At 38.9% G+C, this 144,179-nt stretch overlaps 1 protein-coding gene, 1 long non-coding RNA gene and 1 other non-coding gene across 5 annotated transcripts; 1 reads left to right on the top strand and 2 right to left on the bottom strand.

The window, feature by feature from the left end:
- Positions 1-5,572: 5,572 nt before the first annotated feature.
- pdia4 (protein disulfide isomerase family A member 4) lies at positions 5,573-30,411 on the top strand. Its single transcript, XM_002941378.5, has 10 exons — positions 5,573-5,986; positions 10,393-10,540; positions 12,494-12,699; positions 16,036-16,174; positions 19,125-19,330; positions 21,120-21,278; positions 22,536-22,687; positions 25,030-25,186; positions 27,049-27,282; positions 29,006-30,411. Exons 1-10 carry the CDS (start codon positions 5,902-5,904, stop codon positions 29,416-29,418), a joined length of 1,899 nt encoding a protein of 632 aa, XP_002941424.1. The 5' UTR covers positions 5,573-5,901; the 3' UTR covers positions 29,419-30,411.
- Positions 30,412-34,608: 4,197 nt separating this feature from the next.
- On the bottom strand, positions 34,609-34,688 carry mir128-2 (microRNA mir-128-2). Its single transcript, NR_049572.1, has one exon. It is a non-coding gene; the product is annotated as a microRNA mir-128-2 (primary transcript).
- A 16,294-nt stretch (positions 34,689-50,982) lies between these two features.
- Positions 50,983-126,815, bottom strand: LOC108647912. 3 transcript variants are annotated; one of them, XR_001924782.2, is made up of 9 exons: positions 126,561-126,815; positions 113,903-113,968; positions 78,822-78,976; positions 77,894-78,036; positions 77,501-77,542; positions 65,708-65,797; positions 62,145-62,218; positions 55,107-55,232; positions 50,983-51,160 (listed from the first exon to the last, which is right to left on the bottom strand). It is a non-coding gene; the product is annotated as an uncharacterized LOC108647912 (long non-coding RNA). The 3 variants fall into 3 exon arrangements; XR_004223297.1 differs by lacking the exon at positions 113,903-113,968 and having other exon boundaries at positions 126,561-126,814; XR_001924783.2 differs by lacking the exons at positions 113,903-113,968; positions 126,561-126,815 and adding an exon at positions 79,106-79,152.
- Positions 126,816-144,179: the final 17,364 nt, after the last annotated feature.

Genomic DNA, 144,179 nt, shown 5'->3' with positions numbered 1-144,179 from the left:
GTGTCCAGGCTGAGACATGTAACTGTCTCTAGGCTGCAATGGTATCTTCCAGCCTGTGTCCAGGCTGAGACATGTAACTGTCTCTAGGCTGCAATGGTATCTTCCAGCCTGTGTCCAGGCTGAGACATGTAACTGTCTCTAGGCTGCAATGGTATCTTCCAGCCTGTGTCCAGGCTGAGACATGTAACCGTCTCTAAGCTGCAATGGTATCTTCCAGCCTGTGTCTAGGCTGGGACATGTAACTGTCTCTAGGCTGCACTGGTATCTTCCAGCCTGTATCCAGGCTGAGACATGTAACCGTCTCTAGGCTGCAATGGTATCTTCCAGCCTTTGTCCAGGCTGAGACAAGTAACTGTCTCACGGCTGCAATGGTATCTTCCAGCCTTTGTCCAGGCTGAGACATGTAACCGTCTCTAGGCTGCAATGGTATCTTCCAGCCTGTGTCCAGGCTGAGACATGTAACTGAAATAGGCTGCAATGGTATCTTCCAGCCTCTGCCCAGGCTGAGAGATGTAACTGTCTCTAGGCTGCAATGGTATTTTCCAGCCTTTGTCCAGTCTGAGACATGTAACTGTCTCTAGGCTGCAATGGTATTTTCCAGCCTCTGCCCAGGCTGAGACATTTAACTGTCTCTAGGCTGCAATGGTATCTTCCAGCCTTTGCCCAGGCTGAAACATGTAACTGTCTCTAGGCTGCAATGGTATCTTCCAGCCTTTGCCCAGGCTGAGACATGTCACTGTCTCTAGGCTGCAATGGTATCTTCCAGCCTTTGCCCAGGCTGAGACATGTCACTGTCTCTAGGCTGCAATGGTATCTTCCAGCCTTTGTCCAGGCTGAGACATGTAACTATCTCTAGGCTGCAATGGTATCTTCCAGCCTTTGCCCAGGCTGAGACATGTTACTGTCTCAAGGCTGCAGTGGTATCTTCCAGCCTTTGTCCAGGCTGAGACATGTAACTGTCTCTAGGCTGCAATGGTATCTTCCAGCCTTTGTCCAGGCTGAGACATGTAATTGTCTCTAGGCTGCAATGGTATCTTCCAGCCTTTGTCCAGGCTGAGACATGTAACTGTCTCAAGGCTGCAGTGGTATCTTCCAGCCTGTGTCCAGGCTGAGACATGTAACTGTCTCTAGGCTGCAATGGTATCTTCCAGCCTTTGTCCAGGCTGAGACATGTAACTGTCTCTAGGCTGCAATGGTATCTTCCAGCCTCTGTCCAGGCTGAGACATGTAACTGTCTCTAGGCTGCAATGGTATCTTCCAGCCTCTGTCCAGGCTGAGACATATAATCGTCTCTAGGCTGCAATGGTATCTTCCAGCCTGTGTCCAGGCTGAGACATGTAACTGTCTCTAGGCTGCAATGGTATCTTCCAGCCTGTGTCCAGGCTGAGACATATAATCGTCTCTAGGCTGCAATGGTATCTTCCAGCCTGTGTCCAGGCTGAGACATATAATCGTCTCTAGGCTGCAATGGTATCTTCCAGCCTGTGTCCAGGCTGAGACATTTAACTGTCACTAGGCTGCAATGGTATCTTCCAGCCTGTGTCCAGGCTGAGACATATAATCGTCTCTAGGCTGCAATGGTATCTTCCAGCCTGTGTCCAGGCTGAGACATTTAACTGTCACTAGGCTGCAATGGTATCTTCCAGCCTGTGTCCAGGCTGAGACATGTAATCGTCTCTAGGCTGCAATGGTATTTTCCAGCCTTTGTCCAGTCTGGGACATGTAACTGTCTCTAGGCTGCAATAATGGTATCTTCCAGCCTTTGTTCAGGCTTAGAGATGTAACTGTCTCTAGGCTGCAATGGTATCTTCCAGCCTTTGTCCAGGCTGAGACATGTAACTGTCTCTGTGCTGCAATGGTATCTTCCAGCCTCTGCCCACGCTGAGATATATACCTAGCTCTGTGCTGCAATGGTATCTTGCAGCCTGTGCCCAGGCTGAGATATGTACCTGGCTCTAGGCTGCAATGGTATCTTCCAGTCTGTGACCAGGCTGAGATATGTAACTGTCTCTAGGCTGCAATGGTATCTTCCAGCCTTTGCCCAGGCTGAGATATGTATGTATGTATGTATGTATGTATAACTTTATTTATAAAGCGCCACAAGGGTATGCAGCGCTGTACAGTCTTACAGAATACAAAATTACACACAGGGAGGACAAGTGATATAATAAATAAATACAATAAATACATATATGTATACATATATATATATATATAAGTTCCATGTGGTATGAGACACAGTAGGAAGGAGGTCCCTGCCCCGTAGAGCTTACAATCTGAGCTTACAATGTAAATGTCTCTAGGCTGCAATGTTATCTTCCAGCCTTTGCCCAGCCTGAGATGTGTACCTGTCTCTGGGCTGCAATGGTATCTTCCAGACTGCACCCAGGTTGAGATATATACCTAGCTCTGTGCTGCAATGGTATCTTGCAGCCTGTGCTCAGGCTGAGATATGTCTTAGTGCAAAAGGAAGGTCACCGGGGGGGAAGCGCTTCGTTTGGCAGGTCGATTGCTCTGGGTGCGAAAAATTCTCCCCCGCCTGGGGGCATTGGATGAACGAGACTTGGTCTGGGGGAGGAAGGTGCTTTTTCCCCCGTTGCCTGGGAGATTATCTTCTCCACTTCCTCGCCGAAGAGGTGCGAGCCTTTGAATGGGAGTGATGTGAGAGATTTCTTGGAACTTAGGTCGGCGGACCAGTTCTTCAGCCATAAAGTCCTCCGAGCCGCCACAGCTAAGGCGGATGTTCTGGCCAGGAGTTGGGCTGTGTCGAGGATGGCTTCGCTAAGGTAGGCACTGGCTTTGGTTATCTGGCGAGAGGTCAGAATGAGATCAGATCTACTTGTGCCATCTTGTAGAGCCGTGAGTAATGAGTTGGACCACGTTTCTATTGCCCTGCTGACCCATGTAGCCGCGAATGCTGGTCTTAGTGCACATCCAGAAGAGGAGAAAATAGCTTTGATTCATCCTTCTAGACGTTTGTCTGTGGGGTCCTTGAAGGCTGCCGCGTCGGTGGCAGGAAGAGTGGTGGTCTTAGATAGTCTTGACACTGGTGGGTCTACAACTGGTGGTATGCTCCACTCGTCCGCTACTTCCTTAGGAAAGAGATAGGCCTTGGAAAACTTGCGATTCGGTTGGAACTTCTTTTCTGGGTGCTCCATTCGTCCTGGACCAGTGTCAACAGCTGCTCGTGGGCTGGAAAATTGGTGGTAGACTTACGCTGTTGTTTAAAGGGTCCCTTGGATTGAGGAGCTTGCTTGGCAGGGGAGTCAATGTTTAGGGTCTCAGTGACTGCCCGAACAATGCCTTCTCTGTCATGATGTAGGTCGCAATCCTTATCCTCGCTCTCGTCGTCATCAGATAGAGAGTCTGATGTGATGAGTTCCCCTTCCGATTCTGAGGGTTCTGACCTATCGGGTGATTGTCCGAGAGGGCGGCTGTTGTCCACCCTCTTGGGCGCAGTGCGTCTGTGCTTGCTCGTGGGAGGGTCTGTGAGTTTGGCGAGGGCTTTGCCCAAGGTATCAGCCAGAGAGGGGATGCCTTGCAGGGAGGCAAGGGAGTTGGAGAGTTGAACTGCCCATAGGGGAGCACTCTGATCCATGGAGGGGGTGGTAGAGGTGCTCTGAGATGATCTCTCATCTGGAGGGGCTGTCAGGGCCGTGATGGGGCAGGGGGATTGCTGAGCAGTGGTGCAGGCCCACCTTCCAGTGAGCAGGATCTGCATGTGGGGTCACTCTGCCCCGCTTGGAATTTAAGGTTGCATTTAGTGCAAGCAAGATGCTTGACTTGCGCAGATGCTGTGCTGGGGGCTCTGTTCCCCCCTCCCCTTGTAAAGGGTCCCCCTGTCCTACCTTCCGCCATGGTACCTGGGAGCACTCGGGTGCTGGTTAGCGGAGCGTGAGGGTGCTGCTGGCAGTGGGGGTGGCTGGACCCGTAGGGCTGCTTGCAGAGCACAACAGTAGGGGAGATAGCAGGATCTGCCACAGCGCTGAGGGCGCATCCGCCCAAGCGAGAAATGCGTGTTCCCCTATGCGCCCCCACCGATCTGGAGTGAGTAGGGGAGGGGACACAAGAGGACAGCGCCGGGTGGATGGTCTCAACCCCGCGCCCCCCGGCACAAACGGCAGCAAGACTGTCTTTCCCGGATGGGTGAGCGGAGCGCAGCGGAAGTGGGAGGGGGGACGGCAGAGAGGGAGAGGGAAGACAGCCCGCAGTCCCCTGAGAGCACTCACTGTGCTGATGGTATCCACACCGGCCAGAGCTTCTGGACTCCCATCTGGGAGCAGGCACCCTCTGGGTGGTTTTCAGCCCCAGCAGGGGCTCTATGTAACCCCGGTGGGTACTCCCGCGGAGGTGGTTAACTGAAAAGGGGTGCAGGGGAACCCTGTCCCAAGTCTCACCTCAGGTGTCTGCGCTAATCGCAGACCGAAGAAGTTCTTGAGATGGTTCTCACTAGAGACCACCGGATCCAACCTCCTGGGGCAGGACACTTGAAAAACTGAAGAGCAAAGGGCAGTGCTAGGGGATAAAGCACCACCAGTACTGGCACGCCCACTTCATTCTTTTTCCTAAGTGTCCTGCCTCCTGGAGGGTGGAGCTTTACCCCATCTGTCTCCTGTGACAGAGAAAGTCTTATTTATCCGTTTCAAATCATAGAATTTGAGTATTTCAAAAATACATTTTATTCACTTTTTATTTAGTCATATCATGTTAGAATCATATTTCAAAAACAATCAGGCAGATAGCAAATAGGTTGTCCTGGGAAAAAAAGTTTTCCTATGTAAACCAAATGAAGCTTAGGTGTAAAGGTGGCCATACACGCACCGATAATATCGTACGAAACCTCGTTTCGTATGATATCGGTGCGTTTATGGTATGTCGGCGAGTCGACCGATATCGCAGGAAGCTGCTGATATCGGCCGACTCGCCGATCGGACCAGTTTGAAAATTTTGATCGGGCGCCATAGAAGGAGCCTGACCAAAATCTCCCTTCAGCGCTGAATCGGCAGAAGGAGGTAGAAATCCTATTGTTTCTACCTCCTTACCTGCCGATTCAGCCCTGAATGGTGTGTATGGCCAGCTTAAGGGCACAGAACGTTGACGTAACTCGAATAAAATGTTACTAGTAGTGGGCAATACATTTACTACACGATGTAATTTCCTCATATATTTTGTTACATTTCGACGCAGACATGCCAGCTTTTATTTGTTTTGCGATTGAAGAAAGATTTTATTTTCTTGATTTCGCTAGGATGCTAAACACTTTCCGAAAGCCGTGCGTTCACCTTCACACGTCCGGCGTCACCGCTGTCGGCAGCGCGAACATATTTATATATTGAAATTCAGATAATCACAGCACCTTACTACACGTGGACGTATAGCACCCTCCAACCTTTAACTCTATAATTGCGTAACCACCAGTCCCTTCCCAAAAATTGGCCTAGCCCAATCAAACAGTGACGGGTCCAATGTCCGGGACCCGCCTTGGTAAAGTGGCAACGTGCGATTGGCGACTGAGGTAGACAGCCAATAGCAGCAAAGCAACTCAGAAGAAGCGGCGTAGCGTTTATACAGCGTATTCAAATAAAAAAACAAAGCTCGCAAAGACCGGATGTACGGAATGAAGCGTGGACGTCGCTCTTTCCACGAAAACTCAGCAAAATAACCGAATAGTTATAAACAATAATAAGCCTTACGATTGCAGCTAAGAGACAATTTGCTACTATGTGTCGGCAAATGAATTGTTAAACTCTTGAGGCGTGACAGAGAGGCGGAGGGAGAGTAGTTAGCCAATCACGTTCATATTGATTTCTTCGAGGGGCGTTTCTGTATATAGTTACGTTGCATATTAGCAGAGCTCTCTGTAAAGTGAATGGGTGATTCGAATGTGCTTCTGAGTGAGATATGGCAAAGAAGAATGGTTATCTTTTGTTGCTGCTTTTGGGGTTAGCGCATGTCGCTATCATTACCTGCAATCAAGAGGAGAAAGGTAAATTGAGGGCAGTGTTGAAACGGTATATCAGTGACAGGTAACACCTGTCTTAAGTTTTAGAAAAATCTGTAAAGTTTTCTAGTGGCAGTAAGAAAGAATTTAGCTTTCTTTGGGGACCCTAAAAAATGTGCTTTAATTCCTGTCCATGGTGGCTCTTGTGTTGTAATTCAGAGGATGCAGCCCTAGTTGCTGCCTGCTAACATTATTTTGCCCATTGACAAGCTTATAATTAGTTAACCTGGTTACATTTAATTACATGCTGATAATATATTTTGAGCAAATAATGGAATTTGAGATACATTTTAAAAGGGCAGTTCACCTTTAAATAAACCTATAGAATGCTACAGAAAGAGCAATTCTTAGTAACTTTTCAATTGGCCTTCATTTTTTCTTTTTTATAACTCACTCTTTTCAGCTTTTTAATGGATGTCATTGACCCCAGAAGCTGTGCTGCGTTACTGTGCGACATTACAATTTTATTGTTATATTTTATTACTTTTCTATTCAGACCTTTTCCATTCCTACTTCAGTCTCTCACGTATACCTTTGCTTAGTTGCTCTTGTAGTTTGGAGCTGCACCTGCAGTAATGCTGGATTTTGGGACAAAAACTGCATAGTGGGAAAAAGCATGGCAATTGCACTTGAAATTGCACTTTGCACACTATGCCAAAATAAGTGAATGCATCCTAATTGCTACTGTGGCCCAAGTTTTCAAACTTAAAGGAGAAGGAAAGGCAAAGTCACTTGGAGGTGCCAAAATGTTAGGCACCCCCAAGTGACTTAAATCGCTTACCTTCTACCCTGCGCTGGTGCCCCTGTAAGGAGAGAACAGCACCAGCCCGGGGTACCTGCAGTGCTTCCTCCTTCCGTCTTCGCTCGCGCGAACATAGAAGTCGGCTTCTCTACTGCGCATGCGCCTGTCGTTTAGTTGTTGCAAAACGAAGCATCTGGTGCTGTTTTCTCCTAACAGGTGCACCAGCCCGGGGTACATGGTAAGTGATTAAAGTCACTTGGGGGTGCCTAACATTTTGGCACCTTCAAGTGACTTAGCCTTTCCTTGTCCTTTAAAGGAACAGTAACACCAAAAAATGAAAGCGTATAAAAGTAACTAAAATATAATGTGCTGCTGCCCTGCACTGGTAAAAGTTGTGTGTTTACTTCAGAAAGTCTACTATAATTTATATAAATAAGCTGCTATGTAGCCATGGAGGCAGCCATTCAAAGGAGAAAAGGCACAGGCACATAGCAGATAACAGATAAAACACTATTGTATTCTACAGAACTTATCTGTTATCTGCTGTGTAACCTGTGCCTTTTCTCCTTTTTTCCAGCTTAAATGGCTGCCCCCATGGCTACACAGCAGCTTATTATATAAATTATAGTAGTGTTACTGTAGCAAACACACCAGTTTTACCAGTGCAGGGCAACAGTGCATTATATTTTTATTACTTTAAAGCTATTTCATTTTTTGGTGTTACTGTTCCTTTAAGAGTAGCAAGCTTTAGAGTACTAATAGAGTTTGATACCATGTTCTTTGTCCTATACATTAGTGTCTTTTAATTTAATGTTGAGCTAGCATGAAAGGGGGGGGGTTGCCAGGGTTACCAACTTCTAACTGATAAATTAGTTGGTATTTTTCTTAAATTTCTTCCTGAGCTTTTTTTCAAGTCAACTCTTACTTTTGATACTTTATTTGCTGAAATTCATCTGCTGAGAATGTCAGCAAATTTAGTTTCGATATTTGTATTTGGCCTACTGAGCTGCTAGGCTGAAGGTCCACAGATGAATATTTAAAATTTAAATATCTTAATATTAGAAAAAGTCAAAAACAAAAGGGATTGAAAAACAGAAAAAATCATTATCGATGGTGTACTTCCAAAACAATGTTACAGACATTAATTTTTATATTGTAAAATATAAAGAAAATGATAGAAACTTTTTGTGCCTGTGAACTAGATCTTTTGGAAAGGCTTAGTTGATACCAGCAGCATACTGTTCAGTTATGGTAATCCTGTCTATGGATAATCTTGAATTTTATTTGCAAACATAGGGGCGTGTTTACTAAGATTGGAGATAGATATCTCCGGTGGTGTTGCCCATAGCAACAAATAGCATAGAAATAAGATTTGGACAGTCACCTACAAGTTAGAAATCAAAGCAAAGATCTAATTGGTTGCTACAGGCAACATCACCGGTGATATTTATCTCATTCTTAGTAAACACACCCCATAGTGCTAAATAGCAATACAGTTGCCCATATCAACCAATCAGCAATTAGGTTTGATCAGTCTACTACCATTTAAAAAGTAAAAGCAGTAATCTGATTGCAGTAGGCACCTGTACTGGTGCAATTTAGCATCTATTTTAGTACTTATCTGCATAAAATATTAGTTCCCTAGAATTGAAACATGTCTCGTGTCACCTTGCTCCTGCCTCTGTATCCATTATTTGGAATGAATTTATGACTACTTGAAATATAGGCCTTCCTGCCATTTAGCTAAGCACTTGGCTGTATTGCTCTGTAGGTGAAAATAGAGTTCGTAAATATGCCCATAAAATGCAATACATGTGAAAAGAAGCTTTGGAGCTGCCCTTTGGCAAGCCTGTGGAAAACCTTTTCATCTATTGATTAATATGCTACTGGGTATGTGTAACGCTATGAGTTTATAATTTAAAGGGGTAATTTACCATAGGGAAAATGTTTGGCACAAGCCCTATTTATTAGATTCATGTTGAACAAGGGAGTATACAACCCACCGTCTTTAAACTCCCATATTCTCTTCAAGCTACCTAAATACCGAAAGTAAAAAAGGTCTCGGATTACTAGCAGGTCACTGTCACTAAGATCTGTTACTCCCTCAGAGACAAATACAGATGCTAGTTAGAGAAAATGTCATTTAGGTACTGCATCTACAATTATGTTTCTCAAGGGAATCTGCTGTGAGGTTTCTAATTGATATATAACATGTACTTCTTGTTTTGTCTGTTATGTGACAAATGTCTCAGTGGGAATATTTTCTAACAGTAAATATTTTGACATCAAAAGGCTGTTGGTTTCAATATCTTGTTTTAAAAATATGTTGAACACTAAGAGGGAATGAAACAGTATCCAAATAAATAGATATTCAGATAGAAGACCTTAAAATATCCTACTTTTAATATACCTGCTTTTTACCTATCAAAAAAAATTTGATTTGATAAATCTGGAAATCTTGGTCTGATTCTCTTGTAATGAAAGTGGTAGAACGTTGCTTTATCTACATTAAAAGAAAGCATGGCACAAAAGCTCTAGCTGGCATGTATACTCTTTTCTTATTGGCTCCCAATGCAAATAGAGCAACCTGCAAGTGCTATCAGAAGTATAGGAGCTGGGGTGACTAAAGCTACGGAACCGCTTATCCTTTGATAGGTTAAAAAAAAAAATTGTAATATAATGTGAAGTAAGTTATTTGGGTGATTTCTCTCAAAATTCATACACTTAAAGGAGAATGCAAGTTAAAATTTAAAAAGCATACTGCCCAATAGTCCTCCTATTGTTTAATAAAAACGCCACACTTTTGGCTCACCTAATCAAATATCTACTCAGTCACACTTACTTCACATTTTCTATCTTTTTTCTTGAACAGGCAGCCATCTTTAAAAAGGTATTCTCCCTTCCTTTCCCTCCTTGCTTCATACTGCACATGTTTCATTCCCTCCCCCCACCCCGGCAGATCCGCTTCTGATTGGCTGGTGGGCATGTGTAGCTCAGAACAGGAGACAGGATCAAGTTATGCACATGTGCATTGCTACTGAAGGCTGCTGCTGGAAGCCTACAGGAAAGGGAGGGGGATTTCAGTGATGTCACTGTAGTCTTCACACTGCTGTAGGCTGCCAGCACCATATCTCAGAGAAGCAAGCAGGGATCTGGGAATTTAGATATGCAGTAAGAATGCCTTTAGACTTACTTTTAATTTATATTAACCTTTCCTTGTCCTTTTAAAGTGGACATTCATGTTCCAGTTGTATTAAATAAAATGAGGTTGTTGTTGATACATGTATGTCGGCCCACTGATCCTGATAGATATTTATGTACTATGGATACTGGTGGATATGGGGATAAGGCAGGTTAGAAAATTTCACTTGCTTATCAGAACCACAGCCATGCAGTGTATGGCCACTCAAACTCTGTATATCCTTTTAGCTTGTTGGCCTGATAAATAAGACAGTGTACCTAGTTGGCCTGTGTATGTCTGTGTTTACTGTGATACCATTTAATACCCTTTAATATGTCATTAAGTATATCAAATATTTAAATCTATACTTTTAATATGTTTTCTTTAATTGCTTTTGATATAACTGCAAAAAGAAATCTGTTGAAATACACTGTTTTTTACACTTTTTTTTTTTTTTTGTCAAAACAGGCCCAGAAGAACACAGTGATGATGAGGATACCAGCGAGGATGAAACAGAAGTTAAAGATGAAAATGGCGTGTTGGTGCTGACTGATAAAAATTTCGACACCTTTATTACTGATAAAGACATAGTACTTCTAGAATTTTATGCACCCTGGTAAATTTTCTTTAACTTAACCAATAACATTTATATACATTGACAGCTAGAACAAAGAAGGTGATTTCACAAAAGTGTTAAAGTAGTCAAAAGTATATTAACTCTTTATAAGCAGAAATATATGTTGGGTCTTGCAATGTCTAAATCTGATGCTTGCATCATATAACTAAGTCACCCTTTTATTTGAACAATGTAGTGTATTCACATCAGCATCTGACCCTGCTACACATGACAGATTATGATGTTAGGGGCACCTTCCCAATACCATGCTTCCATTTTAACTGTTAGTGCACATTCCCTTTCATCTAATCACTCTGCAAAGGCAGAGACACAAATAATTGGAGATTAAAACTGTGCCTAAAAAATTTATTTGTTGGGTATATTTGACAGATGTGTATATCTTTCTGTACAAACTGTGAAGCATCTTTGGGATTGAATTCTATTCAATGTAATGTTAATTCTATTATGTAAGGTAACATATTACTGCAAATACAACATGAACTGCCATGAACTTAAACATCTAATATGCTACTGTACTTTTTAATACTTGCTAATTTATTGTTAAAAAACTGAATTCATTTAAAGGAATTCTGTCATTATTTTTATGGTATATTTTTTATTTCTAAATTACATAGCAAATAATTCACTCTCCCATATAAAATGTTATTCTTGAACCAACAAATGTATTTTTTAGTTGTAATATTGGTGTGTAGGCAGCATTGTGTCTGATTCTGAGCTTTCAGAAAGAGCCAGCGCTACACTGCTTTCAGGTAACCTATTGCGACTCCTCCAGTTACATGGAAGTAGGAGAAACAAGCCGGACTTGGATTTCTTACTATTGAGTGCTATTCTGATATCTTCTGGGAGCTGCTATCTTGTTACCTTCCCTCTGGGAAATGAAGAATATGGCTAGTCCCATGTGAAATTTCAAAATGAAATATAAAGGATTCTGCTAAAGAATCTCTATTAAATGATGCTTTTTTAAAAAAACAAAACAAAAAAAAACTGACCGTATTCCTTTAAAGTCAACAGTCCTCTGAGCACTTTCACAATTTATATGAATTTTCTTTTTTTACTGGTTTTATTACTTATTAAAAAATGTTGAATTATATTATATATATATGATTTTCTTTTTATCCATAATAATAAAACAATACAGGTATAGGACCCGTTATCCAGAATGCTCAGGACCAAGGGTATTCCAGATAAGGGGTCTTTCCGTAATTTGGATCTCCATTCTTTAAGTCTACTAAAAAATCAATAAACTATTAATTAAACCCAATATGATTGTCTTGCACCCAATAAGGATTATTTATATCTTAGTTGGGATCAATTACATGGTACTGTTTTATTACTACAGTGAAAAAGAAAATCAGTTTTAAAAATCTGAATTATTTGCTTATAATGGAGTCTATGGGAGACAGGCTTTCCGTAATTCGGAGCTTTCTGGATAATGGGTTTCCAGATAAGGGATCCCATACCTGTACATTGTTCTTGATGATAACTAAGATATCATTAATCCTGTCTGTTTTGTCCCCAGCACAGTTCCCATACCTTTACCTAATTACCTGGGGGAATAAGATTTTGTAAAGTTATGAATATTTTTCCTAATACATGTTGCAACTGTAAAACATGAAATGCTCATATCTCTTACCTCAGACTCCTATATGGTAGGCAATTAAAAAAATTTTTCTTCTTTCCATTGATCTTATGTAATCACTGATCCCATTTAGTCTGGAAAAGACAGTGTTAAGAAGTCCTAAAGAAAGTGTATGGTTTTTTTCTGGAGATGTTTCTGCTTCCTTTCCTCAAATGATTTTGGAAAAGAATACTATATGCAGATGTAAAAACAATACTACAATTTTAAGCTAAAATAAGTAAATATGATTTATATTCCCCCTTGTAGTTAATTTTTTTTTTAATGCAGACTTTTTTTTAAATTTTTTTAATTAGGTGTGGACACTGCAAGCAGTTTGTTCCTGAATATGAAAAAATTGCCAGTGCTCTCAACCAAAATGACCCTCCAATTCCAGTTGCAAAAATTGATGCCACAGAAGCGACGGATGTCGCTGGTAGATATGACATTAGTGGGTATCCTACGATCAAGATTCTAAAGAAAGGCCAACCCATTGATTATGATGGTGCAAGAACACAGGAAGGTAAAAAAAAATTCCTTCTCTACATTTAACAGTCATTCATCTGCATTCTCTGTTTTTCTCTCTCTCTCTCTCTCTCTCTCTCTGTCTCTGTCTCTGTCTCTGTCTCTGTCTCTGTCTCTCTGTCTCTGTCTCTCTGTCTCTCTGTCTCTGTCTCTCTGTCTCTGTCTCTCTCTCTCTGTCTCTCTGTCTCTGTCTCTCTCTCTCTGTCTCTCTCTCTCTGTCTCTCTGTCTCTCTCTCTCTGTCTCTGTCTCTCTCTCTCTGTCTCTCTCTTTAATGGCCTCTATGAATTGGGCTACAATGATGTGCCTTATGCTCTGGTCTGTGATACTGTCCTAGTTAAGTTAACTTCAACTAGCAACATAGAGGATGTTATTTAGCACTCTTCGATACCCATTTCAAAAATTTATACCAGCCTAGGGCAAGGTGAGTGTATGCCTGGCCAACAAGGAGAGCCTTATTGAGGTTACAAAGATATAATGCTATAGAGGACTGATACAGTAAACCCTGTGCTTATTATATATCTAGCCTAACCAGAAAAAATAGATTACATTGTGTTATTCACTATACTGGCATTATATATAGCTGCCTGCACAGAGCTCTTCTCACTGCTCAGTGTCTAGGCTGAAATGAGAGCTGGGTGTGTCTCTTTATTTACCAGAAGTGGTAATAACTGTGGGCTACAATCAGAACTCTGCAACTTTAAAGGTTTACTGTGTCCCAATTATCAACTATTAGATCTCTTCTTCAAAGCAGTCTTGGAAAAAAAAAAAAAGTTTTATGTGCTATGGTGTGACTTGCATGCTGCTAAAAACAACTCCCTTTAGGGCTCTGGCACACGAGGAGATTTGTCGCCTGCATTTTTTCCCCCCGGCGCTTTGGCAACAAGTCGCCACGACAATACACACAAAGAGATTTCATGCGAGTTGAGCTCCAGGCGATCTGCTACCCATGGTACCACTCAACAGTTACCCCTCCCACATGTTTACTCAAGTCGCTCAGAAAAGGGTCTGTGTGCGATTTGAAACAGCAGGCGACTTGAAGTAGCCTCATGTTTTGACGCTGGCGATTTCCATTGGTTTAGCATTGGCGTCTTGTCGTTAGTCTTGTCGCCAAATCGCTCTTTTAAAAATCGCCGGCGACAAATCTCCTCGTGTGCCAGAGCCCTTAACCTTAGATTGAGCAAATTGTTATTTAATCACCGCTGAAGAGCCACCTCTTGATGTACTGTAAACAACTACAATATTTATAGTCCTTAAGCTGTCATAAAACAACTGAGCATCTTTGAAAAGAATCACTTGTAACCTGTTTACATGGAGAAACATGTTTTCTTCATTATCCAATAACACATATCTCCCCCAGGCCTGCTCCCTTGCCAGGAGATTATTTAGAAATAACTGAAGGTCCACCTTCTGATACTATTGGATAATTTCATGTTCATCCATGTGAGCAGGTGGCCCTCAGCTTTTGTAAAACAGTAAATGGTAAAATCCTTGCCTAGAGGAAGTTCATCAGGAAATGTGCTATTGGATACTGATAAAAAAAATCCTGTCCCTTACTATTGCAATTGCTGATTGAACCTTCCCTTCGGCTTTTAACTTATGGACTTGCACTAAAGCAAGTCGGAGAAGGAAGCTGCAGAAGGAAGAGGGAGGTCAGTGATTTTAAAGACTGTCAAGGACAGAAACAGCCAGTGGGAATGATTGAGTTGGTCAGTGTGAAATTTGATTAACTGACATTAAGCTTACCAGATCCTCCCTAGTGTTCCCCTCTTTCAGCAGATTTTTAGGTTTATAGTTTTTATCCTGGTGCAGTTGCACAGGGGCTGGAGGGTGAGGTTTGAACTTCCCTTCAGCCTGTCCAATCCCTCTGTGGCTGACCAGGACTTATACTTTTAGCACAAAGCAGTATCTGCAGGCAGCAGGTTTAAAAAAGGTAACAGTGCTTCCTTCAGTTCATTGCAACGTTAGTGCTGAGAGCTGTGGAGGCAGGCAATAGAATGGCACATGTGTAGGAGAACAATAAAAAAAAAATGGGGGTGAAAAAAAAATGATGTCAGAAAGAGGGGAGAAAAAAGGAGAGAATGGAGATAGGTGAAAGGGTAAAGGAAAGTGGAGGACAAGAATGACAAAGAAATAAACAAAAAAGGAGAACAGAAAAATACAAGGGATGAAGGTTAAGATTGTTATGCTAAAAAAAAATGCTATATTTATATTTTTTTATTGTAGTGAGTATAATCGTGCAGGTAAAAACCATGCAGTTGCTTGATGGATGGGTGGAGTTTCTATGTATGCCTAGGGCAAGGGTCCCCAACCATTCTTACTCCTGAGCCACAGTCAAATGTAAAAAGACTTGCAGAGCACCACAAGCATCATAAAAGTTCATGGAGGTGCCAAATAAGGGCTACGGCTGGCTATTAGGTAGCCTCTATGCACACTATCAGCTTACAGGAGGCTTTATTTGGTAGTAAATCTTATTTTTATTCAAGCAAAACTTGCCACCAAGTCAGGAATTCAAAAATAATTACCTGGTTTGGAGGCACTGAGAGCAACATCCGAGGGGTTGGTGAGCAACATGTTCATGAGCCACTGGTTGGGGATCACTGGCCTAGGGGGTCAGAATACCTAATTGTGGCATGTTTAAAATAGTGTAGGGTATAAAAACAGTAGTTTGAAACAGGTAAAGGGACAAATAGGGGGGAAATAAAATATGAGATTGAAAGCTGAGAAGGAATGAAATAAAGATGAATATGCTCTTCAGTTGGGTGTAGGGGTATTCATGTATTAGTAGTAGCAACTACTAGCAAAACAAAGTGCAAATAAATAGTTTCATGCATCAACACCTCAGGCCCTGCTTTTGTTTAGGTCTGCTTTTAGGCCATCAGTTGAAATAGCTGAAATCTATTTCCCCAGTGATTATAATGGCTTACCTATAACCCCTGGTGGCTGGTACCACGCTGCAACCTTCTTCCAGGTTCCTCTGTATGGCCTGGTCCGGGTGTGCAAGAGCAGTAGAGTGAAAAGCTGGCATTTTACTTCTAAATTTGTCTTTTAATTCTCCTGCACCTCCAGACCTGGCTGTAGAAAGGATCCAGTAGTGAAGGTGGTCATGGAGGTGTGGCACTCCTACAGTAGTAGTCCAGGGCAGTTGTCAGCGAACTGGCACACCGTGTATTTGTGACAGCTGACTTGTGCATGCCTGCATGTATAGAGGCAAATTGCTGAGAAGGGGGTTAATGAAGCCTGTTATCTGAAATAAAGCTTATAATATTTTTTTTTGTCTTATTTATTTCCCTCCTTTGTGCTTTTAAATGACGCATGTAACCTTTTATTTTTCAGCAATTGTAACAAAAGTAAAAGAAATTGCCCAACCTGATTGGAAGCCACCTCCTGAGGCAACCATTGTACTGACCAAAGACAACTTTGATGAAGTAGTTAGCGATGCAGACATTATACTGGTGGAATTTTATGCACCTTGGTAAGTACTTTTTATGAGGTAATTTGTAGTTTTGGAATAAAGACTTTCAATAAATTTTTTTCTTTTTTGAAAGTTTATTTTTTTCATTTTACAAACAAACAATAACAACACACAAGAATTATTCAACACATTCCATGTGGTCTTAAAATACACTGTAGTGTATCATCCATTATAAAGTAAGTAAGCAAATAAAGAGAGACAATTGGGTAAATGTATCATGCATATAGTAACAGTTGCACCTATAACATCAAAGATCTTCTGGGTAAGTAAAGTGAGTATAGGTCGAGGGGTTCCCCCTGCAAGGCAATTCATCTGGTACGTCTAGTGTTGGATTGGAACCCAACTGGGGGTCCAAATAGATTAAAATTTTAGTGGCTTGATTCTGGCAAGGTGTGTCTGTTTTATTAATGGTACTGTTTTATTAATGTGAGCCACCCATTCAGACAACCAGAGGGGTTTGGGGCTCATCCATTTTATAATGATTATTTTTTTTGGAGTAAAACAAAGTTGTTCTCATCAGATTCTTAGCATGCTTCCAGGGGTCCAGCTCATCTACTATGCCCAAGAGGCACACCTCAGGGGATTTAACTTTAGGCAGTGCAAATTGTTCTGATAAATGTTGCTTGACTTCAGACCAGTATTTGTCAATATGAATACTATTCCAAACCATGTGTGTAAATCCTGAGTTTGTAGTGTGACATTTAGGACATTCAATATTATTCGACCTACCCATGCTTTTCAGTTTGAGAGGTGTAATATATACTTGATAAATAAACTTAAATTTAATAAACATATCCCTTGTGGCAATGAGGAAATCATATAGGTGATCCGTTGTTTCTTCCCATTTTTCCTCGTCTAGTTGTGGGAGTGCATTGTTCCATTTACTTTTTGCTTTGTCAAAGGGGGAGGGTGATACTGTTAACATTGTTTTATACAATTGTGAAAGTGGCTTTCTGGGGTTAAGGTCCCAAAGTCTTGCCTCCCAAGAATGCCTGTTTCTAGATTAAGAGATACAAACTGACACCTGAAGGTATGTCGTAACTGTATCTGTATAGCTGTAAATCTGGTTTCCCAAGCTGCTGTTTAAGTTTTTCAGATGGAATGAAGGTATTATCTTTTAACAGGTCAGATTCATTTCATTATTAATTGGCAAATAATGGAAGTCTACCAGTCTCCAGAAGTGCTGAGGTTCTGGTTCCTCCATAAGGGAACAAATGGGGAAGGTGTTGGATTGTGTCCCATTTTTTGTTTTGTCTTTCTGCCAAGTAATGCCTTGAGTGGGTTATCTGGATCACTTATGGATGTATGTTAAAGGACATGTCAACCCCAAAAATTATTTTTTGGCTAATAAAAGAAAATATAATTCTAAACAACTTTCCAATGTCAATTTATTAAAAATTATTAGTGCTTTAAAAGTTATTTTTAAATGTAATTGCTATTGAAAGCAGCATTTGCTGAACTCCTGCTTTTTATTTTTTAAACAATGTTGCTTGTTGGCTCCTCCAGCAAGGCAGGTCTGTAAAATATGCTGCCTTGTGTTACATTGTTTCATATGCAAGAGCCCCCAGGGAAAAGAATAGAAAGGACAGACAGACAGACACTGCTTTTAATAGCAGTTATACAGGTATGGGATCCCTTATCCGGAAACCTGTTATCCAGGAAGTTCTGAATTACGGAAAGACCATCTCCCATAGACTCCTTTATAAGCAAATAATTCTAATTAAAAATAATTTCCTTTTTTCCCTGTAATAATAAAACAGTACCTTGTACTTGATCCCAACTAAGATACAATTAATCCTTATTGAAGGCAAAACAAGCCTATATGGTTTATTCAATATTTAAATTATTTTTAGCAGACTTATGTTATGGAGATCCAAATAACGGAAAGATCTCTTATCTGGAAACCCCCAGGTCCCGAGCATTCCGGATAACAGGTCCCATACCTGTATATACAAATAAATACTGAATGTATATTGCAAAGTTGCTTAGAATTAAGTATTGTTTTATTAGGCAAAAAATTATTTTTGGGGTTGACATGTCCTTTAACTGACTAGCTATATAGTAATACTAATTGGGTGGACTAGCTATTACCAATGTTTATACATTGGTAATAGCTAGTCTACCCAATTAGTATAGGGCCGTCAGGGTGTGCCATCCCGTCCTGGAGAATTTCTTAGCCCATATGAAGGATCGAAGTTCACTATGTATTGGTTTAAAGAATTTTGTTTACAGTGTTCACATGGGAATTCAGCAACGGTTACAGAAATTTGGTGAGTCGGAACGTTTTAAAAAGATTTATTCTTCCCTGTGCTGTTAGGGGTAGATTGAACCAGTTGGCAGCGTCCCTTTTATATTTTATGAGGATGGGTCTAATTTGTTCCCACCCACCACTTTTGGAAACACTTTGGAACTCCTGTTCAGAATATGCATACATATGACAAACTGTGCACTTCAATAATGGTAGCACTCATAATCCCAGTTACAAACTCTGTTTTTAACTCCATTTAGGCAGCACCCATCCCATGGGTTGTAATGATACAGCCCATTCAGGAGCAACAAATCTTTGTTGTTTTGGTAATCTTTTTTTGTAAATAATGTACCCCCTTTTGTAAAATAAAATATAGAGATATTATAAATCACCTTGGAGTTCCATGACCCTATAATCATAGTACAGTATTTTACAAAAGGGGGTACATTATTATAATACACAAGTTTCAGAGTGTCATGTGACATAAAGGCCATCAGTTTTAGATAGAGAATAAATAATAGGATGTTGCTAGGGGAAGGGAGGGTTAATTGATACAGATGGATTGCTAATTTCTTTGTGCTAGTCTTTTCTCTGCTGATGTATTTTTTTTTTTTAAATTTAAATTAACTTGGGGGGTACCTAACATTGTTACTATTTGGGATGTAGACTTATTACCACCTTTCTCGCCTCTTTGTGCCTCAGGTGTGGACATTGCAAAAAGCTTGCTCCGGAGTACGAAAAGGCAGCACAAGAGCTAAGTAAGCGTTCCCCACCTATACCACTGGCAAAGGTCGATGCTACTGTTGAAAGTAGCTTGGGGAGTAAATATGGAGTCACTGGATTTCCCACACTAAAGATTTTCCGCAAAGGAAAGGTTTTTGATTACAATGGACCAAGAGAAAAATACGGTAATATTGCAATTTTTGTTTTATTTTTACCCTTTCACTGCCAGCCTATTTTCCATAAATGCATTTAATTGCCAAGCAATTTTTCAGCATTTTTTCTAATGCTGGTAACATTTTATTTTAACGTTTTAGTTTAACTAGGAAAACTATATATTGCATTTTCATGACAGTTTTGTGATATCCAAAAATACAGCCAAATACAAGCAAACCTATTAAAGTAGCACAATAATCTGAAATATGCCTTGGTGCAGTAAATGAAAATATTAGGGTTGCACTGAATCCAAGATTCGGTTTGGGATCCGGGCAAGATTCTGCTTTTTTTTTTTTTTTTTTTTTTTTTTTTTTCAGGATTTGAATCCAGCTGAATCTTATTGCCTAACAGAACCAAATCAGAATCCTTAATCACGTGATTTTTGGTCACATGAACATGGAATTAAAAAAATGTTTACGTGCACACTTCTATTTTAACCCTTCAGTAGCCTAATTTGCACGTGCAAATTAGGATTCTGATTCGGTTCAGTAGTCGGCTGAATCTTTGGCAAAGGATTCGGGGTTCGACCAAACCCAAAAATAGTGGATTTGATGCATCTCTAAAAATATACCAATAGCTCTTCCCCCAGTTTCAGGGGGCAACAATTGATTAAAGGGTTGGTTCATATTTAAGTTAACTTGAGCATGTTATACAATGCTAATTCTAAGCAACTTTTTTTTTTTTTTTTTTAAATAGTTTTTGAATTGTTTGCCTTTAACTTCAGACTTTTTTTTCAGCTTTCAAATGGGGATCACTGGCCCCTACATCTAAAAAATAAATGCTCTGTGAGGCTACAGTTTTGAGTTGTCTTAGAATATCACTCTACAGCATGCCATTCAACAATTGTCAAAGATCTGAGAGAAATTCTGAAACTGAAATATTTAGATTTTACAGAAGTTTAAGTAACAGCCATGACGGGTTATATATAGTTTCTAATAGTTATTATTATCAAATAATACAAAAAATTAAAGCCTTTACTACTGTCAAAGTATTTTTCATGCGTGATTTGGCTACCTTTTTCTTCCTGTTTTCAGGGGATAATTGCTTACATTGTGAGTGGTGTTTTTTTCTGCTTTTTTTTTGTTGCTTAATCTTCTGTTTTCTAACTGCCTGTTTTCATAGTCATTTTCCTGTTGCTATAATTTTAGCTTTGTTAGTCTGTTTTTCCTATTTTCATTTAACAATTAACAATTTCTTATTTAACAATTGTCTAGCAGGATGCTGTATTGGGAGCCTGCATCATTCCAATGCTTCTTCTCCACACTGTATTTTACATAAACAGTCATATAATAGATGAAAATATAAAAGAAGGGTAAAGGTCTATAAAAGGTCCATTTCCCTTATGATTGGTCAGTTAAGTGCAGTGTGCTTATCAGGCTACACCTTTTCTTTTATGTATGGGCAAAAGACATGGTACATAATCTGGAATATTTTACATAATGTTAATCCTATGCATAGATTTCTTAAATGTTTTAAAAGTTGGCCAGTTTAAGGACATGCGGTAGGCTTAATTGTATTCGGATAATTAAGTTAGCAATTTCATTGGCCAGTTCCAAGCAGGTTTTGACTGAACAGTCTGATTATTTTGAACTCAAGTAACCTCATGTCCTGCTGTTTTAGTTATAAGTGCATATACAGGCTGAAAATATCAGACTCTTTGTAGCCTGTTTGTATATATTCTCAAAGCACTTGCAAAATATCCAATATCTTTTTTTAGTTTTTGCATTATTGTATAATTAAATGTAATACATTATTTTGCAGGTATTGTTGACTATATGACTGAGCAGGCTGGTCCACCTTCGAAGCAGATCCAAGCTGTCAAGCAAGTGCATGAATTCTTTAGAGATGGAGATGATGTTGGTATTCTTGGTGTTTTTAGTGACGAGAAAGACCGGGCTTACCATCTTTACCAAGATGCAGGTATAGTCCTATTCAAGTGAAACTGTAGTGATCAAACCTAACATTTTGGCACCCCCAAGTGACTTAGCCTTTCCTTCTCCTTTAATCTATTATAATAACGTAATAATTTAAAAGTAGATTTTACTAATTTTAGGGGTTTATGTCAGTGATTTTGTGATTATTAGCATACAAAAGTTATCACTATAAAGCTAGTGATTTTTCATAATAAAAAAAAAAAAATCTGTCATTAATTACTAGGATGTAACATCCTAAATATGCCAGCAACTTTATGAACAGTTTGGTACATGCCAGTAAGGCATGTAGAGACCTCAAATTAAAATAGTGCATACATTTTTTTTATGTCTGACACTTTTACTGTTGCACAATAAACATACTGCATTTGTTATGTGTTTAAGCGTAAGCTGTCCCCATAAAACTATGTACATTACATTGTCACATAATTTTTGAAGAATGAAATAGAAGAAAGAAATCAGGGGAAGGATATTAAGGAGAATTGTAGAGTGCAAAAACAGCATTACAAGACTGTAGTTGCAGGCAAGTCAAGCGAGGGATACCATATCTTTTCAAACTTTTGTGGACAACCTCTGGCTAGGTAGATTAACTGGTAGCGTTTCCGCTGGGAGTCATTTGGTTTTATCCATTTAACAAATAAAGGAGAAGAGGGACCCATCCAGTATAGAGCTACCATTTTTATGGCATAAACTGAAGTGCTCAAATGAGTAGTATGGAGGCAGTTATGGGCACGAGTCTACGTGGCCCAGCAAACAGGTAGTTAGTAAGTTCAGCACTTGTGGCAGGGAGAGCTTGTCTGATACGAATTGCATAACCTTCCTCCAGAACATCTGAACGTCCAGGCAGTACCATATCATATCTATGAAGTCTGCATTAGGCAGATTGCAGCAAGGGCATCTGGAATGGTCTAGGCGACCCATGAGGTTCAGTTGCTTCAGTGTCAAGTAGGTTTGGTGTCTCTAGTATTTATCAGTGGTAGATAGAGGTTCTCTCCTACCTCCTCCCAATCATCAGGGTCTACGCAAATGCCACTTTCTTCCTATTTGAGTTTAACCCTGGGTTCCAAGAGGACAATTGGACCAATCCCTATATCAACTTTTTCTAAATGTTATTTTCTCTAACTCTGTATTTACACCCTTGCTCAAAAGGCATCTAATATCCACTTGATGCTATGAGAAGCATCAGAATGTCATGTCAAATGTATATCAATGTAAAGCTCTTTGGTTTTTTGTTTTTTTTTTACAGCAAACAATTTGAGAGAAGACTATAAGTTTTACCACACATTCAGCTCAGAAATTTTTAACTTTCTAAAAGTTTCACCTGGTCAGCTAGTAGTCATGCAGCCTGAAAAATTTCAATCAAAATATGAGGCAAAGAAGTACATTCTCAGTTTCAAAGTAAGTGGATCATTTTGTGCCTTGTTTTAAAGGTTCTAATTTGCAAGTCCTGTGTTTTAACTTTACTGATCTGTTGATGCTTTAGACCTTTAGCTGAATTTTTAAGAAGTTTTTATTATTAAACATATATTACTCCTGGAAACTACTGAGCCATGACCAGTGTCTGACTGGCCCACCAGGATACCAGGAAAACTCCCGGTGGGCCCAGGTGTCAGTGGGCCCTCCTGCTCACCCATTAATTTTCCTTGTATGCCTTTACCATGGTCATTCCTCATTTCTATATGAGAACATAGAACAAGAAAATAAATAGATGGAAGAATAAATAATAATAGGTATGGGGAAGTGTAGATATTAGAATTAGAGAGAGAATCTGTTTACAAGGTTATAGTCAAATAACAAGTTTAAAACTGGACACTGGTTTAGAATAGATGACAAAACAGCTCAGGGTTGAAAGTCAAGTTCTAGGCACTGAAAAATAAAATGCAGCTGTTTTCCTTAATGACATTCTTAGTGTTAAGATGTCACAAATAGCTCTAAAAACACCCACTGCACAGATACCATTCTGGACACTGTGCTGACATAACAGATATACCTTTTTTGGGCTATTGTGCTGAGCTTAGGAACAATTTTACTAAGGATGGACAGAGGGGGGATAGTTAGGCAAAACCAAGGATGATGATTGGATGCCACAGGATCTTACCCCATGGAAAAAGAAATGGTTAAATGGTTGTTAGATGTTCCCTCACGTCCTCACGAGCTTTCAGGACGTATGAGCAATTATTTAATACTCTGTATTGTAATACTCTGTGTTAATGTATACCTCTAATAAAGCTGTGTGGTTAATATCCTGAGTGAATCTGAATGGTTCTAGTCAGGCCCAGGTGGAACTTCGGGGCCAGGCTCGATTTGAGTAAGCATTTATTCAAGTCCAAGAGTAACTTACGCATTGTGGGTGAGAATCTTATATCCCTGGAGGATTATAGGAGTATAACTATGACAAAGTGATTAAGAGAATAAATAATGCGAGTAAAGAGAGAAGGAAAAATTGTTTGGAGACTGGGTACACAGTCTAAGGTTTTCTGGTGGGATTAGGTTGTATACAAACCTTGCAGTAAGGCATGACATGATCGTGGCCACTCGTTAGTTATGCAAAATCCATGCTTTCCTAAAGATTTGCTTCCACCGGGCCAGCCCCTAACAATACAATCGCTGAAGGTTGTACACTTCTTTAGAGTGTACGTAGGGAAGTTTACATTTTTCTTTTTTTTTTTTTGGTCAATATATACCTCGACAGTAAGCCAATTTCCATGTTGTTTTAAACAAACAAAATTAAATCAATTACAAATAAGACAATTGTAAAATAAAAAAAATGTCAATAACTCCTTTACATTTAAATGTAAATTGTGTTGCTGAACAATGTTTTTAATAGTATTGGCTGAATGACTTTTTTGGAACGTTAGAAGTCACTATTGTATAACCTATATAATGTTTAGCCACACCATGATGATTAGCCTATGATTAAGAGTGCATGGTTTTTGGCCCCCACTTAACTATTTCGCAAGAGACAGGTATATTTAAATCAAGTTTATTCACAGAGTTTATTTCACCCTACAAACACTGGCCAAAATCTACCAAGGGGTATCAGAATAGTGTCCCAAATGTTTGAATGATACAGGAACATTTTTTCATGTTTTCTTGGAATGCCCAGTTGTATGCGGGTTCTGGTGGGAAATCCTAGACTACATATAAAACACCCTAGTACTCTCCAACATTCTGTCCCCTAGTTTGTTTAGTGGGGATCTAAATATGAAACCCCCCCCCCCCACCGACTCCTTTTCCCTTTTTCTTTCCTCTCTACCACCTACTCCTGTTCTTCCTTATATTCTTATTTTATGTACAATGAACTTTAAATAAATACAAAACTTAAAAAAAAAAACATGTTTTCAAGTGACCACTTACACTAATGGACCATATGAAATATGCTCAGATAGGATATTACTACCAAAGTATGTTCAGAGAGAACAGCACCAGCCCGGGGGAGCTGCAGCGCTTCCTCCTTCCTGATTCACTCGCTGATTCACACACTAACATTTTGGCACCCCCAAGTGACTTTCGTTCTCCTTTAAGATGTCAGTTTACCCCTTTCAAGATTATGTGCAGGGCCCTATTACCTCCAAACACGCTATATCTAACATATATAAGTTTGTTCTCTTTCTCTACTTACAAGGTTACAAGTTTGTGGGCTATAACTTGATGCTGAAAAATATACTTCTTTGTTATAGATATATAAGCATGTAAGTGTTACATTGTAATAATTCAATTTCTAATAACATTTTTTTAAGGACTCTACCACTGCTGCTGATATTAAGCAACACATTAGCGAACATTCCTTACCTTTGGTTGGACATAGAAAGAACTCAAATGAAGCCAAAAGATATTCGAAGCGCCCCATTGTCGTTGTCTACTACAGTGTGGATTTCGGTTTTGATTATCGTACTGGTAGGTCTTGCATCAAGCCAGCCAATCAAGCAAATATAGTACGTATGCATGCCCATTTTGACATGCACCATGTCATGCACAGCCGTCTATTACTAGTCAGACAGTGTTAGTTTCAAATAGAAAATAGGTCACTGCAAACAGCAGTTTGCAAGTTATTAAAAGGGGCAGATTCTGAAAATGATTAACAATATACAATATTCATTTATATTTACAAATAAAAGAAGAACCTGATATTTGGTCAAGAGCATAAGACATGAGGCACTCTAGCAGTGTTAAACAACTAATGGCAGTCATTGCATAATTAGTCATCAGATATCCAAGTTCTTCGTGCAAAGGGTTATGTTTGGACCTGGGGTTTTTATAAATAAGGCACCTTTCCAGAAAATGGATCACCATACCTTAAGTGTGCTAAAAATATTTTAAACGCTAAATAAAACCAGTTGGATTAGTTCCCCACTAATATGAATTTATTCAACTTAGTTAGGGCCAGGTGCAAGGCAAAATTTTATTTTTATAGATCAAAATTAAATCATTTTTAAAAATATTTGCTTAAAACTGGCTGTGTGGGAGATGGCCTCGCAGGTATTCAGAGCTTTGTGAAAACTTGGTTTCCGGATTAGGGATCCTATTACTGTGATAGTTTAAATCATGCAGAGAATCTCATTCACTTTGCGGGTGCCTGTGTGTACCCAAGCTAACTTAAGTCTGTTAGGCTGTAGTTGTACCACTAGGGCAATGTCACACGTAGCACTTTATTGCTAATGGGAGATGTCCTCTCAACATCACATTTGACTGAAGCCTCAAACTATTTTTTTTTTATAACAGAGAAAAAGGGAATCATTTCAAAAATGTTTAATTATTTGATTAAAAAGCTATGGGAGATGGCCTAACCCTATAATTTGAAGCTTTCTGGATTTTTTTTTCAGAAAAACCGACTCTATACCTGTAGCTACATTTCAAATGAACTTCACCATCGCAATATAAATTTCAAAGTGTAATTCAAAGTAATTTTGTGTATTGCTTGTAACTACACTAATATGTATTGCCAAGTAACCTTGTCAAAATGCAGACTCAGGTACCCTTATATGATTTAGAGTAGTCTCCTGTATTATAGACAACTAAAACATGAGAGGGCATTCAGATAAGTTCACCAGGATTATTAAGTGGTAAATTCCCAATGAGTCTCGTGTACCAACTTCTTCAGAGGAAGCAGTCAATACAGAAAATATTTCACAAACTTCTCTACCACAGGCACACTAAGGGGAACATTTTTTGAGAAAAGTGGGAATTTGTTTTTTTAGATTTATATATAGCAATTTATAAACAAACATTTGATGTTTATAAAACTTTGTGACTTTTTTCGACTGACAAAAAATATGGCAGGTTTAAGCTTCTGAGAACCATAGAGTCCTATGGAGGCTTAGAATAGTAGAGGAATAGAATAGTCAGTGACCGCCTGTCCTTGACGCACTTTCAAGAGGAAGTAAATCCCGTAATTGTTTTCTATTTCACAAATTTTCAAGAGGAAGTTAAGCACATCATTGTTTTGTATTTTAGTTTTTCAGTTTCAAAGGAAGTTTATATGAGTTTCAAGGCCAGAAAAATTCTAGTTTTAGTAAATCTGCCCCTAAGACTAAGGTAAAGGGTAAGTTCACAGAAACTAACTTTCCAGAATTTGAAAAATTAAACAAAAAAAAGATGAAAATTGAAAGGTTGGAGGAAAATGGAACACACCCACTATAAGCACATAAAACCTATTTGGTTTTGTGTATGAGGATGTGCTATTAGAATGTATTTTGACAATAGTTTTTCAGAAACTGATGACTAAAACTATCTTTACACCACTATCCATCTATTTTCAGCTACCCAGTATTGGCGAAGTAAAATCTTGGAGGTGGCAAAAGATTTTTCTGAGTATACGTTTGCTATTGCCAATGAAGATGATTATGCGACTGAACTGAAAGATTTGGGTTTAAGTGACAGTGGAGAAGAAGTTAATGTTGCCATTTTTGATGCCAGTGGCAAGAAGTATGCCAAAGAACCTGAAGAATTCGATTCTGATGGACTTAGAGAATTTGTAATGGCATTTAAGAAAGGTGGGTATATTTTTAGTTGAAGTTTAATAAGCTGAAAACAGTGTGCAATTGGAATGTTGATTGAATGCGCATCTAGAGGTTTAAAAACAGTATTTTGCCATTTAGCCTTTAAATTACGGCCTCTCCCAATTTCTGTTACACCATTCTAACATGTAGTGCCCTGCTTGGGCACATAGTGCTGTACAGAAGGACAATACATTACTAGTACAATTGGGTCAGTACAACAGTGTCAACGCTAAGTCAGGTGTTATGGAAGTGCTATAAGAAACAAGAAAGAGCGGTATCAGATGTAAAATAGCAGTGAAAGTAGGTAAGTGTTACCAAGCAGTGGCTCTAAGAAGAAGGAAATTTGCCAGGAATGTTTGGAAACTCGGAAGAGATGTAGTGAGTTGCAGAGGAATGAAGGGCAATATGGCAGTGGATGGTGCTGCTGTTCTATGTGTGTTAATCATGGTTGCTTTGAAGGTGGATAATTGCTGCAGTGTAGAAGGGACCTCCGTTATTATGATTTCTTTGTTCTTAATGATAGTACTTAGCTTCTAATCTTAACAAACATGTGGGTTGGGACCTACTGGATCTGTTAAAATTCTCAAAGAAGTTTGGGGAACTTTTTAGCAGTTGTAGATTCAAGCTAACCATATATAGTTTTTGTATGGTGAATTGGCTAGAAAGAGTGAGGAGAGAGTCGTAAAGGAACAGTTCAGTGCAAAAATGAAAGTCTGTAAAATAGACTTCACAAAATAAAAAATATTTGCAATATAGTTAGTTAGGCAAATTGTAATCTATAAAGGCTGGAGTGAACGGATGTCTAACATAATATTCAGAACACTACTTTCTGCTTTCAGCTCTCTAACCTCTTAGTTAGTCATTGACTTTAAGGAGGGGCCACATGGGACATAACTGTTCAATTAGTTTGCTTTTGAATCTGACCTTTGTGCTCAACAAACCAATTGAACATGTCCCGTGTGGCCCCACTCCTGTTGGTGTTGTCAGAAACACAATTTAGCAACTTTTTGAAATAACGAATATCCAGTGAAAATAGAAACTATGTAAGAACAGATAGTGAACTGAGAAGGTTATTGGGCTAGGCCTCTTAATGTTTTAAGGCTGTGTATCGAGCAAGTCTTTGTGACTATACAGTGAAGCAAGCACAAGAAATACAAAAAGTAAGATACAAATGATCCTCCGTGCTTTATAGATGTCACCTAATGCCAGCTGTTGATTGTAGAACCCCTGGTTTGCATGGGATGCTAGCAGAGATCTGGAGTGAAAGTGGTCTTCTTCCATGAACAAATTGCCAAACGCTATTTAAGATTCCGACCAGGTCCCTAAAGACTCTGAAGCATGAATATTCTTTAACAGGAGAGGGTTGTTGCATGTTGGTGGCATGAAGTAATCTGATTTATAACTTCATGCTTTTAAGTCAGAAACCCTGCCATGTTTCAGTCTGTGTAGAGTCTTAACACATATAAGCTTTGATAGGACTATTTTGGTGTTTGAGGAATATTGTGCCATGTTAAGCAGGCTCAAAATTTGTAACATTATATATATTTAATTATTTTTTTCTCTGGCCCTGAACATCAATATACCAAAATAATAATAATCCTTGCATATGGGAATGAATTGCTTACCAATATGTTTTGATTCAAATGTTTTTTATTTAATATAATCGAAGAGTATTTTATTCATGTTCTCAAGCCTGCATTTTGATTTGTTTCTGCAGGAAAGTTGACACCTATAATAAAGTCACAACCTGTGCCAAAGAATAACAAGGGCCCTGTTAAAGTTGTAGTTGGGAAAACTTTTGACCAGATTGTAATGGATCCAAAGTCTGATGTTCTCATAGAGTTCTATGCTCCTTGGTGTGGACACTGTAAGTCATTGGAGCCTATTTACAATGACCTGGGTAAAAAATACAGATCAGCAGAAGGCCTTATTATTGCAAAAATGGATGCCACTGCCAATGACATTACCAGTGACAAGTACAAAGCAGAAGGATTCCCTACAATATATTTTGCACCGCGGAATAATAAACAAAACCCAATTAAATTTTCAGGAGGTAACAGAGATTTGGAAAGTTTAAGCAAGTTTATTGAAGAGCATTCAGTTAACCTAAAGAAAAAGGATGAACTTTGAGGATGATTGAAACGTCTGTTTTTTTTTTTTTTGTCCTTTTACAAGTTGAAGTGGAAGTTCTTCTTACCATTGGTAATCTGAGTCAGTCTGCAATTGCAATTCTTTTTGAAATATTCATGTTAAAAAAATATATGTATAGCCTTTCTAAAGGCTCCCTTCTTTTTCTTTGTTCCAACTGAATAGGTGCATTCATTTTACTTAAAGGGGTTGTTCACCTTTAAATTAACTTTTAGTATAATATAGAGAGTGCTTTTCTGTGACAACTTGCAATTGGTCTTCATTTTTTATTATTTGCAATATTTGAATTATTTAGCTTTTTGTTCAGTAGCTCTCCAGTTTGAAATTTCAGAAGCTATCCGGTTGCTAGGTTCAGTTTAACCTAGCAACCAGGCAGTGGTTTGAAAGGGAGACAGGACAATGAATAGAGGAGGGCCTACATAAAAAGACAAGAAATAAAGAGTAACAATAAAACTGTAACTTTATAGGGCAATAGTTGTTTTACTGCTGGGGTCAGTGACCCCTAATTGAAAGATGAAAAGAATCTGAAGAGAAAGTTAAATAATTCAAAAACTATAAAAAACAAAAATGAAGACAAATTAAAAAGGTGCCAAGACTATGTAATTCTGCAACATACCAAAAGTTAACCTGAAGGTGAACCACTTGTTTAACTTTAGAATAATAATAAAAAAGACTGAATGCAGAATCTTAGAATACCGTTATGCACTTCATACTTCAGTTACTGTCAAGGTAAACTTCACTTTAGAGATTATATTACTAGGTTCAACATTCTGACAATCTGTATACGTAAAAAAGCACTTTATAAGTGGGTGAGCCAACATTTTACACTGTTGAATTTTTCTGTAAAGTAACTGACTTGTTTCCTAAAAAATACATTTTTGTGAAATTGTGGACTTTATTTCTTTCAACTGGCCATACACTGTCAGTAGCAGAATATTTTGTTAAAATCAATAAAGGAAAAAAGTCTTACATATACCTATGTAAAATATATACATTTATTGTAATCAGCTGTAGATCATCTGTAGCTAGAGTACTATTGCATGGTGCTATATTTTGTGCATTCCAATTTTTTTTTTTTTTTTTTTTTGCCCCATAACCACCATCATCTGTCCATGCTTTAGGGATGCAAATTGGCCCCTTCATATAACAGGAATGTTTTTTTGGGGGTTTTTTTTTCGTATAGTCTTTTAAGGCCAAGACCGGCCCCATTTAATAAATATTAGGTTTTTTTTTGCTGGTTTACATAGGTCATACAACAGTAATTAAACCCGTATAGTTAAATATTTTAAGTTGGGTTGAAAAAAAGACCAAAGTCCATCAAATTCAATCCCCAGCGCATACACATACTGACCTATCTATACACACGCATACATAAACCATATATACCAACATCAATGCTAATTGTAGATTTTAGTAGATTTTTTTTGTAACTTTTTTTATAAATATTTTTATTTAGTTTTTACACTTAAAAAAGGAAAAATAATATAATTAACAAATTAAAGAAAGAGAAAAGAAAGCAAGAGGTACTCAAGGGTAGTTGCAGCTAGTACAAAAGTCTGGTCCTAGTTTATGACATTTGTTGTGGATGGAAAGCATAATATGCACCCTATGTATATCTCAGAGTAATACGTAATCAATTGTACACATTTTATCTAGCAATACCACTCCTATAAGATTTAACAGATTAATAGAATCTGCCATTACAACATAACTTGGCAGGGCATTCCACAACCTCACTGACCTCACCATAAAAAAAACTCCTATGCTGCCTCAAAGAAAAGTTCCATTCCTTTATTCTAAAGGGGTGGCCTCTGGTGCGCTGGGAAAAAAAAGAACACCCCCTATCTGTCTAGAATCTGCTCTAATGTACTTTTATAGAGTAATCATGTTCCCTCGCATAACTTTGCACTTTTTAACATGGAACCTCATTTTCCATTTTTCTGCCCAGTTTTTTTTAATTTTGTCAAATCACTCTTTAAAGTAGAACCTATAGTTTTGTACAATTTTGTATCATCTGCAAAAATACTTTCTATGCCCACCTCCAGGTCATTAATAAACAAATTAAAAAGCAAAGGACCAAGGACTGATTAACTCCACTAACAACACTGGCCCAATTCGAAAATGTATGTATGTATAACTTTATTTATAAAGCGCCACAAGGGTACGCAGCGCTGTACAATCTTACAAAATTACACACAGGGAGGATAAGTATTATAATAAATAAATACAATAAATATATATATAAATTACAAAGGAAGTAAGTGCCATGTGGTATGAGACACAGAAGGAAAGAGGTCCCTGCCCCATAGAGCTTACAATCTATATTCCATTTTCCACCACTCTTTGTAATCTATGCTTCAACCTGTTCTCTATCCAAGTACAAATATTATACTGAGGCGAGGTACTGTATCAAATACTTTAGCAAAGACCAAGTAGATGACATATACTGCTATCTCAGAGTCAAGGTTCCTACTCGCCTCCTCACAAAAGGCAATTAGATCTGTTATGCTTAAAACCATGCTGGCACAAACTCACATTATTGTGATTTGTAATTTATTCAAGTATCCCTATCTACTTCCAAAGCTTTCCTGCCATTGATGTCAAACAGGCCTATAATTTTCAGGCTGAGAACGGGATCCATTTTTGAATAATGAATCCACATTAGCAATTCACCAGTCTCTCGGCACCATGCCAGACCTCAACGAATCCTGAAAAATTAAGTGAAGAGGTTTGACAATTACAGAGTTAAGTTCATTTAGTACTGTGGGATAAATACTCTTAGTACTAGAACTGGGTCTTTGCCAGGGATGGGCTGCACCTCAATGATGATGGTGGTGCAGCTGCTTTGGAGGAGAGAATTGCTGGAAGAGATTTTAAACTAGGCATAGGGGAGGAGACTTGCTTGGGGGTACTGATAATGACAGGGAGGTCCATAAGTTGTATATGCAAAATTCTCATGCTGGTACTAGTATTAAATATATGTTTTAAAATTCAAGTAGTCTGACTGGTAAAATGGGAAAGCTGGAGGTGCTGGTACTGGAGAGGAAATATGATGTGATTGGAGTTGCTGAAATGTGAAATCACATGACTTGTTAGTTAATATAGGAGGGGAGGAGTGTGTCTGTTTGTTAAACAGGATTTTAAAGCCAATATAAAAGGAGGAAGTGATGAAGGTAAATGAGGGAGCTGAAGCCTTATGGGTTGAGCTTTTCACAGACAGTAAAGAGTCTAGCAAATAAATGGTAGGGGTATGCTATAGACCCCCTAATGTAAGTGAAGAGGAAGAGGCTCAACTCTTTGCAAATAGAAAAGGCTGCTAGTTTGGGGAAAGTAATTATAATGGGGGTTTTTTAATTACCCTGATATTGACTGAAGCAACAGTACTGCCAGGAGAGTAAATGGGAACAGGTTTATAAACTTGTTGCATTACAACTTTTTGTCGCAGGTTGTTGAGAAGCCAACCAGAAACCATACTGTACTGGATATAGTGACCCAGAATGTATAGCAGATGTGTAATTGGTTGAGCCCCTGGGTAATAAAGACCAAATTTATTCATTTGATGTCTGGTGCAAAAAACAAATATACACTGGGGAACAAAGATCCTGAAATTCAGAAAAGCAAATATTAACTTTAAATTTTAAGGGCTTTTCTTCAGAGCATAGATTGGGGCATTATATGTTTTGCTAAAAACACAGAGCAGAAATGGTTGTCATTTAAAATTACAATAAATAGGGGGACCACTAGGGACTAAAATCAATAAAGCAGTAGCAGAAAAATTGGCTGTGGCGACCAGGAAGGCAATACTACCGGAGTGCTTGTTGACCACACCACCAACCATAAACCTTGTCAGAAACAAACAACACATTATGTTCCATATGGATTGGCTTGAGGCATCAATTAATAAAACCCAAACACACAGATTTTTTCATATGTGGTCCACCTATATTTTTGAACCTCTCCCCTGACATCAGACAACTGGCACATTCAAATGCATAACCTGGTATGACCAAGAAAGTCTTAGAGGTACCAACCGTCTATTACATGCCACAATGGCCCCAGGATGAAACAAATCACTGCTGCCTCCCAGGATCCACAATGCAACAGAAAACAGGTATCTCTTTAAACAATCATGTCCAGAATTGGTGAACTTAAATGTAAATAATTTATACTGGTTTCTCTGAAAGTTTTACATCATATCCTTTATTCTGTTTTGACCAAATTATAGCTCAGATCTCCACCACAATACATATATGGTAATATGGCACACCTAAGCGTGATATAGGCAATTAGCTTATTACCTATATATATATATATATATATATATATATATATATATATATATATATATATATCTGCTAACTTTTCAACAAGCTAATCAATACAACTGTTTTGAATGTTAAGATTACTAGAGACAAGACAACTTACGTATATCACTATACCCTATGTTGACCTCATATGTTTAAAATAGGCATAAAAGGTTGAACTGGATGGATGTGTGTGTGTTTTTTTTAAACTTAATTACTTTGTTACTGTGTTGCTATATAACTATGTTAGATCTCATTCCCTGGGGGTTTAGCTCTTGTCTAACTGTATCTATACTGCTCTACTAACTACCCTGATCCTGTCTTTCATTTCTAGAGCGACAATAACAAAACTGCCCTTGCACATCTATACTGAAACCTTTGTTTGTTATAGGCCCTCCAACACCACACCACTTCATCCAGCAAGTGGATAGACCAAAAGATAGGCAGAGCAAGTTAGTAGACCAAAAGACAGCCAGAGCACGTGTGGGCTTCCTGTTTTATCACCTAAGAGCACGGGCCAGTCAGCAGGAGCAAAAGCAAACTATGTTTTGACCTGTACTAAAGGGGATATATATCCAGTGCTCTAAAGGGATATTAAAATAGACAAAGTCCAAAAAGGATAAACTAAGCTGGTATAGGGTATAGAAACTCTTGTTTTTTTTTTTTTTACAAGGACCTCAGTATTGTGAAGGAAAACATTCTCATACTTTAATACTTTATTTTGAGGCACAACAGCTATATTCATGAAAACAAAATGACTAGGAAAATAAATGATCTTATATTTTTCTGTTAAGCAGCTCTGAAAGCTGTCTGTGTATTCTTGCACTAAAAACTGTTTCAAATGTAGGTCTTTCTGAAGTGACTTGCTACAGTAAGAAAAGAGACCGGTTCACTGTGAGACCTACTACTCACTCTCTTACAGTGTAACGGCCCCCGTTCCAGCTGCACAATAAATTTGTTTTGCAAATGCATTTTGCTACTGCATCTAGCCAGCCTCACCATTGTGAAACTGTGGATAAAAAACGAATCTGAAAAGTTAAAGTGGTAGTTCACCTTAAAGTTAACTTTTAGTATGTTATAGAATGTTCTGTTTTAATCAAGTTTTCAACTGGTCTTCATTTTTAATTTCTAACAGTTTTTAAATTAATTACCTTTCTCTTCTCCTCTGCCTCTTTCTAGCTTTTAAGTGGGAGTCTCTGACCATTGCAGCCAAAAACAATAGTTCTGCAAGGCTACAATTTTATTACTTTTTTTTAGTTATCTTTCTATCAGACCCTTTCCTATTTATCTTTCAGTCCTTCATTCAAACTCTTGAGATTCAGTTCATGGACAGATGTCTTGATATTTTCCTTTAGAATTCTCTGGTATAGATCATAATTCTTTGTTCCATGATGCTGGAATGCAATGTTTTTATTTCTCCAAATGTAATACTCCTCATTTAAGCCAAAAAGTTATATTTTGGCTTCATTCTTCCACTAAACATTCTTCCAGTTAGTTCTGGTTTGTCCATGTGATCTTTAGCAAGCTGTAGACAGTCAGCAATATTATTGGGGAAGAGCAGTGGCATTCTCCTTGTTACCCTGCCATACACACCGTTGCTGTTTGGTGTTCTCCTGATGGTGGATAAACATTTGCTAATGTGATACAGGACTTCAGTTGCTTAGAAGTTACCCTGGGCTGCAGTTGGTGGAGCCCAAGCTCTTTAGAGATAGTCTTTATGGGCATCAACAACTCTTTTTTTTCTGAGGTCCTCAGAAAAATAGCTGGAGCCATGATACACATGATTCATGCACAAATGTGCTGTGTGTGTGATCTGATTTACACCTAATTGTCATCCCATTGGCTGAAACCACCAGACTCTGATTTCACCTTCAAAATATATGATAATCTTTAGAATTCACTTACTTTTGCCACAAGCAGATATGTTATCATTTTTGTTTCATATGTTTAACTAGCTTTTCTTTATCTACTTTTAGGACTTGTTTGAAAATCAGCTGATGTTTTAGGTCACATTCATATAAAAATATAGAACATTTTAGGGTTCACTATAGTTTGACTGAATTGTAGGGGGCTCACACACATATCAAAGGGCAGCTATTTAGTAATCAAATTATGTTGATTGCAATATGCTGTTTTAAAGGGGTAGTTCACCTTTAATAAAGCACATTACTTTCAAATAGTATACCACAAATAATGACTTTTTTATTGCCTTCAATTTTCTATTTTTTTACAGTTTTTCTAATTTAGGTTTCATGTATCAATTGTATTGTGCTCTGTAGGCCCGAAGCTGCTAGAAAATGTACCAGGTAACAGTATAAATGAAATTGTCTTCCTGAGCATCTTTTGAAAAAAGACTGGGAGAGTGAAGCCAATTCAGTTTTAAAATTGTAATGATAGAAAAACGGTAAACAATAGAAAGCAACTGAAAAAAAATACATGGTGTACTATTTATAGATTATGGGACCTATTTATCATTCTGTATAACTGCACATAAGCAGGCATCACTGTGTAGAAAATGATGTACTTATCTCCCAAAAATATCAACAACAAGAAATATAGAAAAAAAGTTTATTTTGCAAAAGTCTAATAAAAACAGAAGATTTACACATTTCATTCCTATAAGGCACTTGTTCATAGGTTTAATTATCAAAAGAACATGTGACAATATTTACATCTTGTGGCCCACAAAGCTGTGGAGGAACAAACTTGCCAAACATAAGACTTGGACTGTGTGCTTCTCTAAAAATTTCACCTGTGCAAGTGAGTTTAGATTGGACTGCGATTTAAAAAATTGGCCCATATTCACTGCATGGCTCCAAATTTGTTAAAACCCACACATTTAAAATCAGACAATCAGTAAGCTTTCTTATTTTGTCAGGATGACACTGAATTGAGGCAGGAGAGCAGAGCCTGGACTAGACCGCTGTAGAGTGTAGACATTAATCCCAATTTCCCACTGAAAATTAAATGCTCTCAATTAGTCCATGTTATCTGCAATAAATTACATACACAGTCTTTGTAGGTGAGAGTTGGCCTCAGATTTATTATTAAACTCAAAGTAATATTAAATATATATATATATATAATTATAAAAGACACATTTCATTGTTTTCCCTTGAGAAAAGTCACACACAGTGAGTCTTTATAAACGACAGTTTTTAACCTCATTCTGTATGCCAGGCACTGCACAGGAAGTGGGCATCTAACATTGAGGTTGATGTCCAAATGCTCAATAACATTATTTATATTTTTATTTTTGACCAGGGACTAATTGTATATTTCACAACAGTAGAAAAATAACGTACAGTACAGAAAACAAGGGTGGGACCTAACAGGCACATTATTTGCAGGTTGTAGCAAGAGTTGTCAGAAAAGGAGATTGGGGCTCTATTTAAAGCAGTAGGAAGGATGGGAAATGGGGCAACAAAACTATGACAATAATTTTACTACTCAACCAGTTCTAGGGGTTTAGTCACAGGTTACAAAGATGAAAGGGGGAAGGTCAGTGCACGAGCACTTCCACCATTCACAGCGCTGTCTTTAGGAAATTCAGCTCTTTCTAGATTGATGAGATTAATCCCTTTCACTCTGAAAGCTGATAGCTTTTAATGTGACCATGTTACCCGCAATAAATTACACAGACACAATCTTGTTGAGAGAGGATGAGAGTCAGCCACAGCTTAATTTTAAGACTAAAAAAATCTTTACTAGTAAATATGTATAATTATAAAATACAGCCTCTGCATAGGCCATTTAACATTGTGGTAAATTTCCAAATATTAGCAAGGACAAAACACCGCCGGGAGAAGTTCAGGTAACCCTACACTGAAATCCAACCCAAGAGATAGAGCCCTCTTGATACCTGAATACCAGAAAGAAAATATCAAAGCCAATATCATTTAAGTATACACCATCTGCCCTCATCAACCTAGCATTTTTTTCCTTTTATTTGAAGTGCCTTAGAGCCACCCGGCCCTTACTTTTCACGCAATGGCAAATCCTTTGGTTCAAGAGCCTACATGCTGTCTCAGTGGCTGCTTAATCCCGATCCTTGTGTCATATCATCATAGGAAGTATTTTCGACCACACCACCATTTAAAAAAATAACAAGGAAAATTATCTAAATCAGACTTAAAGGAGAAGGAAATGCTAAGGAAATGCTAAATCACTAGGAGGTGCCAAATGTTAGGCACTGGGTTAATCCTTCCTCTTCCTCCCTTCTCCTTTCGCAGAAATCCCAGGGCCCACACAGTTGAGCAATATTTGGACTATATGGACCGTTCAATCAGGGTTATTTATTGATGTAACCAAAACCCAACAACCTTTGGCAAGAACATTGGTTTTTAACTTCTTTAGGCTAAGGTGTAAAAAAATGTTTCCAGTTAGAACATCCTCCAATAGAAAACCATCAGGCCTTCAATTACTCAAAGAAACTTCATTTTTTTATTATTTGTAGTTTTTTTTTTTAAATATTTCACTTTTTGTTCAGCAACTCTCCAGTTTGGAATTCCAGCAGTTATCTCATTGCTAGGGTTCAAATTACCTTAGTGCCAAGGAGTGGCTTAAATGAGAGGAATAAAAGAGAATAAGGCAACACAAAATTAAAAAAAAAAAAAAAAAAAAAGAAGACCATTTGAAAAGTTTCTTAGAACTGGTCATTCTATAACAGGGATCCCCAACCTTTCTTACTTGAAAGCCACAGTAGAATGTAAAAAGACTTGGAGAGCAACACAAGCATCATAAAAGTTCGTGGAGGAGCCAAATAAGGGCTAAGATTGGCTTACAGGAGGATTTATTTGGTAGTAAATCTTGTTTTTATTCAACCAAAACTTGCCACCAAGTCAGGAATTTAAAATTAACTACCTGGTTTGGGAGCACTGAGAGCAACATCCAAGGGGTTGGTGAGCAACATGTTGCCCCTGAGCCACTGGTTAGTGATTACTGTTCTCTAACATACTAAAAGTGAACTTAAAGGAGAACTCTACCCCCCGGGCTATAAAAGAGCAGAGTTGCGCAGCTGTTTACCTGGCCAACATCTTCCCTGCAAGGGAACAGTCTTCGGCTCTCACCACCGACATGGACCCTGCTCGCGCATGCGCAGATTTCCTGCTACCACCAACTGTGCATGTGCAAGCAGGGTCAGTATCGGCAGAGAGACCCGAAGACTGTTCACTTGCAGGGAAGATGGTGGCCAGGTACACAGCTGCACTACTCTGCTGTTTTATGACTGTTTACTTACAGGGAAGATGCTGGCCAGGCACGCAGCTGTGCTACTCTGCTCTTTTTTTTTTTTTATTGTATCTGTTCATTATAAATGAATGTAAAGCATTGCGTAACTGATGATGATACACCAAAGTAACAAAAGCGGGATATATTGTCTGGAAAGTATAAGTAAATGGCCTATGTATATCCATTCTGGGGGCTTCCTTCCTCAATTCTTTTGGACCCTGTAAGATAGCAAAATATTTTTTTCATCCTGTGAGCAAAAAAAGGCTAAGAAAAAAGGCTAAACCAGCGCCACTGCCACAGAAGTACAAACACTTTACTGTAGCCTGGAGTTGGTGCAAGTCATGACCAATATCCCTCCCTTCAAGAAAACTTCTCCAGCCTAGTTTTACAATGTGTTAGAGTGACAGATGCCTTGACCAGACTTAAGAGTTGTCTTCTACTAGATGCTATAAGAAATCTAGGAATTCCACTCCCAGTTGGTCCACCTCTGGTGGAAGATCTCTGAAGATCTGCCACTGTGAACAAGAAAATGAATCAGCGAGGGGATTAATACAACCACGAACATATTGAGCGGGAAACCAGAAACTGTAATTAAGACATCTTAACACTAAATGGCGCAAGAAGGCAAGGACTGGCAAAGAAGATAACATTACAAATTAGTGACAGCAAGAATCATGCTGAGGTTATAAGACCAAAAACAAATTTTTTGGTTCCCTATTCTGGAACACAAGATTTCAACAATGGGAAATTATTCCAGTAGCACCATGTTTTGGCATAGGCCAACTTCAGCCAATGATGGAGGCCGCAGCCTCCAAGACCTCCAAGACCTTCTTTCTGCCCCTTGCAGAAAATCCTAAAATTTTAAAACAGTAAAAGACACCCTCTTACATTACATTTAAGTTACTGCTCTTAAAATACACTTTTTAAAAAGATTAATGCACAAAGTACAAATTACAATAATCAAATTCTGCTTTCTTTGAAGGAAATGAAAAGGCATGTATATTAGTTATTTGACCTGAAGAGGCTTTGCAACACCTCCCCAGCTGCACCATTGTGCCCCTCAATACTGCCCCGTTTGCCTTACGTTGTCAGAGTTGCACAGCAATTTGGTGGGCACTATTAGTTTCATACTTTATTCACAACACTCTTGCAACAAGTGACTTATGCCAGTGGGTAATAGTGATGTGCGGTCAGGTAAAACTCAATCTGCACCCTAACCGCAAAACGTTGTCGTTGTAGGACCTTCACTCAACTGGTACCTGCATTTTTCCACTTTGTATGCTCCTTCTACACATGCCTTAGGTTGCAATACAGGGAAACTTTGGGAGCAGAGGAAGGTGTATTTCCCCAATCTGACCCCCACCCAATCCATATGCTCAATTGTCAGCCACATTTCAAACCTCAGCCATCTGACCTAAGAGTAAACCTGTGAGTCCTGTCAATTTGTAGGTTAACGTGCACATCACTAGTGGGTAATAATTTCCTGCAGCACATACATAGTTAATAATTAATTTGGGTTAATAAAGACAATAGTCCATCAAGTTCAACAAAACTGCACTGCATACCCAAGGAGAGGCTTTGAGTATGCAGTGCATATTTGGGCTCTGGTCCAGGGATTCATAAAGCAGCAAAATTATGGGGGTCATTTACTACAAAGTGCAAAGCTTAACACTAATGGAAGCAAGGTAGCCATGCCCTTTACCATCTGCCATAGAGCATGTGGGGGCAGGACAGGGGAAGCCAACTTCCCCCACCCACCTCTCACAAATACAGCAATAGAGAGAGGGTAAAAAGGGGTATTTTATCAACATCGACTCCCAAATCCTTCTTTAATTAATTAAAGTGGACCAGAACACAATACCATTTAGTCTCATAACTAACATGTTGTATTTACCCAATAACCTTTTATCAACATTGAATGTCAGTTGCCAGTTTGCTGCCCAGTTCTTTAATTTAGTAATACTCTGCAAATCTGCAACAACCTGCACACATTTATAGTTTTACAGTTCAGTATCATGAGCAAAAATAAAGACAGCCCACTAATTTAAAGGCTGAGAATGGGATTCTTTTTTTAATAATGGCAATGGAAATTAGCAATTGGTCAGTCTCTTTAAAGATATTAATGAATCTGGGAAGATTATTCAAACCAAAGAAAAATAAAAAAATTTCCTTACTCCCCCTCATGCTTTATTTTTTCTACTATTTTTGTTCTATATATTATTCTTTGCTGGAATGCCCTTTTTCATTCTCTGTTTTAGCTAGTCTGATTGTCTTTTTGCATGCTTTATAACATTTTCAGTTGAGCAAGCTAACCTGAATGTTTAAAAATACATGTTTTCTTGCCACTCTCAACACTTTCCTTTCTATCTGACCATAAAAGGTCTTGTTTTGCTATACATATCCTTGCTTACAATGGGAATATTTGTTAAGTAGCATTTTGAAGAAATTCCATTTTCCTACTACCCACCCTCGCTGCGCTCCAGCCTTAAGCGGACACACACATGCGAAGTGATGCTGGCGCTAATTGGCGCTGTGCAATGACGTCAGTGGACTTGCTGACATCACTATTGGCACCAAATTCAAACTTAAAAATCACTTCTCAGGTTATTTTCTTTGCCCAAGCTTTTTCTGTGTTTCTAGATCCTCACTAAGCTTAGTATTTGATTGATTACCTGGTTTTGACTCCTTGTCTTGACTTTTTGACTACGATTCTTCACTGCCTGTGACCTTTGCCTGATTTTGACCCTTGCCTGATTTTGACCCAGGATGACTAGATAACCTATTTTTTCTTCCACTACATATATGTTCCAGCATACAAACATAAACACAACAAAAAAGAGCATAGACAAAACAAAGCAATGTGCATTCGAACTAACTACTTAATCAATTCCTTTACAAACACATTTAGGATATTGTGAGTAAATAATAATCATTACCTGGATGTGTCTGTAGGCAGCAAAGTGTGTAATGTTGTACTTAATACAACAACAGTGGGATGGCATAAACTTTAAGAAAAAACAGGTGAAAAAAAGTAATTCTACTGAATAATAAAAACATGTACATTTCAACTTTTTACTGTTAAAGGCACACCAACATATTACAGTCAGCTGAACTGAACTTGAACATGTAGAATGGGGTAATTAGTAAATTATTACTAACTTACAAGTAGGTTCTCTGGCACACGGGGAGATTAGTTGCCGCGACAAATCTCCCTTGTCACGGGTGACTAATCTCCCCGAACTACCATCCCACCGGCGAAAATGTAAGTTGCCGGTGGGATGGCACACGCTGCGCAGACGATTTCGGCAAACTAATCTCCCCGTGTGCCAGAGCCCTAAAGTGCAAGTGGGCTAAATATTATGTTTTCCAATTTACATGATTGTACCTACATTTGTCAGGTGGAAACTTCACAGGCATCATCAGCCAAAGTAGAATCCTTATATCCTCCATCTCCTATAATTAAAAAGAACAAACAGTATAATTTTTATAGCTGCCATGTCTAAACATATTGGTATTCCTCCTATATTTTATTTTATAAAAGACAAGATTCCTTTCTATATTTTGGAATTTATAACTCTCCATGTCAGTACTACCTGTATATGGCCCCTCACTCAACATCAGACGAACCCTCCCACAAGGAGTTAATAAAACCCCTACCAGTCCTTCACCCTCAGTGACTCATAACAAGCTTCATCACAAAACATCCAGGGAGTGAATATACTAACATGGAGAGGACCAGGAAAGTAAAATACCGGTAATTAAGAATACATTTTCCGTTTCCCTGGTGCTCTCACAATCAGTCCTACCTTGGACATGGCAAGCTTCCCGGAAAAGGGAGGGCAAAACAGCACACCAACAGATGCCATCAAAATGGGATAAGTAGCAGACTTCACGACTGTAGAACATTCAGCCGAATCACTGTCTAACTTGTGGTGGGTAATGAAGGTATTTGGTGAACACCAGGAAGCAGCTCTGCAAATCAGCTCCAATGGAGTTCCAGCTTCAACCACCCAAGATGCTGACTGACCCTTGGTTGAGTGTGCCCCGATACCTTCAGGTTCTTTACACCCCTGACACATGTAAATTCTCCTGAAAACCTTCTTAATCCACCCAAAAATGGTGGTAGATGAGGCCACTTTACCTTTCCTTCCTCCTACTGGAACCACAAAAAGACTATCTGACTTCCTAGTTGACTGGGTAGCCAGGCAATATGCTCTGATGTTGTCTGCAACATCCACCACCTTCAACTCTGGCCCCATAGTCCCTTCAGGAAATTCTGGTAGAGCCAATTCATCATAAAAGTGGAACTTTGAGACTACCTTTGGCTTAAAGGAAGAACAAAACTTCAGTAGGACATTATCCATAAAAAAATAGTGGACTGCTGAAATCACATCTCAGTGCCTGCAGTTCTCCCACTTTCTTGGCTGACGTAATCACAACCAAAAATACAACCTTGAGTGTCAACCACCACAAGCAACTCTCCTCCACAAGAGAAAAAGGTGTAGCTGACAATATACAAAGCACCAGAGGATGGTCATGTAGGATTGTGGGCATGTAGGTCTCCTTACCGAAAGAATTATAACTGCTTCCTTTAAGAACCAAACAATAAGCAGATCCTGAGACCACCTCATTTCGCAGAAAAAGTTCTTAGACTCAAGTCTTTTCCAGGCCTGATTGGAGAAACTCTAGGATGGTGCTACTGAAAAAGATGATGGGGATATATTCCTGCTCCACTTCAAGAAAAAGTCCCAAGTTTTCTCATATCAACTACACTTATTAGCTTTCCTTGACATTAGAAGTTTCTGTATGACTTGGTTAGACAAAGTCTCTAGGCCCTACTGCTCAATCTCCACGCCGAAAGGGCTCAGGAACCCTGATCCAGGTGAAGGAAAGGGCCTTGGATCAACACAAGGTATCCTCCATCTGGAGGAGACAAGAAAACCAGGGAAGTCTCAGCCAAGCTGGAGCAAAGCAGATCGTCTCTACCTCCTCCTCTATTATATTCTGGACTACTCTCGGAATCAGAGGAAGAGGAGGAAATATATAGGCTAAATTGTGAGTCCACCTCTGAGACAAGGCATACATCGCCACTGCCCCTGGATCCATTTCCAATAGGATCCTGAGCCCTCGAGAAGAAGTGACTGCACTTCCAGTTCCTGGAGGTTACCATTAGATTGATGTCCATCCTCCCCCGGAGCGGAACAATCCAAGGATGCAGTTCCGCTTTGTGTCTCTCCAAGCACCTTCTGCTGAGGGAATCTTCCTGCCTGTTTACTTCTTCTGGAATGTAGACTGCCGTCAAATTCAATACTGTATTTTCTGCCCAGTCAAACAGGGGTTCCACCTCCCTCAGCAACTTGGCTCTCTTCTTGCAACCATCATAGTATTGTCGGAACAAATGTTAAGTGTCTCCCCTTGTAACTGATCTTGAAAGGCTAGGAATGCCTGAAGAACCACCCTTATCTCCAGCACATTCAACAGCAGACCCAAAAATGGAACTAGATGCCCTGAGCTGCGTGCCCTCTGAATTCTGTGCCCCATCCAGTTCCAGGTGCATCCATGGTTAAGAGGGTCCAACCTTCTGTTTGAACAAATTGATCCTTTACTTCAGGTTCTGAGGCCTCGGCCACCACTGGAGGGATTGAAGCACTTGATGAGAAAGAATAATTGTCTGATCTTGGCTGAAACCATCCCACTGCTGGAGAAAGAAGAACTGAGGTACCCTCATATATCAACAAGCTCACAGATGCAGGCCGATAGCTGAAGACATCCTGCCCAACATCTTCATCATCAACTCCGCTGACACCTCTGTTGAGTAAGCCACTTCCCTGACAGTCTGGGATGATGCCATCTGTCTCTGATCTGACAAGGCCACATACCCCTCTCTTGAATCCAGAACTGCTCCCAGGTACACAATCTTCTATGTCATCGCAAATGACACTTCTGCCAGTTGCAAAAGTAGTGAAACTCCAAGCTGTTGGATCTGGACTTGGTTGAAGCTTCCCCTTGGCAGGCTGATTCTCGAAAAACTTACACTCCTTCTTTTGAGGAAGTACTGAGCTCTTACCTCCTGAAGCCTTTGAAATCAACCCCTTCAACCTCTTTCCAAATAGGGAATGTCCCTTAAAAGGCACAGCACATAAGGTCAACTTAGAAGCCATTTCTGCTTCCCAGGACCTAAGCCACAGAGCCCTCCTGGCAGAGACCAAATGGACCAGATGACCTAAAAGGCTAACTGGGTTAAATCAAGATCCTCTCTGAGAGCTGAGTCCTCATCCTGAAAAGAACAGAGCTTGCCAAATCTTAACTGAGTAGGATTCCTTTAAAAAAGATCTTCATTCTACCTCAAAGCAGTGACCTCCTAAAGACACAGGAAAGATTGACTTTTCTTCTAAGAACCCCGAGCTCCCTGTCTTGGATGAATCCTGAAGATTCAGTTAATGCTTGACTGTGGTAATTTAGGAAGCCGCCAAGGAAAAATCAAACGATGACTCCTCTTCATCTAAATCTTCTTCTGAGGACACAGAAAAAACACCCTTATCAACTCCTCTTGGGGGGAAAACTTCAAATTCAGCTGACTCTTGACCTGGGCCCTAATATCTGGAGCTGAAACAGCAGCACAACCCGCAGCTTGAGACAGGCAGTATTTACAACTTTTTTGTGGCATTGCTGGTTCAGAGCAACCTATGCATAAGCCTCCTTGCTGTGTATCCAACGTGTTTTCAGATATCTTTATTCTTTGGGGCAAGTAACATGGTGGCACTGCAAAACATGAGAAACCCATTTGAGGCATGCAATCTCCCCTACTTCCATACTATGCACTCCAACACTAGTGACTCAACCAGTCATTTTGCCAAACAGCCATACCAACAAACAGTTATACATATACTGCTTTGTTATTGTGAATTTTTTTGAATCCTTTTTACCTCAACAGGGGATTAGATTTATGTGGGGGTGTGGCTAGGACTACAAAAAATGGAATAACCAACCTGCAATTAAAAATAAAAATATCAAAACCCCACTAGGGCCCAAACAAACATTGCAGAATTATAACAGGTCCCACTAAACCATACTAGAGACACCAAAGATATTCACAGCCGACAGGCAGAACAGCTTTGCCTGCACTCCAACTGAAAAAACAAACCGCCTACACCAAAAAACCTGCAAAATAAAAAAACAGAAGGGCATCTGACATCACTTCCACCCATCAACAAGATTGCGCTGACCTCTGGACAACTCCACATCCCTGCTTGCTTCTAAAAATAAACTGCACCTATGTGCGGGCTAGGGAGAGCTTTTTGAGCAGGCCAGTAGGGCCCAGAAGCAGGAGAACAGCCTAAGCAACAAGAAGTAATGGCTGTGGAAAAAACCTCCTAGGACTTGGCTCACACCAGAGGATAAAACCCTGTTCCAGGGATGCCTTTTGGGCTGGTCCTCGCTATCCCCACTGTAAAACCAAAACTGAGCTCCAAAAAAGGAGCAGAGTGAAGAGAAGAATAAAAAATTCACCTGGGTGAGGGGTTGGGGGCAGGTAGGGGTCCCGTCCCACTGATTGTGGGCCATTTCTTCTGATGTGGAGTGTGGGGGTACTTGGTAGTACTGACTGTGAAAGGACCAGGGAAAAGTACTTTTTATATAGAAATGCACCAAATTCACTTTTTCCAGATTTGACTAAGATAACCAGAACTAAAGTTTTCTGAAAGCTTGCTATGGCTTGCTTAGTTAGCCAAAAAAAGGTATCACCTTTATACCACTTTTGTTATTTTCTATTTCAAACCCTGTAACATTTTGACTGGCTAGCACAGTACATTAACTTTTCTAAATCTTCCACAAAGGATTTGGTTGAATCCTAAATTGAATCTAAATCCTAATTAGGATGTGCAAATTAGAGAAATCCTGGTGAATCATCAATGAAAAAATGTGAATTTCCATAGTCACATGATTTCAATTCAGCCTGAATCCTAAAAAGAAACTGCTAAGATTTGACTAAATCCAGGATTTGCTGTCTCTCTAATATATAATGTAGACAGCCCTCCGAATTAATAATGTTTGTAGTTATGGTTACGTTGGTCCTATTTACCCAAGCAACCAAACAGCTCTGCTAGACACTGGAAAATAATTAGCAGAAGGCCTGCATTGAAACCTGACAAAAACATAAAATGTTATGTCTCACATAGCATATTTTTGTACTGTTAGGGTCCCCTATCTGAGAACTGGAAAAAGGCGGCGGCTAAAAAAGAAGGGTGCTAATATTTAACATAGTAACATAGTAAGTTAGGTTAAAAAAAGACATACATCAAGTTCAACCTTAAGGCCCATATATAACCTGCCTAACTGCTAGTTGATCCAGAGGAAGGCACAAAAACCCATCTTAAGGGGGAAAAAAATTCCTTCCTGACTCCAAGATGGCAATTGGACCAGTCCCTGGATCAAAAGTGAATAAACTAATAGGGCAATTGCAGACTTGCAAATAATAGGACATTTTATAACATAAGTTTCTATTTTAGGTAAAGTAAGGCCATAAGTTAACTAATCTACACATTTGGTATATAAGATTATTATAATAATTGGTGTATGCTGTAAAGCAGTTCTCAGTGACCCTACTGTAAATGGTACTCCTCAGCACCTTATTAAAAGTAGTTAAGATCTTCACTATACACTACTATATATTGCTAACAGACATTCTGGGGTACTGTTTCTAAATATTCCAATTTGTTAAAGCTTGAAAAAAAAGTGCATTTGCTTACCCACAAGTCAGCCAACTGGCGTCTCTCCCTAGGTGAAGAGACTGTGGAGAGCTGACTGCATAGTGACGTCCTGCATACTTCTGGAAAACCCAGAACATTCATGATCCTCAGGACAAAATGACATTCTTTTTGAACACTAATGTAGTGTAAGCACTTCCAGTTGCAAAGACGCTCCTGTTGATGTTGGAGGGGTGTAAGCTGAACATGAATGCAGGTCCACAGGCAATTTGGAAAATGGTTAATGCGTTAAAACTCTGCCTTAGCTGATGGGAAAGAAATTATTCTCTGCAAGTGCAGAAGCAGCACCTTCACTTTAGTTAGGAAATTGTTGAAGAGGGATGGCTCATGATGACACATGAAGAAACTTAATGAAAGGTTGCATTCCCCAGAAAGTGCAGAACTGCAAGCAATTTCTTCATCTTAGGCAATGCCTGTAATCGTGCCAACCCAGGTTCCAACTCCTATCTTACCAGGACATAAAATTGAGACATGATTGTGTGGGGCAGAAGTTACATCGTCATACCATCAGGGAGCTCATCTAGGAAGAGCTTTCCCAACCTGAAGAAATAAGACTGCAACAGGCATAAAAGTAGCACCAGCCCTTTAAAGATAAAGAAGACTAAATGCAAGCATATGAGCATCCTGTATGCTAAGCCATCAGAGACTTGTATATCCATGCTTTAAAAGAAACAGAAATTACACTTAAATGTAAGCTGTTCATGCAATTATATGACTAGTGCGGTGCCCAGGTATAATTTTTTCAATACTATATATATGCTAAGCCCCTTTTTTCCTTTACTTAAATAAAGACATTGAAAAGTGGGTAGTTTACTGTTGATCTGCTCCACTCAGAATGCCTAGGAAATATTCCTGCAAACCCATTTTAACCCATCTTAGCCCACCTAACAACTGGCATGATGCCATGGCCACAGCTCTCCATCCTTATTCCTAACTCTGCCATGGGCTTTCATTTCCCAGTTCCTGGTTAATTTATTTTTATGCCCCCCTTCAAAGCTTGAATTGCAGATGAAAAGAATTTCTCAACTGTATAAGTAATCAACTGTATGAGTATAAAAAATGATCTTGCTAACATGAATTTTAATAATTCTGCCAAAATAATGACAAGTTGAATGAATTTAAACAACCTATAAAAGAAAACTATCACAGACAATAGCCTTATAATTGACATTTACTGTTTAGCCTAAACAGTCCACCTAAAGAGCATACAGTAATATAGAGAGGCTTTGACTCCCCAAAAATCATCTTAGATCATTTATATATATATATTCATATATAAAAATAGTCAGTAAGCTGCACACCATTAATATTAGATGCTACCTGGGTGTCAGTGCGATGTTGTAGTATGCAGATAGGAGAGAAATGATGGCACTCAGGGATTTTCACACAAGAAACATCAGGTGAAATAAAAAGTGAGGTTTTATTCAGTTCAACATTTCAGTTCTCAATTCGAAACCGTCCCTGACGAAAGTTACAATTGGGAACTGAAAGGTTGGACTGAATAAAACCTCACTTTTTATTTCACCTGATGTTTCCTGTGTGAAAATCCCTGTGAGTGCCGTCATTTCTCCCCTATATTCATATATAAATATTTGTCCTTTAGTATAAAGAAAACTTTCACCCTGCGTTTAGGTCAAACCACATTACATTTTAATTTTAATGAGCAGCCTTATAATTCCATATTTGAATAACTTTTTTGGGGGGGGTATCAATTTAAATAAATCCATGCATGTTCCCTTTTTTACACAATATTCAAGGGCATTTACTAATGCTCAATTTTGTTGTGAGAACAAAAATATGCCATCAAAAACCTGTCGAGATCATGTAGAAGTCAATAGCAGATGTCCCTCCTACAACTGGACGATCTTTCCTTGCTTCGCTGTTTTAGAGGTTTTCATGTTTTCATGATGCTGGCTTTTGTATGACAATACAAAAATGTTACATTTTTAGTTTGGATCTTTTGATAAATGACTGCTCATCGTGGAAATTAATTTTTTTGTGGCTTCAAAAAAATATAAAACAATGAAAATCTGAATGTTAGTAAATTCCCCCTCCCACACATTTGAAATATAGTTTTTATATTCTTTGTATATTTACTTTATGATGTTACTGGTCCTTTAACATAACAGATCTAATGAACTACAAAAACACCAGGGGACTACTTTATGGTTAATATATCTTGGTCTAGAACAGGGATCCCCAACCTTTTATACCCGTGAGCCACATTTAAATGGAAAAAGTGTTGGGGAGCAACACAAGCATCAAAAAAAAGTTCCTGAGGGTAGAAATAAGAACTTAAATTGGCTACAAATTGGATACAAAAATAAGCACCTGCTTTGAGGCCACTGGGAGCACCATCCAAGGGGTTGGTGAGCAGCATGCAGCGCCGGATTTGTTATATCGGCGCCCAGAGGCTGCCCCTATTGCCCCCCACCCCACGCATGCATGACTACAAATCTGGGCCTGGCAACATATTGCTCATAAGCCACTGGTTGGGGATCACTGGTCTAGAATGTATGTCTAGCTTAGCTAGTATGAATATCGGTTATTTTCAGACTCTCTTTCTCAGCTGGGCCCTTGCAATATTGTGGTAAGGGAGTGGTGTTGTTGAACTACACCCCTCTGTTGCACAAATTAGGTAGCTAGGACACCAGAGGTCCTTATTTATTAAATTATTTATTGGAATACATGGTTCTTAGGGGCAGAAATACTAGTCTGATTTACTATTCTTAATATGGTCCCTTCACTTTAAGGCCAGTATTGTCTAAGGAGAGCTACCTTAAGCTATTAATCCTACGGTGGAGCACAAGGCTGCTTTTTCTAGTTATGTCTGCCTAACTTACAGTCATAGAGGGTCATTACAGAAAGGGATATAATTATCTCACCCAGCTAATTATGGATACAGGTACTGGGACTTAGAAATAGATGTGAAAAAGACCAAGCCATAGGGGAATTTACTTTAGAGCACCAAGTGCTGCAAAATTGTGCCCCATATTCAGAAAGCACTTGCATCTGGGGTGTTCCTGTGCTCTGATAAAAGACTCTCAGCACTGCCCACCCTGACTGAGTAATAAATATGGGATTAATGTAGGCTGTTCAGAGGTGTAAATGTAGAAATAAAAAAAATCAGCTCCCTGTAGATGGTGTGGTTATAAGGCATCACATGCCACACTACTCATATCAATACCACAGGATATTTTGTAAAGAGTACATGTTAGACACTGAAAGCATAGAATGGGGAAAGAAGGCTGTATTAAAACTTAATTTTTATTAAGCATATAAACACAATTAAACATACATTGGGTTGCATGAGAATCTGTCACTTGGTTTCAGGCCAGTCTGCACAAAGAAATGATTATAATAGCTGGTACTGAGGACTCCCCAGTAAAATATCCTTTTGCTTAATATCCTCAGCTGGGCCTCACCCTGCAGGAAAAAAGGAGCCCAATCAATCAGAATATAAAAGAAACACCCATGTGCTGAGAGCAAAGTAAATCTTTTCCCTCCCAACTCAAGTCTCAGGACAAACCAGTAACCTTCCTTGTATCGGCCAATGTGCCAGCATGCAACACATACTAGCACATTACAGTATATTATTAAGTACAGGTATGGGACCTGTTATCCAGAATGCTCAGGACCTGGGGTTTGCCAAATAAAGTTTTCTTGAAAGCCTTTGTTCAGACATGGGTCCTGACCTGGGTTACAGCAACATTTCAGACATCTTTCGGTCTTTTATTAAGTTACTAAAAACAGTGGGTTCTCAGACCATTTATAGTGCTATCACAGTGCTACTGTATTTATGGGTGATTCACAATACCGTTACTCTTAGTAATAGATCCCATCACCAATTATCAAGAGTCCAATTTTCACATAAAATGTATGTCCGGTAGAAGAATATATAGGATAGATACATTAAAAACTCATTACAATAAATTGCAATAAGTTATCGGTAAATATTACTTAGGTCATCTTGCCTCTTTTTGTAATAATAATTTTATTCTATTACCACCTCGACCAGAAACAATTCTGGCGATGCTTCCCCCTCTCTCCTGCTCTCTAGTGCAGAGAGTGCTAGCAGAGCCAAATTTTCATTTTAAAAATTTTTAAATTGTCTCTTAAAGTTACTAGAGGCGGCTTTTTGCCGCCCCTGGTAACTGGCTGCTCCGTGGGGTTTTACAGAGATTTCTGACTTGTATAAATAAAAATCTTAGTAATCAGTAAATTACCACATTTTCACAGCACTACAAAAGAAATCTGGCTTCCAAGTAAACCACATATTCTGATGAATCCATAATGGGTGAATGTCTTTCTGCTTCAAACTACCAAACTGCATGCTTTCCTAATGTTTCCTACGGGCTCTGGCACACGGGGAGATTAGTCGCCCGCGGCAAAACTCCCTGTTCGCGGGCGACTAATCTCCCCGAGTTGCCTTCCCCTGCCATCCCACCGGCGACTTACATTGTCTCCCCGTGTGCCAGAGCCCTAAAATACAGACATTTAAAAAAACAATAAAAAACAAAACGCCTCAATGCTTCCACTTTGCAACACCTTAACCCCCACATCTGCATAGGTTTATCTAAGAATGCACAATGTAGGGGCCCCAAAATGAAAATAAGGCATATGTCTTATAATTTTTGTCATTTCAGCTACTGCAATATTACATTTACTGCATTTGATGTGGGGTACAGCCATAAAAAGTACATTTTAACAAATCCAAATCCATCAATGAAAAATAACTGTTAAGCATGGTCAGTAAGTAAGTAAACAGTTTTTAGAGGAAAAAACAAAGACAAAAAAATAAAATAAAAAAAGTGTATGGAGATAAAAGACTGAACATGATGGACATGTATCTTTTTCAACCTAACTTACTATGTTACCTTGTGTGGGTGTGTTTGTGTACACATGTGACATTTCTAAAAGATTATGTGTATATCTGTGAGTTCATTTATAATGAAAGAATATAAATGAATTTAAAAATATCAGTTAATATAAATGTCTTTAGTTATTTGTAAATTAATTTGCAATATGTCCGTTTCTTGCTAGTCTCTGCACTGCTGGTTCTGCTCCCTTCAATGTTACATTGCTAAACAAATGCATTTACAAGTACCCATAAAACCACTGAAAATGTTACATTTATGAGTGCTGAAAAACTTGAATTCATTGTGCAAAAATGTCCTTTAAAATTTCAGTGTTAGCCTTTCTGTTTACATGCATATATAACTACTGTTCAAATCCAAATGAAATTATACAAGGTGCATGTACCCATGTAAAGTGCATAATTATACTCAGCTTGGGAACAGAATAGAGTGGAAAAGAAAACTTAATTTTTCAATTTCCCACTTTTCAATACAAACATATACCGTTTACTGTAGCTCTCACAGTGAGCCATCCTCTGACAACATCAGATAGGGCCAGTCCACACAATAAAGTGACACAATATCTCACATCTTGTGGACCAAATTTCCCTGAAGATGACACAATGTTATTCTGCTGTCATACTGTTTTCGGCTCATTGGCTGAGCATATACATACACACAGGAAGGGGTATTTGGGAAATATTAGTATGCCTTTAAATATTTCTGCTTTTTCTTGCACTTGTTTCCTTTGTCTTTCCAGTCAGCCTGCCTCCCTATTTAATATAAAAGCGACCAAATCAACTCCATATATAAAAAAAACCAAAATGTTTCCCAAATTACTCTAATACAAGCTGTTTTATTTAAATACAGAGATATTTTAACAGGTGTCTCTCCCAAGGACAACTGATAAAGCTACCAGCAGTCCATATACGTTTGTTCTAAGGTAAAAATCTATGTATGATGTTTTACTTACCTAGTCACAGAAACTCCCACAGTAATACATACATAAATGCCCATAGCAAAGGCAAAATAACGTATTCTCCTATGGTAACCAATCATTTATAGACAATGGAATATGCTTCACTTCGCATAATGACCAAAGGCTTATCCTTTATTAATTTACAAATGTCAATTTACCAGAATTAATAAATATAGTCAAATACTGTTTAAAGATGATTTCAACACAAAAATATAATTTTGCCTAATGAAAAAATATCATTCTAAGCAAATTTACATTATTTATAAACATGGAATGGTGTTAAAGTTATTGTAAATGTAATTGCAATTGAAGAAAGTATATGTCTCTCCCTTTCTGTACTGCTTTCTCTGACTTTTGAAACAATGTAGCAGAATGAGCTCTCCAAAATTCCCACAATACTCTGCATACTTTTTACAGGAGTTATTTACAATACACCACATAGTGTGCAAAGTGCAAAAAAATTTGTTACGGGTATAGCATCTATTATCTGGAAACGCGTTATCCAGAAAGTTCCAAATTACGGTAGGCAAACTCCCATAGACTCAATTTTAATCAAGTAATTACAATTTTTTAAAATGATTTCCTTTTTCTCTGTAATAATAAAACAGTAGCTTAATCCCAACTAAGATATAATGAATCCTGATTAGAGGCAAAAGAATCCTGTTGGGTTTATTAAATGGTAACATGATTTTTTAGTAGACTTAGGGGCACATTTACTAACCCACGAACGGGCCGAATGCGTCCGATTGCGTTTTTTTCGTAATGATCTGTATTTTGCGATTTTTTCGTATTTTTTGCGATTTTTTCGGCGTCTTTACGATTTTTTCGTAGCCATTCCGAAAGTTGTGCAAAGTCGCAATTTTTTCGTAGCGTTAAAACTTGCGCGAAACGTCGCGCCTTTTTCGTAGCGTTAAAATTTAAAAGGCGCGACTTTTCGCGCAAGTGTTAACGCTACGAAAAAATCGCGACTTTGCGCAACTTTCGTAATGGCTACGAAAAAATCGTAAAGACGCCGAAAAAATCGCAAAAAATACGAAAAACTCGCAAAATGTTCGTTTTCCAATCGGAATTTTTCCAATTCGGATTCGAATTCGTGTCTTAGTAAATCAGCCCCATAAGGTATGGAGATCCAAATAACAATTATCAACAATTATCGATATCAGGTTCCAAGCATTTGGAATAACAGGCTTTATACTTGCACTTTGCACACCGTGTGGTGCATTGTCTAAGTAGCCAAACTTCTCTGTGCTATTTTTGAAGCACATAGACCCGCAGCATGTGTCTTGAATCGAGCAAAGTCTGCAATAGGCAGCACTTGTTCCAAGTGGGGTAGGCGGGGGTAGGTAAGTAGGCGACCACCCAGCAACCCCCATACACACCCCCAACTTGCACGTCATTCAGGTGTCAAGAAGCACAGCCTACATGAGGGCCCAGTCTTTGTTGCTTGCCCCAAGTTCAGAGAAAACCAGGAGATACATTTTGCTATCCATATCAAATGTATCAGTTTAGATTTAGTATTATTTTTTTACTTACATACCTATGTTGCTGGTCCTGTTAATATTACATGCTTCCCAACATTATGGTCCATTCCAAAATAAGCTGCATTTCTGTGTATAAGCATCCTTTGGTATGATGACATTTGAGTGTTTTTTTATAGTGATTGCTGAAAGAAGAAAAGAATACAGTGTTATGGTTTTTAAAAAGTCATGAAAATGCATTAACAGATCTTCTAGATTTTCAATTGGTTTTATTTTTCTTATTATAACCATTTTATTAAGCATTTAGAATAGATCAGTTGATGACCAATTGGGTATATTTGTTTCAACTGTCAATAACAAACAATCGCTCAGCACTAATATTATGACTGATGAGTTAACCCTTTTAGTGCCACAGGATGTAGATTCTATGTCCTGGGTACCAAAGTACCTAAGTGCCACAGGACGTAGAATCTACATCCTGCAACACTTTCGGGTTTACAAGTGCTGCGCTCGCTTTTAAAGCACAACCCCCTAGGCAACGAGCAAATAAGCACATATTTACCGATCGGCTCCCCCCAGCGCCGCCGATCGGGTCCCTTAGCCAATGACAGCAGTCGCGGCACGCGATGATGACGTGTCCACTGCTGTCCCTTTAAATAGCGCCCCCCCTACCATCACCTCCTCCTCTCGTGCCTGCACGTGTGACTGCTGGACCCTCCTGCTGCCTTTCTGCCGGATTGGTCGTCCCTGACCGACTGCCTGCCATGGGTGAGCTGAACTACAACTCTACACCACTGTTTATTTTGCTTATTTGTATCTAAACTGTCTAATTGTTTTTTTTTATTTTTTTTATTTCTTCTTCTGTTTTTCTCATTATCACACTTTTGCACACATACACACTTACAGACAACTTTGCCAAGCACACACATACACATACACACACACTTACACTTTTTTTTTCTTTTCTTTCTTTCTTTGCTTTCTTTGGCAGTCTTTTTTTCACTAAAACTTTATTTATGATCTTGTTCTATAATTATTTGATTTATTTGGTTGCATTTTTGTGTTTTTTTGGTGTTTTCATAATTGATTTCTGTTTTTTAATTATTTTATTGCATTTTAACTTTTCTATTGCTATTGGGTGCTGAATTTGCGGTGACGTTGGTGGATCCAGGGTTCTGACCACCGATTTCATTGCAATTATTGTTCTTTCATTGCTTTTAGTGGTTTTATTGCATTTTCGTGATTTGATTTTATTACATTTGCATTGTTCTTTATTGCATGTTTAGTGCCCCAAAAAATGTTGGTTTTTCAGTGACATTGGTAGATCTTCTTTTGGTTTAGGTGATTTTATTGGATTTTACTTATTTTATTGTGTTTTCTTTGCATTGTTCTTTATTGCATGTTTAGTGCCCCAAAAAAGGTTGGTTTTTCAGTGACATTGGTGGATCCAGGGCTCTGACCACCGATTTCATTGCAATTATTGTTCTTTCATTGCTTTTAGTGGTTTTATTGCATTTTCGTGATTTGATTTGGCCACATCTTTATGTGCACCCATACATATGGTGTATCGTTTTATTCAGGGGAACTTGCAGATTGATGTTTAATAAGATTTTGCTAGTTGTCATGGAGATTTTGGGGAGAAATCTAGGTTTGTATCTGGTTTTTCCTTGATCTCTGACCAAAGCACTAACTTCTGCAAGGGACTGCGGCAACAATTTTCTATTTAGAAAGAGAAGAGTGGTGTCTCTGAATAGCTGAAGGTGTGCACTTTTTGGAAATATATATTTTGCGGGGGTTATTTCACAGGTATGGGGGTGTTTAGACTAAATAACTGCGGGTAGTGCACATAGAGCGCAGCCCCCCCTTATGCATTGCCCCTGTTTGGGGGCATTTGGTGGCCACCTCTTTATGTGCACCCATACATGGGGCATCATTTTATTCGGGAGAAGTTTGTCTTTCAAATGTGCCTTGGTCCGAAAATCTTTCTGAGATTTTTTTTTTCCAAATCCACATTTGATCTTGCGTCCAAGTTTACGTTTTAGAAAAAAAATAAAAATGCAAAAAAGCTCCAAATTTCATGATGCACTGACAAAAAGTATTTGGCTTTTGAGTGAAAACTAGATTGCACCTAGAAACCTGAAGGTCTGCAGTTTTCGAAAAATACCAAACATGAGGGGATATTTTAGATTTATATATAAGTTATGCTGCATCAACTGTTACAAGCGCTTTTCCACTTTGTTCTGGTGTGATATTGTACAAAGTACTGCTTTAGTTTGGGGGTTACTTCTGGACAGGAACAGTGGGTTACCACCACATATTTGGTATCATTGGACTTGGGAGTATCAGGGCTTTTACAAACAACAACAAAAATGTGTGTAAAATCAACTTTTCTATGGAAAAAAAACTAAAATATACAGAAATTTTTTATAATTTTTGTTTTTTACATATTTCACCGAAAATACACATCTTATCTCCAGAAAAGTTATAAAATTCAGTGTGTATGTCAAAGCCCAATTAATGACGAAAAAAACAATATATAATTTCCCTAGTTTCATGGAGGTTTTCCTATCAAAAAACATTGTTAAAGTGAATGAGTACAAAATGCTTAAAAAACGTCTGGCACTGGGGGGAACCGAAATGCCAAATTCGGCTGCCACTTAAAGGGTTAAAACTGATTTCATCATTCTTAAGCATGACGTGATGAAAATAAGGGAACACACTTGGGAGGCAGAAAGATGGAGAGGGAAATTGAAGGTCAGTTTGTGAATCCCACACCTTACATTTAAGCTATTCTAGAGGAGTTTCCAACCTCATCTGTAAATCCTCCGTTCAGTGTTCACAACATTATTTCAGATAGTACGTTTAATGCTTTTGAGCACTCCTGCCTTAATAGACTGAATTAAGCCATGTATGGTGGTGATGCGTCAGGCTATATAGATATCTTAAATAATTTGTTAAGAACAGCGCCCTCTAAACTGCACTCAATTATAAGTCTCAATATATCAATAATTCAAGTTGGTGAAGGACATAATCAATAATAAAATAATTCATTTATAGATACATATTAAAATTCATCCTATATATTTAATTATTGCAATTTCATATTCACAATCACTCTTCCATGATCAAAATTTACACAATTTCATAAAAATTAAAAAGCAATTCATAAACCAATTTGCAACGGGTCCAACCAGTGGTTGTTATTTGCCCAGGTGGCTTATTGTGCACGTCCTAAGGGTTCTTATACCATTATGTCTGGATTCAGGTTTCCTTACATAAGAGGTTAAAGTGGACCTGTCACCCAGACATAAAAAGCTGTATAATAAAAGTCCTTTTCAAATTAAACATGAAACCCAAACTCATTTTTTTATTAACACATCCATACCCATTATAAAAGCATTTAAAAATCCCAGCTGTCAATCATATATTGCCTGCCCCACCTCTATGCCTAAGGCATAGTGAAATGTATGCTGAATAAGGGTCTTTGTGCATTCATGCTGTTTGCAGATTTAAATGTATCTGATTATGTATCAGAGGAAAAATGGGCACCGGGTGAAAGCTGCTATTTGCTTTAGGAAAATGTGATGGTGCTGGCAAGCAGAGGGGATACATGCAGTACTAATGATGCAAGTTAGATCACATCTACTGCAGCCACACTGTCCAGTTTCTTACCAATCTCATCATAAAAAGCAATCAAATTCGACTGACATGGCTTCATAGAGTCAAGCTGATAACTGCTCATAATGCCATTCTCCAGAACATAATTTTAAATGTGATCCCTTAACAAGGCTTGAAATAACTTGCCCACCACAAATGTCAGTCTGGCCTATAATTGCCAGGCTGAGATCAAAATCCCTTTTTAATATAGTAATTACACCAGATTTCCTCCAGTCCATAGGTACCATACCAAATGAAGTCTGAGAAAATGAAAAATGCAAACTGAACCACTGCCTAGATTGCGCTATTGAGTTATCAGTGCGCCTATCTGGTGCAGCACGAATGATCAAATAACCTCCAAAACTGCCCAAAGGGATGAAAACATAAACTGCAACTGCTGAAAAAATGCTTAGGTAGTTTAGGTCTTTCATTGTAAAGCCACTGTAACTTCTGATTCAGTGCAAAGAGTAATCAAAGTTGACTTTTTCATCCTCCTGCTACAGGGTATTTTGCAAATAAAATTCAAGGTGATTATTTAACAAAATCCAAGGGAGAGTATGCCTTGCCTATGTCTATAGCAGTTTTGGGGGGGATTATTTGTTAACATATTTTGGTGTTACTGCTCCTTTAAAGTATGTACCTTCCCTCTTTTTCTATTTTCCCTGCCCCGCTGAAACAAAGTATAGCCTCCTATATTTGCTGCCCAGTTGTGTTCCTTCTTCAGTCATGTTTTAGCAATACCAATTACTTCACATTTCTCCTCTAGCACCAGTACCTCAAGCTCTCCCATTTCCCCAGTCAGGCTTCTTGCATTTCTAAACATACATATTGCATTTTGCTACAGCCAAAGCACCTTAGGCTTATCAATATAAGGATGAAGATTTCACTTTGCTGCTGTTAGCAATAATAGTGAAAAAAATTGTTCTTTGCCACTAGTGATGGGTGAAATAATTCGGCACGGGGAATTTCTGAGTTTCACCTTTGGCGGATTATTTCACTAAAAAATTTGCTGCGTAAAAATTGTCACCTGCATAAAAATAATTGTTGTGCGTGTAAAAAATTGTGGCATGCAGAGTTTTTTGACGTGTTTGTCATTTTTTTGATGTGCTGTCACAAAAAATAGCTGCGCACATCTAAAAATTTTTTCCGCTGTTTCGCAGATTTTTCGACATTTCATAAACAGAGTGACAGAGTTGTTCATCATGACAGAGCTGCTCATCACTACTTGCCATAGATACTGTTCATAACATAAAGGTATGGGATATATTATTCTGATTACTCAGGACCCGGGGTAAATGGATAATATTTAAGGGATCTCCATATCTTAAGTCTGCTAAAAACATTTAAACATTGAATAAACTCAACAACATTGACACTACATCTTGCTGTGGCTTGCCTGCTGTACATTCTATCTATTAGCAGCAGTTCAGGTGAGTATTTAAGCAATAGTTCAGAGAATTAAAGTTCAAGTTACTAACTTTTTAAACAAGACAACTTATTGCAAGAGCAATGAGAAATTATGGTGTTGCATAATGCTATCTAGAACTCTGAATGATTGCATTCACACTAAGGGGCCAATTCATTAAAACACGAGTTCGAATCCCGAATGGGAAAAATTCGGATTGGATACGATAATTTCTGAATATTGCAAATATCACGAAAATGCTTACGAAAAAATTGTATTAGTCATGATAATATCGTATTGGCGATCCGAAGTCACGAAATGTTCATACCGAACGATTGTAAACAGCGGCAGAAGCTTGCCCAATTTTTCGCACAAGCGTACGAAAAAGTCGCGTGGGCGTACGAAAAAGTCGTGCAAGTGCGAAAAAATCATCGAAAATACGCTGGGAGTGTGGAATGAACGCTCTGAGCGTTCGAGTCTTAATAAATCTCCCCTTAAATATGAGAGCAGAATGATTGCATTTCACACTCAGTATGAGTGCAGAAAATAAGCTGGCAGTGATCTGGTACAAAATGATGAGAGACCTTGGTTTTGTTACTAGAGCTAAACTGCATTTTTGGAGACCCTCTGAATTCCTTACTCCTTATTGGAACGTTTCATTTTTAACCCTAGGTAATGTTAATAAGACTCCATGAACCATATCTGCTTCAGTTCTATTATTCATACTTATTAAGTAAATAATATTTAAGCAAGTTAAGTTTTGACTATAAAGTTTGGCAACAAAGTTTATGAAACAAATTAAAGGAGAAGGAAAGCTACTGACACGGTTTACTCCCAATAGATTAGTCACAATAATACAAGCAAGAACGCTATATTTATTCTGTAGAATGCCTGAGTCAACAGCCCTAGAAGCTCTCTGTGTTTGTTTGATAAAGCAGCTGCCATATTGGCTTGGTGTGACATAGCTTCCTCCTTCCTATATCCCTCCCTGCTCGCTTTGGGCTCAGATTACAGCAAGGATGGGACGGGGGAGGAGGGAGAAAGGAGAAGGAGAGGAGCAAGCTGAGCAGGTGTGCTCGGGAGGTTTGAGTGGAGAGTAGAAAGTAGAAAGTCTGATGAAAGCCCATGTGTACAGAATAGAAGCAAAGGAATACAGTGTTTCTTTTGACAGAGGACTCAAAGCAGCATTACTGAGTGTTTATTGGTATATTTACAAGGACCTTTCTGATAAAGTTTACTTGATAAGCCTGATAAAGCTTAGTTTTAACCTTTCGCCTCCTTTAATCCAGTTAGTTGACTCATCCTGTCACTGAGTATGTAATATGTAAAATAAAGCATTTAGTTACACTAATGGAATCACCAATTCATATGTGTTCTCAATACTGAGAAACATAAAATATTGACAAAAGGATTACATAACTTTTGTAGACTCTAGTTTGGAGCTAATTAAATATCTGGTACTTATGTAGGGGAATGATCAAATTATTGCTCTCACTCTTCTTAGCTTTAGGATACCATTCTTAATGCTTGTAAAATTGCACTTTTATGCCTGGTTTGTCTGTTTTAAAAGTTCTAATGCAATGACCCAGGCTTAGATCTGCTATGTTTTTGCTTTTCACAGTTATATTTAAGATACTGATCTCCTTCTTGGAGATTAGAAGAGCTGGATACATGGTTTGATGCTAAAGGGCCTGTCAGAATATTCAAGTGCAAACTGATTGTCCTGTAAATTTACTGCTAAAATAATACTGTTCCTGTTCAAAGAGGCACATTACCAATAAATATGTTTGCAATGTAAAATATCAGGTTTTGTTTGTTCACAGCAACATACCACTTATAGTCTGTTCTTAGCGGACATGTGTCCACAGGATAAAAATTAAATCTTAGCTGGCTTAATTAATGAACAAATAAAATTGCATGGACTGAAACATAAAAGTCCCTCTCACCCTCAGAGGCTGCCCCTCCAGTCCAGAAGAGGGCTGAAGAACATTGGAAGGGCAATAGGGTTAACCTTGCACTGCTGCCCATGCTTTACCTGTTCTGTGGATAATTGGAGAACTGCAGTTTCCAGTTCTGTCAATCTGGAACCGTTCACGAGCATTAAAATCACTAGAGAAATTTTAGAAAAAAAGAGTAATTTATTCTCTTATATACTTTCACCAATTGTTCCACAATTATAAACCAACAAGTCAAATAAACAAATCAGTCATCAGTATGGAATCCATATACTTTAATTTCTGCATACGTAAAATGAATATTTATATTGTCTGTACATATATATATATATTAGACAATTAAATAATCATAATTAGTTATGTCAAAGTGTTCAACTGTCCTTATGCATGGTTTATAGAAATTGTTAATATTACTAAATAAATATAAATGCTATATTTTTAAAAAAGCAATTCAAATGACTAATAAGAGTGAATCCCCCCTTAAGGGCCTGATTTATAATTGCTTGAGCCTTCAAGTGTTGATGTATGACTAATAAACTGCTTTATGCACAATTGTAGTAGATTCTACAATTTTTTAGCTAATAATAATAATCATTTCTTATACAATGATAATTTCTCAAGGGTATCAAGATGTTAAAAGAATGCCATTTAATGACACTTATGTCATGATTTACATCAGACAACAAATACCAAAGCAACAAAGCTCTTTGTTGCAGGCATGTATGAATAGAAGTTTACAGTGGCGTAATGTACAAACCAATTTAGTGAAAAGGCATAAGCGCTAAGAAAAAGGTATTGTAGTTAAATATAGTATTACATTATTAATCTTAAGATACATGAAATTTATTAACACCCTATACTCACATAGACACATTTTATCTTTTTTAAAATAATGTCCAACATAAACATGCATACAACGCTGCAACTTATCAATATAATTTAGATGACATTATATGACAATCATAAGTATTAAAGGTGCAGGAACAACTAGGTGCAGGAACAACTAGAAGAAGTTTTAAGTGTATGGTCACTCAAATATTTGAGCTGAATTTTTAAATGTATGGTGCGCTTATCTACAGGCTGAAAATTTGACCTGTGTGACCTTGCCCTCAGTAATAATAATTACTAAAATGAATAGCCTTACAGAACAATGCTTTTTTGAGTGCTGAGGTCAGCAAACCACAATATATCCAAAGAGGTAAAAGAAAGCATAATTCAAAAACTATAAAACTAAAACATGAATATCAATTTAAAACTTGCTAAGAATAGAACACATTATTCAAATGAACTTCCAGGTGAACTACTCTAGCAAAATTGCTCCTCACTCCTGAATGGTCATTTTTTTATTTTTAACTCCTGCACTGCTAAAGTATGTTGAATTTTGCCAATGTAAAACTTCATGTGTTATTAAAAAAGCCTGTAGGGCTGATCTACAATTATAGGTGCTGTATTGTACAAGTCTAGTTACCAGTAGCAACCAATGTGACATTTCCTTTCATATTCTAGTAGACTGTTCCAAATGCATTGGTATCTTCATTTTGGCAATTTAGCACCTATGTGCAAAAATTAGCCCTTTGTGGCATTTGTTCACTTTGCAAACTGCCTTCAGTAACATAATTTACCCATTTTGTCAATTAACCCATTTAAAGGCAGAGAAGATTACAGCTCAGCTTTGAAAAGCATTCCTATTTAAGTAAGTGGATGTTAAAATTGTATCATTTATGAATAGAATATCTTTCAATGGAAAAAATGGTTACACAGAGATGAAAGCAAATGTTTTAATACTAATGCATATAGACGAGGCCATAGATAAGCACAGGTTCATGCATTCTGCATACATAAATGCAATTTTTATGTAAGTAAAACTGCATAAACTGCAGCTCAATTGAATTAAATATAGTAATATATGAACCTTAAAAAAAAAAAAAAAGATGCAGACATATTTATCAGAATACATACATTCTAAACAACAGTTCATTACATAGATTAAATTAAGCATTTTAAGCCTAAAATTGAACTACCTGCCTGGCTTGGAAAAAGTGGAAAAAGCAAAGTTCTTTTGTAGTATATTAAATAAAGTAAAATATAATGTATAATATATAATATACATTTAAATTGCTATAAAAACACCAAATAAATAATATACAAATCTCAAACCTGTAAAAATACAAACAATATTTTACTCACTGAAAGAACACTTATTTCAAGCATTAAATAAAACCAATATCTTGGATTATAAATTAATGTTGTAATCAGATGTTTAGGTGCCTATAAATCATGCATGTAAATTTCAGGTGATCAAAAACTACATCTATAACATGGAGAAAAAACTACATATTCACTTCTCTTAATATATATATATATATATATATATATATATATATATATATATATATATATATTAAAGGTGCATTATTCCACCTTGTTCATCGTGACTTTAATAAATAGGGCTTTTTTCTCTTTACTATTGTTGTTTAAATCATAAAAATTCAATGTTTTTTGTTATTTCATGAGGATAAAATGGGCACACAGATAATGCTACTAGCTTTGCAAAGTAGATAACTGAATTACCAGTATACCACCCCTTTGTTAGCAGGAGTCTGTGCAGGGGGATTATCTGTGCAGTGGTAATTTAATTATCTACCTTGCAAGGAGTAGATTAAATATTATCATGCATCTTCAGATATAGCCATTGTTTTTTTGAGATTAAACCACAGACATAGGCATAAATGTATGTTAAGTACAAGCCAAATTCTTTGAACAGTTGAACGTCAACTGATGTATCTTAATATAGTTAACTTATCATATAATATATTCCACCTAAGTAATTTAATAATAAGTTTTATCATCCCTTCCATGTTTATAAATTAGCAGATAAAAGTCATAATAAGAGAATTTGTAATTAATATTGGAACTCTGATGCTATAAAATTCTGGATATCAGCTTTAATCTAGTGAATGGCAATTAAAAGCAGTGGCCATAAAGTACAGGAATCTGGTTTGTAGGAAATGTGAATGAGTTAATCAACCCCACTGTGAGGAAGGGTGACTATACTGTGGTGGAGAGATGTATTCCCATAGACCCATGGGTAATGATTTAGTTTCTGTTTCCTAGTCTATAACAGAGGATGGAGCCCATGATTCTGTCTCTTTGGACTTCACTCCAGGGGAGGAAGGTGCTGCAGGAAAGCCTAAGGCAAGAGGCCATAAGTTAGCTTAGTGAAGTCAGGTAAGGGACCCAATAATTATGGCAAAGTTAGTGAAAATTGAGAGTGTTAGATATACTGTATAAGCTAATAAGAACAGCTTTGTGCTGCATTGCCCATAGCAACCAATCAGCAATTAGATTTGAACAGTCACCTACAAGTTAGAAAGCAAAAGCAAAGATCTGATTGGTTGCTATGTGCAACATCACCAGTGATGATTGTCTGCAATGTTAATAAAAACTACCTTGCATGGTGCGAGGTAGTTCCCCGGGTGACACTTACAAAGTGTAGGGACTCAAGTGTGTAGGACTTAGGGAAGACTTAAATATACACTGGGTGCAGGCAATCTATACATGCTGTGTGTGTTTTTTTTTAATTATTGATATAGAGATTCATCTCAAAACATCTGAAATGATCCAAGAGAGGACAAGAACATACCTGATTGCCAGGGAAATCATCTTCAAATACATTGGGGGAGGGTTCTTCACAAACAGCCAAACTTCTCACAAGTTTACCTTTAGCTCCTGACTAAAAAACACAGGAAGAAAAATAAGTCTACATAAAAATAAGACTACACCAGTGGACAACAAATGATGCAAAACACAACACAGTTAAATAGTACTAAGAACCAAGTGAGACCAATCAGAACTAAATACAAGGTAAGCTACAGTTTGGCCCAAACTGCCAAATTTGGCTTGTCTCTCCAGGTCCCCTCCCTTCCTTCTACCTATTTCTTACCTGTCACCTGGCCACCCCCACTAGTTGGAAAGGAAGCAGGAAAAGGAAAGTAGCAAACTGAGAGGGGCAGGGGTGCAGCGAGTGAGCAGCAGGTACTCTTTGTGGACAGAGGAGTAGAGGACAATTCCGCGGTATTTGACGCAACGCGCGCTAATGAACGCAGCACGCTACTTGTCGCGCTTGCTAATTAACGCACATGCGCTACTTATCGCGTGCACGCCATATTAGCCATATACACCATTATGTTCGTAAAACGACTTTTTTTGAAAATTACCATTTCCCTGCAAACTGGAGGCTGCATCACTCTACACATACTTGAATAAATCACACTGCAAAGTCCATATTGTGTTGCCAAAAGCTCATGAACTGTACTTTTCTATAATTACCGCCTTCTCCAAGTAGGTGTTAATTTTTGCACAGACTAATATGATATTTAGTGCATCTAAGTGTTTGTAAATCATGCGTTAGTATTATTTCTGTGCGCTAATTAGCAATGCAGTAAAATAAACGCATTCGGTTGCGCGCTATTTAGCGCACGCGACTTAACGCATGGCATATGCGACTTAATGCATGCGATAATACTTTAGCGAATTGCGCATTTTTTGGGCGTCAATTTTAATGCAGAAAATCATGCGATCAGCGTTATCGCACTTTAGTAAATCAACCCTATGGGGTGAGAGAGTTTTTGTGTATAGATAAAACAAGCGAATGGGAGTGGTGGTCTTGAAACATCACAACAGGTTCCTTTTCCAACTGTTGACAATCAGTAAAAATGAACATCAGGTAGCGGTGTTGTTATTATATATATACAGGTATAGGACCCATTATCCAGAATGCTTGGGACCAAGGGTATTCCGGATAAGGGGTCTTTCCGTAATTTGGATCCCCATACCTTAAGTCTACTAAAAAATCAGTAAAACATTAATTAAACCCAATAGGATTGTTTTGCATCCAATAAAGATTATTTAAATCTTAGTTGGGATCAATTACAAGATACTGTTATATTTCTACAGAGAAATAGGAAATCAGTTTTAAAATTCTGAATTATTTGATTAAAATGGAGTCTATGTGAGACAGCCTTTCTGTAATTCGGAGCTTTCTGGATAACGGGTTTCCGGATAAGGGATCCCACACCTGTATATGTATATTTGGCATTATATATTAGGCTAATATTTTGGTAGCTAAAAAAAATACTGTAAATTGCAAAAGTGCTTAAAAGAGCTCAAAATAATAGAGATGATTATAGGAATAAAGCTTACAGGTTGCTTGGTGGCCCAATGGACTATAAATCAGTGAAAAATAATCCCACCAGCTCATTCAAAAAAGAGCATTTGATGGATTGCTTTGCATTTGATAGATGCTTTTAAGAATGATGTGTTATCAAAAAAATATATCAATATATTTTTGAGGAAAATCCTCGAGTCCTTATTTTTTTTTTTTTTTTATCACTGCCTGCCTCATGCTATCAGACTCTCCCCTTCCTTTTAGAATGTAAAGCACTCCCTAAAGACCCACCTGTTTAGGGAATACTATTCAATTTATCTTGATTGATCAAGGTATATTCTTTATGTTTCAAATATACCCTAACCCTTTAGATTAGAAGCTCTTGCAAGTAGGTCCCTTGTAAATAAATCCCCCAGACAGCCAATAATCTCGGGATTTTGTTCAATTACTGTTTCTTACAATATTATTTGGGAAAAACAATGTGTTTGTAAAATGTGATGTTCAATACTGTTATACAACATCCTGGATGAGAAAGGAATAATGGTAATTAAAAGGATTTAGAACACCAAGAAACACTAACACAAGTACAGAGAGACTTCTTGATTAAATAACTCTCGTTCATTCTTAAAAATAATTATTTTATGTTAAAAGAAATTTTTTTTTTGCAGGACAGCCATGGAAACTTCCTTTGCTCCAAGTAAACCTATTGATGGGTATGGGATGGAGTAGAGGAAGATCTTAAGACATTTCTGAAACACTAAAGATATGGGATTATGGTTTACCTGCATTAATGAAAGAGTAAATTCTGAGAAACCACAGAAAGTAAATGCTAGTGGCTATTTCAACCCCAACAGTTGTTTTTACAGAAACTAGATAAGGAATATACCAATAGGACAAATAATGAGAGTGAAAAAAAATTGTTGTAAAGCAAAGTGAATATTTTAGAGAGATTTATTATTTCAAGAAAAAAATTAGAGAAAATCATTATAAGGATGAACAGGTAGAAAAGAAATTAAGAAAGTAGAGCAAATACCAAAGGAAAAATTAATTAAAGTAAGTTGAAAAAACAAGTGAAAAGTAATCATATGGGTGAATTATTTGATTTTGATTAATATGTATTCTATGTATATGTCATACAGTGTTAATGTGGTTTGCAATATGTGGCACAAACTAAAAGAAAGCTAAAAGGAAGAGAACAAGGGAAATGGAATCATCTGAAAAACATTCAAAAACAGAAAACAGATCATGGTCTATGAAATCATTTTAAGATCTAAAATAAATAGGGCAGAGATATGGTAAAAGTTTTTTGGGAAAGGGAAACCTTTTTGATTTATAAATCAAAATTGAAAACTCTTACCCCTTCTGGCCTAATATAGATATAGATGTGGCAGCATAAGTGAAAAAATAGATAAGGAAATTAATTTTAGGAAATTAATGTTTGGAAAATAATTCGTTTTACGTTGATTTCGATAATTTATTAGATATTAAAAAATAGGTATGGGGATAATGGGCTGTAAACATAATCACTGGTGATTTACCTTAAAGGAAAAGTAACACTAACATTTTTTAAGTGAAAAAGCTATTCTACCCTGCACCAATAACTGCCCTATCCTGCAAACCCCTTAGTATTTTGAATGCTTTAAAAGAAAATACCTGTTAAAACTTGGCTTTCTGTCAATTGAACTACGGCGATACAGAGAAGGAAGGAGCAGGCATCAACTATGCGATGATCGATTGATCGAGTCTAGCTTGACTCCTTCCTATACAGAAGGAAGGCTAGGCTCGATCAATCGATCCTCGCATAGTTGATGCCTGCTCCTTCCTTCGCGTTTCGCCTTAGCCAAGTTTTAACAGGTATTTTCTTTTAAAGCATTCAAAATACTAAGGGGTTTGCAGGATAGGGCAGTTATTGGTGCAGGGTAGAATAGCCTTTTCACTTAAAAATTTTAGTGTTACTTTTCCTTTAAAACCAGTAAAATATGTTGTTAATGTGTGACTGTGGTAAAGTAACAAGTATATGTACATGATATGCAAATGTGGGCAGGTCACAAAGACCCAGGGCGGCAAAAATGCATTACATTAAGCAATGAGCTGTTTGAAAAACAGGTGGATATTTTGATAGACAAATTTGTCGAAAGGGGGGACAACAAAGAGGACTTGGTTAAAGACAAATACAAAATAGGATATAAAGATTGAAATACAAACTACACCAACCAAAAACTAAAGATATGGTTAAACTCTTCACAAGAAAAACGAGTAAATATTTAAAGTGATACTGACACCCCCCTCCCCACTACACATAGGGGCTGATTTACTAATCCACGAATCCAAATCCGAATGGGAAAAATTCAGATTGGAAAACGAACATTTTGCGACTTTTTCACATTTTTTGCGACTTTTTCGTAGCCGTTACGACTTTCGTGAATTGTCGCGACTTTTTCATAGCCATTATGACTTTCGTGAATTGTCACAACTTTTTCATAGCCATTATGACTTTCGTGAATTGTCGCGACTTTTTCATAGCTATTACAACTTTCGCGAATTGTCGCGACTTTTTCGTATTGAGCGCTCGAAAAAGTCGCAAAATACCGATCATTACGAAAATAACGCATTCGGACGCTTTTCGGACGCTCGTGGATTAGTAAATGTGCCTCATACTGTAGACAACGGAGCTGAGCTTGTCACACACCGGCAGAAAGCAGAAGGGGCGTTGCAGGTTTGTGATTGGGCATATTTATTCACTTGGGAGGCATTTCAATTAAAACCCTTAAAAGGGGAACAAACATGGCTGCTCTGTGGGTCTGTAATTGGTGCTACCATAATTATGAAGTGAAAAAACTTTAGATTTAGATTTAGTTTATAAGGAATTTAAAGCTGATACAAATTAAAACACAACAGCAGGTGTAAAAAAAATGAATTGGCTGTCAGTATCACTTTAATAGAAAAGAACATTCTTAGTTGCAGCCACTGTACAGGTATAATACCATGGGATTTCTGTGTACATCCGCACCAAGGGACCACAATTCAGCTAAAGCTTTTTGCCACATGCATTTCTGAAGGTAATGTCCCCTTTGCTCCACCCCTGTACAAAAATCACATGAACACAAAAGTACCATTAAAAATGATAAACCAAATCAAAAACAAAATAGTGAAAAAGAAACAGACAAGAGGAAAAGAAAGTTGTAAAAAAGAGTCAATACTGGCCAAACACTTTTTTGAACTGGAACATACTGTGATGGTTTGCACTGGAAATGGTTGAGGCAGATAATGACAGCAAACAACAGAAATTACTACTACAAAGAGAATGCTACTGCATATAAAAGCTAGATACTGTGTTTCTAAAAAGGCTCAATGAGCAGTGGAATTTAAGTTGTTGTTTGCAAAAACATGTTTTTAATCAAACTAGTATTTTTTTCATTTTATTCTCAGATAACCAGCTGGGGAATAGACACAAGTGTGAATAATGATAACATACCCTGCTGGTTATGTATAGTTTTTTCTGCATACTTGTTAACACATTCAGTGAGCATTAGGTTTTGTTGAACTGTAACAGTCTACTATAACTATGAAATTGGGTATGGACTTATAATGTACTTAACACACCCACTGGGGTGTTAAACACACCTACACTGATGATGGCATGAAGGAGGGGCACTGGGATCAAATTAAGGGTGTTGTGGACTCATTTATGTAACCTGATGAAGGGAGGTGCAGAACCCCGAAACATTGTTTATTGTGGTAACACTGGCTAACAAACAAGATAATTGCACAGAAAATAAGAGTTGAGTGCTATGAATTCTGTTCTACTCCATTGTTCTATTGTGACATGGCCATACATCTAAGAGGTAAGCACAACCCGTCAGTTATTGCACATTCTAAGTGCACATGGTGCTGCCTACAAAGTTTGCTCTTAAAGCCCGCTTACTGCTGATGGAATGGAAGCTCCGTTCCTCTAATCTAAAGGGGTGACCTCTGGTGCGTTGATTGTTTTTATGGGAAAAAAGAACATCCCCCATCTGCCTATAACCCCCTCTAATGTACTTGTACAGAGTAATCATGTCCCCTCGCAAGCGCCTCTTTTCCAGAGAAAACAACCTCAACCTCGACAGTCTCACCTCATAGTTTAAATCTTCCATCCCCTTAACCAGTTTAGTTGCACGTCTCTGCACTCTCTCCAGCTCATTAATATCCTTCTTAGGGACTGGAGCCCAAAACTGCACTGCATACTCAAGGTGAGGCCTTACCAGGGACCTATAAAGGGGCAAAATTATGTTCTCGTCCCTTGAGTCAATGCCCTTGTTTATACAAGACAGCACTTTATTTGCTGTAGTAGCCACAGAATGACACTGCCTGGAATTAGACAATTTGTTATCAACAAAAACCCCTAGATCCTTCTCCATTAAGGATACCCCCAACACACTACCATTCAGTAGATAGTTCACGTTTATATTATTCCTACCAAAATGCATAACTTTGCACTTATCAACATTGAACCTCATTTTCCAGTTTGCTGCCCAGTTTTCCAATTTTGTCAAATCGCTCTGCAAAGCGGCAGCATCCTGCATGGAACTTATAGTTTTGCACAATTTTGTGTCATCAGCAAAAATAGAAACAGTACTGTCTATGCCCACCTCCAGGTCATTAATAAACAAGTTAAAAAGCAAAGGACCAAGGACTGACCCCTGCGGTACTCCACTAACCACACTGGTCCAATTGGCCATGTTTTGTTCTAAGTAAAGTTTGTTCCACTACTATGCTGCTGTGAACCTCTTTCATAATACTGTGTCCAGAATACAACACTGGCGGCGAGGATTGGTATTAACGCATGAAAAAAAATCTACAAGAGTCAGTGAGTAAACAGAAACCTTGAGACCTTATTGCTCCATAATGGTGTCCCTGGACCACATAGAAGAGTTGTACATTGCCAGGCCATCCTCCTGGGATTCCTATGCAGAGAGATTGCATTTCTTTCTAGAAGCAAATAATGTGACAAACCCTATGCAGAGACGTGCAGTGCTGCTGAGTGTCATAGGCTTAAAGACTTATGAGATTGTGCGCTCTCTGGTATCCCCCACTAAACCCAGTGACTGCTCATTTGAGGAAATTATTAAGCAGTTTAAAAATCATTTTTCACCCACTATATCTGAGACTGTTAAGAGGTTCCACTTTAACAGTCACAGCCAGCAGCCAGATGAGAGTATTGCTACTTACATAGCAGAGCAGTGCAGATTGGCAGAAAGTTGTAATTTTGGCAGCAGCTTGGAATCCTTGCTAAGGGACCGTCTTGTGTGTGGGGTCAGGGATGCAGCACTGCAAAGAAGGCTGCTAGCAAAGCACAACCTAACCTTTGCTTTGGCCCAGGAGGAAGCACTTGCTTATGAGGCTGCATCTGTGCATTCCAAGGAAATACAGTCCTCACCCAGATCAGTTATTGCACCGGAGCTGCATCAAGTGTATAACAAGCCTGATGTTAAACTGCAGCCTGCATTAGCACAAGTATCAGATCAAGCAAAAGTAATGTGCCATAGTTGTGTTTCCAAAATGCTGTGTGCCACAAATGCAAGCGTCGTGGCCACATACAGAGAGTCTGCCGCCAAGCTGATAATCTACAGAGACCCAAGCAAGCCAGAGCAAATCTATCTGGGAATGCAACCCATATAGTGAAAATCCAAAATGACACCACTGAGAAGGAGGCAGATACAGGTATCTATGTGTCTGAAATAATAAATAGTGTTGAAAATCAGCCAATGCGCAAAAAGAAATACACTGATGTAATACTACAAGGATCTAAGTGTAGAATGGAGGTAGATACAGGCTGTGACTATTTCTTAATTTCAGAGAAAACCTTCCATGCATTATGGCCCACTAATTGCCCACCTATTTTACCATGTGATGTTAGACTTGTGGATTACAATAAAAAGCCTGTGGATGTAATGGGTGCATGTTTTGTTACTTCCACTATGAAAAAGACAGAGGAAAACTACACCTCATTATTACTAAAGGACAAAGAGCAAGTTTATTAGGAGTAGAGTGGTTTGAACCCCTGGGCATCCAGTTAACCGGAGATAATTATACAACAGCAGACTCTTTGCAAGCGGTCATCAAAGACTTTAGCAGTGTTTTTGAAGAAGGCCTGGGTAAATTTAAGGGCTCACCAATATCATTCCTACTGGATCCCAAAGTTGTCCCAATACGCATGAAGCCACGGCCTGTACCATTTGCTCTCCGTTCAAAAATAGATGATGAAATAGATCGCTTAGTGCAACAAGGAGCACTAATTCCAGTAACCCACCCAACTTGGGCCACCCTAATAGTGCCTGTACTGAAGCCAAATGGAGAAGTAAGGATATGTGCTGACTATAAATGCACAATCAACAAGGCATTACAAGAACATCCATATCAAATTCCTGCTGTCAATCAAATTCTCAGCACCTTGGCTAAGGGGAAGTTATTTGCCAAACTTGATTTAGCTCAAGCATACCAGCAGTTGCCGGTGGATGATGCAGCTGCTGATGCACAAACAATTATCACACACAAAGGAGCATTTAACGCTACTAGATTGCAGTTTGGCGTTTGCATTGCACCAGGCGTATTCCAGAAATTGATGGATGAAATTCTTTCCAGCCTGCCAGGGGTGGTGCCATATTTTGACAATGTCCTCATTGGAGCAGACTCTGTGGAATCATTAACTGAAAGGGTGAGAGCAGTATTAAAGCGATTTTCAGATGCTGGATTAAAACTTAAGAAATAAAAATGTGTTTTTGGGGTACCAAGTGTTGAGTTCCTTGGATACAAAGTTGGTGCACATCAAATACATCCAACAGATACAAAAGTGAAAGCCATTCATGAAGCTCCAGTTCCCAAAAATAAACAGGAGCTGCAAGCATTTCTTGGCCTATTAAATTTCTACCATTCCTTCTTGAAAGACAAAGCTACTGTGGCTGAGCCACTGACTACTGGATAAAAATGCTACCTGGAAGTGGTCAGCCCTGCATGAGCAGGCATTCAGTGATGCCAAGAGACTTTTATCATCAGACAGTGTGTTAGTACATTATGATTTGCATAAACCTCTTACCCTTACATGTGATGCTTCTCCCTAAGTGGTGGTCGTGAGGCTCCAATTGCATTCTATTCACGGACCATGAGCACAGAAAGTAATTATGCTCAGATTGATAAGGAAGCTCTAGCCATTGTGGCAGGTGTAAAAAAATTCCATGAGTACTTGTATGGCAGAGGTTTTGCTATTATTACTGACCATAAGCCGTTGGGATAATTTCTCCACGCATGCTAAGATGGTGTTTATTGCTGAATGCTTATGACTATGAGTTGCAGTACCGCCCAGGGAAAGACATAAGTAATGCAGATGCGTTGAGCCGTTTGCCTGTAAACACTCCTGATTTTCAAGTACCGGCCTTGTCTGAGGTCCTCATCCTAGAGTTCTTACCTAGTCCCCTCTACAGGCATCAGATATTGCTCACATGACAGCTACTGACCCAGTATTGTCTCCTTTTGAGAAATGCCAGCATGAACTCTCTGCATACAAAGGGTGCCTTTTGTGGGGAAATAGAGTGGTAATTCCCAAAGCTGGGCAAACCTATGCTTTTAAAGCCCTGCATGAGAGTCACCCAGGTATTGAAAATATGAAAGCCCTTGCAAGAAGTTATGTCTGGTGGCCTAAAATGGATGAATGCATTGAAAAATGGGTAAAAAGTTGTGTTCCTTGCCAATCCACCCGCCATGCCCCTGCTAAGGCCGGGGTACATTCATGGGAGGTGACTCGGAGCCCATGGTCTCGGCTACATATAGATTTTGCAGGGCCATTTCAAGGTCATTCTTCCTTGTAGTGGACTCCTTTTCCAAATGGTTGGAAGTTGTTTCAGTTGCATCTGCAACCACCCATGCAGTCATTCAAGTGTTGCGGAAGTTGTTTGGCACACATGGGCTCCCAGACACAATTGTATCAGATAATGGAGCACAATTTACATCTGCAGACTTTAGAGAATTTATGGAAAGTAGGAAAGTAATCTTATTCGTCATGTTACAACAGCACCATTCCATCCATCTTCAAATGGGCAAGCTGAGCGAATGGTCCAGACTACAAAGGATGCATTTGATGGTGAGTGGAATTATAGACTGGCAAAATTTCTGTTGCAGCAGCATATAACTCCTTCCACTAGCACTGGCTGCAGCCCTGCAGAACTTTTGATGAACCGATGTCTTAAAACCTGTTTGGACAGACTGCATCCTGACTTGGCTACAGATTTATAAAAATAAACAGGAAGATCAATTCCATAAGAATGCACAGACCTCCACAGTGAGGATGTTTGAAGCAGGTAATACAGTGTATGCCAGAAATTATGCAGTAGGACCAAAATGGATACCAGCAGTCATTGTTGAAGCCACGGGCCCTGTCCTCATACAAGGTTAAGAGTGCGGATGGCCGTGTTATTCGAAGGCATGTTGATCAGCTGCGGAGCAGACTAGGGGACAATGCTTGTCCTAACACTCAGGGTAACCATGGCCAGTCTGGATTGCAAAGTGACTTAACTCCTCTAGCTTTCCCAGAGGAAGAGATTCCTGCAGCTGATCAGACAGCAGAAAACACTGAGGCCAATCTACAAGGAGAGGTTATCAGTGTCCCACTGGAGCGGCCCCGAAGGGCCATTCAAAAGCCCCACTACCTAGAGGATTATGTTATTTAGGAGGGGAGGGGTGTTGTGTATTGACTGTTAATGTGTGATCACTAGATGGCGCTGTTACACTCGCTCACTGGTACCCCAGGCCAGTGCAGGTTTCTGCTATCTGGAGCACTAACCCAGGGTCTAAGGTAAGTGATTACAATCACTGGGGGGTGCCTAACATTTGGGCACCCCCCCAGTGATTATACCGTTTCATTCTCCTTTAACATAATGGAAAACTATACCCCAAACAATGTAGATCTCTATAAAAATATATTGCATTAACAAGCTTATATGTAAAACCCTGCTTCATGAATTATACTTTTTTAGTAGTATGTGCTATTGGATAATCCTAAATAGAAAATTGCGAATTTAAGAATTAAAGGCCACCTCCTGGGATCATAGGATTCACAGTGCACACAAACAAGCCAAAGCACACCTACATGCCAGGCCACCTCAGCCAATTAATGGACAGAGTTCAGTCTTTTGCTTCCATACTACTTCCTGTTAGTCCTGCATTATTTTTGGTCATGTGATCTCTGAGGGAAAACACAGCCAATCACTAAATGGTGGCTCAAGGGAAAGGATGTAAAAGGGCAATATTTACTGATATATACAAAGTATATTCTAGTTTGAGAGATTCTTTAATAGGTCACTTAACATGATATAAACTATCTGTTGATTAAGTATTCATTCTGGGGGTATAGTTTTTCTTTAATAGCAAGTGACAGCTGGCATTTAAAGGAAATCTATACCACCAAACAACGTAAGAGGTCTCTATAAAAGTATATTGCATAAACAAGCTCATATGTAAAACCTTGCTTCATCTAAATAAACCATTTTTATAAAAATATACTTTTTTAGTAGTATGTTCTATTGGGTACTCCTAAATAGAAAATTGCCATTAAGAATTAAGGGCCTGGGATCATAGGATTAACAGTGCACACATACATGTTAGGTCATACCAGCCAAATAATGGACAGAGTTCAGACTTTTGTTTCCTCACTACTTCCTGTTACAGTTAAAGCAGCATTATTTTTGGTCATGTGATCTCTGAGGGAACACACAGCCCATCACTAAATGGTGGATCAAGGGAAAGGATGTAAATGGGCAATATTTACTGATATATACATATTCTAGTTTGTTGAGATTCTTCAATGAGTAACATAATATAAACAATCTGTTGGTTAAGTATTCATTCTGGGGGTATAGTTTTCCTTTAATTGTTTTAATTGCTCTGTAAGATCTTTCTAGAAATATGAATTCCTACTTAAATCATGTATGGTATGGACAATTATATAAAAGTAGACTCAATATCAAGATCAGTGGTTACATCCATCCATTCAACTTTTAAACAAAAGTAAACAGCTCTGAGATAGCATACTACTGAAACTGTAAGCACAATTGTAGATTATTTAGAGAAAATAAAGTTTACAAGATGTACAGCCAGGTGCAAGAGGTGCAGAGCAAAGCAACCCCCCCCCCCCCCCATAGAAGTGATCTAGTCAGAAGTGGTCTAGTCAGTTTATACAGGCTAAACAGTTTAACGGAATTGTTTACAAAAGAAAATGATTTAAAATGAATGTTTTACCTTGGGTCTTCTATTATGCTGGTTCTGATTTATACTTTGTTTCTGTATAAGTAAAAGAGGTTAAACAATTATAAAAAAGAATGATAAAACATAAATGATCTATGTAACACTGTAACATTTTGCTTTTTTACAAAAAGACAAAAATGTATGTTATATTTTGTATGAAAAATAGGACTCCAAAATGATCATGCTCTAACAGTTTCTACATTGATGCATAAAGGTACTTTTTGAGTAATTTGCAATTTAATGTGCATTAATGATTTTATTCCCATTAGTAAAATGGTACATGCTATGGTACATTCAATGGAATCTAATGGAGTGCAATGTGACAGTACTATCAGCTTGAGTTTTGTGTTTTAGATATAGCTGGATCTCTGTATTGGTTAGACATACCTTCTCATCTTCTGTTTGATTTATGATGCCTGGGGTGGTTTGAGATTCTTTTCCTGGTTCTTCTGGTGTTTCTAGGCTCAATTTATCTTGCTCAGACATTGTACCAAATGGGTATTAATTTTAAAAAGAGAAAGGTTGGTTCCCTGCAACAACAATTTAAATACATATGTAGTCAAACTACATTTTATCTAAGGAAAAAAAACCTTTGGTCAAATTGCTTCCTTAATACACTAAATGCAGAGAAAATGGAAATAAAATCAGTACTCTTTCGCTGTTGGGCAAAATACTTAAACACACTAGACATAGGGCAAAATAAATAAACTTAATTAGAATTTGAAAAAGCATAAACTCTAAATTCAGTAATAAAGGTTTCAGGTTATTTCTAGCCATCAAATTTACATATCCATTACTGAAAGCATCAGCTTCTTCCTAAACCCCTTTTTATTTTGTCTGCACTCTGAAAATACTGCAGGATGTGCTTGGCAGGTAGTGAAAATGAAGATGTCTCTAAGCACAGCATTATTCCTTTTAGTTTCAATTATGGAAAAATGGGAACAGCTTTTTTCTTTATTTAATATTAAAAAATAAGTACTCATTTACAGTGCAGTTGCTAAAGGGTATGTTTTAGTATGTAATGAAACTGTAAAGCATATTTTTTTATTATTTCTTGATGTATAATTGTTGGTAATGAGACCATGTTTTATTAAATATTAACAATCTTTATAAAAGGTAGTGAATATTGTTTTATTTTTACTTTGTTATTTTCAGTTCATTTATATGTTACACAGAAAATAAAGAGTAAGACAAAGTTACAAATATGCATTAGTCTAGAAAATTTTACATTTTGCATTGCCAGTAAAGATTTATCTTAGGGTTATGTTAAAGAATAGCATTCACTGCTGGAATTATACATAAACAAATCATGTACCTTTCTTAGCTCTTGATGACTTTTTTGCTGTTTATAAAGCTTCTCACTGGTAAAATCCACACAAAAGATCAAAAGCTCTCTTCGTCCCATGTCCCCATCTACAGTTCAGTGTGCCATTCTACAGTCTGAGTTTCCCAAAAGCTTGACAGCTCTATCTGGAAGCAAAGAGTAAATAATACAAATAATAAAAAATATAGTTCCATAAGAGAAAAAACTGCATTTTAAAGGTAAAATTTAATGACCAGCTTCAAGCATATCACATTCACAGCTAGATTTGGATCCACCTGTCTCAGACTGCCTGCTTTTCTCTAATGAAGGCTGCAACCGGCTGTTCAAGTCATACCATCTCCTACGCAAAGAGCTAAAATTAACAAATGCATTATGCACTGAAGATTACTCACTGAAATGTATTTTCTTTAATATCAGATCAGACACTTTTACAGTATGTATATATATATATATATACACATGACTCAATCTACTTACACACAATTATGTATATCATGATTTTAGCATATTTGAATTTACCATATAAGATCTGATTTGGTACAGATATACTAAAAAATGTGAGTGTATATATAGGTCCATATGTGTGTATATATATATATATATATATATATAAAATGGAGTCTGTTGGGAGGGGTTGAACTTGATGGACACAAAATTCACAAATTCAGATTTATAATATAAACAGATACAGTATGGGGCAGATTAATTAATCCACAAACACTCCGAGCGTTCGTTCTAACGCCCGTGCGTATTTTCGTAGATTTTTACATTATTTAGCGCGACTTTTCCGTACTGTGCTGCAAAAATTACGCGACAAAATCGTATTGTCGCAACAAGTACGAAAGTTTCGGATTCATTCAAGCTTCGTTATTGTGACTTTCCTTGGGCCAGGTTGGAGCTGCAGAGTGCCATTGATTCCTATGGGAGGCTTCCAAAATCATGCACAGAAGGATCAAAGTCGGAAAGGTTTTCCTGCATTTTACGATCGTTCGGATACGAAAATTTTGTGACTTTCAGATCACCAATACGATATTATCGTGACTAATATGATTTTTTCGTAAGCATATTCGTGATATTTGCAATCTTAAGAAATTATGGTATCCAATCCGAATTTATCCCAATCGGGATACGAAATCGCATTTTCATAAATGTGCCCCTATGTATCAAGCTATTATTTTTATCAGACATTAAAGGAGAAGCCGGGCTGATGCTCTTGATAGGAGAAAACGGCACCAGCCCCAGGTCGCTGCAAGCTAGTGTCTGCACTTTGCACTGTTTGCCCATGTGCTGTAGAGTGAAAAGCCGAAATTTAACAAAAAAAAGTCGGCTTTTTCACTCTACTGCCCATGTGCCGGTCCCGGGAATCAGAAGACAGAAGAAAGAAGGATTAGGAAAACACTTGCTGCAGCTACCCTGGGCTGGTGCGGTTTTCTCCTAACAGGAGCACCAGCCTTGGGTAAAAGGTAAGCCATTCCAATCACTGGGGGTGCCTAACATTTGGCACACCCCAGGGATTTCACCTTTCTTTCTCCATTAAACAGATGCAGATAACAAATTCATTAAAAACTATCTTCTAGTGAATAAATTAAGTAAAAAAGTTGATAATTTTTAGGAAAAAACATGATTTTGAGCTCAAACCCCTAAATCCTCACCCTTTGTATATATTACCAAAGATCTACACATGGCAAAGAAAATTAAAAAAAACAGCACTGAAATGCTACAATAAGGGCCTATTTATTATTGCTCAAGTCTTCAGGCAGAAAAAGCTCGCAATTTCCATAATTTTCCTCCAAAGAGCTTTTTGTAATATGGAAAATCTTCAGCGGCTTTTAGATGCCACAGTTTTGTTTAATTCTCCCAAACTGGATCTGAAATTCAGAATTGAAGAGTCCATGATTAAAATTATGCTGAAAATATTTCAATTATATATGAATTTTTAGCAAAGAAATCAGTGGCACAACTTGGGGTGAAAAAACCCAACAGGCAAAAAAATGTAAATTAAAAAAACAATCACACATATGTGGTAAAAGCTTGCCTAACTTCCTAAACAACACCTGCACCAAAGAGTACATGCATCAGCAGAAAATAAAAAGTAGAAAAAAAAGGCAGAACTTGCTGCAAAATGTGTGTTTTATTTACACCATATTTTTAAACACTGTTGCACTTTATCAAGTGTGTATGATAAAGGGCCACAGTGCTCAAAACATATTGCGAAAATAAAAAACACATGTTTTGCCACAAGTTCTGCTTTATTTGCCTTTTTCCCCTCTTTTTTTCTACTGCTGTAACAAAAATATGTGTATTATACTGCTGCAAATTTATCTACAAAAGTAAGTTCATATAAAAAACTGGCTACCTTTATTTATGAAAATAGTTTAATTATTTTTATAATGCAAAAGTATATGTTTTTTTATTAAATACAAATATTACATTTTTAGGTTTAATAAACTTTATACATCTGAAATTATGTTGATGTTAAATAAATAATATGAATGATGTCCTATAATAAATATGAATTCATATACAAATAGTTAAATACAAATTTGAAACATTATCCAAAAATAAAATAAATGAACTGGCATATGAATACTCTACAAAAGAAGTGGTAAATGAAAGGAAAGATGCAACCCAGAAGACAAAACAACAAACCAAATATATCTTAACAAATCTACTGTAGCAAGTTCTGCTACTCTCCTAAACTGATTGTGATACAGTAGAACCCCAAATTTACGTCCCCAGATTTAACCTTTCCCAGCTTTTTACACCGTTTTGTTTTGGTCCCACCGATTTTAATGTATCCCTATGGGCTCTATTCCCGGCTTTTTCCTGCATTTTACACTGTTTTTATCGTGCCTCTCCCTAGCAAATTGCTTAGTTTTAAGGTGAAAATACAGCTTACTTTAGGAATTAAAGTTTCCCCCATATCTTGCGATCACAGGCGCCATCTTAGGAAGGTCAGCGTCACCACTATCGCCTCATATTTCATACTGGGCATGCTCGCCTATCTGGGAGCGTACAAAATACCGTAAGATTTGCACAAGTATGGGAAACAGCTGTACAAGATGCTGATTTTCATTAAAAGAGTACAGATTTTTGTTTTAGATGGAACAATACAGTGCTGTACAGCATTCTTTTCCACATCTTTTTATTAATTTATAGTGATATTCAAACTTTTAGCAAACACATGCATTAAATGCAAAATGTTTTACAGTACTGTAAAAAGTTGTTTCAGTACTTCTGCTAAAACCTGTGAAATAACTCAGTAAAGGAAGTGTTGCAAATAAAAAATTATTCCTGTACTTATTTCTTTTAAATCGTTGACATTTATGTGTCCTTAACACATTTCCCTGATTTTACATTTTCCCTGATTTTACATCTTTTTTCTTCTTTACACGTGACTTTAGCCGTGGCTGTCTAGAGGGTCACCTGCTCAGTCTCACACACAGGTCAGAATAGTGTCACAGCACCCAAAAGACCAACCCACACTCACAAACTCATACAAAACTTGCTGCCACCACTCTCATACTTCTTACACTGGTGATGAGAGATGCCAAGCACTTTAGTAGTAAAAGGGCAAACAACAATTTTACACTGACTTATATTAAAATAAATCACCTGTGTTTTGCAACTGCCTTTTTATATGTACTTACAGCTCCTGGATTGGCTGTAATAAAGTACAGATGGTTGTGCATTCCACTGTGGAAAGCATGGCCATCTTTGATTCTTTTCTATGGTTTCAGACAGGCAGAAAGGGCATGAGGCAAAGAGAGACAAGCAGTGTATGTGGTATTCTACTTGGTTAATGCAATGCTTTTAATCTATCCATTTATGCAGTGATCTTATTGGAAAGTTTGGGGTTAATACATTTCTCATTAGCCATCTCTGCAGAGTTCTTACTGGCAAGTCTGGGGTTAATTAGTGTTCACTTGCCATTTCTGCAGTGATCTTACTGGCAAGTCTGGGGTTATTTAGTGTTCACTTGCCATTTCTGCAGTGATCTTACTGGCAAGTCTGGGGTTAAACGAGTGCTCATTGGCCATATCTAGGGCCAATGGAGTGCTTAGGATTACTTACACGTCTGCAAAGAACTGACATGGCAGCACCTATATCTAGATGTGTAGTGGTGGCAATGTGGTCCCCATTGCTTCTTCCATGCCCTAGCTGATTGCTTGTGATTTACTTAAGTTACATGCAAGATGTTCTTCTCCATCTTTAAAATAACATTTTGGTTGTGTCATGTACAGTTCCTCTATTATGTCTAACAAGTATATTCCTCAGAGCTGCAATATCCATTAGTTCTAAAAGTACATTGCTTAGCAACAGGAGCTAAAGTAGCATCATAATCTACTCCATATTTCTGGGGGAATCCCTTTGCAACCAATCTTGCTTTGTCTCTACGGATGTTACCTTCAGAATCACATTTAGCCTTAGAACTCATTTACCTGTACATCCAAGTTTACCTTGAGGTTGGGCCTGCCCGACCGATATCTGGACTGAAATTGGCCAGATATCGATCAGGCAGTTTAAAAAATCTAGTTGAATCGGGGACCGCATCGGCTCGTTGATGTGGCCCCCGGACCGACTTTGCCTATACCCGTCGTTATAATGCGATCATTTGGATCCGCCAAGCGAGCGGATCTGAAGGTGTATGGGGACCTTAAGTCTGTGCCATCATAATTCTACATGCAATAGATCGTAATTATTGCCTTAAAGGGGCTGTTCACCTTTGAGTCAACTTTTAGTATGATGCAGACATTAATATTCTAAGAAAAATTGCAATTGGTCTTCATTTATAATTATTTGTGGTTTTTTTTTTACTTATTTCCTTTTTTGTTCAGTAACGCTCCACGTTTGACATTTCAGCAGTTATCTGGTTGCTAGGGTTTAAATTACCTTAGCAACCAGGGAGTGGTTTAAATGAGAGACTAGTATATCATTAGTCGAGAACCTTAATGGAAAAATAAGTCATAAAAAGTAATAATAACAATGAAATTGTAGCCTCACAGAGCAATAGTTTTTGGGCTGCCGGGGTCAGTGACCCCCATTTGAAATCCAGGAAGAGTCGAAAGAAGAAGACAAATAATTTAAAATCTAGAAGAAATAAATAATGAAGAACAATTGAAAAGTTGCTTAGAATTGGCCTTTCTATAACATACTAAAAGTTAATGTAAAGATGAATTGCTCCTTTAAATGAGAATCTGACTAGAAGCCAAGACACTAGGGTTGCGTTGGATATGATCTACTTAGATTTTGCTAAAGCATTTGACACATTTCCTGTCAGAATTGTACCCTGAATTATCAGACAGGAGTCAATGGCTGAATAACTACAAAAAGAACCAGGTACCTGTTTCTAGAACAGGGAGTTCCTATTTGTCATATTTGCCTTGAAAATAATGTTTGAATTTATATAGAAATCTATATATATATATTACATATAGATTACAAAGACTGGTTGGAAATGAAACAGTGTTGTTAGTGGCATACCTCTGTTTCTGTCTGTCAGTTTGTTTATAAATCACCTTAAGATTGTAAGTACTGTCTCTATTTTTTTGTGATAATTGCTCAAAGTTATATGCTGGATGTCTGCAGATATATACACAAACCTATACTGACCTGTCTATACACTCACATATATAAACTAGAAAGGGAAGTTTGAGAACAAACTTCATGTTGGGTTGAAAAACATGAAGTCACTGAATGGGCTCTGCCCACTTTTTCTAACCTTGGAGCACAGTTATATAGTAAAAACCACTGTGCAAAGTTTAGGGATCCTGGATTTAATAGTGTCTGAATGGCAGCAACTTAAATTTCACCACTGAAAGTCAACGAGTGACATCTGACTGGCGGTTGGTGGCTCCACCCCCTTTTTCTAACTTGGAACTGCAGTTATCCAGTGACTAACTCTGCAAAGTTTAGGATTAATAGTTAAAGAACGGCAGCAGTTAAAATTTAAACCAATAAAAGTCAATAGGTGAATTGTGATTGGTGGTTGGTGGGTGTGCCTACTTTTTCTAACCTTGAGTAGAAGTCACCCAGTGACAAACAGTGGGCACCCTGGCATAAATAGTGTGAGAATGATAGCATTTTAAATTTAAACCAATAAAATTCAATGGATGAAATCTGATTGGCTGTTAGTGGCCCAACCCACTTTTCCTATTTTTGAACTGCAGTCCCCCAGTGACCAACGTTGCAAATTTTGGGGACTAAGGCATAAAAATTGTGAGACTGACAGCATTTTACATTTCACCATTAAAAGTAAATAGGTGAAATGTGATTGGCTGTTGGTGGCTCCGCCCACATTTTTTTCTAACTTTGAACGGCAAATACCCAGTGACTAACTCTGGAAACTTTAACAACCCTCGAATTAATACTTAAATAATGGCATCAGTTTAAATATAAACCAATGAAATCTAATGGGTGGAAATGGATTTGCTGTTGGTGGCTCCTCCCACTTGTTCTAACCCTGAATATGTAGTCATCCAGTGACTGACTGTGCAAAGTTTGGGAACCCTTACATAAATAGTGTGAGAAAAGCAGCATTGTAAATTTAAACCAAAAAAATTCAAAAGGCTGTTTGTGGCTCCACCCACTTTTTAAAACCTAAAAATGCAGTCCCCTAGTGACCCTGGTGTTAATACTGTAAGAATGGCAGCAGGTTGAATTTCCCCATTGAAAATCAATAGTTAAAATCTGATTGGCTGTTGGTGGCTCTACCCACTTTTTCTAACTCTGAACCGCAGTTACCTGGTGACTAGCTCTGCAAAGTTTGGAGACCTTAGTATTAATATTTAAAGAATGTCAGCAGTTTAAATTTAAAAATATGAAGTCTATAGGTGAAATCTAATTGGTTGTTGTTGGCCCTGCCCACTTTTCTAAATTTGGAACATAGTCACCCAGTGACAAACTGTGCATTTGGTTTAGGGACCCTGACATTAAACATGTGGGAATGGCAGCAGTTACAATTTCCCCACTGAAAACAATGAAAGAAATGTGATTGGCTTTTGGCGGCCCCGCCCACTTTTTCTAACCTTGAGTACGAAGTCACGCAGTGACTGTGCAAAGTTTGCGATCCCTGGCATCAAACCAATAAAATTCAATAGGTGAAATCTGATTGGCTGTTGGTGGCCCTGCCCACTTTTTCAAAACTAAAACTGCAGTCCCCTAGTGACCAACTGTGAAAAGTTTGGGGACCTTGTTGTTAATACTGTGAGAATCGCAGCAGGTTGAATTTCCCCATTTAGAGTCAATCTCTCTTTTTTAGTTAATTTAGGAAAGACTGTTGAGTTAAACCTGTATGACAACCCACCCCAGCATTTCTAAAAACATATCATCCTTCTTATCAAATGACTTCCCTTTTCTCTGTAGTAACAAAACCCAAACCATTTTCTAAACGCTACTTCTCCTACAGTTTTTGGGGTACAACACCCAAACTCTCCACACATTTTTCCCCAGAGAATTTATATGATAAAATGCCCATGTGGGGTCCCTTATGTGGGGCAGACAGCTAGAGCAATAAGAACCCGTTGTGGAAAGTGGAAAGAAATATGTATCTGAATTATCTGTGGCCAAACTTATACTCGAGTATATGGATTTGAAAGTAAGTGTCTGGCATCCGTTGCGCGCAATCCCCTCCCCCCCCCGTGGGCGGGCGGGTGGACGGACGGATGCACACACGTACGTAATGCGCACACCCCCCCCGTGGGTGCCACTATCTATTCACAAGGAATTAGGAACTAGCTGTAACCCACGTTGGCCCTGCTGATCAGTAAGCGGCGCTAAAGGAAGTCCTGCTTCAAATCTAAGCAGGTATCATTATTAACCTAACACATAAGTTTCTAAACCAAAACCATATTCTAACATACACCACAGTAAAACTAATTTTTTAAGCTGGTATGGGGCCCCCAACAGCCCAGGACTTTGAGTTTATATTCTGGATTTTCTAATGAGGTCATGTTGTTCTCTTGTAGCTTTATGTACATGCAATGAGGCTGCAGGTAAGCCATTGGGGGAAACATTTGAATAACATTGCAGCAGGGCTGTTCAATGTTAAAATGATCACTTTTTTTCTTTCTTTCCTTTTTTTGATAACTTGACACATGGAGACTGCACCATTGGGATCACTGTACTTTGGCATGTAATATATCCCTAGGTATAAAATAAACAGTGCTGCTGGTAAAGGAAGTTAATAAAATCCTCCACATATCTTTAGGAAACATTCAATAAAACCTGGCATCTGGCAACGGATGTGTCTGGCATCCGTTGCGCGCGAAACCCTAGGCTTATACTCGAGTCAATACGTTTTTCCAGTTTTCTTAGGTAAAATTAGGTACCTCGGCTTATATTCGGATCGGCTTATACTCGAATATATAGTAGCGTCTGTGACCACTTTATAAAAACCATATATTGTGTCAAGTCACCATACCATAAGCTTTTGTAGTGAATTTGGCATGTTAACAGCTGGTTTAAGGATAAACTAGTGTTACACAATTTTCCATACACATTTGGTGCACCCCAGCTTACCATCCACAATATTCAGCCTGGATTTGTATGACCAAAGGGGAATATCAAAAAATTGATAAGTGAAAAAAAAATTTCCTTTAGTTTGAGGTAGATTGTAAGCTTCGGGGCAGTGGTTTCTCCTTTAACAACCTGATCATCATATTTTAATCCTCTGTAAAGCAATGTTTGCTACTTATGCAATATTACCTTGTCTTCCTTGTTGACGCACAATAGTTGTGCGAATTTCTCTGTTAATTAAGATATCAATATAATCATGATATAATATACACTGCCTTCTCTTTTTATTGTTAGCGCAGTAGCTCAGGCTACAGTAAGAATATTTTTGAATTTGCTCTGATAGCAAGTAGTTGAACTGTCTCTTGAACAAAATGAGCTTGACTGATGCTTTTCTCACCTTTGTACAGAATTGTTTTTCTTATGTATAGAAATAGGAGCTACCATTTGAGATCTGTAATTATTTTGTTTTCTTTTTGACAATGTTGATAATGTGAACATTGTTCTTGTTAAAAGTAATAAGATAAAAATAAATAAAAATTATAGTAAAAAAATTGTTGATGAATAGATGGTTCCTAAGCTAGCTAGGATATCTTACATTACAGCCATTTATAGGGTAGGTTTCACCAGGTGGAAAACCTTACACATATTTCCCTCCCTTGCACAGACTCTCGTTAAAGATTTAAAAGATTTTCTGTGTTGTTGTAGCAGTATACTTAGCCTTTAAATTACAATTTAAATTATCCCCGTGGCGCAATATAAACAAGTCTGCAAAACTGTTTGTAATAGTTACAAAGCACTGTGCTTAGACCTAATTAATGAGGTTACACCTGATAAACCTTGCACTCACAATAGGTCCAGTTATGGAATATGTTGCTACTAACTGGTAGAAAACTTCCACCATAACATATCACTTTTCCTGCCTTTCTGGGAAATTCTTATATGGTTTGCTACACCATTGTTAATTGATCTGCACTGAATTGTCATACTAGTTATCTTGAAAGAATATTCCAGAGGCAATCTAACTCTTCTTCTATGGTCACATGTACCTCATTTTGCATCAACAATTCTCAGCCAATCACTCCATACCTTCAGATATGAGGTATGAGGAGTAATATGGACCATACACCTTCAGATCCGCTCGCTTGGCGATGTTGCCAAGTGAGCGGATCTTCTCCCGATATCCCCCACCAACGGGTGGGCGATGTTGGGAGAATTCAGGCTAATTCGATCATATCGACAGGTATAGTTGGTCTGGGGACCCCATCAATGAGCCGATGTGGTCCCCGATCCGACTAGATTTTTTAACCTGCCCGATCGATATCTGGACAATTTCAGGCCAGATATCGGTCAGGCAGGCCCGTCAGTAGTGCCCATACACGGGCCGATTAGCTGCCAAATCGGTCTAAGGGACTGATATCGGTAGCTACAATCGGCCCGTGTATGGGGACCTTAAGTCTCCTAAACCTTGAGTCAGAGATACTGATAACCTCTCTTGGAACATGCCTTGCACTGAACCAGATTTTCATTACAGGCAAAGAAAAACGAATCATAGTGAGAAGATGATGTCTACTACAGGTATGGGACCTATTATGCAGGATGCTAAGGACCTGGGGTTTTCCAGATAAGGGATCTTTCCATAATCTGGATCTCCACTTTAACTCTACTAAAAAAAACATTTAACTGTTAAATAAACCCAGTAGGATTGCTTTGCCTCCAGGATAAGTACGATAAGGATTAATTATTCTTAGTTGGGATGAAGTACAGGGTACTGTTTTATTATTACAGTGAAAAAGGAAATACATTTTTAAAAATTGAAATTATTTGATTAAAATGGAGTCTATGGGAGATGGGCATCTCGTAATTTGAAGCTTTCTGGATAATTTGTTTCCGGATAATGGATTCCATACCTGTAGTAAACTGTGCTCCACTCGATACAGGATAGCATGCCTTTTAGTGCTCATTTAGGAAGATACTTGCGCATGGTAGGTGTGGATAGGGGCGGGAGGGGAGAACACCTAGCGGCCTCTCCCACCTGCCCACTTTAAATCGTGTGGGGCCCAACACACTCAGTTCCAAGTGCAGTCTGCAGGTCTCTTCTCTCCAAAATGGAGCACAGAAGCCTGCAGCTTTGTGGCCTTTTCTGTAATTTGCCTGATGCATGGGACATTGTACATGAGTCCTAGTGACTGATACTGCCTACAAATGCAAAAAACTAAAATCTTCTTCAATTAAAGTGGCCCACGGCACAATTTCATTTAGTGCATAATTAATATTCATAGTATTTTACCTCGCATATACAGTATAAATGTTAAACCTTATTATGTTGGGTTGAAAACCCCAACATACTGTTCTTCGACTTCAGCTTATTCTTCCGCTTTTTTTTCTTCTTATTATTATTTTTAGCGCCCCCCATTTTCTAAACGCTACTCCTCCTACAGTTTTAGGGGTACAAAACCCAAACTCCCCACACTTCTTCGCCCTATAGCGGAGCAGGTTGCTTGTGCTTTTCTAAGTGATCCTGCCCCCCGTCTTTTTGTGGCGCCGCTCCAAACCCCCCAATTTTCCCATTGACTTTGACAGGGAAGATTTTCAAACTGCTGCCACTCTTACAGCTTTGAAGCTACACCCCCCAAACTTGAATAACATAATAATGGGGTCACCCCGAATGAAACATTGACATTTGTTGGATGACCCCAAAGTGGGAGGGGCCAACAATAGCCAATCAAATTTCACCCATTGACTTTTATGGGGAAATTGAAACTGCTGCCAATCTTACAGCTTACAGCTACACTTGATAAACTTGAATCACATAGTCATGGGGTCAGCCTGAATGAAAATATGATGATTGTTGGATGCACAAAAGTGGGCGGAGCTGTGAACAGCCAATCAGATTTTACCTATTGACTTGGCGGAAATCCAACCTTTCAATGGGGAAATTCAACCTGCTGCCATTCTCACAGTATTAACACCAGGGTCTCCAAACTTTTCACAGTTAGTCACTAGGGGACTGCAGTTTTAGTTTAGCCACCAACAGGCAATTAGATTTCACTTACTGAATTTTATTGGTTTGATGCCATGGTTCCCAAACTTTTCACAATCAGTAACTCGGTGACTTCATACTCACGGTTAGAAATATGGGTGGGGCTGCCAAAAGCCAATCACATTTCTTTCATTGTTTTTAGTGGGGAAATTTTAACTGCTGCCATTCTCACATGTTTAATGTCAGGGTCCCCAAACCTTGCACAGTTTGTCACTGGGTGACTACGTTCCAAGTTTAGAAAAGTGGGCAGGGCCAACAACAGGCAATCAGATTTCACCTATAGACTTCTTATGTTTAAATTTAAACTGCTGCCATTCTTTAAATATTATTACTAAGGAACCCAAACTTTGCAGAGCAAGTCACCAGGTAACTGCAGTTCAGCTGTAGAAAAAGTGGGTGGAGCCACCAACAGCCAATCAAATTTTCAATAGGGAAATTTGAACCTGCCGCCATTCCCACAGTATTAACACCAGGGTCACTAGGGGACTGGATTTTTAGGTTTTAAAAGTGGGTGGAGCCACCAACATCCAATCAGACTTCACCTATTGAATTTTTTTGGTTTAAATTTAAATTGCTGCCTTTCTCACACTATTTATGTCAGGGTTCCCAAACTTTGCACAGTCAGTCACAGACTGACTACATATTCAGGGTTATGGGCGGAGGACAGCCAATCCATTTCCACCCATTAAATTTATATTTAAACTGATGCCATTATTTCAGTATTAATTCCAGGGTTGTTAAACTTTCCAGAGTTAGTCACTGGGTATTTGCTGTTCAAAGTTAGAAAAATGTGGGTGGAGCCACCAACAGCAATCACATTTCCCTATTTACTTTCAATGGGGAAGTGTAAAATGCTGTCAGTCTCACAAATTTTATGCCTGAGCCCCATACTTTACAAAGTTGGTCACTGGGGGACTGCAGTTCAAAAATAGGAAAAGTGGGTTGGGCCACTAACAGACAATCAAATTTCATCCATTGAATGTTATTGGTTTAAATTTAAAATGCTGTCATTCTCACACTATTTATGCCAGGGTGCCCACTGTCTGTCACTGGGTGACTTCTACTCAAGGTTAGAAAAAGTGGGCACACCCACCAACCACCAATCACAATTTACCTATTGACTTGGTTTAAATTTAAACTGCTGCTGTTCTCTAACTATTACTCCCATGGTCCCTAAACTTTGCAGAGTTAGTCACTGGGTAACTGCAGTTCCAGGTTAGAAAAAGTGGGAGGACCCACCAACCGCCAATCAGATGTCACTAGTTGACTTTCAGCGGGGAAATTTAAATTGCTGCCATTCAGACACTATTAAAACCAGGGCCCCCAAACTTTGCACAGTGGTTTTTACTATATAACTGTGGTCAAAGGTTAGGAAAAGTGGGCGGAGCCAACAACAGAACAGATTTCATGTTTTTCAACCCAACATGAAGTTTGTTCTCAAACTTCCCTTTCTAGTTTTCTAGTTTGCTGCCCAATCAAAAGTTTGCATGTAACACAATTTTGCACTATTTTATATCATCAGCAAAATAAGAGACCATACTTGCAATACTACCCTCAAGGTTATTTATTAACAAATTAAGAAGCAAGGACAGACCCCTAAACAGAGGAGCTGCTGCCAATGTGGTGAGTTGAGATACTTGCCTCAGGCGGCAAAAAGCTGCTTTGGTTACTTAAACTTTTGGTGCTCTGCATTAGTGGTGCAGCCCATAGGCTGCCTCAAGGCAGCTCTAGGAGCCCCTGAGACCTGTCCTAACAATACTAACTATTCCAACTAGAGAAAATAGAGCATCCTCAAGGCTCAGATAAGGACCATAAACAGGGTGGTAGCAAGCAGTCCCCTCAACAGAGATATAAGTCATGTGTTTTAAAGGTATGTGCTATACTCCGCATCATTCAGTAAGGTTAGTAGTGATGTCCCTATCATCCAATGAATGTGTGATTTATATATATATATATATATATATATATATATATATATATACAGTGGAGGAAATAATTATTTGACCCCTCACTGATTTTGTAAGTTTGTCCAATGACAAAGAAATGAAAAGTCTCAGAACAGTATCATTTCAATGGTAGGTTTATTTTAACAGTGGCAGATAGCACATCAAAAGGAAAATCGAAAAAATAACTTTAAATAAAAGATAGCAACTGATTTGCATTTCATTGAGTGAAATAAGTTTTTGAACCCCTACCAACCATTAAGAGTTCTGGCTCCCACAGAGTGGTTAGACACTTCTACTCAATTAGTCAACCTCATTAAGGACACCTGTCTTAACTAGTCACCTGTATAAAAGACACCTGTCCACAGAATCAATCAATCAAGCAGACTCCAAACTCTCCAACATGGGAAAGACCAAAGAGCTGTCCAAGGATGTCAGAGACAAAATTGTAGACCTGCACAAGGCTGGAATGGGCTACAAAACCATTAGCAAGAAGCTGGGAGAGAAGGTGACAACTGTTGGTGCGATTGTTCGAAAATGGAAGGAGCAGAAAATGACCATCAATCGACCTCGCTCTGGGGCTCCACGCAAGATCTCACCTCGTGGGGTGTCAATGATTCTGAGAAAGGTGAAAAAGCATCCTAGAACTACACGGGAGGAGTTAGTTAATGACCTCAAATTAGCAGGGACCACAGTCACCAAGAAAACCATTGGAAACATATTACACCGCAATGGATTAAAATCCTGCAGGGCTCGCAAGGTCCCCCTGCTCAAGAAGGCACATGTGCAGGCCCGTCTGAAGTTTGCCAATGAACACCTGAATGATTCTGTGAGTGACTGGGAGAAGGTGCTGTGGTCTGATGAGACCAAAATAGAGCTCTTTGGCATTAACTCAACTCGCTGTGTTTGGAGGAAGAAAAATGCTGCCTATGACCCCCAAAACACCGTCCCCACCGTCAAGCATGGGGGTGGAAACATTTTGCTTTGGGGGTGTTTTTCTGCTAAGGGCACAGGACAACTTATTCGCATTAACAGGAAAATGGACGGAGCCATGTATCGTGAAATCCTGAACGACAACCTCCTTCCCTCTGCCAGGAAACTGAAAATGGGTCGTGGATGGGTGTTCCAGCACGACAATGACCCAAAACATACAGCAAAGGCAACAAAGGAGTGGCTCAAGAAGAAGCACATTAAGGTCATGGAGTGGCCTAGTCAGTCTCCGGACCTTAATCCAATAGAAAACCTATGGAGGGAGCTCAAGCTCAGAGTTGCACAGAGACAGCCTCGAAACCTTAGGGATTTAGAGATGATCTGCAAAGAGGAGTGGACCAACATTCCTCCTAAAATGTGCGCAAACTTGGTCATCAATTACAAGAAACGTTTGACCTCTGTGCTTGCAAACAAGGGTTTTTCCACTAAGTATTAAGTCTTTTTTTGTTAGAGGGTTCAAAAACTTATTTCACTCAATGAAATGCAAATCAGTTGCTATCTTTTATTTAAAGTTATTTTTTCGATTTTCCTTTTGATGTGCTATCTGCCACTGTTAAAATAAACCTACCATTGAAATGATACTGTTCTGAGACTTTTCATTTCTTTGTCATTGGACAAACTTACAAAATCAGTGAGGGGTCAAATAATTATTTCCTCCACTGTATACATACATATGTGTGTGTGTCTGTTTGTATAAACAAAAAATGCAACGGGGTCATTTGGAGGGGTTGACCAAAAAGGGGTTAACCAAACTTAGCTATGTAAGATTCACATTACAGAGAATGTCATGGAAACTAGGGTATTCTGCATTAGTAGCATCAGCTTTTTGACAGATGCAACCTCACTTCCTGCTAATGTTTTCATAATTTCAAACAAGCCTCTTAGACACAGGACCCCAGTCACTGACACTGTAAAGATGGCTTAACAAGATCATATAGAAAGCCGGTATAGACAAAAGATTGCATAATTCATGTTATAGGGATTTTGAACCTCTGAGCCAGTACTGTAAGTCCAGTATATTAAATACAGTAATTTTAGACATTTTATTTTTTATACTTTTCTTTTAAGGTATTGAAGTTAACTGGAGCAGCTGAATTTTTTTATAATGTACAAGAGAAATTCATACCATACTTACCAAGATTTTCTTTTCCTGGCCACCCCAAAGGCAGCATGAAATGAATTGGTTAAGTCTTTCTGCTGGCAGTAGACAGAAGATAGCAAATCTATAAAGCCCCTTATAAAGCCAGTTCTCTCAATCCCCTTAAAAAATGAATCTGATGATCTACCCAAGCCATCTACACATGTAGACCACATGTAGACCCACCCATGAGTACTGATGTTTTTCACAACAACAGAGATCATTGACTTTGTTACTTCAGTATATGGGGACCCCCCACTTCCAACAGGTCAAGTACATAAAACAGTTACACTAACCCCTGTACCTACGCTGTACCCCACATCCACTAATATGGCTCCACACACTAATCCAGATGCAACCCCCTCTAGGAGGGCTAAAAGCCTGTACTGAGCTCAGACCCAGAGGAAGAACTGTACAAGAAGCTTGCTGGATGGATGCACCATTAACAGCTGCTTTGTAGTTCACTGCACTTGTCATCCCCACTTTTTTTTTAGCCCTAATCAAATTATGTTTGTCCCACATACAGAAAACCACATGGGCATTTCACATTTGTAGATGCGCAAGTGGCAAAATGTTTAAAGGAGAAAAGAAAGTGCTTAAACAGGTCCTATATGTTTAGCCTACTATTCCAATTTTAAACACTCTATTATATATATATTTTTTTAAATGAATAACTTACTTTAGATGTTGTGCTGATAAACAATCACCATTTGAAATACTTGGCATTGCATCTTTATTCTCTTTATCTTTATTCTGTCAGTCTTCACTTCTTTCAAGTGCTCGCTGATGTTGAGCATGCACTGGCATGTCATTAGTTCATTATTTTACTCTATAGTATAGAGAGAACCGTGCCAGGAATGACCAGGGGCTGGTGGGGTTCAGAGAATAAAGGTAATCAGTCCACCTAACAAAACTGCTTAGAGAAACCCTGCATTAACCATTGAGCTGGGTCATTTCTTCACTTACATTACAAACTCTCATTGTAGGCTTTATCAGTATTAGATATTCAGCCAGTTCTAGTGAATTTACTTTTTGACAGGGCTTTAGTGACCCCTGGAGGGTGAAAACTAGAGTACAATAGCAGATTATTTCTACAGTATATATAAATGTGTACAAACTAGTCAGCATAAACTAGTCTGAATTTTACCAGCCTTCATAGTTACCATATGTCTACATCTACGTCTACAGTTGATTTGAACAAAGTCCATCAAGCTTGACCCCTCCAATCAAACCCCAGTGCATATATACACATACAGAACTATCTAGACACCCACATATTTAAACTATATATGCCAAAATCTATACTAATTGTAGATTTTAGTATCCTAGTAGCCTTTGATATTATGCTTGTTCAAGAAATCATGCAAGCCACTCTAAAAGGCATTAACAGAATCTGCCATCACAGCATCGCTCAAAAGGGCATTCCATAACCTCACTGCCCTCATCATTAAAAAACACCCGTTGTTTTTGATCATTTTTATGATCCACATATTTTTAAGATGTTGCTCAGACCAAGCCCAAATCATATACAATCATGTTGTTGCTTGGCCCAATATAATACTGATGAAGTCAATTTATGCACAAAAATGTTAAAATATGTTAGTGCCCTAATGTCACCCATACTTGTGCCATGTCTGCAAAAAATTATTCCCAAATGGAAAGTAATTCTTTTTGAATATTAGTACTATGTCTTTTACTTAACATGATAGATCCCAGCAACATTCAAAATCCTTAAAAAAAAAAATAAATGTAAAAATAAATCAAAACCCAAGACAGTTGGACAGACTGGCCCACCAGGATACCAGGAAACTCCCAGTAGGCCCAGGTGTCAGTGTGCCCTCCTGCTCACCCAGCCATTTTCCTTATATGCCTTTACCATGGCCATTCCTCATTTCTATATCAGAACAAAGAAAATAATAATAATAATATGTATGGGGAAGGGATTAAAACAATAAATAATCTGTGAAGAGAGAAGGAAAAATTGTTTAGAGACTGGGCCCACAGTCTAACGTTTTCTGGTGGGTCACTGGCATCCCAGTCCAACACTGCAGTTAAACAGCTGGGGTGTTCTGTAAGATTTTTAAGTATTTTAGGCAAAAAATAAAATTGGAAAACCCTATGGATATTTTTCTATATATATAAAGTTATTATTCCATTCAGACACCTGACATTGATCATTACATTATTGTTGGCATCTTACTTTACCATGTATGGGCCCTCTTTTATGGGGAAAAATACCTGTCCTCTATCTGTTTATAATCCCGTCAAATGTACTTGTACAGAGTAATCATGTCCTCGCAAGCTTCAAATTGCAAATGGCTTAATAGCCAAGAGAGAGAGCAGGGGCAATAGAGGGCAGCCTTGCCTAGAGCTCTGTAGCTTAAACCCAACCCATGAATATGGATCCCAAGTCAAAGTGATTTAGAAATTCCTATAAATAGGGCCAATAAACAGTGTCAAATGCTATTTATTCTGTTCTATTGCCTATATTTTGATGTTGTACACAGAGATTTTTAAAAAGATGGCTCATATTTATGTCAGTTGCTCTGACTGGCTATTTTAGCTTGCCTGATAGCTTTTTTGCATGCTTTATTGGCCTCCTTGTACCTGATGAAAGTTTCAGTTGTCCCAGCTAACTTGAATGACTTGAACACATTTTTTTTTCTTACCAACCTCGACACCAACACATTTTTCAAACCATAAAGGATTTGCTTTGCAATGTTATTCCTTGCTTACAAGGGAAGTATTCTAACCTTTATATTTAATACACTAAATTTTAAAGATATTCCATTTTCCATCCTTGTGAAAAGCTTTTCCCAGTTAAAGGAGAAGAAAAGGGTTTAAAGTGCAACCCTCTAAATAGAAAGGTCTCATGTCCCTGTAGCTGATTGCTACCTTTTTTTAGCTTGATACCCTGTATATTGCCTGCACTCTCCTACTTTAATAAAAGCTATTTTTCGGCTATTGCGGCCGCCATGTTGGATATTTAAATTAGTCCAACATGGCGGCATGTAAGAAAAAGTGCGTGCGCGGACCTTCTCCCTCCCCTAGACCCGAGCGTGACCTACTCTACCCGAGCGCTCCTGCTTTGTGAGATGGAAAGCGCGCTCACAGGGTATGTTAAATACGCATGTGCTTACTGAGTAGCTGGTCTTAGTCTTGGTGCAGGAGCAATGCATTCTGGGAAAAATCTCAGCGTTTTTTCTTCCTGTTTGGCTTCTGATCATCTGAACAGGAGAAATATGGGGAGACTTAAGGGCACTATTGAGACAAGCCTGCAGCTTGAGATTAACTCTTTACTAGCCTTTCCTTCTCCTTTAATATTTTGTAGGGCTGCCCTTACACTGGCAAAGTTTGCACATCAGATTTTAGTGTTTTAGTTACTTCTTTACAGAGCTGTCTCTGCAGCATAATCTCACAAGAAACCATGTTATGATCGCTATTCCCTAAATGCTCACCCACGCAAATGCCTGGGATGAGTTCAGTATTAGTTATTACCAGGTACAAAAGAGAATCAATCCCTTCAAGAATATTGGATTCAAATAAAAAAAAAGTCTTCACTTGTCTTCAAACTCATCGATTATATGCTAAGATGGAAAAGTATACATTTGAAAGAGATTAAGTGGTGTTCATTGTCTCCTTCAGGAAAATTCAAATGGATTCTAAAAAGATCTCTGATATTTTGGATTGACCTCCTACAAATCGAGAATTTGTTCAAACTTTTATTGGTTTTGCTAATTTCTAGAGAAAATGTATTAAAGACATTTCCTACATCATCCTTCCAATTCCAAGCAATATTCTTTTTGACCTCCACTTTGTCCATCCACTCCTGCATTTGTTCATGCACCCCAAATAAAGAACCTTTGCTGATTCCAAGGGTCTGGTGAGTTCTGCTATCTGGCAAAGATTGTCCACAGTTTTTATCTGGATGCCCAGCTCCATTCAGTTCCAGGTATAGAGGTCTCAGGGAAAGCTCGGCCATTACCACAGCAATTGAATACTTTCAAGTAACATCTGCTCCAATTTTATGTTGTACCCTGACCCTTGTTTGCCATTTATTTTAGAGGTAAATGCATCTGAATCTGCAGTCGGGGCTGTTCTGTCTCAGTGAACAACAGTGAAGGAGGAATAACATCCTGTCACTTTTTTCTCAAAGAAACTGAGTATGCCTGTGCAAAATTGTGACATTTCAGATAGGGAACTACTTGCAATTAAAGGTTTCCTATGAAAAGTGGTGATGTCCTCCTGAAAGTTCCAAGATACTGATCACTGAAACTTTGAATATCTTTGCTCTGCTAAGCTTCTTAGGGACAGGCAGACTGGTTGGACTATGAGATTTCATTTACTGTCCTGGTAGTAAAAATGTCAAAGCTGATGCCCTTTCCCATATGTTTTCTTCTGCTGCAGATCCTGAATCCTTACCTGAAACAATTCATTAACAACTTTCATTAACAAGCTTCTTTGGCTGCCTCCATTGATCCTGCTTTTATCACTCGACTTATATTGAGTCAGAAGGTCTGATAAATATACTAGTTTTATCCAGCTGAAGCCCAACTTGAGGTTCTAAAGACTGTCCATGATTCTGAACTTGCTCGAAGCCATCAATGCTGCTTCAAATGAAAGTTCTGTTCCTCTTATCTAAAGGGGTGGCCTCTGGTGCTGTATCTGTCTATAATCCCCTCTAATGTACTTGTACAAAGTAATTATGTCCCCTCCCTGTTTAGTTGCACGTCTCTGAACTCTCTCCAGCTTAATATCCTTCTTAAGGATTGGAGCCCAAAACTACTCAAAGCATGGCCTTACCAGAGACCTATAAAGAGGCAAAATTATATTTTCATCCCTTCACTTAATGCCCTTGGTTATGGCCATGAGATGAATTACTGGGAACATGCAACTAAGCTTCATACTCCCAGTCTCAGGGTCACCATCATGTGGGGAAAAGAGAAGCAGTGAATTCTGCTTCGAAAGGGGTCCCAGCCACATTGTGAATGTTACACAAATTGTGTAAGTTACATATAAAGTTATGGCAAAACAATCTATGTGACTTCCGTAAAGCTGGCCTAGACACTTATGGCAGGCATGGATGAGAAAAACTTCCACGATAATTCTGCACGAAAAAAATTTGCAGTCACGTCAAAAAAGTTGCAGTCATGCCAAACGACACCAGAGTTTCATAAATTTTTCACCAATTTGCAATTTTTTCTGTAGTTTCGCTAATTTTTTGACATAGTGAAACAGGACAGATTTGCTCATCACTATGTATCAAGAAAAATACATAAGAAACTTATTAATTTAGTTTGTGTTAAATTGTACCTTCCTCCCAGCATCAAAATTTCTAATTCTTTTAATGTCTCCCCATTGAAACCAGTGACACTTTTCCCTATGATTCTCCTCCTTCTCCTCCTGTTTCTTTTGAGGGACACCAGGAATTTGAGGTCCAAAAAATTGTTGACTCTAGGAGGATTAGAGGTAATATTCAATACCTTATCTGTTGAAAGGGTTTTGGTCCTATAGAGAGGTCTTTGGTTCAAGCTAGGGATACTCATGCTCCTCATTTGGTTAGGTCATTTCATAGGAAATTTTGGGAGCCCCTGAGAGGCGGGGTACTTTTACACGTTCCAGGAGCGTGCTGAGAGATAGGGGAGTACGCTGGTGCCTGGGTTCTTCACTGTGTTCACACACGCACACGCTGAGGCTGGTGATGTCACCTTGGTGCCAAAGTTTTAATATTAAATTAGTGTTGCTGAGCCCTTTACCCTTGCCAAGCTGTATTTCTGCTTGATCCCTGGTGTTTGAACTCCAACAAGCCCTGATCTCTAGCCTGAATTTTGACTACACTTTTGTTACCTCCTTGTTTGTACCTTGCTAAGTTTGCACTCTGTAGTGTTCAAGTTCTTTCCGACAGTCCACAGCAGAAATTTCCGGGGGCCCCAAAGTGTGTCGGTAAAGACCAGTAACGGCAATGTTCCCCTGTCCATTTTTAGTTTTAAAACTCTCTGGCAGTCCCCAAGGCTCCTTTCTTACAAGAAAAGCAAATAAAGCATGCAAAAAAGCTACCAGACAAGTTAAAATAGAGATGGAAAAGGGTATTGTAGCAAAGCGTAAAATGAACCCAAAATTATGTTTTCAATATGTAAATAGTAAAAAATGAAGCAAGAAGGGGTGGGACCCTTTTTTGTCATGGTGGGGGTCACTTAGTTGATGAAAAGCAGAAATTCTGAATTTTTATTTTTCATCTGTCTACACAACTGAGGAGCCAGCTAATTAAAGGGAAGTATCACCTATCTCTAGTCCGGAGTGCTTGATGTCCTATTTTCGATTTTGGTGATACTTCCCTTCAGCTGCGGGTTCGGGGCCTTGAGCACCCGGACCACTACTGGACACCGGTGAGCACACTGATTTCTCTGATTTAAAAGCCGCATAGGTCAGTGCTGTCCAACTGGCGGCCCGCGACCCCCCTCTGTGTGGCCCCCCACCTGTCTGGCTGCTTTGATGGCTTACTGTTGTGTAAGCTTTAAATGGTATCAGTACTGTGATTAACTGACCCCCTGCATGGTTATCACCTCAGATTCAGGCTGTAATCCCCCTGTATTGTTTAAATATGTAATCCCCTGTGTTGTTCACACCTTTTAATCCCTGCATTGTTCACCCCCTGCAGTGTTCACACCTCAGGCTCAGGCTGTAATCACCCCCATTGTTGCCCTGTTCACACCTCAGACAGGACTGTAGGAGCAGTAGAAACCCACAAATAATCCCTGCACACTACAAAAAGAACATATACTGTGGTGGTACTGCAATTAAAAAGTTTTTTAATATATAGTTATTGTACAGACTGTAGGCAGAGTATGGCACACACAGGCACTCAGGCAGGGTAGGGAAGGCAGAGTATGGCACACACAGGCAGGGTAGGGAAGGCAGAGTATGGCACACACAGGCAGGGTAGGGAAGGCAGTTATGGCACACACAGGCAGGGTAGGGCAGGCAGAGAATGGCACACACAGGCAGGGTAGGGAAGGCAAAGTATGGCACACACAGGCAGGGTAGGGAAGGCAGAGTATGGCACACACAGGCAGGGTAGGGAAGGCAGAGTATGGCACACACAGGCAGGGTAGGGAAGGCAGTTATGGCACACACAGGCAGGGTAGGGCAGGCAGTTAAATCAACCACAATTGCCTTAAAACTAACCGAGACAGAGCTCTGCTCTCCTCAGCATCTCCAGCCAACTGAACTGTGGGTGGGTTACTCTATTGCTGGAATTCCTTCTTTCCTGTTACTGATTGACAACTTCTATTCACTACATGATTGATTACGTAAACACGAGTCATGAGGTCTTGTCATGTCTCTAGAGAACCTTACAGAGTTTTTCTTTGAATATCAGAAGTTCTTTCCAGACGTGACTTATAGGTATTTTCCTTTACTTGTGAGCAGCAAAACTCGTGTCTACAAAAGGCTGTGTGGGTTTGGGTTTATAGATAAACGTGCTTACAGGTTACTAGCAAACGCACCTCTTACTCCTTTATGGTGTCTGGGACAGCAGAGTGAATATCACAGCCTGCAACTGTTAAGGTTTTCACAGAAATGAGCGGATGTCAGGCACTTATATAGACCAAACACAAACAGACACTTATGCTGCTTAATAGGTACAGATTTGCTTAACCACTGCAATTGCAAAAATGCTTAATTTTACTCCACAAACACCCTTAAGATTTATAATTTCAGCCTTTACATCCCCTTTAAGGCTTTCCTTTTAAAGGGGATATATACCATAAATTTTTACAATGCACTAAACCATCTAAAATAATGTAAAATAGAAGTAAGTGCTTTTATTTTAATACCTTTGGGTTCAAATATGTCCATAACAGCTTGAAAACTGTGCTCTGCCAGCTTCCGGTTTAGACTCTTCAGTATGTGGCTGGAGCCACCGGCCCCATAGACTTCAGCAGAGCTACTTAAAGTGCAGTGAATATGCATAGGGTGGGCGGGGCTTAGCAATGTCACAGGCAGTCCGTTCTGCTCTACTTGCTCCTCTTGTATGAGGAAGAGAGTGGAAACTTCGACACTGGATTGGAAGTGGATGTAATGTACTTAGACTTTACTAAAGCATTTGATACAGTATCCCACATAAAGCTAATAAAAAAATTGAGAAAATTGGCCTGTAGCATAATATTTGTAATTGGATAGAGAACTTGCTGAAGGATAGATTACAAAGAGTGGTGGTAAATGGAACTTTTTTTAATTGGGCCAGTGTTAGTGGAGTATCGCAGGGGTCTTTCCTTGCTTTGCTTCCTTTGCTTTTTAACTTGTTTATTAATGAGCTGGAGGAGGGCATAGAAAATTGGAAACCTGGGCAGCAAAAGGGAAATTAGGTTCAATGTTGAAAAGTGCAAAGTTATGCACTTTGGTAGAAATAATATATATGCAAGTTTTACACTAAATGGTTGTGAGTTGTGGGGGTCCATAACTGAGAAGGATCTAGGGATTTTTGTAGATAACAAGTTGTTTAATTCCAGGCAATTTCATTTAGTGGCTACTAAAGCAAATAAAGTGCTGTCTTACATTAAAAAAGAGCATTGACTCAAGGATGATAACATCATTTTGCCTCTTTATAGGTCTCTGGTAAGGCCTCACCTTGAGTATGCGGTGCAGTTTTGGGCTCCAGTCCTTAAGAAGGATATTAATGAGCTGGAGAGAGTGCAGAGACGTGCAACTAAAGTGATAAAGGGGATGGGAGATTTAAACTATGAGGTTAGACTGTGAAGGTTGGGGCTGTCTTCTCTAGAAAAAAAGACGCTTGCGAGGGGACATGATTACTCTGTACAAGTACATTAGAGAGGGTTACAGACAGATAGGGGATGTTCTTCTTTCCCATAAAATGATCAGCACACCAGAGGCCACCCCTTTAGATTAGAGGAACTGAATTTTAATTTGAAGCATCGTAGATGGTTTTTCACGGTGAGGGCAGTGAGGTTGTGGGATACCCTTCCTAGTGTTGTGAGGGCAGATTCTGTTAATGCTTTTAAGAGGGGCCTGGATGAGTTCTTGAACAAGCATAGTATCCAAGGCTATTGTGACACTAAAATCTACAATTTGAATTGATGTTGGTATATATAGTTTATGTATGTAAGTATATAGATAGGTCAGTATAGGTTTATGTGTGTGTCAAACAAATCTGATTGTTTTAATGATGATAATAAGAAGTTGGACAGTGGGGTTGCAGAAGATGAGATCTATTTAGATCCCAAAGCGTTTGAGAAAGTGCCTCACAAATGACTGCTCTTCAAACTATGGTCTGTTGGGCTTAGTAAATCCAGGAAACAGAATTTTGTGCAGGGGGTGGCTGTAACTGGTACATTCTCTGCTTGGAGTAGATGAGATCTATTTAGATCCCAAAGCATTTGAGAAAGTGCCTCACAAATGACTGCTCTTCAAACTATGGTCTGTTGGGCTTAGTAAATCCAGGAAACAGGATTTTGTGCAGGGGGTGGTTGTAACTGGTACATTCTCTGCTTGGAGTAAGGTGTTTAACGTGCCCCCCCTGGTTTCTGTATTGGGACCACTTTTATTTAACTTGTTCACTAATGACTAAGGGGAGGGCATTGGAAGTAATGTATTAGTGTTTTCAGATGGCACAAAACTATGAAGCCTAATTAATTTAATTCCAGGGTGTGGCATGCTGTGGGCAACAAGTGGCAGATGAGATTCAGTGTCAATAAAAGTAAGGACAAATATAAAATGTAAGGTCCCACCTAGTATATGCCAGTGCTCAAACAGGATATTATTGAATGAGAAAGGGTCCAAATTAGGGCACTTTACATGTGGGCTTTACCTTTATAATAGAGTCCCCTGCCACCTAGTGCCTGAACCAAATTCTTTGGGGTGCTTCATATAATAATCTCTAATAATGCTTTACTTACCAGTAGGTCCATTTAGCATACATAAGAGAATCCATTATGATTAGAAGGAAGGAGGTTCCATCTAAAATTTTGGATAGGATTTTTACAGTGAAAGTTGTGAAGTTGGAATTCTATCCCTGAATTAGTCAAACTAGTCGGTACATAAGATAGCTTCAAGATGAGGTTGGATGGTTTTTTAGCTAGAGAGTAAATGCAGGGTTACTAAAAACTCTCAAAACAGGAACTGGCCAATTGCCATCTTGAAGTCAGAAAGGATTTTTTTCCCCTTCTGAGGCAAATTGGAGAGGTTTCAGAAGGGTTTTTTTGCCTTCCTCTGGATTAAGTAGATTTGGTAGATCTACTACTTAAGTAGATTTGGGCAAGTTTTATATAGACATAAAAGTTTGAATTTAACCTAATTTACTATGTTACCATGTCATCCCAGATAAAGGAGATGGAAATAAACAGTATTTTGACAATTGTAACAAGTTGCCCCATCAGAAGAAAAAGTAGGCATACAGAGGTATCTTAAAGGTAATGCCTATTCCCATGGAGTGCTCAGATGTACTGTATATTTTATTATATATTATAATATCATATTCAAATAAATTCTTAATTTCATTTCTAATCCTAGTGTAGAATAATTAGATTTAAGGTTGATAGTAGAATTCACTAACACAAGTGAAATTACTTTGCACAAGTTTATTGACCATAAAAAATAATCAGCATGTATCAGCAATTTGTCTCCCATGTGCATTATATAATGTCCAAAAATACCTTTATATAAAGTCAACCATAGGAGTAAATACTCCTAGCTTGCTTACATAATTGTGTGAAGATGCAGGAAATTTTTCACTGTTACACAAGTAAACAGCAATTCTGGTTTGCTTCAATAATATATTTCTACTATATTGTATTTATTTATATAGTACCACAGATGTGTACAGTTTGTTACATGGCTTACAACACTGAGTAGTATAGTTATTATAAATTAGACAGTGAAAACTAATACTGAATTGCTGGGCTTTGTACCTCAATAAGTTCCTGACTGCATGGCGAGTGTTGCATGCGATCTCAGTGTTTAGCAGGCGTTAAAAACCAAAAGGTGTTTAAAAAAAAAGGTATTATACAAGGAATTGCACTCAGGAGCCTGTAACACCCAGGGTCAGTATGTGTTTCAATGGGTTTGCCGGTGTCACTCAGTATGTATCTTGTTGCATGTACTGAATGTGACCTTGCAGCATTTTCTGCTGGTGGGTTTTTATCTTGGAATCAGAATTGCAGACTCATAGGGGGAAACTAGCAGCACTGAGGGCTGCTGTAAATGTGGGGTAGGCTAGAAGAATCACATAGCAATCACTGGCAGGGGCCAGTGTAGTGGGGGGTGGAGAAAGGACAGTGGACTGGTAGGAAGGGTAACCGGTCACAAGGACCCTACATGCCAAACTGTCTGCTGCTTGCCTGGTGCCATGGTTCGCCATGTGGTGGAAAGAGTAGACAGATTATTAGGAGGGGCTGGGGAAGTCCCAGAAGCCATGGTACACATAGGTACTAATGACAAAGCTAGAGGAGGTCCTCAAGAATTATTTTAAAAAACTAGGTAAAAAAGTTGAAGGTGAGGATTTCCAAGGTAATTTTTTCAGAGATATTACCTGTGTCACGAGCAACATTAAGAAGGCAGCGGGAGCTTAGGGAGATTAATGCGAGACTGAGAGATTGATGTGGGGAGAAGGGCTTTGGGTTTCTAGAGAACTGGGCTATAGGCTCTTTGCCAAGGATAGAGAAGCTGCTTTGGGGGAGAAGATGGCTAGAGGGTTGGGGGAGTTTTTTTAACTAGGCATGGGGATGGTGGGGTAGGTGAGTGTAGTGAGTGATTCTATAGAGGACAGGTTATTTGATGTAGTGGGCATAGTAAGGAAAAATGGTGGAGGAGACTTGGTTGTGGGTACTGATATTGATAGGGAGGACCATAAGCTGTATATGCAAAATGATCACGCTGGTACTAGTATGTTTACTTTAAATATATGTTTACAAATGCAGGGACTGGCAAAATGGGAGAGCTAGAGGTGCTCTTACTGGAGAGGAAATATGATGTGATTGGTGTTGCTGAAACTTGGCTGAATGAGTCACATGACTGGGTAGTAATTATAGAAGGCTATACCTTGTTTCAGAGGAACAGAGGCAATAGAAAAGGAGGAGTGTGTTAAGCAGCATTCAATATGAAGGCGGAAGTGATGATGGTAAATGAGGGAGCTGAAACCTTATGGGATGAGCTTTTCACAGACAGTAAATAATCCAGAAAATTTATTATAGGCTCAGCTTTCAGTTGCAAATAGAAAATGCTGTTGGTTTGGGGCAAGTAATAATAATGGGTAATTTTAATATATATATTGACTGGAGCAATAGAAGAACTGCCAGAGAAGTCACAAGTTGTTGAGGAGCCAACCAGAAACCATGCTGTATTGGATCTAGTGATCTCTAATGACCAAGAACGTATAGCAAATGTGCAAGTGGTTGAACCCCTGGGTAATAGCAACCATAATGTTATATCATTTTATGTTTGGTGTGAAAAACAAATATACACTGGGGCAACAATGACCCTTAATTTCAAAAAAAGCAAACTCCTTAAGGGCTGTCCATTAGAGTATAGATTGGGTGCTAGGTTTTCTGCTCAAACTCAGAACAGAAATGGTTGTCATTCATATTCTCAATTTATTCTCTTAAGAAGTAAATGTAGAAGCATTAAGAACCACCCTATGTGGCTTAATTCATAAGTAAAGATGTTAATAGGAAAAAAGGAAAGAATTTAAGCTGCATTTAATGAATATAAACACTATAACAAGTATTGTAAAACAGCAATCCATGAGTCAAAAGTACAAAATTAGGAGTACATTGTGGCTCCATTGAATTATAGTAACAATATGGTTATAACTGACACAGAAAAACTAAATGTGCTAAATCGGTCCTTTAGTGCAGTGCTGTCCAACTGGCGGCCCGCGGGCCGCATGCGGCCCGCGACCCCCCTCTGTGTGGCCCCCCACCTGCCTGGCTGCTTTGATGGCTTACTCTTATGTAAGCTTTAAATGGTATCAGTACTGTGATTAACTGGCCCCCTGCATGGCTCACACCTCAGATTCAGGCTGTAATCCCTCTGTATTGTTTAAAAATGTAATCCACTGTGTTGTTCACACCTTTTAATCCCTACATTGTTTAACCCCTGCAGTGTTCACACCTCAGGCTCAGGCTGTAATCACCCACATTGTTTACCTGTTCACACCTCAGACAGCAGTAGAAACCCACAAATAAACCCTGCACACTACAAAAAGAACTGAGGTGGTACTGCAATTAAAAAGTTTTTTTTTTTTTTTAATATATAGTTATTGTGCAGACTGTAGGAGCAGTGCCAACATTGTGTCACTGTATGCTGCCTGTGTGTGCCATACAGGGCAGAGAGAGTATGGCACACACATGCAGAGTATGGCACACACAGGCAGGGTAGGGAAGGCAGAGTAAGGCACACACAGGCAGGGTAGGGAAGGCAGAGTAGGGCACACACAGGCAGGGTAGGGAAGACAGAGTATGGCACACACAGGCAGGGTAGGGAAGGCAGAGTATGGCACACACAGGCAGGGTAGGGCAGGCAGAGTATGGCACACACAGGCAGGGTAGGGCAGGCAGAGTATGGCACATGCAGGCAGGGTAGGGAAGGCAGAGTATGGCGCAGGCAGGGTAGGGCAGGCAGAGTATGGCACATGCAGGCAGGGTAGGGAAGACAGAGTATGGCACACACAGGCAGGGTAGGGAAGGCAGAGTATGGCACACACAGGCAGGGTAGGGAAGACAGAGTATGGCACACACAGGCAGGGTAGGGAAGGCAGAGTATGGCACACACAGGCAGGGTAGGGAAGGCAGAGTATGGCACACACAGGCAGGGTAGGGAAGGCAGAGTATGGCACATGCAGGCAGGGTAGGGAAGGCAGAGTATGGCGCAGGCAGGGTAGGGCAGGCAGAGTATGGCACACACAGGCAGGGTAGGCAAGGCAAAGTATGGCACACACAGGCAGGGTAGGGAAGGCAGAGTATGGCACACACAGGCAGGGTAGGGAAGGCAGAGTATGGCAGGTATTTGCTGTACTACAACCATTAATATGGGTATGGTCATGTGATAACATGGGTGTGGTTTCAAGTGGGTGCGGTTTCAAAAAGGGGAGTGGTCAAAACTGGCTTCCATTATCGGCCCTCTACCACGTAGGTCGGAAAAATTCCGGCCCTCGGTACCACAGAAGTTGGACAGCACTGCTTTAGTGTATACAATAGAGAAACCTGAGAGCCCAGCTGATAACTGCACTGTTGGCTCAGCTCAATCTAGTCAGTGGCTGATGCAGGATATGGTACATAAATGGTTACTCAAAATTAATTTGAACAAGGCACCAGGGCCAGATGGAATACATCCTCGGGTACTGTGAGAGCTTAGTTCAGTGCTAGCCAGGCCTCTATTTCTGATATTTTCAGACTTGCATTCATCTGGTATGGTACCTATGGATTGGAGGAAAGCTGATATAATTCCTATATTTAAACATATATTTATGATCTCAGTCTGGCAATTATGGCCAGTAGGTTTGGCATCAGTGGTGGGCAAGTTATTTGAGGACCTGTTAAGAGGTCACATTCAAAATTATGTTCTGGAGAATGGCATTATGAGCAGTAATCAGCATGGCTTTATGAAGGACAGGTCATGTCAGACCAATTTAATTGCTTTTCAAGATGAGGTTAGTAAGAAACTGGACAGTGGGGATGCAGTAGATGGGATCTATTTGGACTTTGCCAAAGCATTCGATACAGTGCCCCACAAACAACTGCTTTCTAAACTAAGGTCTGTTTGTTTTAATGAAGTCATTTGCACATGGATAGAAAACTGGCTACAGGATCGGGTACAGAGTGTGCTTGTTAATGGTACATTCTCTACTTGGAGTAAGATTATTAGTGGGGTCCCTCAGGGTTCTGTACTGGGTCCACTTTTATTAATGATTTAGAGGAAGCTATGGTAAGTAATTTATTAGTGTTTGCAGATGGCACAAAACTCTGCAGCCCAATTAATTCCATCCAGGATCCAGAGCGCTGGTAAGGCCCCATCTAGAATATGAAATGCAGTTTTGGTCTTCAGTGCTCAACTGGGACATTATTGAGTTAGAAAGGGTCCAGAGAAGGGCAACTATGCTTATAAAGGGTATAGAAAGTATCAGTTATGAAGAAAGACTGGTTGGGATTGTTTATGCTGGAGAAGAGGCATCACTTAAGGGGTTATTTGTATATATATATATTTACCAGTTGGTCCTTCCAGCAGACACAAGGGCACCCATTCCGATTACGAGAAAGGAGGTTCCATTTTTCCTCCTCTGCAGCAAATTAGAGAGGCTTGAGAAGGTTTTTTTTGCCTTCCTCTGAATCAACAAGCAGTTAGGCAGGTTATATATAGGCATAAAAGGTTGAACTTGATGGATATGTGTCTTTTTTCAACCTAACGTACTATGATTGTTAGTGTAGGGGTTTGACAGAATTGGGCCCCGTAGGATGGACACCCCTAGTATAGGCCCCAGGGTGGTGCTGGTTAATGGGACACTTGGTATGGTCTGGGATATTAGTAGTTAACAGGGAGTATCCCTGCAGCTTGAGTCGCAGCCACAGGGTGGTGGGCAAGGTTATATAAGGGGCTGCAGCCATGTGGTGTAAGGTCTGGGACTGCCTCTGGGTAGAGGAGTACAACAGGCTCAGTTATTAGATGGTCAGTTCTGGTGATAGGTCACTCCAGGAGTGACATGTAGGTGCTTAAGTTAGAATGGGCGGATATTGGCCCCCCAGCAATACATCTGCTTGAGAGCAGGGCCCAAAGTGTCTAGGTAGTGTCTTAAGGTGAAGCTGAGGAGTACATGCCCTGTCGAATGTATGCCACTCCTGGAGAGGGTTTGACCAAATAAAGACATTCATCTGGTTCATCACATTCTGTATGTCCGGCTCTTTCCTGCACCAGGGATCACCTACCCGCCGGTAAGCAGCTACCCCAGGGAGGGGCAAGGTGCCGGGAGTTGTGTGGAGTCCCCGACAAGGCTACAGTGTAATATCAGGTCCCAGGGTGGGAGTTATAGTCCCACAGTATCACCCCTGGGTGTAGGCACGCCATTAAGAGTGAAGACTCCCTGTTAACCCCCATAGTAAGCGGGGGCTCAGGACTCCTGTTAGCGCCAGAAGTAAGCCATAAGGGCACCAGTAGCAGCACCGTTCAAAAAGTGGGCTACATTAGTATACAGTTAAGTTCTTTGAGAATACAGTAAATGTAGTGCAAGATGGCAGAGATATCAGATTTACCATACAGTTCAGTGAGAAAGGTTTTATGTGTAACTCAGCTCTTGCAGTGAACTGTATGGTAAATAGACTGTGTCAAGCTAAGTGCAGGGTCCTGGAGGGATTGTATGGCAAGATGAGAGAGTGGATATTTAAAGAGAAGCAGAATAATGCAGGACGCAGGACTCTGAAGGACAGAATAAGAATTATATACTTAATGAGCCACTTGACCAAGAGCCAGGAGAAACTTTAAGTAGTGAAGTGGTAGAAAGAGATTATGATGCAGGCAGTAAGCAAGTTTATAAAGATGAAATGCAGTAGGTGGAGATTCTTGGAAACCAGCTAGTAATATGTTGCAGTAGTCTGTCCTTGATACAGAGGTATTTTTGGCCACTGACCTAAAGGGCTCTTACGTGTGGGCATTTATTGTTGTGTTCCTATGTAGGTTTTTAATATGTTCACTGATGCTTTTTTTCCTATGGTGCCTGTACTGATGGGACTGTAGATAAGCACTGAATGCTGCATTTTGCTTATAATTGTTGCTGCTCTGTGGCAGTTGATTTCATTGTTACTATGACAACACTAAGATTCTTCATCAAAATATTAGACTTTGTTCCCTTGCTTCAGCTATTTTTGGCACATATATAGACCACAGTTATCTGTGGATCTTTGCTTTAACTCTTGTAATGACAAGTTTATTGCTGCATTTATCATTTTGCTATTTCTGCTTATTTTAATCAGAGTACCTATACATTGACAGCACTTCTCTGATGTCTAGTATTAAACTCAACCCAGAATGAGCTGCTACAAATGCAATGCCCTTTATAATAATTTTTTTTCTACAAATATTGTCCAATTATTCTAATAAAAGCCCAGGTTTTCAAAAAACTGCAGAGATTCAGTAGGTGTTGTGTAGTAGTATGTTGGTAACTTTTGGTTAAGTAATATTAACCTACAGGAACGTTGGAAAGTCAATCAATATTACATTAAATACTACACAAAATCAAAATACACTGACGTAATTACCCCATGATTGACATAACACCTCAATATAAATCACATACCCTTTATAACTGTATCTTTAAAAGAATATTTTCCTTAACCATAAAACCAAGTATGGACTGAGTGAGGAGGGCCATATATACTCTGTATGGTCATAAATTTAAGAAGATAAAAATAAACACTCAGTAAATCATTAATATATCACAATAAAATAACAAAGCACATGATACATGAAAATTAAAAATTGATGTCCATGTTAGAGTAATAAAACAATAAAGTTGCTACAATGGCCATTCCTCGCCCTCATTTCAACTCCAAATTGCTCCAGCTGCAATCAAAACTCAACAGAAAGCAGAGGCCGCATCACTGAAGTCTTCCATAAAACTGTAGTTTATTCAATTCTTTAAAAAGCATAGAAATACAACTAGGCCAAATGCCTATGAGTCCATGTTAGGACATGTTTCTGAAATTTAACTGTGTGCTCTGCTCCCTCCATTCTCTACATCTCTTCTCTCCCTATACTTCATCTACTGGCCTTTCCAGACTAAAAACTATATTAACAGAGATTTCAACCCCCAGCCAAGCACAAACATATCTATTTGCTTTGACAAAGAGTGATGAAGGATGGAGGGAGCAGGCAATAGGTATTAAAGTGGTATTGGGTAATCCTCCTCTTGGGATCATAGCATTTACTGTGCACACAAACAAGCCAAGACACACTATGTATATGTTAGGTCACATCAGCCAATTAATGGACAGAGTTTTGTCTTTTGCGTCCACACTTCTTCCTGTTACAGTAAAAGCTGCATTATTTCTGCGCATGTGACCTTGGAGGGAACACACAGCCCATCACTAAATGGTGGATCATGGGTCACTTAACATAATATAAACTATCTATTGGTTGAGTATTCATTCTGGGGGTTTTCCTTTAATTTATAAATAACGGAGCTGGGAGAAGGAAGCACTAAGTATGTTTAACATCCCATGGAAGAAGGGGTATGGAGGAAAAGTATGCATGAAGTTTGTAGCAGGCTGAACAGTACAGGACAAAGCTTTAAAGGATAAGTAAGTATTTTATTTTAAAATACCCTAAAATACTCAAAGCCCCCAAAATAACATACCTTTCTCCCTGCATTCATTTTTATGTCCTTTTAGAATTACAAGAAGCACAACTATGTCTCTTTTAGCTTCCTAGTCTAGCATTAAGTTCTGCCCCCTTTTCTTTTTCTGAGCTCTCCTTCTCTCGTTTACTGTGAAGATGGTCAAAAAGGTGCCTACTGAATATGCTTGTTGCCTCTTCCCCAATGGAAATTAATCAAGCATGTGCAGTAGACACCTCTTTGACACATCATCTTCACAATCAGAGGGAGAAGGAGAGCACAGAACAGAAAAGGGGTGGGGCTAGACTAGGAAGTAGCTGAAATGAGCTACTTGTGCTGTAGAAACAAAATAAAACTGAATGAAGGAATAAAGATATGCTATTCTGGGCACTATTTAAAGTGATTTTAGCGATAGAAAAAAAGGTTTACTTATTGTTTAATGTAATTTAGGCTGGAGAATTAGTGGAGGTACAATGAAAAAGTGTAGGGCACACATTCAACTTTCTAATTTGAAAGTACTCCTCAACTGATAATATTGGGAGTTTATAGGTGTTCTAGTACCATTCTTGTGATTTCCTACCACTAAAGGAAAATGAACTCAATGTGATGTTGGTCTGCTTATTACTCCGATATATTGGAATTTTTTTGCTGATATCGTATTTCAGTCGGTACTGTAGTGTTGCTGATGCTATGCACTTTCAGACTGTGAGGTTTATGCTACTCACAATAACACAGGACACACTTTTGCTGCAAGAGATCTGTACTGAATCTTCCTAACACACTCAAAGGTGACTCCAGAACCTCCTACACCAACACACTTTGCAATTTATAAAGTATTATTCTGTCAAATTGCTAATCAGTTCTTCTCCCTGCATTCCAAAGTTATAAAGAATTTGGAAGCAGATTTATTGTATAAGTTCCATATACTGTGCTCCAAAAGGTCACTATCAAAGTAAAGAATCACTTAACTTACTTAACTGACTCTGATGTCAACATCCATCTGCATTCAGACTAATTTCAATTCCTGCAGATGACAAATCTCCTTGTGTGCCATTTCCCTTAATAACAAGGTGATACCCTGAAGTTTGACTGCAATACTTTGTTACTTACCCCTTATTAATGATCCGTGCAGATGGAATTGCACGCTGGGAAGGCTTAACTGGTATAGGGGAGTGCCTAACAGAGACTGGAAAAAAAAAGAGAAAATTTATTTTTGATGTTATGATACAATTTAGTAATGATTTAGGATATTTGTTTTTATGTGTATACATGTGTTAAAGGATAAAGAAAAATAACTGAAACATGACATGTATAAATTAAACAGCAAAACAGTTACAGCTAAATTCTGATTCTGTAGGTGATTCTGTAGGTTGGGGCTGGGATCAACAGATTGCATCCTACAAGTCTTATGTTGCAGAGGCCAAAAAATATAATGGGAGTGATACATAATCTGATGTGTAAACTACAGTACATGAAAGATTTGCCATCCATAGTGATGAGCAAATCTGTCCATTTCGCGTTGCGGTAAATATCTGAAACTGCAGAAAAAATTACAATTTTTTTACATGACAATTTTATTTTTTTATGTGTGCAACAATTTTTTTTTATGTGTTCAACAATTTTTTTTACATGCGCAACTTTTACTCCATATACAAGTTTTCTCTCATTCCAAATGCAATGAAGTCAATGCCACACTAAAGGCCATCAAAATGAGTGTTATTTTTAGCATGCGTTAAAAATAGTATAACTTCTTATATTTTTACAATAAACGATCGAAAAAGGACACTTGTCTGAATTAAGAAGCAATTTTATTGTCATTATTTATGACATATTTTTAAGTGATATTTTAAAGCATGCAATATGTTTATGTGTTATTTCATGCGTGATTTAAAAATCAGCATTTAATCCAGACTGCTTCAAGATGTAAGAATCATGTGAGGAGCCTGGAAATAATCATAATATTCATCATGATATTCATCTTACTGCAACAAACGACTTGGATATTCAGAGAATGATAATTTTTGCGATTCCAGAAAATATGCTCTTTGTCTAGTGGTGGATTAAATGTCACATGCCACTCACACCATAGAACTCTCTTTTTACAATGTTCCAGTCATTTCTATTGATGGGAAACTTTATATAATTACCAGACACTGAACATATAGGACCTGCCCAAGGCAACGTGAAAATGTAGCTGTGACACTCCACCATATATCGCTCCAGCTTTCTAAAAACTTCAGTTTTCGAAAAAATGAAGGGAGCACAGAAGTTACACTATGCCAGGAACAGCATGGCTTCTGTGTGTTAGTGGCTGCAGATAAAACTCCAGTACCTCATACAGGCCATAGATTGCTACTCTACTTAATCTATAGCGCCTCACTATTACCTCCTCTGGTAATCCCTCTAGAGTTGATCTTTCCCTGAAAACTCGAGGATGCATCACTCTAGGACGATCACATACTTGATTATCTTCACAATCAAGAAAAAATCCGACTGCAAACTCCATCTTGTCACCACAAACACTCACAAACCGTAATGTTGTTTAATAACGCCCACTCCTAGGAGGTGTTAATCTTCACAATAATTATCGGCATATTTCATGCTTTAAATGCTTAAAATATGTCTGTGAATTATGCGCCAGTACTTATTCTATTAGATAATTATCGCAATGCAATAACTGAGATTTTTGCGCTTGCGATATTACTAGTAACGCATGCAAAATGACTTTGATGAATCGTTACTTAATAAAAGAACACTTTTTAACACATAAAACTATGCGTTATGTGATAACAACCTTTTAAGAATCGGCCTCAATGGGCGTTCATTATATTCAATGAGCATTTTTTTTGGTGAATTTTTTGTTGTGGGGAATTTTTGCCTCAGTTTCACAAAAAAATTAGTTGATGCTGAAATAAAAAATTCTGCTGCAAATCCATGCCTAGCAAACACATTCACTCATCACGAGCCATACAACCACATCTGACAAAGTAATGTCTGTAGACAAAACACACCATCCAACTTTATCTGATCTGATTTACAATAGAGCAGTAGGGATCAGATTTTGTAGAATCCCACAAAATCTTGTGGTATTGCATAACAAGCAGATAAAGTCTGGCCCACAAAATCAGATCAAAATCTGCGGGTTCTTTAGATGTCTACAAAAAAAACAATTTGCTGTTTAGCAAAAGAGAAGAGAGAAACACTACTAGTACCTGCAAGTGACATAGGTACTAAAACTAAATGTAAAATTAAATCAGTTGACCCCTGCTTTTAAATAACCTAAAGCATGGGAATCCTAGTGACTTGGTATGGGGCTTCCAACTATCCCATCACCAAATAGCCAAATAGTTCATTATATCTGGCAATGGTATTGTAACTTAAGTTTAACTATATTTTTAAACTCCCACTGTCAGCCCATTCTGCACAGCTGTAGATTACCAACACCTCCTAGCTCCACTTGGTACCCAAAGACCTTCAGATGTTGCTGATCTTTCACTACCATCTTTCTGTGACAGTCCATTCTTTTCACGTTATTATGAAAACTGAACTCCTTGCAGCTTTTAGTAGTCTGTACCACAAATAGCTGCTGAATTATAATGTTCTGCTCCTCCTGACTTTCCATAAAGGACACTACTAATATCTATTACCTACCTCAGTTGCCTCACTGCCTTAGCAGCTTGGTCATCCAATCTGGCAATAGCAATGGTAGCAAACAATACAGTCCCACCTGGCAGTCTGCTTGTACTAACCAGACCCACAAGCAGGTTGGCACAATATACTATTCTAGTGTAAAAGCCTAGATTATGCACAAATTTAGGAGCAAGCTGCCTACATAAGTCTAACCAAAACACTGCTATTAAGAATATGTAAGAGGAAATAAGGTCATGTATGTTTTATGGTTAAAATGTATTTCACTCTTTTTACCTGGCTACTAGGTAGTAGTTTATTATTTAATATGGTTTCCCTTTGTAAGAGAGGATTGTAAAAGGAAGGGGTAGTTTGCTGACTGTTCAAATGAGAAAGTTGTTTTGAAGGAAAAGACAGGCTTTGTGGAACTTTAAGGCTAATGTCCCACAAAAAAAATAGTCGCCTGCAATAAATCTCTGCTACACCGGACGACTAAGCTTCTTGAAAAGCCGTTCCACCAGAAATAAAGGGAATCTCTGGGGGAAAGGTCTACGCATTGCTTCATATTCCAATGTGGCGCAAAGTTGCCTGCAGGGGCAAGCTTTGCACCATTTCGGAAAAACAAAGTGATGCATAGGCCTTTCCACTGGCATTTTGGGGAGATTGGTAGCCTGCAGTAGCAGAAATTTATCGCAGGCGACTAATCTCTCCATGAGGCATTAGTGTAAGGGTAATGGCACACAGGATATTTGTCACCGGTGGTAGCCAAGATTTAACTGCATGCGACAAATTTCTCCATGTGTCATTACCCTAAGAAATTCAGAGTGGCTAGCCAGTATCATGCAGCACTTCCTTCTTTCCTGATGTTTATAAAAGATTTTTTTACAAAAGCCCCAGTGATTGTGTTTCTGTGCATTACCTTAACATGACTTGGTTGGATTCATAAGGGAAGAAGTAATACAAATAATCTCAGTTATTATAAGGTGAATGGTTTTTGACATTAAAGCCCTTTTGTGTACTCCCCCAGTCTTTATGCAGGTTGAAAAGAAAAGAGAAAAGAGTGAAAGCTTCACAACTTAATATAGAGGTTAGCAGTTTCTGTTCTCCCACTTCACAGTTCTTGAGGATAATTACTCTTGCTGTCAAGTAGTTTTAATCGTTTACTGTATCTTATATAGAATTAAATTGAAAAAGTAGCTAAAGCTGAAAAATCTGCACAGATAAAATCCTTTACTTAAGGCATACAAAGGTGCCATTATGCATTCCATGGTACTTTCCTTGAAAGCGTACAAACAATTATGCTTAAGTAGGAAGTTTGAACTTGCAACTACATTAAACTGCATATTGTTATATAGTAACTGAGAAAAAAAAGAACCCAGAGTGGCCACAGGACTGCAGAATAGGGGGTTATCATGAGAAAACTTTAAGGGGGAGATTTATTAAGACACGAAACGCTCAGATCGTTCATTCGAAAATTCGGAAAGGTTCTGCCGCTGTTTACAATTGTTCGGTACGAAAATTTAGTGACTTTCAGATCGCCAATACGATATTATCGTGACTAATACGATGTTTTCATAAGCATTTTCGTGATATTTGCGATCTTCAGAAATTATCATATCCAAGCTGAATTTTTCCCATTCGGGATTCGAACTCGTGTTTTAATGAATCGGCCCCTAAGAGTTCAGTTGCCCACCATTTTTTAAAAAATGTTCTAGGGGTACCCCAAGATGTATATAATGCTGGGGGTCTACAAAAGGTGAATTTCCCTAAAGGGGGTGGCTTTTTTTAGCCAAAAATTTTTGGCTAAACAAACCCTATTTTGATGCAAACACACCCATTTTGACACAACTTTTTTTTTGACGTGACCACAACTTTTTTTTTACATGAAATTTCTGTGGCGAAATTTTGCAGCTGTTTCGCAAAAAAAGAATTGTCGATGGCGACCTTGGGTTAAGAAAAGCTTGCTCATGTACATTTACCAATCAGCCGGTTAGGTGCTAAAATCAAAATATCCTCCCAATGCAGGATTACGAGTACAGAACTAAAGTATAGAAAGGTCTTGCACACTAAAAAACACGGTAGTCAGTGGTACTGCAATGAAAAAGTCTTTATCCAAAGTTTATGCATAAACAGCAATGCAATACAATTAAAGGTACATAATCGCAATGCATATCAAGGTCATATGCATACAAATGAACCAAGCACTGAATCGCATACATGTATGAAAAGGATTCTCTGGATGAGAGATTTACCCCAAAGTTTTGGCTGGAACACCTTTGTCAAGAGAACTCTAATTTATACAGTCTTGCTTGCAAAATATATACCATGTATGTTCGGCCTTTCTGCAGACATCACATGTGCTTCTATGATATTACAATCTTAGAACTGCGCATGTGCGCAACTCAGCACTCACTTTACTGCTGTTGCATAACAACCCCTATCCCCTAGATAATGCACCTGCAAATATTTACAGCAAACATGCAGGCACCATTTAAACACTTCTCTGCATATGCAAAGGGCTTTAAAAACAATCACCACACATTCAGTGGCAGACTGGGCCACCAGAAAACTTTAGACTGCAGGAACCCTTTCAAACCTATTTTTACTTCTCACTAACCGTCGTTATTGTCTTAATCAGTTTTCCTAACATATCTATCTTCCCTTCCAGTTCTTTTTTTGTTCATATATAAAAATTGTGAATAACCAAGGTATAAAAATACAAGGCAAATGGTTGGGTGGGCAGGAGGGCCCAATGACACCTGGGCCCACCAGGAGTTTTTCTGGTATCTCAGTTGGCCATTCTGACATTGCACAAATTATTTACAAAGTGCATCACCTAAACATTTTTACCATTATGTAAAGGGCTTAGTCCCATTATAAAGTGTTGCCTCACAGAATTAACAGAGTGCATACAGATTACAAAGTGCAAAGGGCATAGAGCTAGATAGATAGATAGATAGATAGATAGATAGATAGATAGATAGATAGATAGATAAAAACATTAATCAATCTTCATAAATATACAAGACTTATCCATATTAAAGTGCAAGGACAAGTCACTGGTGCCCAGTTTCATTCCATATATCCAAATTTCATAATACAAATTCTTTTTGCCCATAAGGAAAAGTAAGTGCAAAATAAAGTCATTCAGGACAAGAATACACATATATTTTCCAAGACAGTCAGATTACATCTTTCAACCATTATATGGTTCTGTATATCACTTTGGGAATCATCCCTTTATCATCATACAATTCACCCCAAGGTATATTGAAAAAGCCTGTAGAGGAGATTAAACATGTCTTTAAATATATGCAATAAAAACACTAGAGAAAACAATTCTCAAACAATACAGCAAGTCAATGTCATTATCAGTGATCACTTTTTAAAAGATGACAGTTCTCTGACCACTGGGTAAGAGGGCATTCAATTTATAAATCCACTTCAATTCCCTCTGTTTCATCAATAGCTCCACCCCTCTTTGGCCTTTTTCAACACCCCTAAATCTGGGTTGGCTAACTTGATGTTTCTCTATTTGAGAATGTCTTGCAACAGGTGAAGAAACCTTTTCCAATCTAATATCACGCTTATGTTGGCCAATCCTGATAGTGATAAATCTGGTGGACTCGCCAAAATAAAGTTTCCCACAGGGGCATTTGAGTATGTAAATAACACACTCACTCTGACAATTAATAGCCCCTTACCTGATATTCACTGCCTGTTTTGGATGATATGAGTTACTGAATTACATTTTACACACCTCCCACACTTGCATATACCTTGGGATCCAATCAGCCATGTCCCATGTTTCCTGCCAGTCTTTCTATGCTTTATAACTGCTTGCATGCCCAGTTTTGGTACATGAGATATGCTGCTAGGGGCCCCAACAAGCTGTGAATAAAAACTCTGGCACAGCACAATCCGCAGATAAAAGTCATCTGCAGGCAGATTTAATGGAATTGTGTTTAAAGCATGTACTGTGATTATTGCAAATATAAATATATATTTTTCTTGCCATTCCACAGCATTAAGGTATGGGTCTTAGTGGTCTTATTTTATATTTGCTTTTTGTAAAAAACATTGAATGAGATAACATTATGGTCACTATTCCCAAGGGTTCTAGCACCTGAACATTCGCTATACATTTTGGGTTGTTAGAGATCAATAGTACATCCACATATCCAGCATAGCATGATTTCTGGTTGGCTCCTCAATCTGTGACATAAAATTGTCATGTAGTACATTTCTAAGCTTGTTTCCATTAACTGTCCTAACAGTACTATTGCTCCACTCAATATCTGGGTAATATAAATCCCCATTATGAAGAGTTGCCCTAAACTAGCAGCCTTACCTACCTAACAAACACACACACATATCCTCCCCTTTTTTATTTCCAATGTCCCTCCAAAATAAAGAGTAACCTTCTGCATTTACTGTCCAGTCATGTGAGTCATCCAGCCATGTTTTAGGGATTCTAAATGCATCATATTTCTTATCCAGTGCCATTTTGCTATTGTATTTTGCACTTGTAAACATACATTTTATACTAGTACCAGCTTGTATAACTACTAACTGCTTTCTCCCCCCCCAAATATAGTGTTCTTGGGAGAGTTCTAGTTTTATACCAGCTTATCAACTAAACCAAGCAGGCCACCCTGTTTCTTTTAATCATTTTTGAGGGCTTTACCACCTCTTCTAACTTTGTCATTAGTATCAATGTGTATCAAGAACACTGGATCTTCCCCAGCTCCTCCCAATAATTCGTCTACTCACTTCACCACAAACCAAACCTTAGTACCGGGCAAGCAACAAAACCCCTAACTGTCCTTTCCCCCCTGTCACTTCACTGGCCCCTGCAAATGGGTGCTTAATAAGCTGCCTATCCTCTGCCTTGTTTTCAGCCCCCCAATTGTTTTAAACTGAAATTCAGATTCTAGGAGCACTTATGAAAAAAATTTTTAAGGACAACTCTGTGGGGCTTAAATCAGTAAGAAAGTTAATATGAATGAAAAGCAAAGCATTTACATACTACAAGTCAAAGGGGATAACATCTGTGTTTAAAGAATATAAATACTACAAAAAGTGTTGTAAAAAAGCAATAGAGGAGTTTCCAGACCCACAGGGGTCGACACCGGCACAGATATCTCAACTCAATCAAATCAGTGGCTGGCACACTATACAGCACTTAATGCTTACTCAAAGTTAACAAGGCATCAGGGCCTAATGGAATAAACGTGTACATACTCTGGGAACCTTAATTTTAGCCTGACCTCTTATTCTGATTTTCTCAGACTTCCTTCCATCAGGTTAGGAACCAATGGACTGGACAACAGCTGAAGTAATTCCAGTGTTTAAAAGGTGATTACAATTTCAGCCTGCCAGTTATATGTCTGTAAGTTTGACATTTGCAGTGAAAAAGTCATTTGAAAGCTTGTTAAGGAATCACATTGAAAATAATGCTAAATGGCATTTTAAGTTGACATCAGCATAGCTTTCTTATGGTCAAATTTAGTAACTTTTTTTTTAATATTTTTATTTTTAGAAAATTTTCATATCAAACATACAAGTTGCTTCTTGCATATAATAATTAGCGTACAGTGGTTACAGAATGCAGATTTGATTTTAACATTGCATGTATTCATCGTTTGTACCTGATAATGCACATCAGGTTGGGGCTCCGCCCCTTTTGCATATTTTTTTCAGTTCCATCAATATTGTCTCTTTCATTTACTATTAGAGACCGCAACTTGATTATCTGAAGTATCGCATAGAATTCTGCAGTGTATGTGAATATAGATGAACAATTATGTAAAAAACAAAGAGAAAAATAAAAAATATAACCTGGTTAATGGAGGTATATTTTCAGGTGCGAACTGGTCGCAGGTTCTGATTATAGCACTATATCTTTTTATAGAGTAAGGAGGTGGGTAAGTAATGAATCATTGAACCTGTAACTTGTCCAGGGCTTCCATACTATCTTATTGTTCTGTCTTTGGGAGATTATAATTTTCAATTAGATAGGCCATTGTATATGGGCCTCTAACTGATATTAGGTTTTTTTATCCTAGTAAATTTGCTGTCCACTATGAAAACGCCTTTGCTTGTAGCCCTGGTGGAAATAGGGGAAATTTAGTAACTTTCATGATATGGTAAGTACACAGTTAAGCAGTGGGGTTGCAGTAGATGTAGATTTTATCAAAACTCTTGATACAGGATACAGTGCCACATAAACAAAACTGTTTTCTTTACTATGGTCTGGGGGTTTTAGTAAACTGGCTAAAGAACTGTGTACAGAGGGTGGTTGCCAGTGATACAGGACTTTGTCAATAGGTATACTTGCACATCATTTTTAGGATGAACGAGCACTCAGAACAACAATGCCAAAGAAGCAGCTTTAAATACAAGTACCTTTAATAAATTTTGTTTTTAATGCAACAACTGAGGCCACTTTGCTCAACCACAACTGAACAGATGAGCCCTATGAGTTTTTTCTTTTGATTTCTTTTGTTTATTTTTGTTTTTGTATGGAGTGATAGAATTTTACTTTATTTGCCAGCTGTGGACTTTGCTAAGTGGTGTATATTAGAAAGCACATCTTATTGCATTATTTATTTTTAATTTAAGGAAGATCGCTTTTAATATTTTTGAAGGTTAGTCTTAGCCTGCAAGGCCATCAGTTCCTCATTTTCTACACCGCTTGCATCCCCTCAGACATGTATGCTTCCCTTTTCATTTCCTTATTTCTGGGTTAAGCCACAAAGGGTGGTCCTATGTGGCTTGTGGAGAACGCTACGAATGCAAAAAGTACCCTTAACTATCATTGCCTAGACACCTCTCCCTTATTGCATAGTTTTTAAGTTTAGCTAAAAATGCAGAGTAGCGCAGCAGCATACCTGGCGGATATCTTCTTGCCAACTGAAGACTCTTTGGGTATCTCCACCAATACGAACCTGTTTGCATGCGCAGTTGGAGGTAGCAGGAAATCAGCTTCAACTGCGCAGGCGCAAGCAGGATCTGTGTCGGTGGTGCGACCCAAAGAGTCTTCAGTCAGTAAGAAGATGTAAGCCAGGTACACTGCTGCGCTACTCTGCATTTTTAGCTAGCAGTTAGCGATAGGGACAGAGTTAAACTAAAGGGTGCTTTTTACGCCCAGGTGTATAGTTCTCCTTTAACATTCTTAAATTTCCTTATTGGTGAATAGATTAAGAGCCGTAATGATTTAATATAATTTCAAATGATGCCCATGTCTCTTATGATATATATATTTTGCTGGAGTATATGTTTGTTCTTTGCAACAAATATTAAATAAAATGACAGTATGCTAACTATTACTTAACGGTTCTAGTACTTGAACATTTGCTATATGTTTGGACTATTACAGGTCATTAGATTCTGTACAGCTTGATTTCTGGTTGGGTCCTCAACAATCTGTGACATAAATTTTTCATGTAACAAGTTTCTAAACTTATTTCCAATTACTTTCTTTGCTATCCAAGTCTTACCCCCTCAGAAGCCATGTTCCAATATCTTCCACTGATGACATCTATGAAGATTGAAACCATTATTGGAATTACTCACTGCATCCTCCCCACTATGCTTAGTTTAAAATTTACTTCAATTCACTTGCTATCATTTCCCCAGAACAGCTAAACCATCACCATGTTTCTATCAAGAGTCTGTAACCTATTGAAAAATCAGCCCAGTTCCTTAAAAGCCCAAATCAATACACCACTTTCTTAGCTACAAATGAATCTTCCTAAGGTTAGAAGTCTCCAAGTCTCCATCTTTGTCATTTGTACCCATCTGTACTAATACTTCTGAGTCTTCCCCAGCCCCTCCCAATAATCTGTCTACTCACTCCACCACATGACAAATTAGCAAGAGGCAAGCAACAGATGGTTCAGCATTTTAGGTCTTTGCAAAAGATTACCCTATTCACCTTCCTCTCTTTTGTTCCTCATACTACCCCCCCACACCTGTGACGATGTATGCCAATGATACTCTGTTTTTAGAAAACCTGTATTCTGATTCTGTGCTTGACCGTTTGCCTGTTAGTTTACCTTGCTTGAACACCATCTGCCACAACTTTTGCCGGTTATTTGACCTTGCTTGGACTCTGCCTGCCACAACCATTTGACCCTGTTCCTTCTGACTCCTGCTAAGTTGCTGGATATCGGTCTTCCTGCCTTTCCTAAGTACTTCCCGCCCTACTTTCTCCACGTACGCTGTGGGAGTGAAGTAAGTAGCATAAGACGTCCTTCACGGTTTCAGCTCCACCCATGAGGTATCCTAACACTTTAGCTATACAGCTACTTTTAAGAATGAGAAACTATCAAACTTCAAGATAGATGGGTATTGGGCATTCCAGCAATCATCCAAAAAAACCCATGAAATTATAGTTTCAATTTTTGTGTCAAAGACAAGGGGATTCCGTTTATGTTTTACGCAGGTTAACTCCACATAGGCTCCACCTTATAAAGCATACAATACCTAATATTTTTCCTAAATGTAATCAGACACCCACAAAGTTGTTTCATACAGTATGGCAATGTCCCCAATTCAGCAATTTTATAGCAAAATCAAATTAACTGTAGGATGTGTCTTATGACCCAATAAGACTTGTGTATAAATACACACAGTCACTGAATTGATGTTTTTAATTTTCAGCAGCTACTTAACATAGTTATCCAGATTTATGTTACAGCTCATTTTTAGCACATTTCAGTTTCAAATGTATTTTGTGCAGATGGTATTTCATTAAAATAAACAGTTGATTGCATACAGGTATTTTGTGGTTATCTAGGTTGAATTATTAATTTCTGGTATTTTCAAACAATCCAGAAAACACATGCTTTTTTGTAGCTTTAATTGGAATACCTAATAAAATATTCTGACACTAGGTAAAATGATTTAAAAGAAAATGGAAAAACATAGCCATGTTAATATATGGGTGTGAGTGTGTGTCTATATAAATATATATATGGATGTAAACACTCAGACACATCTGAACATGAACATATACAGTTTATATAGATATTGTCACATCCGTCAATAGAAATTAAATTATAGATACTCAATCCCTGTAGTATTGCATTAAAATATATTGAGCCCAAGAAAAAAAGGCCAAAACTAGCATGTGCTTCTTTATGTAGTGTTTAACATTTGTGTTCAATGTACAATGGTCTTGCATTTGACTTTTCTACATTCACAGTTACAATTACGCATAAACAAACTCTGCGGGAGAGTGTTTATACTTCTGGCTTAAAGTTTGTGAAGTGCCTCAATTACGTTTATATTGTGTAATAAATTAAAAACAAATTTCCTGTTTAATAATTTATTAATAAATGTAAACTTTATTAATATCATTTAATAGACTAAAAGCTCCTCTGGGGAATGAATGATGTAAATGATGAGCTGCTGCTGCACAGCATGTTGGCACTATATAGCAAAGATCTGCGTGAAGTCTTTAAAATACACACTGAATACATGGGTAATGAAGGGAAGATAGGATTTTCTCTCTCCAGTAAAAAACAAAAATTAATATACCTATTTTGCTGTTAAACACTTTAAATCTTTTTACTGTAATAAAAATGTCTGTATTTTTTATTTCTGAACAGCAACTACTATAGCCAAGATTGTATAACCTGCCTAAATATTTCTGATCATCAGTAGCACATGTTTTGTCATCCCATAGTTTTATATCACATAGTGGTCTGTCTCGTTACAAAAAAATAATAATAATGATAAGCAAAAAACAGTAAAACTTGCTTCCTGAGATGCCATTAACAAGTCACATACTGTACAGTTCTAGACCTCTACATATCGAATGTAAAAATAATTTAAGGGGTTATTATTATTATTTTACCCTTTATTTAGCACCAACATATTCTTGGGACAATATATCATTCACATCAGTCCCTGCCCAGTGGATCTTGCAAACAAAGGTAATGTAATATTTCACAAATATTAAGTCATTAAGGCATATTATGCACGAAATGACAGGATGACAGGTCAGCTTCTACATGTGCAGTTACATTTGCAGCAACAGGGCAGCTGTAAACATTTTGAAAGGACAAATAACATGCAAAACAATAAAATATGTGTTCTACAATGCAAGAAAAGACACAGAATCTATTTTTACCTTTGGTATAAGTGGATCAGATTCCCGATCCTGCTGCAGACAGAAGGTATGGTGCAATGTCTAAGTGTCTGCCTTGCTGAATAATAACATGATGATTCGAACACTTCTGCTGAGATTCAGTTTTCCTGGTACGTTGCCTGTCAGGGGCTGTTATAAATGGGAGGGGGGCTTGAAGTTCACTGTCTAAAGGAAACTACTTTTTCTTCTTTTTTACCCGCACTCTCTCCCCTCCAGCACCATCTTCATTATTGTCTTTTTTATATTCCTGTCCCACTTTCACACTCAATTACACCCTTTCTACCATGGTAACCTGCTCTCTGTCACCCCTGATATCACTGGCTTGATACCATGCTCAGATTAGATTACATTTATTTTCCTGGATTACATCAATTTGCTGTTCGCTCCCTTTCTGTTCTACCCCACCAGACATGTGTATATATATGTTGATATAAATATACTTATATACGTACGTACGTATGTATATATACACACATATACCTGTATATGTTTCTATATATATATACATTTTCCCTTAGTATGTTCCTTCTACTTCCTATGTAGCTTGTTAGTTTTATCCGTCAGTCTCTCTTTCCATCTATTGATCTATCTTTGATTAGTACTATAAGAGTGCTTACTAACCATATTCTTTTCACTTCATTTACATGCATCATTTGAGTTAAGTGTGATTAGTGCTAAGCACTGGGCTTGTGCTTAGATACTTCCTCCTCTTTTGTCTTGTTACCCCTTACTGGGCATGTTACTAAAGCATCATCAGAACTGAAGAGCATGGTATATATAAAATGCAAGAAAGTTTTGCCACTGCCTCCATTCTCTAAATACAAAAATGTTTTCCATCTTTCACTATTTTAGAAGAAGTTTTGTTTGATGTGTTCAACATTCACAGTATTGCTGATGGCACAGCGTAGGGCAAGCTACCCAGTTAGTTATACAGTATAGCAACATAGCAAGTTAGATTAAAAAACACGTCCATTAAGTTTAGCCTCTTAGTTCTATATAAAATCTGCTTAACTACTATTCAGACAAAGGCAAGAAACCCTTTCTGAAGCCTCAGAGTGAGAAAAAATCCTTCTTGACTTCAAGATGGCAATCGAACCAGCCCCTAGATCGACTTGTACTAGGAGCTGTTTTCAATAACCTTGTTTTTTCTCATTTGATAAAAAGCCATCCAACCCCTTCTTGAAGCTATCTAATGTATCAGCCAGTACGACTGATTTAGGAAGAGAATTCCACCTACTGGTAAATAAAGCATTGGAGAGATTATTACATGGTCCAATTATATTTTTATACATAGTTATCATATTCCCCCCTTAAGCACTTCTTCTCCAGTATAAACAATCTAAACTTGACCAGCCTTTCAGGAACTCCCTGGTAAAGAACCAATGACCTGCTATTTACTTGTTCAGCCACTGGAGAAATCATGCATTTGATGTGGTAAGAAATTACTTTTCCCTGTCAGTGTAACCACCTACAATCCAGCTGCATGCAATAACACAATTAATGGGCTATTTAAATATCCCTCTTGCAACAACCTGAGCTGGATCATTTAGCTCATTGGGGTGACCAAGCCTCCTGTTTTACACCTATGCTCCAGGTCCTGTTCCAGTTTCTGATCCTGTATCCTGTAAGTCCTGTTCCTGCCCTGTTCCTGCCCTGTCCTCACTTCCCCATGTTCTGACACCAAAGTTCTGACCCTTGGCCATATTTTCTGCCTTCCCTGACTTTTCACCTGTCTTAACGACTGTGTTTTAAAGTTGTACTTACTATTGTGCACTCCATAATATTAAGGTTTGTGTTTTCTGAATATTCTATTAAAACTTTTTTTTTTGAACCTCAGTTACAGCTAATGGATATTCTGTCTCTGTTCAAACCAAATTATAATACAGTCTTTCTTCAAAACTGAGACTTTGCCCTTCTTGGTCTCCAAGCAGGGAATGTACGATTAACAACCACCCTCTGGACACGATCCTGCAGCCTGTTTCCTATCTATGTACAAACAACTTTATTAAGACCAACAGACAGTAGTTCATTTTAGGGGCATTTACTGGGGGGGGGGGGGTTAAGTTTAGATAGGCAAACTATATATTATTTTTTTCAGTACACATTCTGACAAATCCGAAATGGGTAACTACGGTATGTCTTCCAACTCCTAAGTACCAAACGGCAATGCTTTCCTGAATTTAGCAATTTCTATAAAAACCATATATTTTCAGAAAGTACACATTTGGGTAAATTCAAAATGGGTATCCATGTCTTTCTACTCCAAACTACAGAGTCGCAATGCTTTCCCAAAATTGCCGATTTTGATGAAATACCTGAAAATCGCATCAAACCTTCTACTTTCAAGCACCTTATCTCCCACATAGCATTAGGTACCAATAAAACACATACTAAATATGAAAGCCAAGGGTCCACTGAACAGTTTGATGCCCATTGTGCATAGGATCCCCGATGTATCTGGCATTTAGAGACCCCAAAAGGAAGTTAGTGCATACAAAGTGAATATGCTGCAATGTAAGCTACTGGCATGTGTATTATGTTCCATAAGACCCCCTAACAGTATGGAGACCCTAAAATACCATATATTTTCCGAATACATTTTCTGACAAAAATGGGTAAATACAACTTTCTACTGCAAACTACCAAACTACAAAGCTATGCTAAACAGGTTTTTGTGACATTTCTGAAAATTGTCACAAAGCTTGCATTTTGCCCCATTATGTACCCCACATTTAGTAACGTACCAACATAAAACACTCTAAATATGAACACCAGAGGTCTACTGGACAGTTTGATGCCCAATTTGCATAGATTTACCAAACTGTGTGGCGTACAGAGGAAGCCAAATTGAAATAGAGCAGGCAAAATGTCCATGTGCAAGTAACAAAGAACAATGTGAAATGCAATACAAAAAAAATCACTAAAATCAATGGATTTTTTTTTGCCTAGTAATGTCTGCGGTCAGAATAACAGTTTGAGTATTTTGGCTTGGGGGAATAAGTTTGACAGACAAAGTCAAGTGAACAACAACTATGCATAACCAAAAATGCAATAAAATGCCTAAAAATGCAATAAAATACCTAAAAATGCACCAAAATCACAGAAAATGTAGTAAAACACCAAAATAATACACAAAAGGTATTGTGCAGTGTGGTTAGCGAAAACTCTATTGACAATGGCAATAAAAAATTTTTTCAGGCAAGAATAAAAATGATACAATAAAAAAAATACAGAAAATTGTGTAAGTATGTGTGTGCACTTGGCAAATGCATGTTGTGGGTGTGTGCAAGTAAGTGTGCGTGCTGTGAATGTGTGAAACCCCCCCAAAATGTACATGTGTGTGTGTAAGTGTAAGTATAAGTGTGTATTAGTGTCATAAGTGTGTGGTTGTGTGTGTCTGGCACTTACCTGGCGTCAAGAAGCTGGAGATTGCAGGAGAGATGCAGGGACAGCAGCAGACCTCTTCTCAGTCGGGTGGGCGGCACAGGAAGGGAGGGGGGAGCGGAGGAAGGGAGGGAGAGAGCGGAAAAAGCCAGGCACGTAGAACCTACGTGTCTGACATTTCCTATGGGGCCCCATGGTGATTGGGCCCCAGGGGCCACTCGTTCTCCGCCTCTGCTTGTTGTCTAGGGGCTGAGGAACGAGCGGGGAATGAAACCCAGAAGTGCAGCAGGACGTAGAATCTTGGTATCTACGGGATGTAGAACAGACTCCTGCTGCACAAATATGGCAGCCCCCTTATAGGGAAACAGGAGTGCTCAAACTCGTGTTCTGGGTAGATGACTGATTAAAGTCAGTGGGGATAGGTTGGATCAGAATATCCCTTAAAGGGACTGTTCACCTTCAATGTCCAAATTTTCCATAAAAAAGCAAAAAGGTCACTGTAAAAGCTACTTTTTATACCTGTTAAATCAGTCCTTTTTCTGTCTCTCTAAACAGTTTTCTGAAGGGATGGGAGTGGCCTATTTTAAACCTGACACACTGAGAAATTCATGTATGCTTACATTATCACGCCCAGGCTTTGCCCTTACTTTTTTACTATTGGACCAGTTCATTGGTTGCTTGTGCACTCTAACCAGTTGCATAAATTGAAAAGTCGTTGGTTAATCACTCGTTTGCAATGGCATAGGTGAACAGACTCAGCATATCACAAATATAACATACTGTTATTTTAGATTTGCAGCACTCTTTCCAATATTCAAATATAGCCATAAAAACACAACTCTGATTATTAATGACCTGGAGGTGGGCATTGATAGCAATGTTTCTGTTTTTCCTGATGACACTAAATTGTACAAAACAAAAAGTGTTGTCCATGCAGGATGCTGCCACTTTACATAGCAATCTGACAAAATTAGAAAACTGGGCAGCAAACTGGAAAATTAAGTGCAAAGTTATGCATTATATAAGTAGTCTAAATCCAGGCAGTGTCATTCTGTGGCTACTATAGCAAATAAAGTAGTCTTACTTTATGACATTATGACTTTATGACATTATGTTTTCATTAAAAAGCATAATTTGCCTCTTCAAGGGCAAAGACATACGGGGCAATTAGTTGTCGCAGCTTTTAAAAAACTATGTTGCGCTGTTTGCAGCGTGTTGATTAGTTGCTGCAAGTAGTGGTGAGCGCTGTAAAATTCACGAAACCACAAGAAAATTTGCAAAACACTGGAAAACAAACTACATTTGTTGTGCTGCTTTTTTAACGCGCCCATTTTGACGTGATCACGCCCAATCTGAAGCGACAGCACCTATTTAGACGCAACCGCAACTTTTTTCAACGTTTGACAAATTTTTCTGCTACAAATTTTCGCACGAGTTTCGCAAAAAAATTCATCAATGGCACAATTCGGAAATTTGCTGCAAATCCATCCCTGGCGAAAAAATGTGTTCATCACTAGCTGCGAGTTTTTTTTAAAAAAATGATCGCCCCGTGTGTCGTTGCCCTAAAGGTCTGTGGTAAGGCCTTAATAAACTTTACAGTATGTCCTAAATAAGCACCAAAGCATGACCTTAAAAGTAGCGGTTTAGTGTAAAAAGGAAAATGGATAAAATAGATAGACTGCACAAAATAAAAAATGTTTTTAATATAGTTAGTTAGGCAAAAATGTAATCTATAAAGGCTGGAGTGGGCAGATGTCTAACATAATGGCCATAACACTACTTCCTCCTTTACAGCTCTCTAAGCTGTTAGCAGTCAGTAGCCAATCAGTGACTTGAAGGGGACCATATGGGACATAACTGTTCAGTTAGTTTGCATTTGAATCTGACCTGCGTGCTCACAAACTAACTGTTCAGTTATGTCTCATGTGCCCCCCCTCAAGTCACTGACTAAGAGGTTAGAGAGCTGAAAGCAGGAAGTAGAGTTCTGGCTATTTTGTTAAACATCTGTCCACTCCTGCCTTTATAGATTACATTTTTGCCTAACTAGCTATATTACAAATATTTTTTATTTTGCGCAGTCTATCCATTTTACCCTGTTTAATTTTTACACTCAACTGTTTCTTTAAGGTGATAAAATATACTACCTGAAATTTAGAAAGCGGCCCAGTGTATGCCTTTGTAGGGACCCATAGGGTTAATATGCCCCTAAGGCTTTAAACCACTCCCTTTGCACTTTAATTTAGTGCTTAGCAAAGGGGTGCATCTGTTGACTCAGGTTGAAGTTCCACTGAGCCTGGGATCAACAGGGCCCCAGTAAGCCATCTACCTTAGAGAACCATCTAAACTCTAGCGAAGTCGTGGAACAGGGATCCCATGAATAAGGATTAGCAAGAGCAGGATAACATCTTTAAAATCACTTTCTAGGAAAGTGAGATAGTTCCGTTAGAAAGATCAGTTTATGGCTCCAACTAGGAGAGATTAGCTCGGTGTATTCTCCTCTACAAGCACTGTTGCCTCAGTGTAGGACCACAGTTAAGACACAGGTACAGGTCAGTTCTTGGACTGGGATCTGTGACCACTAAGGTACACATCCTAAGGATACAAGATACTTATCCAGACTACTTTCCACAGTGGTGATGTGCTGTTTGGCTGTCTTTACCCTGCCCACACTCTGCTGAGGTGGGATAAAACAGTGGACACCATACCTTTCTACCTTCTGTGCCTTTACCTGCTTAATCCATCTTGTGAGTATTGCATAACCCTGTGGATCATTTGTCTTGGACAAATAAACAAGTTCAGTTCTGTTTTACTGCAGAAGAACCTTCAGGCATCTTTCATTTACTTTGCACACAGCCTAAGTGAGTTGTAGTTTCACTACATCCTGTTGATCTGTCACGTAGAGACAGCCCATCTTGTGTGTTAGAGTCCAGTGTACCCCATGCTCTAAAGTCTACCTAGCTGATATTGCCTGTTTTCACAGCCAAATAGGGGTTACACCTGCTTTTTGCAACAAACATTAAATGAGTTAATAGTATATGAATTATTACCTAGGTGTGGTACTTTCACATTCTGGATTGTTAGTGATCACTAAATTCAGTATAACCTTATTTCTGGATGGGTCCAATCTGTGATATAAATTTGTCATGTAACAAGATATATAGTTATTTCTATTAACTGTCCTGGCAGTACTGTTTGTCTAATATCTGGGTAATTAAAATCCCATGTTTTAAAGACTTGGCCTAAACTAGCAATCTTGTCTTCACAGTAGCTGACCCTCTTTTTCTTATGAGACTTTGGACATAGTAAGGTAAATTTAGAGTGGGGATACAGATGGGGTAAAGTGAATACAGGGAAAACCAGAAGTTGTGTTTGCACAATTTACAAGCTGGTACTTTATATAAATACAAGCTGGTATTAAAAGTTTACAGTACAAGAAGCTTGAATGTTCAAATAGGAGAGCTGGAGGTAATGTCACTGTAAGAGAAATATATTCGGCAGGCATGGATTCACGGCGAAATTCTACATTTTACCGTCTGTGATTTTTTTCGCAAAACTGCGGCAAAAATTTGCCATGACAAATAGTTTGCCAAGGAAAATGGCCCATCGACTTTAATGTATTTGGAGAAGAAAGACACACACATAAAAATGGTTGCACACGTAAAAAAAAAGTTGCCTGTGTACAAAAAGACAAAAACATGAAAAAAACTTGTGTGATAGGAGTGACACCCACTGACTTTAATGTATTTGGAGTGAGAAAAAAAAAAAGTTGTGTACGTAAAAAAAGGACAGATTCGCTCATTACTATTCTTGAGCCACATGATTGGGTAATAAATACTGAGAGCTATATATTGATTTGGAGGGACAAGATAAATAAAAAAGGAAGAGGGGCATGTCTTTGTTAAGCAAGATTTAAAACCCAATTTAAATGAAAAAGTGATTGTAAAAAATGAGGAGGGTTGAATCAAGGTGGGTCAAACGTTTCACGGTATGTAAATGTACGGGTTTACTAAAAATGGGCCCTTAGGACAGACACCCCTAGGATAGGCCACAAGGGGGTGATAGTTAACAGAGACACTGGGATGATTGGGTTGTTAAATAGTTAACAGGGTGTATACCTGCAGTTCGGGTTATGGGCACAGGGTGGTGCATAGGCTGATATAAGGGGATGCAGCCATGTGCTGTTAGGCAGACATTTTGGGGACTGCTCCAGTAAGGAGTACCCCAGGTACAGCTTAGTGATAGAAGTTTGGTAATAGGTTGCTCTAGGAGTGATATGTAGGACAATAGGAGTTTAGAATGGGCGGACATTGCCCCTCCAGGAGTGGTAGTGAGGTTAAGACCTCCCAGCGTTACATCTGCTGGAGTGCAGGGCCACAAGTGGCTAGGTAGGTGGACAAGGTCACCGCTAGTCCAGGAGGCTGGATCTGAGGGGGCTTAGGCGTGAGTACCGGAGTGGGTCGCCTGTTGTGAGGCTGCCTAGCATGAGTACCGGGGAAGACCTCAAGAGGGGGTGCCTTCTGGCGTGAGTACCGGGGAGATCACCTAGAAGGGAACACTTGGCGCGAGTACCGTGAGTTGCCCAACAGGAAAAGGCTCTCAATGAGTAGTAAGGAGGTAAAGCCCTGCATGCTGTGTGAAATGATATGTGCCACTCCTGGAGAGGTTCTGCTCAAATAAACCAATTCATCTGATTTATAATATTATTTGTGTATCTGGATCTTTCCTGCCACACGGATCACCTACCTGCCGGTAAGCAACTACCCCAGGGAGGGGCAAGGTACCGGGGGCTGTGTGTGGATCCCAAGCAGAGGTACAAGTGAACTGTTAAGTTCCCAGGGTTATAGTATGGGTTATAGTTCCACAAGATCATCCCTGGGTGGAGGCACGCCTTTAAGGGGAGAAATCCCTGTAAACCCCCATAGTAAGCGGGGGCTTAGGACTCCTGTAGCGCCAATTATAGTGCTCCAATAGGTAGTGCCACAAGAATCCGCAAAAGTGGGCTACATAAAGGCAAATGAATTGTAGGGGTATGCTATAAACCACTTCATGTTAGCAAAGGGGAAGAGGCTCAGGTCCTGTTACAAATTGAAAATGATGCTAGTTTGGGGCACATTTTTATAAATGGAAATTTCAATTACTCAGATGCTGACTAAAGCAATTAATGCCAGGACAGTTAAGAGAAACAAGCTTATATACTTAGTTAAATGACAATTTAATGTCAAGCACTGTCAAGGATCCAATCGAAAATCATGCTATACTAGATCTAGTAATCTCTAACAATCTAGAAGGTATGGCAAATATGATATGGCAAGTACTCGATGTCAGAAAGGGGAGGTGAACTAGCCAATAGGAGCTGAATTAGTTTAATTTCTTACTAAGCAATTTTACCTGCTAGCCCTGCATAATTAACAGCCTCCCTGGATTCTCCTGCTTAGGCTGATGCCACACGTGGCGTTTTTACACTGCGTTTTTTCTCAGCCTAAAAACGCTGCACAAGCCACACAGCCCCTGACTATGGCATTTTTCAGCCTAGTACTGGTGACGTAAGCAAATCCCGTTTCCATGGTGCTAATAGTGCGAAATAGCAAAAAACGTCACTTATTTCCGCTAGGTCTGGCAGCTGCCTTTGCGTATACATAGGAATAGCTTGCTTTGCAAATACTGGCGCATTTCGACCTACGCTTGAAAAATCCGTGCTAAGGCGTTTTCTAGTGTATTTCTGCTAGTGCTGGGTGGTATACCGATTTAACCGGTATACCGGTTTTTTAAAAAAAAACGATATGAATTTTAAACATACCGCAATACCGGTATGCGCGCCTCCTGCTATTTTTTTCCAATCATATCCGGGTTGCGCCCGTGCGTACGTGACGTCAGTGCGCATGTGACGTCAGCGCGCACGCGACGTCGCTAGGACGCATCGCTGGAGGAACCACAAGTTGGGTAAGTTCTGCTGAAGTTCTGGTTGGGGGGTTGTGGTTGGGGGGGTTGGGGTTGGGGGGGGGGGCCCTGGCCACCAATATTTATTATTTATTTTTTATATATATACCGTCAAATACCGTGATACCGATATAATTTTGAAAAATACTGTGATATAAATTTTTGGTCATACCGCCCAGCTCTAATTTCTGCATTGTGTGGTTTGCTTCGCGTCTTTTCAAGCTATTTCTATGGATGATGATATCGGGCGTTTTTCAGCCGCCGAGAGAATTTGAAAATATGCAGTGGAAAACCGCCACGTGTGGCATCAGCCTTATCTGTGGAAATAAATATGTCCTTCAGCCCATCACAGACTCCTAAGGCTGATGCCACACGTGGCATTTTTACGCTGCGTTTTTTCTCAGCCTCAAAACGCCGCACAAGCCACACAGCCCCTGACTATGGAGTTTTTCAGCCTAGTACTGGTGACGTAGCAAATTCCGTTTCCATGGTGCTAATAGTGCGAAATAGTAAAAAACGCCGCATATTTCCGCTAGGTCTGGCAGCTGCCTTTGTGTATACATGGGAATAGCTTGCTGTGCAAATACTGGCGTATTTTGGCAAACGCTTCAAAAATCCGTGCTAAGGCGTTTTCTAGCGTATTTCCGCATTGTGTGGTTTGCTTAGAGTCTTTTCAAGTTATTTCTATGGATGATGATATCGGGCGTTTTCAGCCGCTGAGAGAATTAGAAAATACGCAGCGTAAAAACGCCACGTGTGGCATGAGCCTAATCTAGAACTTTCCTGTCTTTCTCATTGCTGGGAAGAAACAACACAAGCAGAACCTGGAAAAGGTAAAAAAGAGTTAATGCGCTGTACACCAGAAATGGCAAAGGGCCCACTATGAAAAATCCTGGAACCAGCAGGCCACCTATTATACAGCAATAGTTATACAGGATTAACAAATTATAAATTATTGAAAATGTTTAAGTATACTTGTAAATTGATTAGGATTACATTTTCTTTTATTATTTGGGTGGACAGCAATTTTAACTGTTGCTATTTTGTAACAGGTTCTTGATGCTATCATTTATAAAAAAAAAGTCTGAAAACAATTATATTTCTGAAAATGTAAATCTGAATTGCTTGATTTTTCTAATATTAATGTTTTCTGATAATGTAGGTGAACACACCCACATAATGACTGTTAGATATAGCCAAGAAGTTCTGTCATCAGCTGAAAAATATATTCGTTTTAGAAAAGCCACCCACACACACCTACTTCTTTTTAACAGCTCAACAAAACACAGATGCTCCATTTATTGAGCAGTCATTTGAAAAAAAAAAAAATGGAAAGACAGGATTCATTACAATTTAGATCATTTTCTTCATAATGTATGCTCCTAAAATAATGTTCTTGTCATTTTTACAGCTGGGACTTGTTTTGGCTATATATGTTTCTGGGGACTATGTTCTATATATCCACAAAAGGACAGGGTCATGTTACCCCTTTACAAAACACTGATAAAGGCCCCCATCTCGGCAAGGGCGGTGTCAAAAAAGGAGTGGCATAAAGCCGCTCTTGGTAACTTTAAGAGCCGGTTAACTTTAATTTTGAGAAGCTACATAGTTTGTTTGGGTTGCAAGAACAATAAAGTCCACATTATATTTATATATAATGTATGTGCAGACCTATCAATGCACTCACATATTCAAAAATACATATACACATACTTAACTACAGCAACTTTAGATCCTATAACCTTGGACATTATGCTTGTCCAAGAAGTCATCCAAGGCACTCTTTAAAGCTTTAAAGGGCATAACTATAATACATTAGACCACATGGCCAGGGGGCAGGCTGGGGGACAGGGGGCCCAGACCACAGGTTCTGCTGTATTGTAGTCCTTCTTCACCATTTGCCTAAATGTTGCCGTCCCGCCACAATTAAGCAGGTGGCAGGCGGGTTGCCGAACAGGGCTGAGAGGCAAGGAGTTACAACTCTGTTTTGGGAGTAAATATATATTCAAAAAGGTATGGGAAATAGAAAGTCATAAGGGGTATGTCTGTTTGAAACCCTATATAAAGGAAGAAGTGATGTGAAGGGACTAAAGCTTTATTGAGCTTTTCTCAGACTGTAAAGGCAAATTAATTGTAGGGCTATGCTACAGACTACTGTATATATAGTGAAGAGAAAGAGGTTTAGCTCCTGTAGCAAATTGAAAAGGCTAGTTTGGGGCATGTCTAGATAATGGGGCACTTTAGGGCTCTGGCACACGGGGAGATTAGTCGCCCGCGACAAATCTCCCTGTTCACGGGCGACTAATCTCCCCGAGTTGCCTTCACCTGCCATCCCACCGGCAACAATGTAAGTCGCTGGTGGGGTGGCACATGCGGCGGCGCGATTTCGGGAAATCTCCAAAAAAGACTCGCAAGGCTTTTTCGGCGATTTGCGCGAAATCGCGCCGCCGCCGCGTGTGCCATCCCACCGGCGACTTACATTGTCGCCGGTGGGATGGCAGGTAAAGGCAACTCGGGGAGATTAATCGCCCGCGAACAGGGAGTTTTGTCGCGGGCGACTAATCTCCCCATGTGCCAGAGCCCTTACTCAGATATTGATTGGAGCAACAGTACTGTCAAGTGGAAATTTTATGTCACAGCAAATGTGCAGGTATCTGTGTACCCCTGGAGAATAGTGACCATAATGAGATATTATTTAATTGCTAACTAACAGGCTGGTAACTGGGTAAAGCAACACATCACATCAACAAATCACATTAATCAAATCACATCAACAACAAAAAAATAAGTATCTTTTTTAACTGTTATATAAAGTAAGAGGTGTTTATTTATCATCTTATTTGCTATATAACAAAGTTTGGTGAACTATAAGACTTACAGCAAGTTTGCCAGACACTGCATTACTTAGCAGTTAAATTTCCCTTAGTTTGAAGTGGGTGGAGTTTGAATAGTTGAATCTATAGTATAAATAGAACCCCTGGGACTCCAGTGGAGCTTGCTTTAGTGGATAGCTGATATTTAAGTGGGTCTCTGTAAGAGGAGTTAAAATCACAGAAGTTAAAAACAAAAGGTAAAACACAGTAAAAAGTTTTTAATAACTTATTCGACTAACTAATTATTTTTTCGTCTGTTTCCTTATAACTGTTTTCTGTAACAGGGAGAATGATTGACAACAAGATTGAAGGTCTAATTCAGTGCAAGGTCTGCCATATCTATGCATATTTGGAATAAGAGTTCCAAAGTGCTTACCTCTTTAGAGCCCTAGAACTAAAAATTGCAAAAATCTTGTAAAGTCTGAGGAGCACAAGAATGTGCTGGAGTGCAGAAGAGGGTTGAGTCATAACACTCCCACCCCCTCATATTTTTCTATTCTCTTGCAATTGTTTCAGGTTAAGGGTATGGAAGTCTTTGGGATAAGCTAGCAGAACAATGTGGGGAATATTTCCCTCTCCACCTTTACCCTCCTCCTTTTCTCTAGAAGTGTGGGGTAGAATGCAGTGCTAGGCCTAAACAGATTGTGGTTACAGGGGATTCACTTAGTAGGAAAGCTGTCAGTTTGCTGTCTTCCTGGTGCCAGGGTTCAGCATGTGATTTATCGGGTGGACAAATAATTGGGTGGGGTTGGGCACAACCACACTGTATTGGTACATATTGGTACCAATTACAAAATGTGACTTCAGGGTTCTTAGCGCTAAGATAAAGGAAAGGTCTTCCAATGTAAGTTTTGCCTGGGCCACATGCAAGTTTAGGAAGACAGGGGCATCTTAGGAAGATAAATGCATGGTGTAGGAAGGAACAATATGGATTCCTAGAGCACTTGGCTGACTTTTCCTTGGGGTACAATGTATATAGATGTAAGGGATTGCACTTAAATGGAAGGGGGTCTGCTGTGCTGGGGGAAAGAGTTGATACAAGCCTGAGGAATGTTTAAACTAGGCAAGGGGGAGGGGAAGCTAGGAAAATATGGGGAAGCTAGTGTAGACCAGGCAGTGGGATTAGTAAGGGGTCATACAGTGAGGCGGACATACATTTTACAAGCTAAGAGATCCCTATATTACAGAGAAAACAGACTGATAGTAACCTTAGCGCTAATGTAATGTAAATGTCAGAGGGAAAATTACTAACTTCAGCTGTATGCTGGCAAATGCACAGAGCTTGTAGGGGAAAATGGGGGATTTGGAGTCTATTTCATGTGCTGAAAATGATGATATAATTGGTATCACTGAGATCTGGTGGGATAAAACTGTGCTGTGAATTATATGGTTACACCCTTTTTAGGAGGGACAGAGGATTTAAAAAGGGTGGAGGAGCTTGTCTTTAAAGCTATTGTAGAATTAAATCACCAGGCATTGCATTGGGAAGGGTATGGAATCTCTTTGGGTAGAGACTGCAGCTGGGCTAAAGGTTGCAAAGAAAATTGTCATTGGATAAGTGAGGAGAATAAAGCCCAGTTACTATTACAAATGGAGGAGGCTTCACAAGCAGGTCGTTAGTAATATGGGTTGGTGAGTAACATTGGTGACTTTAATTAATTCAGACATTAACTGTAGTAATGGGGTGGTCAGTCAGAAAAAGCTAGTAGGTTTGTAAATATGCTAAATTACAACTTTTTATTTCGGATAGTTCAATAGGAATGATTCCCTTTTGGACCTTTGCATGGGTGAGCATTTAGGGAATAGTGATCATAACATGGTTTCCTTTAGGATAATGCTGTAGAGGCAAAACTATAAAGTAGTATCTAAAACACTAAATTGTAGGTATGCAAATTTAGGCAGTATAAGGGCAGCCCTACAATATATTAACTGGGAAAGGCTTTTCATAGAGTTTAACACAGAGGGAAAATGTAATGTCTTTACAATTTTGTTTAATATGTATATTCCCCTTGTAAGCAAGGAATGACATCACAAAGCAAAACCTTTATGGTTATAAAAGTGTTGGTGTTGAGTTTTGTAAGAAAAAACGTGCTTTTAAGGCACTCCTGTTAACTGGGACAGTGAAAACTTTCATCAGGAGCAAGGAGACCAATAAAGCATGCAGACAAGCTAACATAAAGATGGAGAAGGATATTGCCGAGAAGTAAACTGAACCCAAAATCCCTTATTATCAAAGGGGGTTGATCCGCACATACGTGCGGATGCTGTTCATTGACTACAGCTCTGCTTTCAACACCATTGTACCATCCAGACTTGTCATGAAACTCCGTGACCTGAACATCGGTTCCTCTCTGTGCAGCTGGATCCTGGACTTCCTGACAAACAGACCTCAGGTGGTTCGGATCGGCAACATCACACTGAGACTTAGCACGGGTGCCCCCCAGGGATTTGTGCTCAGCCCCCTGCTGTACACCCTGTTCACCCACGACTGTACAGCAACACTCAGCTCCAATACTATCATCAAATTTGCAGACAACACCACCATCATCGCCTGTATTTCTAATGGAGATGAGTCGGCATACAGGGCAGAGGTGAGAGCCCTGACATCATGATGCCGGGACAACAACCTGCTGCTCAACGTCAGCAAAACTAAGGAGCTCATTGTGGATTACAGGAGACTGCAGGGAGGAGGCCATACCCCCATTCACATTGAAGAGGTGGAGAGAGTCAGCTGCTTCAGATTCCTGGGCATCAATATCAGTGAGGATCTTAGTTGGTCTCACCATGTTGGTGTGATCACAAAAGCTGCAAGACAACGGCTCTTCTTTCTGCGGCGCCTGAGGAGGTTCGGCATGGACTCCAGAAAACTCACAAACTTCTATCGATGCACCATTGAGAGTATTCTGTCCGGCTGTATCACCACCTGGTATGGCAGCTGTAATGCTTTGGACCGCAAAGCTCTGCAGAGGGGGGTGAGATCAGCACAGCGCATCACCAGGACTGAACTGCCGGCCATGCAGGACCTGTACAGACAGCGCTGTAGGAGGAAGATGCAGTGGATCCTCTCTGACCCCAGCCACAGACTTTTCACGCTCCTACCATCAGGCAGGCGGTACAGGAGCATCCAGACCCACACCAGCAGATACAGAGACAGTTTCTACCCACAAGCCATCAGGCTTCTGAACTGCTGACATTCTGCACAAACCAACACACACTCCCCATAACTACTGGACTCTTCACAGTGTCACTTTAAGCAAAGCCACTTTAAATCCTCACTGCACAATTTAAAATATTTCATTGCATTTTTTTTTGTAAATACTTGTACCTTTATTGCACACTTTTATTATATTTAATATTTTTTTTTTTTGTCTATGTAAAGTTGGGAGGAACACGGGTCAAAAAAATTTCATTACAGTAATGATGCTTCATTGTTATTTGTATATGACAATAAACTTGAAACTTGATAGCATGGAAAAAGCAGAAATTCTGAACTGTTATTTTTCCTCTGTCTACACAACTGAGGAACCAACTAATGAAGGCTTCTTTTATAATAGACCCAATTCTAGTAATATAACTACTGATTGTATGGGTCACGCAGGAGGACTTGAACATGTAAAGGTAAAGAGGACCATATGGTATTAATCCCAGGGTACTAAATTATTTACAACCTCTTAATTTAATACATTTTTCAGGATTCATTGAGGTCTGGCATGGTGCTGAGAGACTGGCAAATTGCTAGGGTGGTGTTTAAAAAGGAGGGATTCCTTTCTCAGCCTTAAAACTATAGGCCTGTTAGTCTGACATCCGTGGTAGGAAAGATTTTGGAAGGAGTAATATAAGATAAGATACTTGACTACATTACATATCACAAAAGTATGAGTTTGTCAAGATCTGTTATGCATAAAACTATACGGGCACAAACTAATTAAATTACCTTTTTTTGAGAAGGTGAGCAGGAACCTCAACTCTAGGAGTTATTTGGAGGGGTTGAGGGGAATGGGTAAACTACATAACTATGTTTGTTGCAAAAGTAAATATACACTGTGGCAAAAAAAAATCCGAAATTTCAGGAAAGCAAATTTTAGACAGATAGAATACACCCTGAGTTACATGGTTCAGTTTTAACCAGGCCTCTTTTTCTGAATTTCTCAAACTCAGTTTTATCTGGTATCTGGTATGGTACCTATGGATCTGTAATCGCATTTAGGAAAAAGAAAGTCAAAGTCACTTGGGGTGCCAAAATGTTAGGCACCCCCAAGTGACTTTGACCACCTACCTTTTACCCCGGGCTGGTGCCCCTGTGAGGAGGGAACAGCACCAGCCCGGGGTAGCTGCCGGCGCTTCCTTCTTCCTGATTCGCTGCGCGCGCATGCGCAGTAGAGTGAAAAGCCGAACTTAAACATTAAAGTCGGCTTTTCACTCTACTGCGCATGCGCCCACCGCTGGCATTTCAGCAACGGAAGCCGGAAGAAGGAAGCGATCCGCTCCAGGTGCCCCGGGCTGGTGCTGTTTTCTCCTAACAGGGGCACCAGCTCGGGGTACGAGGTAAGCGGTTAAAGTCACTTGGGGGTGCCTAACATTTTGGCACCCCCAAGTGATTTTGCCTTTCGTTTTCCTTTAAGATTATGCAATCAGCATGGCTTTATGAAGCATATTTCATGTCAGACAAACTTTTTATGATGAGCTTAGTAAGAAGTTGCATGGTGGGTTTGCTGTAGATGTGATCTGTTTTGATTATGCCAAAGTGTTGGATAAATTGCTAAATAAATGACTGCTTTCTAAAGTATAATTTCCTTGAATGTCTGATATTTATCAAAAAATCTAAAGTGAAAAAGCTTGTGCGGAAAAGTTGTGAATTTTCGACTCTCTCTCAATACATCTGCCATTGAATTCTACATTATCTCAACAAGTTTTAGATGGAGTTTTTGGAATTGTCACAGTTTTGATGCATAGTACATTTTGAAAAAGTGACAATTTTTGTTTGCCGACTTTTAGTGCTACAAAATCTGAATCAGGGGAAAAAAATGACTAGTAAATGGCTCCCATAGTGATGTTGGTTGTAAATGGATAAGAAACTGGTTAAAGCAAAAAGGGTGGTTGTTTTTTAGTAGGGTTATTTATGGGGGTCCCAATGGGTTCTGTATTGGATCTACCTTTATTTAATATGTCCATTAATGACTAGATACCAGGGATGTAAAAATATGCAAAACACCTATACCTTTAATGGAACTTCATTAAGCAAATCAGTTATGGAGAAGGACCTAGGGATCCTTGTTGAAAGAAAATTTAGCTCTAGCAAGAAATGCCAGTCAGCAGCTGCAAGGGTACACAAGGTTGCATCCTGCATAGAATGTACACAAGGCAGCTTCCTGCATAGAGTGTATAGTTTTGCCCAATTTAGTATTGT

This window comes from Xenopus tropicalis, chromosome 6 (genome assembly GCF_000004195.4).
Source record: "Xenopus tropicalis strain Nigerian chromosome 6, UCB_Xtro_10.0, whole genome shotgun sequence".
NCBI lineage: Eukaryota > Metazoa > Chordata > Amphibia > Anura > Pipidae > Xenopus > Xenopus tropicalis.
This window is presented reverse-complemented; position numbering and strand designations above follow the sequence as displayed.

Excerpts from the sequence above, each read along its gene's own strand:
- pdia4 (XM_002941378.5), top strand. The coding sequence starts at position 5,902 with ATGGCAAAGAAGAATGGTTATCTTTTGTTGCTGCTTTTGGGGTTAGCG. Across the intron at positions 21,279-22,535 it reads CCATCTTTACCAAGATGCAG|CAAACAATTTGAGAGAAGAC; the intron begins GTATAGTCCTAT and ends TTTTTTTTACAG. Across the intron at positions 27,283-29,005 it reads TGTAATGGCATTTAAGAAAG|GAAAGTTGACACCTATAATA; the intron begins GTGGGTATATTT and ends TTGTTTCTGCAG.